The sequence below is a fragment of the Carlito syrichta genome, unplaced genomic scaffold (genome assembly GCF_000164805.1).
Source record: "Carlito syrichta isolate Samal-C Ts95f unplaced genomic scaffold, Tarsius_syrichta-2.0.1 Scaffold305696, whole genome shotgun sequence".
Lineage (NCBI taxonomy): Eukaryota > Metazoa > Chordata > Mammalia > Primates > Tarsiidae > Carlito > Carlito syrichta.
In genome coordinates this window covers 122,181-229,652 of record NW_007249792.1, presented here as the reverse complement: position 1 = coordinate 229,652, position 107,472 = coordinate 122,181, and the positions used below count along the sequence as shown (strand labels likewise).

General features: G+C 35.9%; 1 protein-coding gene and 1 long non-coding RNA gene across 4 annotated transcripts in view; both read right to left on the bottom strand.

Annotated features, from left to right (window-relative positions):
• Positions 1 to 21,730: 21,730 nt before the first annotated feature.
• CD36 (CD36 molecule) lies at positions 21,731 to 74,709 on the bottom strand. 3 transcript variants are annotated; one of them, XM_008062410.1, is made up of 15 exons: positions 74,605 to 74,709; positions 60,064 to 60,238; positions 50,311 to 50,404; positions 49,609 to 49,821; positions 39,251 to 39,411; positions 34,051 to 34,198; positions 33,430 to 33,609; positions 31,250 to 31,341; positions 29,266 to 29,312; positions 26,466 to 26,535; positions 25,219 to 25,406; positions 24,295 to 24,413; positions 23,247 to 23,320; positions 22,686 to 22,740; positions 21,731 to 21,912 (listed from the first exon to the last, which is right to left on the bottom strand). In XM_008062410.1, the coding sequence occupies exons 4-15, from the start codon at positions 49,726 to 49,728 to the stop codon at positions 21,748 to 21,750; spliced, it is 1,419 nt and encodes a 472-aa protein (XP_008060601.1). In that variant the 5' UTR covers positions 49,729 to 49,821; positions 50,311 to 50,404; positions 60,064 to 60,238; positions 74,605 to 74,709; the 3' UTR covers positions 21,731 to 21,747. The 3 variants fall into 3 exon arrangements, with proteins under 3 accessions (XP_008060601.1, XP_008060600.1, XP_008060602.1); XM_008062409.1 differs by lacking the exons at positions 60,064 to 60,238; positions 74,605 to 74,709 and adding an exon at positions 58,248 to 58,464; XM_008062411.1 differs by lacking the exons at positions 50,311 to 50,404; positions 60,064 to 60,238; positions 74,605 to 74,709 and adding an exon at positions 50,109 to 50,125.
• A 26,439-nt stretch (positions 74,710 to 101,148) lies between these two features.
• Positions 101,149 to 107,472, bottom strand: part of LOC110596004 — a 22,363-nt gene continuing 16,039 nt past the window's right edge. Inside the window, exons 3-4 of the long non-coding RNA XR_002482205.1 lie at positions 101,370 to 101,409; positions 101,149 to 101,281 (exon numbers count right to left, since the gene is read on the bottom strand). This is a non-coding gene — a long non-coding RNA (uncharacterized LOC110596004). The remainder of the gene's footprint in view (positions 101,282 to 101,369; positions 101,410 to 107,472) is intronic.

Here is a 107,472-nt window from a genome sequence, read left to right as displayed (position 1 = left end):
TCTCACTCTGTCGCCCAGACTGGAATGCAGTGGCCACTCCCGGCCACCGCAACCTCAACCTGCTGGGCTCCGGCGATCCATCTACCTCAGTCTTCCAAGTAGCTGGAACTACAGGCGCGTGCTACCACGCCCGGCTATTTTTTTTTTTATTGTAGAGATGAGGTCTCGCCTGCCCAGGCGGGTCTCGAACCCGCGGGCTCAGGCAATCCACTCACCTCAGCCTCCCAAAGGCACGGGATTACAGGCTGAGCCACCGAGCCCGGCTCACTCTGGCTATTTGTACTGCCAGAGTTATTGTGCTGATTCCTTCTCATCAGTGAGAGCTGATGCTTTTTTTTTTTTTAACTATCATTTGAATGAGACTTGTAATTTTTGACATTTTTCCCTTGAGGGTATGATTGTGGTGTGTATTGTGTATGGTCAGTTGGCTTTGCTTCTGGGTGCTTTCAGAAGATTAAAGCTCTATATTGTTCTTTGGTTGCAGATATCTTCCCGTGGCAGCTTTCTTGAATGCTGCTCCTTTTAGAGTTTTTTGTTTGGTGGTGTAATTCAGGCTTCAGCCCGTAGATGGTGCTTAAGAGTCAGAACCAGCAGGTAGGCTTTCGCTTTTTGTGTGTGAGAGCCTGCTGGGGAAGCACAAAAAATGCTCTTTTCCAGCACTTTTGCTTCCAGCCCGGATGGGGCTGCTGGAGAAACATTTAAAAAGTGCTTTATTTCAGCATGTGCTCACTGGGCCCTAGAGGAAAGAACTGCCGCTGTGTCCACAACAATGCACTAGGGAGGGAGGCAAGGTGCAAGATGACACCCTCTCCATGTCCACTCCCTGGTGATGGTGATCCCCTCTTCAGTAGTTGGCACTGTGCCTACATTTACTTTGTCCTAAGGGGGCATTGGTGGACCGCATTCCCCCCTTTCTTGGGGTAGTATGCCAAGGCTTAGATCTCCAAGGATCTATTGGTCCCCCATGCTTGTCAAAGTCAGAATGTGTTGTCGGTATGCCTGTATATACACAACTGGTATGGCGCCTGCCATCTCATTTTGAGTCTGAGGGGTCTGTGGCAAGGCTGGTCTCCCAATTCTTTATTCCTAGGAAGTTCTCTAATCACTACTGGTAGTATAGCTCTGGATTGTGATGGCAGAGGGGATCCGCAACAGTTTAGGTGTCAGTGATTGTCAGGGGGTGAGGGCAGCACTCCCTCCTACCCTTTCCACTGAGCTTTGAGTTCGTTGGGGGTTGATCTCAGCCAGACTTGTGCTGTTTACTTTCTCAATACCCCAGGTTCTTCTCTTGAGTGCTCTGACAAGTTCTGGCTCTCTTCCTAGTTTTCTGTTTAAAACTTGACCACTCACCAGTAATGTTTATCTTTCTCCTGAGGAGAACTGACATGTGATGTTCCTAGTCAGCCATCTTGAAGAAAAAAAGAAACCTTACATTTTTAAAGTACATTTATATGTATATTTTTTCTTATCTCAAAATTAGTAAATGCCATGTCATTCTGAATTTGGGCACAACCAAGTACTTGACTATTAGCATACTATGTGACCTAAGACAATTATCTTTTTTTAAAAAAATTTCCTCTTCCACAAAATGAGGTACAAGTCACTTTCAGCAACAAAATTCTGTAGGAGATTGGGGGAAGATGGTGGCCGAGCCAGTCAGACTATGCAAGTCCGGGTGTGAGTAAGTGAGCATATGCAAAATTTTGTGGACCTGCTGGTGAGTAAGTGGGCATGTGAGTAGCTGACTGCGTAACAGCTAGGGAGCTAGTGGCCAAAGTTCTCCTGGTGCAGTGGCTAGTACCACACCTGCTGGACTTGGATCCTAGTGATTCCTGGGATACAGAAGCTGAGTACCATTTTCTTTTCTTTTCTTTCTTTTTTTTTTAAAACCCTTCCTGGGAAGAAAATGTTTGGAGACACTGTCTAAGTGGGGGCTCAAGAGAAGTTGGTCAGGCTCCTGGTGCAATAGCTGACGCTGTAGCTTTTCTGTTTGGTCCATGGCTCTTCCCAGATCACAGAAGCTGAGCACCACTTTTTTTAAACAGACACAAGTTTTTCTGGGAAAAGCAGTGGGGAGAGACTATCACCCCAGGATCTCCCTCACCATTGGCAGGAGCAACCACAGACTCCAGGCTTTGCCTCACCACTTCAGCACCTGGCAGGTTACTGGCAGCAGGGGCTGCGGAGGGAGTTCGGAGGCAAAGATCAATGGAAGTGTGCAAGAGAAGTACCCACCACCATCTTGAAGGCAGGGCAGGAAAGTGCTCCGACTTGCTCATGATGGAGAAACAGACCCTATCTCAGTGACTGGTGGATCAACTTCTCAGGGATTGATTGTGACTCAGAGGGCATATCCTGAAAGCACAAACCTAATGAGTGCTGAGTTCCAGGCACTCCACCCCCTACCCTGTTCCAGCCATGGGACAAAGCATGTGACCAGAAAAGCATAAGAAAGGACTCCAAAGAGATAAGTGGTGAGTCTGGGGCTTGCCCAAACCCCCTCCTCCCCAGTAATCCTCTGAATGTCAGACCCACAGAGCTGGACCACAACAGAGAGAGACAAACTCTGGTGGAGTCTGGACATCTGCCACAATAGGAGAACATCAATTCCAGGCTAGGCCTGGCTGGGGCACACCCTGTGAGTACATACCTGGGGAAGAGACAACCCTGCACCTCCTCACTGGAGATCTCCCTGACCATACAAGAGTGGGGGGGGGGGGAGGACCGCAGCCCCACCCACCTCCACCGCTTCCACTGCCCCTCCTCCTTCCCTGCTCTGGACACTGGGGAGAGAGTGAAAGAGGCTCTGCTGGAGAGACCTGATTAGAGGAACAATTACAGAACCTGCCACAAGAGGGCAGGTTTTTGTTTTATTTGTTTGCTTGTTTTAATTTGTAAAAATCAGCAGTGCTCCTTGGCTCAGCCTGTAATCCCGCACCTTGGGAGGCTGAGGGGAGTGAATAGCCTGAGCCCACGGGTTTGAGACCTGCCTGGGCAATTTGGCGAGCCCTCATCTCTACAATAAATCAAAAAATTAGCCGGGCATGGTAGCACGCGTCTGTAGTTCCAGCTACTTGGAAGGCTGAGGCCGAAGGATCACCAGAGCCCAGCAGGTCGAGGCTGCGGTGGCTGGGAGTGGCCACTGCACTCTAGTCTGGGCGACAGAGTGAGACTCCAACTAAAAAAAAAAAAAAATCATTTGACCACTTGTTAGTTAATCTATTTTTAAAACATTTTTCCTTTGTGTGTGAATGTATGTGAGGTTTTGATTTGTTTCCCCCCAATTTTTTTTCTTTTTCTGTTTCTCTTTTATTTGCCATTTTCTGTTTATGTGTGTATATGAATGATTGAGATTGAGTGTTTATCTTTCAATTTTGTTGTTGTTGGTGGTTTATTTTTGCTCTTTTGTTCTTCTGGGATTTTTTATTTTCATTTTTTTATAATTTAAGGTGTGTGTCAAAATGTGTATGAGGGTTTGATCTGAATTCCTTTTTTTTCCTGGTTTTTCTGTTTTTCTTCTCTATTCACTTTGTGTTAGCCATGTGTGTGCTTAGTTGTTGTTTGTTTTGTTATACTTTGTTGTTATTCCAGTTTGTTTTGGGATGTGTGTTATGTCTGTGCGTGTGTTCAATTGTTGTTTGCATTGATTTCTGCTTTGCATTGTCATATAAAGTGGTGGTGGGGAGTGGGTCTCAGGGAACACATACCACAAATACTGAACATTGTAATTTGCAAGTAGTTTCTGAATCCTAGTGCCCCATCCCCTACTTTATTTGAATTTCAAAAACTACAAGAGACAGCAAAGCTTCTCATTCACCATCCTATTTTAAAATAGAACAAATCAAGATCCTGGATCAGAGAAGAATAGAAAATCAAAATGAAAAGCATCTCCCACTGACACTGAAAAACAGAATTAAAGAGAAAAGCAAGAGGTATGTCACAAATGAGGAAAAACCAAAGGAAGACCACAGGCAATTTCAAGTGTACCAAAGACAAAACTCCTGAAAAATCAGACTTTGGTGCCCCCACAAAGGAAGTCACTAATGACTGGCCTCAAAATACCACAGGGATTAGGGAATGGATGGAAAAAGTGAATAAGACTCAAGAAAGATGAGATGCAACACTGAAAGAACTTGTAACAGAGATTTTGACAATAAAAAGTTTCATCCAGGAAATGGATGACAAGCATGGAAATCAGAATTAATCTAGTTGAGGAAAGAATCTCAGAACTTGAAGAACAGAATATGGAATTAACCTTATCTGTAAAAAACATAAAAAGAAGACAAAGAAAGAAAGAACAAAGCCTATAAGAGATGTGTGATTATTTCAAGAGGCTGAACCTATACTTGATTAGTATCCCAAAAAAGGAAGATAATTGGAGACCAACTTGGAGCAAGTATCCCAGGAGGTAATCCAAGAAATCTTTCCCCATCTCACAAGAGATATGACCACCCAAGCACAAGAGATACAGACAAGCCACACAAGACATCAAATGAGAAGACCATCCCCTGAATACATAGTAATTTGCCTACACAAAGAAGGCACAAAAGAAGAAATCCTAAAGGTAGCAAGAGAGAAAGGTCAGACTACCTACCAGCGAAAACCAATCAGAATAGCAGCAGATCTATCAGCAGAAACACTACAAGCAAGAAGAGACTAGAGACCTATATACAAAGTCCTCAAAGATAAACAATTTCAACCAACAATTTCTTATCCAGCCAAGCTCAGCTTCACCAGTGATGGAGAATTAAAATCCTTCCCAGACATCCAATCCCTAAGAGATTATGCAGTATCCAGACCAGCTCTACAGGGACAATTAAAAAGGTATTAAGCACAGAAGAAAGAAAAAAAAGAATGACCACACTCGTTCCAAGAGAACAGCAGGGCACAGAATCAACAGAGAACACAGTACCACAAGAAACTTGAAAACACACACATACATCAACCCCAAAGCCAAAAGAAAACAAGCAAAAAAAACAAAAAAACTTTATAAGAACCTCATGACAGGGATAAACAATCACATTTCAATAATCAGCCTGAATATGAATGGATTAAATGCACCACTGAAAAGACACAGAATGGCAAACTGGGTAAGAAATCATGATCCATAATTTGGTGCATCCAGGAGACTAATCTCATTATTCGGGATGCACACAGGCTCAGAGTTAAAGGATGGAAAATGAGTCTCCAGGCAAATGGATCACAAAAGAAGGCAGGAGTTGTGATATTAACCAGACAAAGCAACCTTTAAGCTATCAAAAATTTTAAAAGATACAAAAGGACACTACATAATGATAAAAGTTTCAATCTGTAAATAAGAAATATCCATCCTAAACATATATGCTCCCAACACAGGAGCACGAGCATTTATAAAGCAACTACTAAGTAAACTACAAAAATATATTGATTCTAACACTATTATAGCAGGGGACTTGAATACCCCGCTAACAGCCCTAGATAGATCAACAAGGCAAAAAATCAACAACGAGATTCAGCACCTAAACTTGACACTTGATCAAAAAGACTTCACAGATACCTACATTATTCCACCCAACAACCACAGAATATATATTCTACTCATCATCACATGGAACATACTCCAAGATTGATCACATCCTTGGCTATAAATCAAGCATAACCAAATTCCATGAGGTTGAAATCTTATCATGCACATTTTCAGACTACAGTGGAATAAAAATAAATATCAATACCAACAAAATTTCCCCAAAACAAACAGAGACATGGAGACTAAACAGCATGATACTGAACAACTATTGGGTCAACACTGAAATCGAAGCAGAAATTAAAAGATTCCTGGAAACAAATGAACATGAAGAAACACCTTCTCAAAGCCTCTGGGATGCCAGGAAATCAGTTCTAGGAGGGAAATTTATATCTCTACAAGCACACAACAAGAAAACAGAAAGATTAGAAGTTGAGAGCCTAACACATCACCTAAGGGAGCTGGAAAGAGAAGACCATCAAAATCCAAACATTAGCAGAAGAATACAAATCACAACAATAAGAGCCCAAGTATGGGACATAGAATACAAATATATCATAGAAAATATCAACAAAACAAAAAGCTGGTTCGTTGAAAGAATTAACAAGATTGATGAACCCCTAGCCAGAATGACTAAGAAAAAGAGAGAAAAAGCCCAAATAAACACAATCAGAAATACAACAGATAAAAATCACAACTGACCCCACAGAAATATAAAGATTATCAGAGATTGCTATGTACACCTAGATGGAAACAAACTTGATAACCTAAATGAAACGAAGGACTTTTTGACATCACAGTCTCCCCAGGTTGAAATAAGAAGACATTGAGACACTAACTAGACCAATAACAACCTAGGAAATTGATTCTGTCATACAAAAACTACCTACAAAAAGAATAATAAATTAAATAAATTTAAAAAAAAATTTAAAAAGCTCTGGACCAGATGTCTTTCCAGCAGAATTCTACAAAACTTACAAGGAGGTGGATACTAATCCTATTGAAAGTATCCCAGGCAATTGAGAAAGAAAGAATTCTCCCCAAATCATTTACAAAGCTAACATCACACTGATACCCCAAACAGGTAAAGATACAACAAAAAAAGAGAACTATAGGCCAATATCCCTTATGAACATAGAGGCAAAAATCCTCACAGTCTCCCCAGGTTGAAATAACACATCGGATCCAAAAACACATCTCAAAAGTCATCCACCATGACCAAATAGGCTTCATCACCAGGATGCAGTGCTGGTTCTACATTCGCAAGACCATAAATGTCATTAAATACATCAACAGATGTAAAAACAAGAACCACATGATTATATCATTAGATGCAGAAAAAACTTTTGATAAAATCCAGCATCCATTCTTGATAAAAACCCTCAAGCACCTAGGTATAGAAGGAACATACCTCAAAATAGTAAGTGCCATCTATGACAAGCCCACAGCTAACGTATTGCTAAATGGACAGAAACTAGATCATTTCCCCTGAAAACTGGAAGAAGACAAGACTGCCCACTCTCACGTCTCTTGTTCAACATTGTGTTGGAAGTCCTAGCTAGAGTAATCAGACAAGAGAAGGAAATCAGGGGTATCCAAATAGGAAAAGAGAAAGTCAAGTTAGTCCTCTTTGCTGATGATATGATCCTATACCTTGAAAATCCAAGAGAATCTGTCAGAAACCTGGTTGCACTGATAAAGGACTTTGACAAAGTCTCAGGGTACAAAATACATGTGCAAAAGACAGCTGCATTCCCAACACCTACAACAAACAGGCATAGATCCAAATTAAAAGCATAATCCCATTTACAACAGCCACCAAAAAAATGAAATACCTTGGCATCTTCTTAACCAGAGAAGTGAAAGACCTTTACAATGAGAACTACAAAACACTGCTCAAAGAAATCCAAGAAGACACAAACAAATAGAAAAATATTCCATGCTCATGGATAGGAAGATCAATATTATTAAGATGTTCATTCTACCAAAGGAAATCTACAGATTCAATGCAATACCCATTAAGTTACCAATATCTTTCTTCTCAGACCTGGAAATGACAATACAGAAATCCATATGGAAACATAAATGACCACGAATAGACAAAACAATCCTTAGCAAAAGAAACAAAGCAGGAGCTATCCTATTTCCAGACTTCAAACTTTGCTATAAAGCTACAGTAATCAAAACAGCCTTGTATCAGTACAAAAACAGGTATATAGACCAATGGAACAGGATACAGATTCCGGAAGCACAGTCTCAATTTCTCAACCAACTCATCTTTGACAAAGCCTCCAACAACAACCACTAGAGAGAGGAGAACCTATTCAGTAAATGATGCTGGGAAAACCGGCTGACTACATGCAGAAGATTGAAACGGGACCTCTACCTATCACCATACACAAAAATTAACTCTAAATGGATCAAAGACCTAAACGTAAAACTCCAACTAAAAGAATCTTTGAAAACACAGGAGATACCTTATGGAAATTGGTACTGGCAACCGATTGCTATTCAGAATCCTAAATGCCCACACCATAAGAAATAAGATAGACAAGTGGGACCTCATCAAACTAATGAGCTTCTGCAAAGCAAAAGTAATCACGAAGAGAGTAGGGAGATAGCATACAGATTGGGAAAAAATATTTGCCAACTGTATATCTGACAAAGGCCTAACATCTAGGTTCTACAAGAAACTCAAACGCACTGACAGGAACAAAACATACAGCTTCATTAAAAAGTGAGCCAAAGACATGAATAGACACTTCTCAAAAGAAGGTTTATGGGTAGCCAACAGACACATGAAAAGTTGCTTAGGTTCACTCATCAGAGAAGGCCAATCAAAACCACATTGAGAGATACCACCTAACCCCAGTAAGAATGGCCATCATTAATAAAACAAACAACAACAGATGCTGGTGAGAGTGGAGAAAAAGGAATACTTCTACACTGCTAGTGGGAATGCAAACTAGTACAACTTCTTTGGAAGACAGTGTGGCGATTTCTCAAAGAACTAGAAATTGACCTTCCATATGACCCAGCAATTCCCCTACTGGGAATATATCCGAAGGAACTCAAATCATTCAACAAGAAAGAAACCTGCACACGTATGTTTGTTGCAGCTCTGTTCACAATAGCAAAAACATGGAACCAACCATGTTGCCTATTGTTGCTCGACTGGATAAAATAATATGGTACATATACACAATGGATTATTATGCAGCCATAAAGAAGGACAAACATATGGACTTTGCAGCAACTTGGATGGATTTAGAGTTGATCATACTCAGTGAACTATCAGAGAAACAAAGAACAGAGTTCTATATGTTTTCACTCTTAAGCGGATCTTGCACAATTATTATAATACTATAAGAAAGGGATTGGCAGTAGTGGGAAACTGTCAGTGGGGGTGGGATTGGCAATTGAGGGAAACTGCTAGGGGAGGGAGGGGCATACCTCATCAACAAGGGTACCTACATAATCAACATTTGTATACCTAACCCTGATTTGTACCCCACATCTTTATAAAAAAAGTTTTTGTGTCTGTATTGCACTTTTATTTATTAACAATAAAAAAAATCTGATTTTTAAAAATAGATATTCTGCCTAGTTTTTCAACTTATGGGAACTTAAGTCATTTTTGTCTTTTATCTTTTATACTAGAAATATGTACAATTTATATACCACCCTCAAATATTGGAATATTCTAGATTTGATTATGTTTTCATTTACTTCTACCAATATATATTCAATAATTTCTCCTTTATTTCTGAAAGGTAACTTTGGGGGTATAGTATTCTTGGCTCAAAGATTTTTTTTTCTTTCAGCACTTTGAAAATATCATCCCTTTTTCTCCTGTTTTGCAAGGTTTCTGTTAAATTTACTGATAATCTAATGAGATTCCCTTATGTATTTCTTTAGCTGCTTTTAGAATTCACTCTCTGCAATTCTCTTTTAGAAGTTTGATTATGATGTGCCTCAGAGAGAACTTCTTTGAGTTTAATCTAGTGGGCACCTTTGAACTTCAATAACTTCTATTATTTTTTTAAAACTTGGGACACCTTCAGAAATTACTTAATTAAATAAGCTTTCTGATCCTCTAACTCTTCTCCTCCTTGAATTCCCATGAGGCAAATGTTTGTTTGCTTAATGGTGTTTCATAGGTCATATAGGTTATCTTTACTGTTTTTTTTTTCCTACTGAGTCACTCCAAAAGACCTATCTTCAGGTTCACATATTATGTTTTTAGTTTGATGTAATCCATCATCTAAATCTTCAACTGTCTTTTTTCCATTTATTAAACTCTTCAACTGTAATATTTCTCTTTGGTTCTTTTCAAAAATAATATCTATAACTTTGTTGAATATCTCATTCAAATCATGAACTGCTTTTCTGATTCTCTTGAACTGCTAAGTATTCTCTTATATCTCACTGAGTTTCCTTAAGATCATTGTTTTGAATTTCTTCCTAGCAAATCATAAATTTTCTTTTGTAGGAAGTCATTTACTGAAGAATTATTGTGTTCTTTTAGTGAGATAATGTTTTCTTGCTTTTTCATGTTTTTGTGTCTTTGCATGTAGATCTGTACATCTTGGTGGTACAATCCAAACTTTACAGAACGGCTTTGTAAGGAAATACTTTCATCTACATATGTACTAGCATGTATATATGTGTGTGTACATATGTAAACATATGTATATATGTGTATATTTATGATGTATTCTACATTTTACTTTTTCCGCTTCAAAATTTTATATGCAATAGGAAATTTTTGCTATGCCTCAGAATTTAAGGTTCAGATGTATCATCCTTAAATTCCTTACATAGTACTCATTTTTTCCCCTTGAACGCTTGAGTGATATGGAATATTCATAATTCTTCTACCATATAGCAGACCTATTGATGGGAAGTATTAAACCTTTCTCTGTGTTGGCCTTTTCCAAATTCTGTAAGTCATTACTCCAAATATCTAATGGGAAAAAAATGTGTTCCATGCTTAAATTGAGAAACATTGGATTAAAAGAGTAATGGTGTCTTGGAATATTTATCACAATCATATATTAGTGATTTACCAGGAGTGCTATTAATTTGCAATATTTTTCCCATATTTCACCAGATAACAATTTCCTCCCATAAAGTATCTCTCATCCTATCCCAAAATTAGTGTTCTGAGGGAAACCACTTAGTAAACATTGCTACAGGATATTTTAATTCTCAAATATCAGAATCCACAAGGTTTTAAAACGTATTAACATTAATTTTACATAAGCAGTTGATGGCTCCAAAGGCAACTTGAAAACCTTTCAGTTTTTTGGGGGGGTCTTATAAAAATATGGCAAAATGAATACACTTTTTACCATAGTGTAAGTTAACATTATCTCCATGATATAATGTTTCTTTCTCATATCACATACCTCAAATTTGCGAGGTGAGTGTGTACTCTACACAGTCACTCAGGAAGCCAATGTCAGCCCACCATCTGTTTGGTATTGCCAGTTATAGCAACATTTGGCAAAAATGTGAAAGCTCTTCAATGTGTCTGAGGCACATCTCCCGACACTTGAATCCACAGACAATTGGCCAGAATTTATTCCATTATTCCTTCTAATTCTAGAGCTATGAAAGATTTGGGGAGGGCAGATGAAATGTTTAGGGGCCATCACTATCTCTGCCACAGCTAGCAATGCTCCTTAATTTCTTTTTATAAACAAAGTTTCTATGGCATTAACAGATTGATGACTCCTATAAGTAGTGACAGATTGACACAAATATTATGAGATGGTAAACAAAGATTGCCAGAATGAACTATTGAATATAAAGGAAGGTTAAATAATTAGTAAGCTATCTAACATTTAAGAGTGAGAGACGAATTTTAGAATGTTAGCAGACAGTTAGAGGAATGTTTGACATTCTGCTTACAAATGGTAGCTATGGAGTTCAGAAACATATCATGTGGTACACCAAGTTAAAACAATGCAGTTACAACTATGGTCAGATGATTAAGATAAACACATCAGTGAAAGCCACAGATTAGGGAACAAAACCACCAGACATGGAGTACTTTATATGTACCCTTTTCTGTCCTACATACTTTATAATCATGCATAGGATAACTATATGACTAGCTTACAGTGATTAAAAAGGAAAGTCAGAAAATAAATTATAAGAAGCAAGCAAAATAGCAACAACCAGAATTGTTTTCTTTAAAAAAAAATGTACTCTGCATTCCTAAGTAATTATTCTTAAGTAAAAAGGAATATATGATCACAAAACTTTAATAAACACTGAACACTAATTGAGACTTAAAGCAAATTAAAGGCTCTGAAAAGTCTTCTATGAAGAAATCAGTTTAATATTGTTTACCGAATTTACCAAACTTTTATCATAGAGCTAGAAAGGAAAAAAAAAAGGACAAAGAAAAGAAAACGAAAGATTATCCAGCCTGGAGTATTACTGGAAGAGACAGTTATCCCTGGGCTTCTGGTTTTTCTATGTCTTGGTGGGTGTGCCAAGAAAGAAAGACCCTAACTACTCCTTACCTGAATCTTTTCGTAGGTGTATGTCCGTAGTGGTCAATGGGGAGGGATGAAGCAATGTCTCACATCTGCCCTCAAACAAAAAGAGAATTTAGCCAGGCTCGGTGGCTCAGCCTGTAATCCCGTGCCTTTGGGAGGCTAAGGGGAGTGGATTGCCTGAGCCCGCGGGTTCGAGACCCGCCTGGGCAGCGAGACCTCATCTCTACAATAAATCAAAAAATCAGCCGGGCGTGGTAGCGCGTGTCTGTGATTCCAGCTACTCGGAAGGCTGAGGCGGAAGGATCGCCGGAGTCCAGCAGGTCGAGGCTGCGGTGGCCGGGAGCGGCCACTGCACTCCATTCTGGGCAACAGAATGAGACTCCGACTCAAAAAAAAAAAAAAAAAGAGAATTTCCTTACTGCTTTTTCTGAAAGTCTTGGATTTTTGAAATTCACTGTTCCCCAGCTGTGCTACAAATTCACAATGTGTAGAGTATCCATCCACCTGGGCCATATGGCATGGCTCCTGTGAGACTTGGGGTCAAGTGGAACTGATGAAAAATACGCTGATGCTCATGCTTTTTGCTGTGCTATAGGTAACAAAGTCTTTTGTTTCTGTCCCAGGAATATCCATGACAGTACAGGCTAACTTATTACTTTATAAGTTAGAGTAAATTCAAAACCAAGACACGACAGTACAACATGGTAATAATTCAGCTTTTAAAATTTTCTGAAGGTTGATTACTTCAAGGAATTTTTCCTGGGCTACTGATTTTATTTGACAGAGGATATACATGAGCTATTGAACTGTTAGTTCACAGTTGCTAGTACCTACTAAGTTAAACGCTCTTAACATTTGAGCGCTTACTCTATTGCATTCACCGTTAAAACACTTTAAATTTATTAACTACTCTAATCCTCAAAGCCACTCCATGATGAAGGTATTCATGTCTTCATCTCACAGATTAGAAAAATAAGGCACAGGGGTTTAATTGATTTTCCCAAAATTACTTAGTGAGTGGTGGACCTGGAATTCAAACCCAGGAATAAGAACCAAATTGCTATCACACAAAGAGAAAAATCTAGGAATTTCAAATTTAGTCACAGTAGAAATCAGAACAATTGTAACAAAGGTAGTAATAAAAGACCTAACTGAAGAAATATTTTTGAAATATAAAAACATTTTGAGCTTGCAAATGTCTTCCTGTAAATTTTTTTCTAAATAGAAATTTTAATGTCTGACAATTATAAAGAATATTTGAGGAGAAAGCAAAATCATTTTGAACTAGGTGGGAGGGTGCCACCTATTCAGGATTTCAGTAGTTCTTAATCATTAAGATAATACAAAGCAGCTCATTCAGATGGTAACCTGGGTCTCTAACTCCAAAAATGAAGAATTCCAATTTTTGTTGTGGCAAAGAAACTCAATCAACTAAAGAATGCCTATTCTTTGTTGCCCCAATTCTGAATTACATATACTTTGGATATCTATGATAGGCTAGTAAAATCTTAATGTTATATAAAACTTTCAGATTAACCAAGTCATTAAAACAGTATCCATCATATCATGATCTACAAAGCTTAAGCACTTTCTGATCTAGGGATCAACAAACTGTGGCCTATGATCCAAATCCAGTTTATTTTGTATTTTTCTAAATAAAGTTTTATTGGGACACAGCCATTTGTTGTGTATTGTCTATGACTGCTTTTGTGCCATAATGACAGGGCTGAGTATTTGCCACAGAGCATTTGTGGCCTATAAAGTCTGAAATAATTTCTTTCTGGTCCTTTACATAAAAAGTGTACCGATACCTGTTTTAGTAACTTAATCACATTTTCATCGATAGTAAGTATCTTATTTAGCATGTAAATGAAACTCAATGAAATGTAGTTTTAATATTTAGATGTGAACTCTGCTGTTAACATACACTGAGAGTTCTTGTTTGTAAATATTTCTACAATGTGGTGATTAATTAGAGTGTATTCCATTTAATGCTTGATTAAATCCACACATCAGTTTGCCCATTTCATAGACGTTCCCTTCCCCTAAGAACTCCAGGATTTTCTCTCTTACATTTTCCATGATAGACCCTGCTAATGCTTTATGATCTTTTTACCCATATAGATATTAGACCCTTCTATATATCTTTTTAAGCCAATTCAAATCATTATTAACTAAATGATTTTAGGCAACTATTATAAAATAATTGCTAAAATAAACACTTGGGCCTTATACTGCATATACTTATGATTTGTTATTTATTTAGCAAACCTGTTTAATTTTTTAATATTTTGTTTATTAAATTATTCTAAATGAACAAACTTGTTTTTAAGCCCAATATAAAAACCATAGTGTTGTGTAGGAAATTACCTTGCTGAAATGATATATTTCTACTACTAGTAGGGCCTCCTACTACTAGGACCTATCCTAGAGTTCTTAAAACAGAAAATCTCAGAAAACAACAAAAGATGATCAAATAGCTTAACTTATCAATCAACTTCAAAAAGACAAGAGAGGCTAGGGCAAAGAGAAGGAGTAGGTTTACAAACTTAGGACAGGGTACAAAGCAGGATGAAAGTCCCACTATATCTGACTACTGAGTACATCATATTCACATGGCCTCTCTCTCTCTCTCTCTCTCTCTCTTGCATCAGCCTTCCTTTAAATGGTGAGGGTATTAAAACCAGATTTGGGGTATGTGCAAGGGAGTCCAAAATACAAAAGATGCCTACTATCAGAACTCACCCTTGTTATATTGGAGAGATATGGGGGCAAGAATACCTGGTCATAGCTGTAGAGAATAAGTGACCTGCTGAATAGCCATGCTTGTTTGTTTTCTGCATGTTGTCAGCAAGATAACAGTGGAATACCTCTATAACCAATATAAATGTAATGTGTTGTGTACATTTAGTGACTCGTGTATTTTCGGGAATCCCAACTCTTCCTATTTCCAACAAATGCTCTACTTGATCTCTAACATATTACACTACTTCCATAAACTTTGTTCATGTATCCTTGATTTTTTCCTTTGTTAGCAGAGCTGAATACTCTAAAATAATACAGGAAACATAAGTAACACAGAAAAACAAAACATTCCAGCAAGTGGTTATCTACACGAGAGATATCTGAAGCCAAGTGACCATATGTTCATTTAGCTGGTTACATGATTGATGCTCCTGTGATTGACTAATTCCTCTACTAAAAGGCTGTGCATATACTGGTGGAGGACTAAGATGAAAAGGCAATTATAGATAAAGGAAAATTCTTAGTAGCCAGCACAGATATAGTTTCACAAGCTCGTAGAACCATTATTTCTAAATTATTATTTAGATGTCTGAGAAAATATGCAGGATGAACATACATTGATATTTCAAACAGATTTCACAAAAGAGTTTTCAAAGTCCTGCTCCCCAGTTTATATCAAAAGATGAAGGTATTTAAATTTTTCTCATAATTTGTATTTCCATTCTCAAATGATTTCATGGAAGTCTCTAATATCTACATTCTCTTAACTCTTAGGAGGTGGAGTATATAAAATTTCCCAGCAATCACTTCAGGCCCTTCTCTGTTATGTAGACTCATCTTTCCAAAAATGTCATCCTCCTCAATTGAAGACAGGATTAGGGCAGAGCAACAGCTGTCAACTCTGTACTTTGAGCCTAAATAGTTCCAAGTTCAGCTCTCTCTTCTACATTGGCCTTGTTCACTCTTATGTAATTGTGTAGACTTTCTCCATCATAAACAAATACTTTTTTCTTTTCTTTATCTCCTCCCTTGGCTCTGCTCCCTACTCCACTGCAGACATGAAGCAAGAAAGAAGCAGTCTAACCCAGTTTTTTTGCCCATAGTAAAATTCTGTAGCTATTATTATATTCATAATAGTTTACATAATATATAAAATGACTGGACTCAGAAGACTTTGTTTTTTAGGTGGATAAATTCTAGGAAATATCTTCAATTTTTTATTTCTTACTTGTCCCTAACCTAGACCCTACTTTACATGTTGTAAATATGAATGTGTCATGAATATTGTCAAGTACATCAAATAAAACATTCCAGCAAATGCAGGTAGTGTAAAGTTAATAGCATTTCACTGTCTCCCCTGACATATATATTAGCTTTATTACTTTGAAAATATCATTTACCAGTTCAACAGGGCAAATGACAAAACTTAGTAGAATAATCATAGCAACAGTTTAAAAGTCTGATGAATTTCCTGTCATCTCAATACGCTTATATAGTTTTGCACTCTTATGTCCTTCTGTTAGTAAATCAAAGTAATACCAGCAACAGGTCAACTAAAACTCTTATAGCCAGTCAAACTTCAATATTATGTAAATCAGGAGTGTCTATGAATCAAAGATTCAGTTAAACTGTGGATTCTAATTCAGTAGGTCTGAGGTAGGACCTAAGATTCTGTATTTTCTTTTTTTTGTACAAATTTAGGGGGTACAAGTGCGGTTTTGTTACATGCATAAATTGCATAGTGGTGAAATCTGGGCTTCACCCAAATAATAATCACCTGAATAATGTACATAGTACCCATCATATAATTTCCCATGTCTCACTCCCCACTCATCTTCCTCCTCTTCCATGTTTCCACTGTCTATTATCCCATCTCTGTGTCCATGCATACACATTGGTTAACACCCAGTTATAAGCAGGAACAAGCAGTATTTGACTTTCCTTCAGAGTTAGTTCATTTAAGATAATGTAAACTTATACCCATGTAGTTTTCAGGTGGTATTGAGGCTGTTGGCCCAGGTTTCACATAATTAAATCACAATTTTGAGACATTTATATTGTCCTAGCTATGTTATACAGTCCCCATCATAAAGTACATAGAATGGAGCATTTGTGAAAAGTGTAAACATAAGCTTAGTAACACCTGAGAATAGCTGGAAGAAGAAAAAAGAAGTAATATGTAAATAACTCATGAATAGATAACAAGTAATTTGACATTATAGTAGCAATACCCAAGCACGGAGATCAAATACATTCAAAAATGAAAAATAAGAAGCAAAAACATTTTTTTCTGATAACAAAATATTTATTTTCACAAATATTGAAAAACACAAACTTTGAACCACACAAAAGAAAAAAGTAGAGTGTCCCTATATATATTTGATACAAATATAAAACATAACACACTTTTAGATTATCAGCACAGCTCAGTGAAAATACCTCAGGAAAAACCAGTCATAGGCAATGCTGTTGATACATGCAGAAAACCATAGAACACACAGTATTATTTGAGTTCAAAATCCATTCAGAATGGTAGATAGGCCAAAAGAAGCAGGGGAGGAGAGCAGCCACAGTGTCACTAATACATTGAACTTCAAACAGGAAAAGTGAACTGTCAGCTGGAACACACCTAAAATAAACTCTATCTAGAAAGATAATGTTTTGTCAGAATTGATAATGGGTTAAAAGATTTACATATTAAGGCACATGTATGAATCTTAATACAAATATTCAGCATTTTCAGAGTGAATGATTAGAGATAACCAATATGTAAATAACTACATTTTTTTTTTTTTGCTGAAATCATAGCCTTTTTATCCCCCTTTGTCAGAGCTGAAAGCTACATAACTTATTCCATTTCTTCATATACTTGTAAGGAGTAATATTCATTAACCTATTTTCAGATGCTGTTGATTCTCTAACATGTTAACACACTTGTAGATGCTATAGCTTTTTAAGCTTAAGTCATGATTAGCAGGTATAGTTTCTGTGGCTAATGAACACAATTTGGAATGGAAATATGCCTTTCTACCAAATGCCTTTCTACCAATTTTTGTATGACTAAAGCATAAAAGTTCATCCATGAACAATCAGAAGCGTGCTAACATCCTCTGCACATTGTGCACTTTCACCAGGGCAAAACATAAAGGCACACATTTAATATGTTGCCCAAATAGCCCCACTTTCTACCAGGGTGCATAGATTCATGTGCACACTTAAATCCAAACCCCAGTTTTCCATATCAAAAAATATATTTCTCATTCTTTAAAGATTTACTTTTCCTACTTGATATTTTAAATGTAATATACTTGGCTTCGTGTATGAATTGTTCTTCCTCTTATATTCTGAGGAAATTCTGAGGCATGATAAAAATTACAATATGCATGTATTTCATTAAACAATACTAATGGAATATGTAGGTAAGGATCTTTTGTGGTATCTATAATGCCATGAGATCATTCTTGAATAAAGTTAAGTTCTGAGTCATGATTACAATAAGGACATAGAGGAAGTCAATATGCATTTTCATATAGTTCTTTTGAACAGTTTCTACTTTATGTAACGCAGTCCTACATATTTCAAGAATTAAACAACTTTTTATATGAGTATGTCTATAAATAATCTAATATAAAGAAAATGAAGTTTTAATTATCTGAGCGTGAATAAAATCTTATCTATACATTAATATCTCAGAGGAATAAATTTTTCCCCTCACAGTTAAAAGGAAAGGCATTAATCAGCATGCTTTAGGTGTCTTCAGCAATTCAAAAGACTCCTCCAAAGAGGGGTTATATTGGTGTGTGGTATTCAGTAAGAATTATCAGCATTTACCCTTGCTGCTAGCATGATGATGTGGTCAAGTTATTTTAAATTTGAATTAATAGGTCAATTACTGCTCCTTTGTCCTATATCCCTCTACGTGTAAAACACAAAACAGAATTTGATTTGCCTTCCCTTTTTATATTGGAGTTTTATAGGAAAACTAGTGCTCTCTGCAAGAAGTAAAAAGTGAAGTCTTGCTAAAGAAGGCAAGATTACCTATTAATGTCTCCTCAAACAACAAGAAATCCTATACACTCCTGAACTCAAGTCTTGCTGCTGTGAAGGATGAAACCAAAAGTCGCTTTGTTTTTCCTTTAAAAATTAGCCCAGAACAAAGTGGTCACAATTAAATTTAGAAAAATGTTTCAGAAAGAACTATGGGTTTATAAAGAAATACGGCTTCAGATAAAATACTTCAGACAGAAAGTTAGGATAAATAGTTTGTGACACCACAGGAACTGGACAAAACACAGGAATTTTTTAAAGAAAGACATTTTTTAATGTTTGAAACAAGTCTTTCTGAAGTGACTATGAAAGCAAGAAATATTACAAACATTTATTAATGCATATTCTACTCTTTGTAATATTTCATACCATAATTCCTTTATTATCATTTACATTTCTTAATGCTAGAACAGCATTCTGAGGTTGTCAAGCTCAAGTTGCAGCTGAGTAAAAAGACCAAAATTTCATATTTTCAAGAGTTGCAGAATGTAGAAAATGACAAAGTCCATAAAATAAAGAGGGCTAAAATGTGCTACAGATGATGTTCAATTTGCATTATCTGTGACAAAAATATAAGCCTATATTTGAAAAAAGATAATGGTTATGATTTCTGCTATGGCTGTACAAAGGATTCCATCGAGAAATAAAATTAAGTAGTATATAATAGATGGTTCATAAGCCAATCATTTATTTTTCACTATTAATGTCTTTCAAAATATTGAGTGCTCATGAATTGCAATATGCCAACAGTCCTGGAAACTGCCTGTTGTAACTGAATAGAGATGCTACTAGAGTGACGATGCTTTCCCCTTGAGGAAGACCAGAGTGCAGGGCCTAGGATTTGTTTAGAACATCCACTCCTCTGCTGAATTTCCTACCAGGGATCCAATTAGTGAATTGGAACCAAAAAAGACACACACAAAAAAAATCATGCTTGAACCAGGTCTGTAGAAACTGAAATCAATTCAAGTATGGAAATACATTTTTCAAGGTTCTCTTTTTGTTGTTGTTCAAAGTATGGATTTTAATGATATTTTCATAATCCTTTTGAAATGTACTGCTGCTTAATGCAAAAACATAGTGCCACCATTTCTTCAACTGAAAGATAAAAGTGGGTTTTGTAAAACTAAAGCTTATTAAATCTTCATTTTGCAGATCGATATTACCAAAGGTCCTGATGTAGCTGGTGCATCAATATAGAGATTCCTTTGCTACCTGCATAGTAGAAGAAATGTTATTGTTTTTCAGAAGTCTTATCAAAATAATATAATAGATGATCATTAAATTCTATATATCTAAGATATCATACATTGTATTATCCATTCCAATTTCTCAAGTTACAGAGAGCTCTCCAGTGAACCTCACATAAGGCAATGCATAATCCCATTCTAGGAAGGCTGCTGTCCAACTCTCCAGAGTGGCACATATCAGACAAAAAAGGGTAGCTAATTAAATCAGTTCTGAACCAACATTTTCACACCCTTCAGACCATCTTCCATTTAACGGTATATATACCACCTTCCAAAGGACCATGGACATATTACCATGTGATCCACTGAGTAAAACCACACATTAGCTCTGCTACCTCATAGCCACCTTATACTTTGTTCCCTCTTGTACACCTCTGTGTTTCAATTGTCCACAAATATGCCCAAAGATATAATTTTTAAGATATTATAAATGGATGCTTAAGATAAATCAACATCTTCTGTGATTCTTCTAAATACTAGCAAATCAAGTAGTCAACAAAGAAAAATTGTCTTCTCTACTTGTAAAAAATTACAGTAATTTTTCCTTATAAAAGTAAAATGTTAATTAAAACTGGTATTTGTTGATCAAGAAAGCTTTGAATTCTTCATAATAATTTAGCTATACATGGACCTAAGGAATTTGACATCCTGGGTTCACTAGCAGTGATAAAATTTATCACACAATTTAAATGCAAAATATTGACAAAAAATTTATAACTTTTATATTTCTTATTATAAAGCATGCTTTTCTATTAGAACAATTTTTTGTTATTTTGTTATTTTGTTCTACTTCCAAGGTGAATAATCTTGTCTATTTATTATAGAAATGGTCATATGAGGGTCTTTGTTTAATTATAACTTGTTTGTAAGTGGGCTAATGACAAGTATTGAAGGTAATGAAATATTTCCTTTATTTATTATAATGTGAATATGTGAGATTAGCATTTTGAAAAAAATTATGTCCATGAATAAATGGGCAGAAATGATAAGAACAAAAAATTGGGTTGCTTCCCCAGACACAGATCTCAATTTCACAGAGAAAGATTTGAATAAGTCAAAATTTTGGACAAAAGCTATATTTGTGTTAACATTGCAATTGTCAAATTACATCTTTTATCTCATTCCTCTTAGAATGAAAGATGTAATTTTAATCTGCTTGATAGTCATAGGTCCTACTTACTCATTCAGTCTTCATTTGTACTTTTTTTTTTCCTGAGTCAGGGTGTTTCTTTGTCTCCTAGACTTATGCACAGTAGCACAATAAAGGCTTACCACAGCCTCCAACTCCTGGGCTCAGACAATCCTTCTGCTGGGACTCTAGGCATGTGTGACCACACCAGTAGCTGGGACTCTAGGCATGTGTGACCATACTAGCTAATTAAAAAAATTTTTTTTTGTGGAGATAGGGTCTCACTATTTTGCCTAGGCTAGTCTCAAACTCCTGGGCTCAAGCAATTCTCCCACCTCAGTCTTCCAAAGTGCTGGGATTATAGGCACGAGCTACTGCACCTAGCACATTTGTGTCTCAATTGACATTAAGTATCCCAAAAGTGTAGGATGTATTATAAAACTATCACTGGCTAGATATGTCTAGAGGTATTTACAGCTAATGCATAACCCCTCTTGATAAAATGAAAACAACATATACACCAATGTTACTTAAGCAATATATGTTTTTGTATATACTTACTTATTTTACTCTTTTTGATCTGCATGCACAATATGAAATCATAAAAGCAACAAACATCACCACACCAACACTGAGTAAGATCATTTCTACCATTCCAAGGAGTTTTATTTTTCCAGTCACTTGATTTCTGAACATTTTTGCCTTTTCATCACCAATGGTCCCAGTCTGTAATCAAGTTTATAGTTAGCATTATTTGAGCAGACTAGGAAAGCAAAATGTTCACTCTCCAATTATGTGTTACCGTTTTCTTTAACCCCTGTATAGATGTGTTAGTCAACTGTATCGACAAAAAAGCAGTAAGTGCCACATAAAGTATTTACAGAGTAAAATATAGATTTCTTCCATTTAAACATGTTTTATTAACATTCTTCAGTGTACTAGAACTCAATTGATCCCAGAACTGTCTCTGAACCATTTCACAACTTTCCAAAGACTGCTTCTCAGTGACACAGGGATATAGTTTCAGTAGTTTCACTGTCTCTGAAGGCTTATTCAATGCATTGCCTATATTTGTGGCTTATCAATGCAATGATTTACATTAAAAAAAATCTTGTCAGGCAATAGGATAGACTGGCTACACCTACTTTAACTTGGCATTTATATTTATGGTTTGCTTTTTTAACCCTATAATATACATTGAGTCTTGATTTACTGGCAGCTGCACACGTGCCTCTTCTCTAAGACAAGGGTTGCAAGAACAAGTGTTTAATAGATACATTTTGAAGATAATCTTACATAATAGGAGATGCTTTTAAAATGAAAACTAACACAAGTTTGCTATCTCTGTGCAACCAGGTTCTCTCAAATAGGTATGGTCAATAATAAGTAAACTCGTCCACATAGGTAATGGAAATACTACTTCAAATACTATACATTCTTTTAAAACATCAAAAACTCTTTTATATACAAAGTTTATTGTCTTAATGACTAATACTAACCTCATTAAGCCAAAGAATAGGCACAAGATAGTTCCTCTTCAGATTCTTTAATGCTCTGAAATATATATATAAAATAATTATACCAATACAATGAATATAGATATATATCACTTTAATAATTACTAGTTTAAGCAAATATTCAGAAATTAGTTGTTCTTGCAAGTTAATTAGGTTCCTTGATTTTGTTCCCTGTAATGAGTCATTTAAATGTTAATATAGCTGTTTTTCAGACTTCTCAACAAATCTACCTAGAAGAGTAAAATAGGAATTCTAAAAATTGTTATAGAAATATTTAGGGAGCTATGAGAGATGCCACCAAATGCTCAAATACAAACCATTCCAATATATATGCAAATGCCATTTCAATAAACATTAGATATAATTCTAAGTTACAGATGAAAGGTATCAGAAGCATTTAATAAAGATTACTTAATGAAAATAAGCTAAAAAGAAGTTGATTTTTGACTATTCCCACTTACTTGTATAGATTTACTCACATTCTTACAAAAAACAAAAACAAACTGTAAGTCATATCAAGATAATCTGGTCCAAAAAACTCACTCTATTTTTTTTGCTGGTTTGACCAATATGTTGATCTGAAGCCTTTTTGCAAATTGTAAAGTAAATCCAGTTATCTAAAAGAGAATAAATAATTACCAACTTCTTTTTAAAATGTTTTTTATAATATCTGAAACTTTTTAATTGTTATAACAGAAAAGAAAGAGAATATAGAACTTAAGGTGAAACAAGACTTCTTATAACTTGTAAAAGTTATTAGATAATTGAACCTATTAAATATATTACATATATAACTCTACACAATTACAGTATATGCATATATGTGTTATGTATACACAAACCTATGTAGGTATATACTTGCAGTACATCAGGATAACAGAATATCACGCATAGTTTCTTTTCCCAAGCTAATGTGAAGACTTTAGTTAGATTTATGATTTACTAAAATGGTTTTTAAGAAAACCAACACAACAGCAATAACAAAATATAAGAGCTTAGATAATTTAATTGCTGAACTATACATGGTCAAATATATATTCAGTCAGAATCCATGTACAATTCATTATAATACCACTTCAAGTTATCATTATTTAAACTGAAATATGACTACTAAATATGTGAAATTTTATCTTCTAGAAAGGAAATTAAAATAATTTAAAAATTAAAATTATGCTATAACAATCTTTATAGATTCTTATTGACAATAAGTATAATAGACTTTGTCCCACATTCACGTATACTCATAAAACCAATACTTACAACGAAGTGTAATGTAAGCATAAGGTAGTAATTTACAAAAAATTATTTTAAGCCAATTAGAATCATTTCTATCATGTCTATAACTGACCTGTAAAACATTAAAAGGCTTATAGAATTCCATGTGCTAAAACTAAAATTAATATTTTTTACAATTCTATAAGCAATAACCAGAAGAAACCAATGTAATTTTTGCTGACATAAATTTTCAGTAACTTATTAAGAACGTGAAACAATAAATATGATACGTATGACTGACAAGATTACTTTTTTCTTTCACTTTCATTTTTACAAACAACGTAAACTAAATCCAATCAATAATATATTTGCTTACAGGTTCAACATCCAAGTATGTCCTATGTTCTTCTTCATTTGGATTTAAGCCTTCAATAGGTTCTGAAACATCAGGACTTGCATGTAGAAAATGAGGAAGTGAAATATACACAGGTTTTCCTGAAGACAAGTTTTAAGAGTCAACATTTCATATACCACTTAGAATATATTTCTTTGAAAATAAAGCTTTTCAAATTAAGAAAATATACAATAAGATTTGAACAGTGATTGGAGGATAAGGGGAAGGGGAACTTTAACATCAGGATACTATTGTACAAAAATAAAATATGAAATTTTGTATTATCTTACTAACCAGTCAGTTGTTGTTATCTGTTGTATATTTCCTAGGTGTTTATTTTCAATATGTAAAATATATCTGCTGCCCACAAAATTTCAACTATATGTGTTCATATTTTAGGCAATAATATGTCTATGGACTAAGAATTTTTTTCATTTCTTTCTTTATAACACTCACTTCAGTGTGACAATATGAGCAAGATAAGACAGATGCTAAGTTTTGTTTTGAAGTCAATTCTTGTTTAAGAGACATACTGAAAATATAACTACTTTTTTATTTTTTTACCATTTTCTAGCAGAAAAGTTAGAACAATGGCAGATGGATAATTCTGGATGTTCAAAGTGTTCTAGGAATTATTTTCATTTCACTCTAATTCTAAAAGCAGCACAGGGAAATACTGGTGTGGTTTTACCTAATGATAAGTAAAACCTACAATATTGAAAAACAACTAGAACCTCAAAAACAATAAAAATCAACACTAAAATTTTCTGCCACCACCCTTTCTGCCCTTATTGTTTTCTTATTTTAATTTTAAATTGTGAGTGGAACAAGATTCTGGGTCCAGGATGCATTTTAAAGAATGCTGCAAATTAAATTGTGAACCATCTACTGAGAATATTTACTCACCTTCTTTGCATTTGCTGATGTCCAGCACACCATATAATGTACAGTTTTGTGAGATAACTTTCTCTGTACAGAAACAATGATTGTCTGGGTTTTGAAGTGGAGATGCAAAGGCCTTGGGTGGAAGTACAAATCTATATACAGGGATTCCTTTCAGATTAATGTCGGATTCAAATATAGCATAGATGGACCTAAACACAGATTTAAAAAAAAAAAAAAGAAGCTGCATTTCAACAACCTGAATTACATTCTGTAGATTCGTTTTGTTAATTTGTTTGTTTCTGATTTTTAGTTTATATTCTCCTTTAACTTAGAAAAACTGGATTCTCTTGTTAGAATTTTAAGTACTTGGTTATTTTGTAGGGAAAAAGATCCTGGGAAATTTTAAGAAACAACAGAATTTGATACTCGGGTATGAAGTATTCTTACCTTTGCTCCCAAAAGCTTCTACGTTTATGATATATTTTTGTTTGTCAACTACCATGCAATAGTTATATCAAAGGCACTTCTCATAGTTAATTTCCCCTATATATTAAATATTTATATGACTCTTCAGAATCGTTCAAAGGAAATAGTTCCTGCCTTAACCCTGGAGAGAAAAGGCCACTCAGTTGCTGATAGGTATGTGTGCTTGGCATATATACCTCAGACATCTCCATGATTTACCAAGTGTCCACCATGACCTAAGCCATGTGCTGTGATTCTATACACATTCTTTCTAATACTCCAATAACCCTGTATGAAGAAACACCATTCTTTTCCTATGTGACAGATACAGAAAAAAACTGAGATGTTAACTGCTTGGCCACCACCACAGTCTTTAGGAAGAGGGCAGGGACTCAAGGGTAGTGGTGAAGGTTCCAGTGCTTATGTGGTATCTAACAGAACCCACCAGTTTCAGAGGAGCACATTAATTAGCACAGTTCTGTGACAGTTGCATCATCTTCTCTGGACATTTTTTAAAAGACTGAGTATGCCCTTCTAGACCTGATTATCAATAAATAGACTACTAAAAGAAAGATAAAATAGTTCAAACTTAGAAATGACAAAGAAAACAATTTGTATTATAAAAAAATGAATGCTGAAAAAGAGTTAATAAAAATTATGAATTCCATATCTTTATATTTATTCTTACGAAATCAAGAAATTTCCCTGAGTATGAGTATTAAGTATGAATTTCCTTGGTCTGCATTTTGTCACTTAGGGGGAAAGGTCTGATTCGGAGACATACATCGCTGTCTTTCTCTTACCTGCAAATATCAGAAGAAAAGAATTGTAATACCCGGGTCTTCTCAACAAAAGGTGGGAATGAGGCTGCATCTGTTTAAAAATCAAACCATTGGCAAGTAATTAGAAACAGTGCATTGCAGAAAAATCTAGAAATCTCTCCTCCATAGAAGTCAATAGAAATATAATGTACACCACATATGTAATTTAAAAATTATCTAGCAGCCACATTTTTTAAAAAGTAAAAAGAGCCGGGCTCGGTGGCTCATCCTGTAATCCCGCGCTTTGGGAGGCTGAGGTGAGTGGATTGCCTAAGCCTGCGGGTTCGAGACCTGCCTGGGCAACTTGGCAAGACCTCATCTCTACAGTAAATAAAAAATTAGCCGGGTGTGGTACTGCGCGCCTGTAGTTCCAGTGACTTGGAAGGCTGAGGCAGAAGGATCGTTGGAGCCCAGCAGGTCGAGGCTGCAGTGGCCAGGAGTGGACACTGCACTCCAGTCTGGGTGACAGAGTGAGACTCCAACTCAAAAAAAAAAAAAAAAAAAAGTAAAAAGAAACAGCTATATTTTTAAACCTAATTTATCTAAAATACTATCATTTCAACATATAATCAATTAAAAATTGATGTTATTTTACATTTCAATTTCAAACTCCAATGTATACTTTATACTTACAACACATTTCAGTTCATACTAGCCACATTATGAGTGTTTGATGACTACATGTGGCTAGCAGTTACTACACTGAACAATAAATGTGTATATTATACAAATTTATTAGTATAAATAAACTTTAAGAAATGATAAAATCAGAAGCTGTTAAAACTAATTGTGTTTGTTCCCCTCATCAGTAGAATGGTACTTTTCTTACCATGATGTTCATTTACAACTCCTGCTATATCTACCTTTTTTTGTTTTTAATAACACTTCATTTATCTGTCCTAATGGCTAACTTTTAAAAACCACTTACTGAAGTTCTGTCACTAAACAGAGTGTTTTGAAAACATATCTATCAAATGTAAAAAGTCACATATTAAATTTACGGAATTTCTGCTATAGTTATGATCCATGGCATATGTTAGATATATACAGAAATAATTAGTTAACTCCTCTATTTGCTCCTCAAATGAATGTCATTAAAATGAGCAATGACTGAATGCGTTTGCTTAAGATGGTAAGCCACATCTATCAGTTATGCAAACCAGGTTCTTTTTCTGGCAAGTGTTTCAACTTTGTGACTTTGTTATCTTTCATTTACACTCTTGTGATAAGTGAAATATAACCACAAGATCATATTGATCTTGTGGTTATATTGATCTTGTGATCACTGCTTGACCCTGCTATTGAGAGAATTGGATGTTAAAGTCTAAATTTCCCACATAGGTCCTTGTATAGGTGTTGCCTACAATTGACTTCCCAGGACCTTAACAAGTTTTTACTTGTTGAAGATACACTGAAAAACTTTAGAAAATCATTATCTAAAAACACTGAAGATTATGTTTTAATTATACCCCCAAATTACCATGGGCTATGACCTCAAGATAGCTAGCATTAGAAGGGCTTTGTTTCCCCTCCCAAGCAAACATACTAAATATATACCAATATTTCCTTTTATGTCTTTTAAAACTTATTGAAGAAGGTACAGGATGCACTCCTAAATCATGATGAAAACACATTGGAACCTTTCTGTTTCTTACTTTATTTTCCTTAGTGCCATAACCAAAAATATCACACAGATATCATCCCCTGCTTGGTCCACCCTCCCTCTGTTCTTGCTTTATTTTATTTCTATCTCCCCCTCAAGATACTTTTAACTTCGTACCTGATGCCCATACATTTATATTATTGTCATTAATGAATCTTCTTGTTAAATCTATCTACTTAGTTTTAGACAGAATTATTTAATGATTTTCTCCCCTTAAGCCTATAATGAATCCTTTACTATTTAGAACAGTCTTTGTATCTAAAGACTAAGTATTAAGCTATGCAACTACTAGTTTTAGTATTATTGAGGATTTATTTGCAGAAATGCTTTCCTCAGAAATGAATTTTTTTCATCTATTCCCATGGATCAAAATCTCACAAAGCAAACCCAGCATTGTTTTTGCTGTTTTCTTTCTACAAGACAGTGACAGAATTAAGCATGTAAAATTTAAGCATCCTTTGGAAAAGTAAACATTCTTGGGGATTATTTTTTATTTAACTTTCTCTATCTTTATTACATAATTTTCCTGTGGGGTAGTCCCTTACCTACTGTTTCTTAGTAGTTGAAAGCTCATTTCTCAATTTAATTAGTCAATAGTATTTAAATGTTATTGCTTGTTTGTTTTTTCTTCTCTCTCATTCTGACCATCTTATTCAAAATAGACGGTATTGTCTTGCAACTTCACTAATTCTACTTTGGCTTTAAACCTTACATACCTCTTTGTAATTATCTTTTTTTATCCTTTCAGTTATAATTTGTTTTGTTTTCTGTATAACAATACAAAAGATCTATATAGTAACTACTTCAGGTTTCTTTCTTTTTTAATCGTTTACTTCTGTTGCTAGGATGGCAGCTTAAGTAAAGTTTCTACAAGGTCAACCTTTTCTTAGTAATGAAGTCAGGCAAATTCTTAATAGTTAATCTTCAGAAATCCTATCATATTAAACAGACATTTACTAAGTCTGTATAAAAATAGGGACTCTGAATTGTGTTGTGGGGATATAAAGACAGGTAAACACATGTTCTCAACTATCACAACACTGGCATTATGATGGTAGATTTGTGGGAGAAGGTGAGGTGAGTTCATTGTGATTATTATCACAAAACTAATGTCCTTACCTGTGCCATTGACCATGTCACAATAACTTTCCCAATAGGAGAGGTTCCTTAGAAATAAAAAGGAAGAAATTTAACACATTTCGAGAGTACCTTTCTCACATTACCTTTTCTATTATGATGAAAAACTTCTGCTTAAATAATGAAGATTAGATGTGGAAAGTGCTATGTTTGAGAAATGTTTGAGGCATTTGGTTCATGTTGTATTTGAACATTTTATCTTATTGCAGTAAGTTAAATGCCTCATCCTAGGCACACAAAGTAGCTAGATCATAACGCAAAAACTCTCAAGTGCTAATTTAGGAACAACTTAGAATAAGAAAATTTAAAAATGTTGATAACAAATTTAGATTTCTACTTAGGAAAAAATTTTTTTCCAGCGGGAGAAATGAACTATTAGTGTAAGTGTTCAGACTAAATAGAAGGAAAGCATTAAATGGGTAACTGAGGTAAGAAAGAAAGAAGCAGATCTTTGAATTAATAAAAATTCAGAGCATGTAGTTAATCAGTTTATACTTTCCACCCCCTTAATTCTCGCATGGACTGTCATTAAAGTAGGACAGAGTTTACTAACTTATACTTTAGTGTCTAAATAAGCTATATATCTGGAAGTGAAATAAACAATTGTGATAGTTTGCCTACATCCTCAGCTGCTTTTTGAAGATGGAAAAAACAGTTTATTTCCACTTCTAACATTATGCAGTGAGATGGCGATGCAAGCTGTTGCTTATTTTTTAAACAGCATAAGCTGTTAACCATGTCTGATCTTACTATAATGAGTTAAATCAACCTTATCATAATCTTAACATGATGTGAAATTCTTTAATTTGGAATGTTTAAAAATTCCTCTCAATTCTCTATTTTTATAACACTGAAATGGAGTGAAATGCTCATTGTTCCTCAATATAAAAAAATGATGTGATTTCTTTTGAAATGAACCCTTGGAAGTGTTTGTTTTCTTCCACTTGGCTTTTTTAGAAGAATATGTAACTATGGAACAATGGACTCCTTAGAAGGAAAGGTACTCCACTAGTAAATATTTAACTGTTAAATGCAATAATAGATAAGAATTCTGTTTGAGGCAGTGGTTATTTATATTAATAAAACATTTGATCTCTTTCTGTTTTGATTACTTTATTCTTTTTTAGTAAATAACTGGTATTAATCACAAGTGTTAACTTTAAGGAGAAGAAAATAAGGTTTTCTCCCCTGATATTTATAACAGTTCTTCCTATTTTATATATGAGATCAATTATAAATCCTTCAGATGAACAGGCAGAGCTAGGAAAGAAATAAATAATTTCATGAAGCTATCTTACTCTTTTACCACTTCAAGGAGGGCATAGTCTTTCACATTTACTATTTAAATTTTAGAACTATACTTGAAATAGTAATTTCATTTTTGCATTGATAAAGGTAAGAAAAGCTGAGTTATCAATATAGAAAGTTATTTTAAGACCATTTTCAAGGGAAAAAGCATGAAAGTGTTCGCATGGATTTATTAAGCTTTTATCTCTGCAGACACCTTTAGGTAATGTCACTGGAATACACAATTTTATTGTATATGTTCAATTTAAAAAGTTAAAAAAGACAATACAATGTATGTTTCTATATACTATATTATTCAGTTAATGTACTGATATTCTTCCTCTTCATGTGTAATTATCTAATTGTATAAGTGTACTTCAATGCTGGATATGCATCAGAGATTTTTAAAAAAATAATCACTTTGGATTTCTTTATGTAAGAGAACCTGTGTAGAAAGATAGACCAAACCCTAGAGTGGAGTTGATATTCAGCAGCTACGCAATAGTGTGAGCATGCTGGTTGCAACAACTAAAGGGTTAATGTCTGAGATACTTGTTTAGACAGGTCTGTTCCATAGATTGGTGAGTGTCTTACCAGTTGTTAAACAAATACCACTCCTGCCTTAAAATACCCTAGTAACACACAGTATACAAACACAAACGCTTTACCCAATGCTTACCTTTTACCTTTATAAGTGTCAATTATGGCAACTTTGCTTATATTATCTTTTCCATTGAAAACCTTATAAACTCCATCAACAGTATTGTTGTACTGAAAAGATATGAACAATAAAAAATTTCTTCTAGAACAAGTCAAATTTTCAAGTTATAAAACATGTAATTAACTCATGTTTACTTTCTCAGGCACAGGTTATTCATAATTATTTTGTATGACTTGAAATATATATGCAATAAAGTTTTTAAATTATTGACCTTTAAAATTATTTAAACAATAAAATGTAAATGGTGCCCAAAAATGAGTTCTAGATGCTGAGACAAAGCAAAAAATATATATCAGAAGTTAACATGATCCAAATTCTAGCACTTTTGTCATAATTAAGCCAATTGGGCCTGTTGTTTTTTTTTTTGAGTTGGTGTCTTACTCTGTCACTCAGACTGGAGTGCAGTGGCTGCTCCCGGCCACCGCACCCTCGACCTGCTGGGCTCCGGGGATCCTTCCGCCTCAGCCTTCCGAGGAGGTGGAACTACAGGCATGCGCTACCACGCCCGGCTAATTTTTTGATTTATTGTAGAGATGAGGTCTCTCCAAGTTGCCCAGGCGGGTCTTGAACCCACGCGCTCAGGCAATCCACTCACCTCAGCCTTCCAAAGGCGCGGGATTACAGTCTGAGCCACCGAGCCCGTCTAATTGGGTCATTTTGTTCACTATTCCTATTATTTTGAGGTGAGGGGACATTGACAAATTTACAAGAATAATAATTTCTAGAGTATTCTAAATGTTATCTTTAACAGGGGGTTATTAAAATGATAAAAATTAGGTATACACATTGAAAAGAATTAGCCAGAGAAAGAGTTATGAGAATTGAGTTAAAATACTAATGGAATCTCTGATTGTATGTGGCTTTCTACATTCACATTTCATGGTTATATAACTTTGCAATCCTGGACACTACCTAAAAATAAAACAACAATGAACTGGATAATATCATTAATATTCACATATAGTACTAAATGAAATCATAATAAAAATTTTATTTTTGTTTTTTTTTGAGTTGGAGTCTCACTCCGTCGCCCAGACTGGAGTGCAGTGGCCGCTCCCGGCCACCGCAGTCTCGACCCGCTGGGCTCTGGCGATCCTTCCGCCTCAGCCTTCCAAGTAGCCGGAATTACAGGCATGCGCTACCACACCCGGCTGATTTTTTGATTTATTGTAGAGCTGAGGTCTTGCTGTCCAGGCGGGTCTTGGACCCGTGGGCTCAGGCAATCCACTCACTGCAGCCTCCCAAAGGTGCGGGATCACAGGCTGAGCCACTGAGCCCGGCTTATAATAAAAATTCTAATTCAATAATCCTCTTGTCCTATTTGTAATTCAAGACATTAAGCTGTAACTAAGTGCACCATCATGTCCATATTTTTCTTAATCTTCAAATTGCCCTTTCATGACATTGTGGACTACTAGGACTTCTCATTTAATAGTTCCATTAAAATAAGGCCCATTGACTTATAAATCTCATTAAGATATGCAATGTATGCTAACTTTCTAATTTTTTTTTTTTTTTTTTGAGTTGGAGTCTCACTCTGTTGCCCAGACTGGAGTGCAGTGGCCGCTCCCGGTCACCTCAGCCTCGATCTGCTGGGCACCTGCCATCCTTCCGCCTCAGTCTTCGGAGTAGCCAGAATTACAGGCATGCGCTACCACACCTGGCTGATTTTTTAAAAATTTATTGTAGAGATGAGGTCTCGCTGCCCAGGTGGGTCTCGAACCTGAGGGTTCAGGCAATTCACTCACCTCAGCCTCCCAAAGGTGTAGGATTACAGGCTGAGCCACGGAGCCCGGCTAACTTTCTGATTTAAATGAAAATAAATTTATAAGGGGTCTAGAGAAGAAGAACTGATAGGTTGAATACATTGAACACAAATGAAATACGATATTGAACTTGACTATGTGAGAAGGGAAGTCAAAACCAGTTTTTAAATTTTAAATTTAATTGTTAAATTCAGATGAGTTTCCCAACTAGGAAAGCTGAAGCAGTATGAGATGGGAAAACTTTTCTTAGGATTTATATCTCCAGACCAGCCACAGGGCTAATACACTAAATTATAAAATTATGTCTTGCCAATGCCATAGTATTTATTTAATTAAAATATAATAATATTGCCATTCATATTTGGTACTTACAGGATAAAACACACCAACTGTGGTAGAAATAGGGTATGGAACCAGACTCAAGAATGGATCCGTATAGCCCCATAATAATTCTTTCACAGTTCTGTTTTGGAACATAGAAGATTTTGACTTCTTGATAAGTGAATTGAGTACAACTTGAACAAATGCATTTTGATAGATATGGGGTGCAGCCTACAAAACAAAAAAACACTTTTTAAAACACCAAAATAATATCAAATTTTAACATATATATAGACTACATACTGAAATTAAGCTTAATAAAACTTTTTGAAACTATATCTTTAAAATCACTCCAAGAGCCCCCCAAAACTAAAACTCTAATTCATCTAATCCATGGATGTTACACTTCTTTGCCTCAATACCAGCCACAAGAAGACATTCCAAGTTAAGCTATATTTTTTTAATGAAACACTTAAAAAGATACTCTAATTCGACTGGTTACTATAATTGTTTTCAAGTTTCCAAATGACTGTAACTCTATTAAAAATAGTGACATAGGAACACATTTTTGTAAAGACTGCAGAATAAATAAAACAGAATTCTAATAAGAGGTTAATTATACTGAATCTTAGAATATTTTTAAAGCAATAACTTTGTTGTTTGTCTACTCACTGCTACAGCCAGATTGAGAATGGTGAAAGTATCATTCTCTGTTCCAACTGATAGTGAAGGTTCAAAGATAGCACCATTAGGCTGCAAGAAAGAAACTGTGTGGTTCTCAGGGTCCTGGGTTACATTTTCCTTGGCTAGATAACGAACTCTTAAAAAAATAAAAAAAAGAAGAAGTAAGCAAAATTCAAAAAATGTGTCTTATCAGATCTCAAATGTCATTCATTCAACAAGTAATTTCTGAACACTTGGAACATGCGAGAAATTATCCTAAACAATTAGGTTATAATGAAATTTCAGCCAGCGTTGGGTCTCTAGCAAACTAATCAGCAAGGGTTTTAAACTTGCAAACAGGAAATCAAAATAGCAGGGAAAAGAAATATGTGTTATAATGGAAGTTTACAGAGTCCATGGGGGCATGGGGGAACAAACAACAGAAAAGATACAAACCCAGATTTGGGGTGAATAGGGTTGGGGTGAGGGTCAAGACATATTTTGGTAGCAATTCCCCATAAGTGGACTAAATAACAAATAGAAGGTTAGTTAAGTAAAGCAGGGTGGACAGTGGCATATATAAGATAAGAAAGAACATAAGATATTTTGGGAAATGTAGATGTTTGAGTGTGATTGAATCATAGAGTGAGAGGCAAGGAGAGTGGTGGCAAGTACAGTCAGTGAAATAAGAAGATCTCAAACATAAAGGGTTGCATCCCATACTGAGATGACAAACTTGATCCTGGGGAAAAAAGAAGGCAGTACAGAAGCTTAAACAGAGAAAGACTAAGGGGACAATTTCTCATATTAGAAGGAAGTTTTAAAGTACTTAGCCCATCCAACACTGGTCTTTTCATCTTATTCAGAACTTTAATGAGATTTAGAGAAAACTAGTAAGTATAATTCCATTTTTAAGGACTACAGATCTCCCCCACCCACCACATACTTACTAGTTCTAAGCACCTGGCTCTGACATCTGTAGGCTGCAAAGTACCAACCACATTTTAGGAAAGGAGTGAAGGGTGATTATTATGGGAAACATATTTTGGAAGTACAAGATATTCACCAAGAAGAAATAAGGAATACGATATACATCAGCACTGCACTATCATATATTTGATCATGCAAGGTGAATAGATTACTAAGATAAAGAACTTTAAAAACTGGACCAAAATTTAACGAAAAACACATTTCATTCAACGATCCCATTAAAATGTAAATCCCTACATGGTAGGGGTTATAAGTGCTTTTTTTCTACGTACATAGTGCCTACTGCAAAGTGAGTTCTTACTAAATATTTTATCAAAAAAGTAATAGCTAATATTCTTTAAAAAGATAATTCAAAATTAGCTCTATCTATCTATCTATATCTATATCTATATTTTAAGTCGGGATCTCTGTCCCAGGCTGGAGTGCAGTGGCATGACCTTGGCTCACTGCAGCTTTGACCTCCTGGGGTCAGGTGACCCTTTCACCTTAGCCTCCCAAGTAACTGGGACTACAGGTGCATGCCACCATGCCCAGCTTAATGTTTTCAGTTTTTGGTCTCACTATATTGCCCGGGCTGGCCTCGAACTCCTGGAGTCAAGCGACTCTTCCACCTGGCCTCCCAAAGTGCTGGGATTATAGGCATGAGACACCACTCCTAACCGATTTTTAATATAATTTCACCAAAAGTTTATTATTTTTTTCCTTAGAGTACTGTAGACCAGCAGAGTGTATAAAAATCCGAAACAGCACTCATGGCATTCATTACCAGCAATGTATTCTCTCTCAAACACTGTATTTTAAAATTGGAGTGACTATTACTAACATTTTTAGTTGAAGTTTAATTTTTAGAAATATTTATATTAATGGCAAAATAATTGTGACGTCTAGATTACTTAAGTTGTACTAACAACATTACACCAGTAGATGGCACCCACTAAGAAAAAATCCTTGTACTTGTAAAAAGCGAAAATAATAACTCAATTTTTTGGTTTGAAAATTAGATTGTATACAAGTTTTGGAAAGTGTTGATGTATAATGTCAAGGGAAGAAATTTGCTTTTGATTTTTGCCCAAGATGACTTTCTTTGTATTCCTGCCAAAGCAAAATAACTTACAAAACTGAATTATGGTCTGAGAATATTCTGAAGGAATTAGTGTCTTTATAGAGATCGTGCAGGTAGGAATATACATAAGACCTCAATCCAAACAATTTCATGTTTTGACTCACGTCATGGCTTGCCAATCAAAGTCTTATGAAACTTCAGCAGCCATTGGCTACATAAAGCCTGTTGTTCTGGTTGAGGAGAAACCTCCTGCTACACTTGCAATGTCAACTGGATTTAGGGTTCAACTAATCATGGGGAAGAATGCTTAGGTCTACATATCAAGAACTCTCAAAATATTAACATTTTCACAAAAAGTAACTAGTTACTTTCTCAACATTTAAAGCATCAGAGAAGCAAAAAAACGACCACCAACTGACACGAATATGTATATTAGCTGTCACTATCAGAGAACTACATTCGACAATATTATGGTAGATTTGTTAAAAGAGAAAACACTGTAAAGAGCACCAACAAGTAGTATAGCAGCGTGAGTATCTACCACCGGTAAAAAAAACTGCCTGAGATTTTTCCCAGAGAAGTGTGACCCTGTCTTTGGATGGGGTGAGTTTTCTGGTTCCCATCATGCACTTGGATTCCTGCCATGCAAATGAGTCAGTTCTGATTGGTTGATGCTTGACCTTGATTGTAAGCCACTCCTGGACCTGCCGGAGGTTTGTCATCATTACATTTCAAGATTGCCTTACTCAGTATAGTTTACCCAATTTATATCCTCTCAGCCAAGCTCGCCACAGAACTCAAACATATTTCTGACTCTTTAGAAGTCCTCCAAACTCAGGTCGCTCTCCCTAACAGCAGTTGCTCTCCAAAACTGGCATGGCCTAAACCTGCTCAAGAAGGCGTTTGCTTTAGAAGAATGTTGCATTTATTTTATTGCTTCTTCTTTTCAGCCCTTGCATATTTAATTTACTTGTCAAATTCATCTCCTCTAGAATTCAACAATTTCACAGTCAACTGACACTGTGAACAAAGATGTCAGCCTCTCCCCAGTGATGCCTATTCCTTACAAATCTCCCATGGATTCAGCTGGAAACCAGGGTTGCCTTAACAGTCTTCTTTCTGATGAGTCTTTTTTCCATATCCTAAATTCCACAATTCAAAACAATAACTCACAGGGTCCCTGGAAAGACCAACAATCCTAGATAGGGCCAGCACCATGCCGGTGTTCAGCATGAATCAGTTTACAGATGATGAGGCCTTCGCCCCTATGCCAAAGATTTGGCATTATTGCCCTGTAGGGGGAAATGTGGAGTAATATAGTGCCCAATATTATATTTATACCACTCATAACACGAATAATACCTTTAAAAGTGAAAAACATAACCTCCCCAAACAAGTAAAAAACAAAACATTAAACATAGCAAGTTCTCAAATTCTAATTGTTATTTTTTCCTCTCACTTATTCAGTTTGTTCATGATGTACTTTTAAAACAGTTATGTTTAGACTCTCATTAGGTCACATGTGGATTCCAGATTTTCATAGGTACCTAACAGGTATATATAGGTACATAACTGTGTACCATTCCTTTGAAACAAGATATTTGTATAGGTTTTTGCTAATAGCCTGAGAACTGGAAGGCCATGAAAATATTTTCCAAGGTAAGATTTTTCTTATAACAATTAGAAACAAGTCTTTATTGATAAAGTTGTAAGTAGTCACACACATGTGCATAGAGACAGGAGACGGGGAAAATTGCTAAGACCGGATAGGAACCAAGACCCTCTGCATCTTATATGTCATGTGCTATGGTAGCAGGCACCACCTTCGCCATGACTACTGTTATTTCATTATATTCTGGGTATGAATTTATCAATCTAGAAATTAGAGAGGAAGGAAAATTATACAATCATAGAATATCCCAAAGAGATAAGATACTAGAAATATGAGTTATAACAAATCATTACAAATATAAATTTTTGGAGTAAGAATTAATCATGGTTTATAACTGGGTACAATTATCTGTGAGAGAAAATTTGTATAAAAAATGGTATAAGTAGGAGTTAACTGTGTTCCCATTTGGACATCATAAATATATCTCTAATCCTTGGTTAAGGTTGTGCTTTTAGTACCCCACTCTCCTTCTTATGCCCTTTTTTTTAGTGGAAAAGACACGTAGTCTATAATTTAGATAGGCCAAAAAATATGTACAAAAATCTAGGAGTTACCAATTCCTACATCTGTGTGAACATGGACAAGTAACCTAGCATCCACTAGTGTCAAGTGTCAGAATTTTTCTTCTTTTTTAATGTACAAAATGAGAAATTCTGGCTAATCATTTCTTTTAGTTCTAAGAGCCTAAGATTCTATTCAAAAGTGTGTTAAACTCTTAGGGAATATAGGCTAAGGGCAATGAATACTTAGTCTCAGAACTAGAGAAAATATAAGAACAAAACTATCAGATAATTGTAAACATCTATGTGATGTGAAAGTTATTCTGAATATAAAACTTTAGGTGCTGTAGTTATGTGGATATAAATTTTGTGCCATGGAGTTCTCAAAACTGAATGTGTGTCAGAATCACCCAAAGGGTTTATGAAACTCACTAGTGGGGCCTAGGTGGAGTCTCCAACTAATTTGGCCTGGGATGAGGTCTGAGAATTTGCATGTCTACCAAGTTCCCTGGTGACACTGATGCTGCTGGTTTAGGAACCACACTTTAAGGACCACTGATATAATGTATACATTTAATCTGAAGATGCTAAAGACGGATAATTTTTTTCCTGCTCAGCATGCATATGTTGGTGTTGTCAAAAGTATATTCCACAAGTACAAAACATGTGTAACTTGTTAAACCTAGGGAAGTTATTTAATGATAATAAATTTATAACCAAATCTGTATTTCTTCTCTGTACACTGTCTGATAAACACTGGAGTAGTTTATATATCTTTACATCTTATTCAAAACAAACATCTTATAATCATTATATCCTTAGATTAGGATTCTATACAGGGAGGAAAAATATTTCAAGGTACGATGTCATTGGTAAGAAAAGAATAAGTACATTTCAATACAGTGGCCCTTGTCAAGCACAAGTCTTCCCGGAAACACATATGTTCCAGATAAGAGTGCCACTTACTTTTGAGGACTCACTCACCTGTATGTGTAAGGACCTCTTTGCTTGACTTTAATGTTGCTACTGTTCACTATCACTTCCTGTGGATTTTGCACATCAAAGATCCAAAACTGTCTGTAGACTTCTGTGCCTGTTTTAACCCAATTTTGAAAAGCAATTGTACCTTCTTCAAGGACAACTTCCTATAAAAAAAAGAGTTATATTTATTTATAGTAAATACAGAAACTTCTGGGAAACTTTTTATAACGTTTAGTCAGACAGAATAGAAAGACCAAGCTTAAAATATCTCATTCATGAGAAACGTTACAACCTTGAGAAATGTTTTCTATAAATTATTATAGCAATACTTTTTAGTTAACTTTTTACAAAGAGAATCAGTGTGTAATACTGAAGACATGACTGTTGATTTTTAAGGCAAACCATTGGCAAGCTTTAGAGTGGCCCTTTGGCAATATTGCAACAGTCAGTAACCCAAGTTATGAAGCAAATTTTATTAAAGTTGTTCCAAAAAGTTCATATCAGCTCAAACACTAACCTATCTTCTGTCCCAAGTGGGTTGGGTTGATGAGACAAAACAGAAAAACTGAGTGAAAATCTAGTTGTATTGGAAGATTTTTCCCTTTTGTGTGTGTATCCAACACTTTAGGGCACAATGACAACATTTATTACTTTAAGAAAATAAATGCTTCTGGATGAAAATGCAAATTTGACTTTTCCTCCTCAAAATCCTGCTCAATATGGCTTCCCTAATTTTCAGTATATTTGCAAGAACCCATTAGTATGTCTTCCAAAATTATGACAGCCTAATTCATCATTATTGGGTTACTGCTTTTTGAAGGAAAAAAACAAGATAAGGAAGCTGTCGTATTATTCCATTGTGAATTTATTAAAAATCACTCATTCCTCTTGTACTGAAAACAGACAACAGGAAAATAAACCAATGACAGAATTAAAAACCCTATAAGTGAAATCTGATTCCTTACTTTAAGAGCTTTGGAACCAAATGGAAAGTCAACAAACCCTTTGGGGTCAATTTCACTATCTGTAAAATCAGGAGTTACCACAGATGCTCTCCCAGCTTTCAACCACTGCTTTCATACTCTGAGCTGGAATTCTATGTAGTAACTAGGGCACACAAAGGTGATTTTGTAGCAGGTAATTTTTCCAGTTAAGTACATTGGGAAGAATGCCCAGGTTAAAGAGCTCCAACTTAACCTTAGTATGCTAGAGGAAGAGGAAGAAAACTATTTCACAGAAAATGAGCCTAAAGAGACCCATGACTACAGGAACAAGCTGACCTATTTACTCCGTTCACCTGGAAGCCTCACGTCACAGAACGATGGATCAAGAAAGGACAATGAGCATCTTCACATTTTCTAGGAGAGCACACTGAGACTGAGAAACCAGCTGGCTGGTCAAAGGGTAGTTGAGGCAAAGAGTAGGGACACCATGATGAAACCCTTCACCTCTGACCTTAGACTAATCCTCTTTTACACCATGTTATTACTGTCTTTTTTTTCTGTCACCCTTTGCACTTAGTTGGTAGAAGTCAAATTTATTTAATATCTTCAGGGTATTTTATGTATTGCTTAATGCAGACAATAAGAAACTTCGTTAGAGAAAAACGGGGCACCAAGTTAAAATGGAATTACAAAATCCTGTGTTGTTGCAATTCATTTACACTTGTACACACTGGACGTACTAGAGTGATGTTGAAATCTCTATGACATTTTACAACAAATTATTCTTGAAAAACCTTTTATTTGCTCCCCCAAAGGCTTATTTCCACAGTAACAAGTTCAATATTAAGACAAAATTGCTTAAAGTATTATGGGTATTCTCCTAAATGTAAAGAATTTGGTGAGGATGTTAAAGCTGAAAGCTGTATAGAAACTGAAAACTATTATTGTACCCATTTCAAGAGACTTTATGAAAGGAAAACACACAAACACATACACGCATACATTATATTATTCTCACACTATTAGAACTTTAAAGTCCAACGAAATATCTGTGATTTATCAAGTGCCTCACAAGATACATACTTTATTTTAGTTCTTAATGAAAGGAACTCAATATGTTTTTATATAATTGAAAAGAGTTTGAGACAGAATGTGTTTTTAAGACAATGTCTAGGTCTAATGCATGTGTCTAAATACAAAAGTACATGGTAAGTGTATTATGCCTTTTTTAAATCCCATAACTCACTTTCTATTAAAAAAGCTAGCAACAAATAAGTCAAAGGTGAAAAACAAAAAATTGAAAGGAATCCATTGAATTATCAAGTGCTAGGGTGAGGACCATCTAACCCCACATTTTTTCAGAGGTAGAAAATGAGTTCTAGAAAAAAAGAGATGTCTGCTTCAATATTACAAGACAAGTCTAGCAGCAAATAATATAGAAATCAGGTTTTTTCACTTAAATTTTGTATACTTTCCATAACGCCATTTGTTCAGAAACAAAGAGAAAACTATTGAAGTAATCAAAATAGGAATGCCATTCTTCTGATGCTAAAACAACAATATGTATTAGAAAAGTTTATAGCTACTCCTCCTGTGTACCTAGATTAAATATGCCACAAGTTCTTCTAATTTTTAAAGAACTAAAGGAGTTTATGTCTTTTGTGAATTTAGAATGACTTGATTTTAAAATGGATTTGAACTATCTAGCCCATTTTGCAAATATTTCACTAATTTTGAAATACTAAGTTGATAATTACATGCACAGAAAAAGTAATCCAATGTAAAATCCTCTCACTTGGCTAATGTGTAGGTCAGTATTTGTCCCTGAACTTAAGTATACAGGCTAACAGCCCTAATAACATCTGGATTTCTCATTTCTCTCAATCTCTCAATCTCTCAATCTCTCTCTCTCTCTCTCTCTCACACACACACACACACACGCGCACACACACACACACACACACACACACACACACACACACACACACACACACTCCTCTCTGCCCTTCCCCCTTCCCTCTTCCCTTCCTCCCTCCCTCCCCCCTTCTCTTCCTCCCTCCCCTCCCCCTCTTCCCTTCCTTCCTATCTAGATTTCAACCTAGTAACTCTCAGCATAATCTACAGTGGAGTTGAAAGGTATTGACCTAAAAACTTCTATTCTGCTCTGTTAATTTGAAAACAGATGCTTATGATAGTAATGACTTCCATATAATCATATACTCACTTTATTGCTGTTGCATGAAACCAGTACTCATCGATGTGACTGGAAAATTTAGTGCAGTAATGAAAATGTCATTGATATCTTCCTGTGCATGGAGTAGGTAGAGTACAAATGTAGAAAATATATTGCCTTGTTTTTCGATAACTTTATCAAGTATTACTAAGAGACAGAATCATGGATAGCAGATTTTAATCTGTGAATTAGATTATTTTCCCCTATCTCCACCCTGACAAAGTGTAGTGGCTTCCTTTCTAAAGCATAGGCTGCATACAGTGAAGCAGTGTCAATGAGAGATGCTAAGAGTTTGATCATCAGTTTGGTAATTTAATAATCATTCAAGTTTGAGCAGATTATTTAATTTCTTTTTACCTGAGTTTCCTTATCTGTGAAATGATGATAATAATAGTAATAGTAGGTTAAGCCATATCAACTTAGTATTTTTGAAAGTCAAAAAAGTTGTATTTTGACATTTTCCTATGGTTTAAATATGTATTCTCATGCTTATGAGGATTAATAATGAGCATTTAGAACAGTGTTAGCACACAGCAGGCATTCAGTAAATGCCAGCTATTCATATTTTGCAAGTCCTAACTACCCTTCAGAGGAAGAACTCTTGTGTCATTTCTTCTTACACTGCTTTGACTGTTTGGTTCATAGCACTTATTGTATAAGACAGTCATGTGCAAATAACTTATGTAATATCCTGTGATACTTCTTTTTTTGGCTATTTAATCATTTTTATATTTATTATCTCTCCAGTAAAATAAAAACTTTCTTAAAAAGCAGAAGAATACCAAAAATAGCCTCCATTCTTTCCACCCACTACTACAATTTGCTTGTAACTGGTCCTAAAGAAAGCAATTTCCCCATGTTAAAACAAAAATTGTCATAAGTTTTTGCATTATGCATGTATGTGTATGTAGAGAAAAGGAGAATAAATTGGAATATTAGTGACAGTTGTGCTGAGAATAAGAAAATAGCTTTAGTCTCAGATCACCATAACTAAAACACAGAATATAATTTGGTAAAATGTATCAGAGAAGCAGGATTTAAAATGTTTCTGAAGTCCAGAAATTACTCTCCGATAATTTATGTTAAAAACCTAAAATGGGGCTGGGCTCAGTGGCTCAGCCTATAATCCCAACACTTTGGGAGACTGAGGTGAGTGGATTGCCTGAGCCCATGGGCAACTTGGTCTCCACAGTAAATCAAAAAATTAGCCGGGCGTGGTAGCACACACCTGTAGTTCCATCTTCTTAGAAGGTTGAGGCGGAAGGATTGCCTGAACCCATCAGGTCGACACTGGAGTGCCACTGCACTCCAGCCTGGGTGATGGAGTGAGACTCCAATTCAAAAAAACAAAAACAAAAACACAACAAAATGAAAAAACTAAAATGGCTAAAATGGGAGATTTTGAATTTAGCATGAAAAATAAGCTATGTTGATATCAAACTGGGTGAAGGAAGAAAATTATATATGCTTACCTGCTATTTATTGAAACATTGTTTTTAGGTGACATTTGTTATTACAGTTATATGCAAATATATACGCTGTTAAATTTATTTTGGGGTATTGATACTCTAATTTTAAAAATTTGGGGATTGTTTCTTAGTCTTACATCATTAAACATAAAACAAATATTACAACTAATACTTCAGGCATTTCTTTTTGAAATTTTTAGATTCTATGAAAATGTACAAATTATTTTCTCATATCTGGAAATATAATAAATATGTATTATAAACTTAACATAAACATAAATTAACTTATATTATTAAAATATTAATGAATGATTCAAAAGTAAAATTATTTTAATTTGAAAACCTATTTTATTTTGTCTGAAAGCATTTATTAAAGATACTAAAAATCTTTTGTTGCAAGAATGGGGTAAGGAATTAATGGTATAATTAAATGATGATAAAGTTGAATATTGGTCTTTTAACAAGAATAAAATAAATCTTTATTCCTTTGGGGAGTTTATTTAAAATTACCTACATTATATGGTATTCACTAAACATTTTTTCAAGTGATATTAACAATGTCGAGTGATAAATTTTCATTTGTAAATAGTGGTAAAACTTTGACCTTTTTTCAAAGTGCTTTGGTAGTTTCTATACTCATGGAAGCTCTTACTGTTGATTTTTAGTCTGTCTAGAAAGATTGCATAAGCTTGCTGGCCACACATAAATCTATTAAGAGTTACAGTAACTAATTCTGGTAAGAAAGATTGTAGCTATAATCCATAAAAAGCAAGAAGATACCAGAAAACATCTCTTGGAAATAAAAACCAAAGATAAAATGTAGGTAAGATTTCTGAGTCATTTTAAACTATTTCAAATGATAGTGTCAGAGTGTCATCTTTTGAACTGGAAGGTATCGTAGTGCTCCAATACTATATTTTATAAATGAGAAAATAATATGATTTTCTGATCTTTTTGAAGTAAACATTTATATTCTTTTTTTAAAAAATAGTACTTCTATACAAGTAATAGCTTTCTCAGTTTACTGTAAGTCAATTAAATACAGTAATGTCAGTGGGTTTCAATGGTAAAGCAATTGGATTTCACCAGTTCCAAAACTTAAATATGTTTGTAAAATAACAGCCTTATCCCAATAGTTTCTGAGGCAGTGGTAAGACATTTGGCTCTTGAGTTTTACATGTAATTCAGAGATTTGACTCCTCATACAGGCCAAAGATAGACATATGCTAATATAATTTTTAAAATAGTTCTGTGAATTAAAGAAAAAGCAGTCTTATGCAAATAAATAAAAAATTCCAGTTTCCTTTATGACTAAAATTGACATGGTCAACATGATTATATCAAGCTTAGTCTTATATGTACCATAGATATTGACCACTGTAGATATACTGATGATGTGTCTTAGTCTATGGATGTGCAGTTGGTATACAACGTAAACTGTCATTTAACATTTTACAAACTTCAGTTTTGTACCTTCTCCTTCTTGAGTTTGAATCCAGACTTCTCCCTTTTGTCTTTTAAAAGATTGCACAAATAACTCTTATTTCAAAAACAAAGAAGAAAGCATTTTTTCTTATTTCATCACTCCTCCTTTATTACTCGACCCTACTTAAATTAAATTTTCACAATCAACAGTGGCCAAGTTCAAACCACCATTTTCTTAATTTTCAACTGCCTGAGAACATTTTCTTTTCTTTCCTTTGCGTTCTGGCCTCCTATGAGCTTCCAAGAAAACATTCTTTCTGTTTCTTCTTCTAAGATCATTATTTTCCTTTTCTACTTTTATTTTTCTGCCTCTGCCTTTTTAATGTACAAATCCTACAACAATCTTTCTGCCTTTTTCTCTCTACATTCAAACCCTCTAAAAGCAAATCAACTGTTTAGTTTTCATTTGTAATCTCTATAGCGATAATCAAATCTCTTTGAACTCTGACTGATATTTATATCAAACCACTTATAAAAATTCTCTGCCTTTTTCTTCCTAAGATATACATTTCTATCAGTAACTCAGCAGGACTCCTCTCTCTCCTAATTTCATACCTCTAAATTTCCATTGCATCCCATTATCTATCAGTTTTTTTCTATGTACTCTACCAAACTAGACCAGAGTACCTTTTGATATAATAATGTGCAGATTATGCAAAGATCTTTCTAAAAGAGAATCAAATTGTCCTTGAAAGTGATCATGTACAACATAATTACATTTTGATTTACTATCTTTGGTCTCCTCATTTTCCAACACTGTCAATTGTAGAAGCATAGTGTACAAGACTACATATCATCTAGGCACTCCCTTCAGATTACCTATGTTTGGAAACTGGAACTGATTCATTTTCCTACAAAATAGATGAGTTGCTAAGTTGATTTATGAACTTGTGCCTTGTGTGTAAAGTGGGTAAAATAATAGTTCTTTTGCATAGATATTTTTGAAGATTATGTGAACTAGTATATTGGAAGCTCTTAGTGAGCACTAAATAAATGTTAGCTATGTAATCCTAAATGCAGCTTTTATTATATCTTATGCTCATTGAAAAACATACTACTATTGTATGCCAGTCATCAATGAAGTATTCTTCTGTCTGATACTCTAAGTTGCCTAAATCAACTTCATTGTTGCCCTCTAAGAATTTATTTTGTTAATCCAGTGTTGTTGGCACAATCTCTACCTTCTTCCTTCTTTCTTCACTACCTTTAGTTTCTATAATAGAGAAAACCATATTACGTAAGTATTTTTCTTTATCCCCCTTTAAAAAAGCTATCTACTGGTTAAGCCATGTGCCTTGACCAGTTTCATTTCTACAACTTTTTTTCATAATTAGCAATCAGTCCCTTGACACTGTTACTGCAGTTCTTTTGGAACTTTCAAAATTCTATACCTCTTTAAAATCCAACTCAAGCCCTTTCTTTTTCCTGAGGTATCTTGAATACTTCAAGATATTTCTCTTTCTAAATAATATCTAATTTTTTTCAATTCAATTATAGGACTTCATAGGTCTTTATATTTTTTTGACAATATATTTTCCCCTGGTTATATCTTATACTTATTGAGATTATTTATTTTATTCTTTCTTAGTCATTATATATACATTTTGGTGTCACAAAATTCTTTTTCATGACTATTATGGGCATAAAGATAAATATTAATGAATTAAAATAGGTGCTAGCACCTCACATGCCATCCAAGTGAATCTACATATACTAATTTTGTTGCGTAACAAAGATTAGATGACCAACATTCAGCTATTGATTATTAATTATGTATCAGAAAAAGTCTCAGTCTAAATTGCTTTGCGTTGGGACATTATTAAGGTTTTTGTTGTTGCTGTTTGTTTTTTGAGTTGGAGTCTCACTCTATCACCCAGGCTGGATGCAGTGGCATGCTCACAGTTGCTGCAGCCTCTACCTGCTGTGCTCTGGTGATCCTTCCACCTCAACCTTCCAAGTAGCGGAACTACAGGCATATGCCACCTCGCCTGGCTAATTTTTTTGATTTATTATAGAGATGAGGTCTCACCAAGCTGCCCAGGCTTGTCTCATACTACTGGGCTCAGGCAATCCTATGGCCTCTGTCTCCCAATGTCCTGGAATTACAGGTATGAGCCACCATGCTCGGCCTATGACTTTTTTTTTTTTTTTTTTTTATTGTGAAGTTGTGGGGTACAGTTAGGGGTTAGGTATACAATTGCGTTTCATTCAGGCACCCTGTTGATATGGGGTGTTTCCCCGTTCCCAGACAGATATTTGCTACTGTTAATCCCATCTCCCTCCCCCACCATAGTTTCCCAGTACGGTCAGTCATTTTCGTATAGTATTGCATTGGATGTTTAAGGTCCATTATATGAGTGAGAACATGTGATACTCGGATCTTTGTTTCTGTGAGAGGTCACTCAGTATTATAGACTCTAGTTCCATTCAGGTTGCTGCGAAATTCATGATTTTGTTCTTTTTTATGGCTGCGTAGTATTCCATCGTGTATATGTACCACATTTTTTTAATCCAGTCCTCTTTTGACAGGCAGCATGGCTGTTTCCAGGTTCTTGCTATTGTGAACAATGCTGCGATAAACATGCATGTGCAGGTATCTTTTTTATAGAGTGATTTGTGTTCTTCAGGATATATTCCAGGAATATGGGAGGTTGGTATTTAGAGCTTTTAAGAATCGCCACACTGCTTTCCACAGAGGTTGCACTAGTTTACACTCCCACCAACAGGCCTATGACTTTTTAACTTAGAAAACTTTTCCAAGAGATAAGTTATAGTCTTACTAATCTTGTCCTTTCTCTGAAACAGATTCAGGTGGAAAGCACAGTTTATAGAGCAGGAAGGATATTGCAGTAATGGCAATTCCATCTCACTAATAGACAAGCCCCGCCTTTCTACTCCTTGTCTGTCTCCACTAGCCTGTACTAAAAATTCTATCAAGAAACTGGGAATTACAAGGCCAGGGATACCATTCAATTTATATACATTTTCAGATAAATGCATGAGGCTGAAGATCTGCAGGCGTAAAAGAGATAGGCCTATACAGTCAGCCCTCTGTATCTGTGGATTCCACATCTGCTGACTCAAGTCACTGAATCAAAATAATTCAAAAAATAAAAATGACATCACAACAATAAAATGTTTAATAAAATTGAGCTTCTGCTGTTCTCTAGTGTGCACCATATTTACTAACCCTTTGTTTAGGTATTGCCATCCTAACCAGGCAGAAAGGTGAAAGCAGTACTCAGATATGTTTTATTTGGCCAACATTATGTTTAAAAAGCGAACATTCATGCTCAGGCAGGAAACACACTCTCAAGTTCACAGTCATTCCTGTTCTTCATTTCATCTTGTTCTTGGCACCTTAAATTTTAACTCCTGTCTCCAAACTCCTAAAACCATTTGAATTTGCCATTCCTGACTTGGGACCTCAGCAGATCTATTTCCCCTTATACACGTCTCTCCTCCAACAACAAAAATTTCTGATGAGTGTGTAGCTAATTAGAATGAACTAGAATTGAAGATGAATCTTAGATTGGTGTGCAAAGCCTATTTATTCAATCATTCTATTTCTTCACATCACAGTCAATTTGTTCCATACTGAGTTATATCTTATGTATTTCTAAAAGTATTCTCTAAGAGTCACATATAAAGCTTTGCAAATAGGACTGATTTAGGACTTAATCAGATTCTCACACATATTATAAAAAGCAGTGGATCACCAAACCAAAAAGAACTTTACTTGTTTACAATATATCTCCGCTTCAATATTAAACACATTACACACACACACACACACACACACACACACACACACACACACACACACGATTTGACTTTTCTCAGTATTAACTAAAATGCTACTACTCCTATAAATATCATTTTACAAAATACACTCACTAATTTCTGATTCAAAGGCATGCCAAAATACTCTTTGCACATAATTTAAAACAATCATTTATACTAACCTGCATACCTGTAAGCAGCTTTTTATCAGAATTCAGATATTTATATTTAAGATAGCAATGTATTCTGTTAAATATACATTAAACTTGTAACATTTCACACATGATCACATCTCTGTGAAGTAGAGTTGCAGTGATTCATAATTACCTTTGTGTCAAAGTCACAAAATCATCAATTACTACAAAATATGAAGCAGGCAAATACAAAGCAAAAAAAGGAACATAGAATGAATCAGAATGACAAGTAGTATCTTTAGATTATGTGTACCTTTTTAATTGTCTTCTCAATCAGCATGTCTCCAACTGGCATGAGAATGCCTCCAAACACAGCCAGGACAGCACCAATGACAGCCCCAGCAATGAGCCCACAGTTTCGATCACAACCCATTTTTCTTGTGCAGGAGACGAATTAAGGTTAAGCACCTCTTTCTTTCAAACTCCTATATATGAGTGCTTATGGTGCTTTCTGTGAGATCTGGTTCTATCATTAGAAAGAGATCATAAAACAGAAGCTTAAATATCAGTACAAAAAGATCAAAGTACAAAGAAAACACGCAACTGAACAGATCACTTTGCCAGTTATAAATAAACAAATTCTTTTCGTTTTACCAAACTGACCTCCTAGGTCCATATCCCCTTTCTTGCTTCGAACTACATAGCAGCAGTAGAAATAATAATGTCACAGTTGAATTTCTTCAAAATTCTCTTTTTAATTTTCTTTCTATGGATGATTAACAAACTGAAATCTAATCTAAGGAGAACTCTCACCCTCATCTCTCTTTCCTCAGCCTGGACAACTTAGATACATCCTTACCCTGGGCAACTTAGATACATCCTTATCTGGATTCTCCACCCAAATACAACTATCCACACCCTGCCTGAAGTTCTCCTGTAAACTGACTGTGTGGACTGTTGTCTTCTCCATTTAAATGCTAAGCAAGTATGGTATCAGATGTTTTCTTTACTATACCTTATTCACGCATAGACAGCAAGACCTATATTTTACAGGGAATGAACTGATAAGTCTCAGAAAGAATCAATTCTTCTAATCATTTGAAAGCTATCTGTTAAAACAAATAAGCATGGGTAAATAAAAAATTGTCAAAAAATTGATACCAGGATACTTTGTGATATCACCATAATTATAATAACCGCTAAGAGAAAGTCTAATTTTCAGGAATACTGAGTTTATGAAGGATTGTTTGTCCTATAACCTGTTTAGAACATTGAATTATGTTAAAGTATATGCCATTTTTAGTTTTATTGTTAATGACCTTTTGATAGACTATAGGTGAAAATAACTTGAAAAAATATATAATATAGAGGATGTCTTATTTCAGTTATAGGCATCACTTTCTTACTAATCTCATTTTTTTTACATATTCCACACTATTGTTTATTTTCTCATGTGCAGTTGATCATGCCAATTTTGTTAATCAACTAGTTTGTGCTAGTATGCATTTCAGTCCATTTTATTTTTAGTGTCTTCTTATAGTATGTAGTGATTATAAAATATTGGAAGAATGCAACTTATGAAATGAGTGAATCCTATTGTAATGAAATGAATAAGAATTTATTTCTGCTGACTAATATTTTAAAACATATTCATTTGATCTGTTTTTGCTTATAATACCATTTTTTCAATAAGAGGTTGACCTGTCCTTGATACACAGAATGTGCTTTGTAGCTTAAAAACAAATATCCTGTACTTCAAAATCCTAAGGAAATCATACATGCAAACAGAATGAAGACTATAGACAAAAAAGAGGTACATGCATAATATTTTTATTAACATTGTTAGTATAATGGTAATAATTACGGTGTGTTATGTTTTCTGGTTTTCCCTCCACAGTTCTGTTGCAACAGAGATACCACTCTTATGATTTTACTAGTATGTATTTCCACTTGAGGAACCATTTAAATTTTTTAAATAATAGTATGAACATAGCTAAGAGAATAATGGTAAGAAAATAAGACTGTTTACCTAAAATGAAGACAGATAAATGTAACAAAGCGTTTTCCTGGCAATTGCAATTATTTATTAGTTACTTCTTCTTATCATTTGGGATTTCTCTTTACCTACAGCCTTATTATGCCTAGGTTACTTTCACTATGAACTATAGGATACAAAAAAATCATTCACATCAAGGTCTTGATGACTAAGAAGCCTGAAAAGTTAGCAGTATGATGATTTCTTCCAATGTAAAAGGAAAACACATAGGTCTAAACAAGTAATTTATTTTTCCTGTGGAATTTTATATCTCACTGGGCAAGTGGAGCTGGCTTTTTATTAATTGTTTGGGAATGGAGTGGGAAAAATAACTTTACCTATCCTCCCAAATCATGTGATATGCTGCCTCCAATGGCTTTGGCCACAGTTGTCATTATGCAATGGAACAAGTTATTTAAGGCTGACAATAAGGGCTGTATATTATCAAATAGAATTTCCTTCACAAAGTATAATTGTAAAGCACTTTAAGCTTTTCTTGAATTGTAATCTTTTAAGTAACCATATTTATTGCTATATAGAGCATACATTCTGGTATTCTATATCACGTGAGCCAACAATCACATAAATGTTAGCTAATCAAGTATATATTTCATCGGATGCCCATTTCATAGACCACCCCTCAACTCTTCTCTGCAGATTATACTTAAGGAAACAGCAACAACCTCTGTGGACAACATTTTGGCAATTTCTGTAAGATCTAGAAATTGACCTTTCATGTGACTCAGCAACTCCTCTTCTGGGAATATACCCAGAGGAACTCAAATCATTCTACAAAACAGTACCTGCACATGAATGGTTATTGCAGCACTATTTACAATAGCAAAAACATGGAACTGACCATGCTGCCCATTTAAGTGACTAGATTTTTTAAATGTGGTACATATGTGGTAGAATATTATACAGTCACAAAGAAGGACAAGATTATGAACTTCACAGCAACTTGGATGGATTTAGAGTCTATCATACTCAGTGATCTACCACAGAAACAAAGAACTGAATACCACATGTTCTCACTCATAAGTGGGCCCTGGGCATTTATCATAATACTATAAGAGTGGGGGGTTGGCAGTAGCAGGACACTGCCAGAGATGGGGTTGCACATAACATCAGTAAGGGTACCTGATCCTAAAGCAGGTACAGTGAGGACCAATGGGAGGCCCAAAGTTACACTGTACATAAACCACTAATGAACTAATCCTGACTTGTACTCTCCATCTTAAATAAAATAAAATTTTTTAAAATGGCTGTCGATGATTTTTAAAAAAAGAAACAATCAAAATGCAGGGATGCAAACAGCTGCAATTGTTATTAGGAAACTAGAGATTAAGCCAAAAGATTGATTTGCCGCTCTCTTCTAGGTGACAATGGAAAAGCCACTTAATCTCTCTATACTTCAATTTCCTTATGTGTAAAATGAGATACTAAAATGAAATCAGAAGTTTTTAATATAAGCAGCCGAACTGGTTCTTCATGTCAGTGCTCACATGGAAGACCATTAGACAAAATGAGTATTACACAGCAGTGGATGGAACCCAAAGACTCTCAGTCTTAACTTTCTCCCCATCCTGCCTGATCCACTTTTTCCCCTCAATTTTAGGATGCTCTAGGAGAACCACTGTAGAAACCTATGACTTTGTAAGCCCATTCAAAAAAATGCAGCAGAAAATCCCCTGTGTCAAATCCCAGTTTTGTTCATATAGTATGAGTCTATTAAAAATGTAAAATGCAAAGATTGTCTGTTTTGGTAAGTTATTTTATGCCCTGTAGAAACTACACCAAAAATTATTCCATATTAATGTCATTTGCAAATATGACAGATGAAATACAAAATAACTTAAAAATTATAAATCTATTGCTGTTAGAATACATATATGTGCATACATTTGCCCTTTTGCAGAGTCTATGCCCCGACATGCTTGTCTTTTTAAAAAATCAGTCTACTTTATTCAAGTAGCTCCATGCGACATGGGAGAGTTTCTACAAGGTGCAGAGTTTCAATAGTGCCCACTGGACAACCCAGGGAATAACGAATTCTCTCTAATGCCTCTCTCACTAGATTTAAAACTGTTTTTTATTACTTCTATGAACTCTGATCCCAGATATATTGAGCAATGGACAGGCTTAGGTACTGCCTAGCTCTGTGTGCTTTGAATTTAAAACTGAAGTGAGATAATGTACACATCCCACAGCTACTGAGTCTAGTTCATTAGAAAACATAAGTATCCAGTAATTCATTCTGTTGAATCATGTGGTTAGACAGTTATTAGTCTAACATTGGTCTTGATGACATATAGGCAGATACAAGAATTAATCTAACATTCCATTTCTGTTCTGATAGGGGAGAAGGGGAGGGAAAGGGGTACGGGGATGGGGAGGGAAAGAAAGATCAAGCACCAGCACTTGTTTACTTGTTTAAATTTTCAACTAGCTGGCACGGTGGCTCAAGCCTGTAATCCCAGTACTTTGGGAGGCTGAGGTAAGAGGATTGCCTGAGCCCTGGGATTCGAGACCAGCCCGAGCAATTTGGCGAGACCTTGTCTCTACAATAAATAAATTAGCCGGGCGTGGTAGTGCGCACCTGTAGTTCCAGTTACTTGGAGGGCTGAGGCGGAGAGATTGCCTGAGCCCAGCAAGTCGAGACTGCGGTGGCCGTGAGAGTGCCACTGCACTCTAGCCTGGGTGACACAGTGAGACTCCAACTCAAAAAAAAAAAAGAAAAAATCAACAGATTGAATTTTATTACCTTGAGGTAAGTTTCCACTTTTTCTAAGAATAGGAAAGACACTTGAAATTACTTGGGTTCATTTATTATCACTCAGTACCTTGACTCCATGAGTAAGGAAGTATTGTTATTACAATTGTACTTTCTCCTTGTGCTGCATACTACAAAATTATTATTGGTTTTAATTGCCTGAAACAAAGGAGGGCCAAACATATTATGTGAGACATGCACTGAATATATAAAAGTTCAGTTTATACAGCATACTCTATTCAGCAGCTTTTCCACCCTTATCTATCCTCGGAGAAAAAGTGTAGTTTGTCTCCATACTTCTATCAAATTTAGCTATTTATTGCATGCAAAATGTGGGACTTGAACATTCATTTTTTTAAAATAACACAACCCCATGTATATTAAAATAAGTGATTAATTTCATTTGCTAATTTTGGATTAAATGTTAGTCTTTATTGTTACATTCCTTTATAAGAAACAGACAAGACATCAATTGCAGTAATTTACTTCTTGCTTAAAGTACTTAAGTTTAGAAAGCCAAGAATAATCACAGATGCAGAAAAAACTAATTATTGAGACTTGTATAAAGACAAGAGGGAAAATTGAAAAGTATGTTTTAAGATGCTATTAGTTACATCACTTATTTTTATTCCATAGGTAAATCAACAGTCTCTTATCCAATTTATAGATTATAAATCCTATTTCTTTTATAGAATTCACAAATGGAGCCCATTCCTTTGGGTTGTCTTTGAAAGAAGGAATAAAATATAACTTTTTAATCTTATTTTTAAATTTTTGACTGTCAAATCAATGGAGTGTTTCTATAATGAACTTTTAAGTAAAGTACCCTTCCACTAAATTGAGGACCTGGTAGAAACAGACATGGAGTTTTTTGCAAAGCCTACAGTAGGCTGAGCTTGTCCAGTAAATAGACTAGAACATTAAAGAAAGTCCCCAGAGAATCTGTAATTATTTCTATGTGTGGAAAGCTGTTTTCCCTGGGAAACTCCACCTAAAAAAGGCAAGGCATAGAGGGAACATTTGCTGGGATGTGAACTGTGAAGTTGGCAAAAGTTTTAGATATCTAGGATATTTGTACCATAAATGAATGTCAGACCTGAATGATATTATCTTACTAAGCAGTAGATTATCTAAAATTTCCTATTCTTCTAAAAACTTTCCTTACACTTTTTCTTACAATAGAAAACCAGACCACACACCTCACCTGCATTTTCCATTCTTGGGATATATAGTTTTCCTCACCTAAAAAAATACAGCAACTGCCCATAAAACCCAGTTTTTGGAGTTGTGAGGGTGATTAATGCAATGATATTTTGAATCTCAGTATAGAGGTTAGCTTTAAAAATTAATTAGTTTTTTTTATTCTTACATACACCATTACTATGTGTGCTTACAAAGTGTTGGTTCCCTAGACATGAGTAAGATGTATATTCAAATCCAAGCTAGTAGAAATTGGTATAAATCAATCATCTAAATATGAATATGTTTCATTATGTGGAAATGGGGCATTAGGTCAGATTTATAAACTTCTTTTAGAGATAGAATTATCCTTTCAAGTCAAATTTCATACACAATCATAATATATAAAAACAGTTCAAAGAAGAGCTTTTTGGTAAGAGAAAGAGATCAGGAACTGTGCTTTTTCCCTTTCCCAATCACACCTCACTTGGGCTCTGAGTCATCTCCAAAGAACCCAACAGCTCTGCAGATAATTTTTAAATAACTGGATTAGATCTCCAACATTTTATCTTAATGAAGTTATCAAATGACCGTTCCCATTGGATCAGAATATGTGAAGGTAAAAATATACAATAGAAAAAATTGTGACATATGTTCTTCACTAAATTATACATATCAAATATTGTAATTTAAAACTTGTTTTAATGTTAGCCTTAGAAATTAATGCAATAAATACATTGGACTTTATATAATATACTCAAGACCCTTTTAGAAACAAGCCTGTCTTGCAGAGACTTATGAACCAGGGATTACTACAGATTTGAAATAATTATCTTGGAATCATGTAGAGTCAAAGAGGATTATAAAAGACCATTCTTAAACTTTGAACCTTAGACAGAAATGCTAGTATCTTTTCCTTCTACCCTAAATTATACTATAAACAAAAAGATACTATAAGGTTATAGGGGCTAAGCTTCTGGGCTTTGAAGTCAGGAAAGGTAGATTCAGTTCTGGGTTTTAGTTTGTCTTTGACTCAATTTTCTCCAAAATGAGTTTATCATATATCAAATAAGGTTCCAAATATTAAATAAAATTAAATAAGATATAAACATTTCTATCATAGAAAATGTGTTATTTTGAAATGTTATTGTAAACAACCATATCATAATACTAAAATGTTACTTCATATTGGCCAAGTATTTTAAAAATCGAATAAATGCACATATTTAAACAAATAGAAATATTATTTGAAAGACATTTACATTATAATAAAATCTGATTGCATATATGTGAAATTAAAATACCATGCAAATGGAAAGGCAGCTACTAGTTTAGAACAATGCTACTTGAAAGTTTTAGCCACATTTTGGGTCAGTGAACTAAACCAACTTCTGATTAAATCAGAAAATAGTTATCAAATTAATTCCTTCAAGAAACACAGACACACATATACACACATGATTCAAATCTTATGCTGGAGTGAATGTGGCCAAAATAATTTCATAAAAAACAAGGGAGGCTACTATAACTTCCAAGAGAAATTCCAAAATTTTCAGTACACTCTGTGCAAGCACCTCCGATTATATAATTTTAATGTTCTTCCCAGGCTAACCTGTTATCTGATGGTTCTCTATTTGGCTTATTGTTCTGACTCAGTAATGATTCTGGTAAATTAAAACATTTGTACTTTATTTGTCTTCTAATAAACTCCAAAGGACCATTGGATTCTTCACGTAACAATTTTTAAAAAAATATTTCATATTGGTTACCTTGTGAATCAATATTTAAAGCAACGTTTTCTTAGCTTCAAAAGACATTATTAACTTAAAACCACATAGGAAAGGACTGAACAGTACATGCATATCTTTACAAAACATCTCTCAATATGCTACTTGATGATTCCAGAAACTGTGATTTATTCTAGATAATCTATGCCATTTACAGTATTTATACATTTACATAATATAATTAAATTGATACTTTTAGTTAATCTCTCCAGAAGATTGATCCTTTACTTAAACTTGGTATCATCAATTAAGAAAATAGTTGGCAGTAGTGGGAAATTGTCAGGGAGGGTGGTGGGTTTGGCAGTTGAGGGAAACTGCTAGGGGAGGAAGGGGCATACCTCATCAACAAGGGTACCTGCATAATCAATGTTTGTATACCCAACCCTGAATTGTACTGCACATCTTTATAATAAAAAAGAAAAAAATTAAGTAATATTCATAATAAGCTTCCTGACTTTCAAAAAACAATAATTTTTATTTATTTTTATTCTTTCAACTTAGACTAATTACATTTCAGATTATTTAAAAGTAATATAATTTACCATTCCCAGTTGCAATTAGAACGTCTTTATATATTTTTAAAATGTTCATAAGTACATATGCAAATACACATTGCATTCAACCATGTTAACAAAGTCATTTGCACCAAAAATTGTGCAATTCAGATAGAAAACTAAATAAGCTAATGAATAAAGTAATAAGTAGTTAGCAATTGTATACTAAAGAGCATATTGACATAAGAGTGGAAAGTCATTTATAACAACTAATCTCATTATTTGACCATCTTTTATAATGACTACAATCTTAATTTAAATTAAACATCATGCATAAAAAGCCTCAGTATAAAATTAAAATCTATAATAATCTATATCAGATTGTGAATCATTTTAATATGAACAAAATAAATGTTTATAGGTAAGTATAAGACATTAAACATAAAGGGAAAAGTCAATGGTTACTGGACATGGTTTTACTACTTTTTAAACATAAAATATAGGAAGATTGATAACTCAGAAAACAATACAAACCTGACTTTTAAATAAAGAAAACAGTTAGTACTTTTTGTTGTCCTTATGATATATCTTCTTAGGAGTATTTATAAAGTAGTGTCATCCCTCATCATCTGGGAGATAGAAAATCCCTTAATCTCTTTTACTGAAAAAAAAAATATGACTTACCTTTAAAAAGGCTAGGAAGGATTTTTCAATCAAATGATCCAACATTTGAACAGACAAATCTTAATATAACTAAATGGTATTCTGCAGAAAAGTCCAACACTGAAATCCTCATTACATAAGTGTGTGAGAGTTTAAATATGCTTTAAAAAAAAACCAACACTAAGGAACCCTACAACGTCAGAACCCAATGTGTGGTTTGTTGCCAGAGGAATTGAAAAAAAAAAAAGAGAGAGAGAGAGAGAGCGAGAGAGAAGAAACCCATACACAGCACTATTAGTATGGTTCATAAGAGTCTATATCCATATTCTGGCGAAGATCCATTACCTATATCTGAGATACTCAGCAGTGCTTTTTTTTTTTTTTTTGGCCATTTTCCCATCCAAGTAATTCAGAGGTCAGAGAAACAAAAGGAACTGACTTGCTGAACTTCCCCTAATGTACTCTGTATAACACAATCATTATTCAAGATACTAAACTGAGACCCGGGGGTGGAAGGAGTTAATTTGGGGAGAGCAGTCATATTATCACTTCCCTATCATGACCGAGCTTGCAAAACTTATTTCATTAAGTTTAAATAAAATGTATTTTTTATATAACACAAATCTGAAATACTTTGAGACCAATAATTTTGAAAACAATTGGAGACTGTCAATCAGCAAGGATGACAAACAACCTTAGAAAAAGGAAATAACCCATTGTTCTAGCTGGAATTTCTTAAATGTTTATCATTTTCTGTTTTACAAAAGTTTTATGAGCACAGCACAGTCCTCCTACATAAAATAAATCTCTTAAAATTTCTTCAGCCAAAATACATGTATTAAATACCATTTAAATAAAATTGCTATTGAGGATGATCTTTTAATGTAAAAAAAAGCATATACTTAAGCCACTTTCAAAAAAAGGCATTATTTTTCTATTGAATCAAAATAGAAATCCTTGTACTTTGAGGAAAGAAGGACTGTCAATATTAGGATCCCATTGTTACAAAGACATTATCAGAATCATAGAGGAAAATTCCTCAGAAGATTGAACTGGCATATATCCGACAGGATAGTTGGATAAATGCCTTCAATCAACCTTGAAATAAAGTGGCCTAAGAATAACAGGCAGAAATATATTTAGTTCATTAGATCATATTGAAACCAGTTCTTATCATTAGATTGCTTGTGCTTTTTCTGGGTATATGAGGCACATATAAATCCTTTCATTTGCAAGCATTACAACTGAAAAAGAACCCAAAACATTCTCTTCTCCTCAAGCATTGCTTTCTTTCTCTAGGGTATTTTACTGACACATTTATTTAAAAAGTAATAAGAAGTCATAAAAATACTTTAAGTATATTAAATTTTTTTCCAAGTTTCAGATCCCTTAATTAGGATAATGTAGAAATGGCCTTGTGAGATTTCATTATGATTTATACTTTTCATTATAAAAGAAAAACACAGATTTTGGGAAACTTAGGTAATTCTTTTAAATAACTGTGAACTTTATTTTGGTTGTATGATATAGAATTATAATATAAACATTAATGCATATTTGATTAAGAATATATATCTTGTAGATATTTATTTTGTATTTAAGCTATTTTGATGTAAACATTTTTTCTCAGCCTTAATTCTCACACTACACACACCAATATGACAATTCAGAAATAGCTTTCCAACACAAGAGTTCAGATAAGGTCTACTTTAAAGAGCATATTTTAACCACATTGAAAAAATAGTAAATTATAATGAAAATATGAACACTATTAGAGAAAGATATTTCAGGAAAAAAATACATGCAAAATAGAAACCTAAATTGACACTGAACTTACATGGATCATTATTTAATCAGTAGCCTAATGCCATCCAAATCTTCTGACTGTCACTGGAGAGGAAAATGTCACACAGTCCCATGAGCAGTCCAAAGAATCAAATTTACATTCCCAGAGGCAGCTGTTTAGTGTTCAATCGCATAGACAACAGCTCCTGAGCAGCTCAGACACAAGACTCAGAAAGCGCACAGCTGACTCAAATCTGCAACCATGACTTTTGAGGAAAATATATACCTTGAACAACAAGGCAGCAAAATGCTGTACCCATTTTAGAGTAAAGAATGCTGAGATTTTCTTTGTTATATGAAGCATGCACCCACAATATTTTCAAGGAATGTGCTATATATGAAGGTACAGATTGCCTTATGTAAATCTACTATAGAAGTAGATAAATTATTAGAATGACAGGATAAAAATTTTCAATATACTTAGCCAGCTTACACACAATTCTCTGGAAACTCTTTTGTGAGAAAGCATATAGGGTTAGACATCAGACAGACATAAATATAAATTCTGATGCTACCAGGCACCAGTTATTGAAGAATAAATAGACATTTAAAAATTCAAGGTGTATGTGACATTTTGATATGCATAAACATTGCAAAATGATTGCCACAATCAAGCTAATTAGCATATCCATCGCTTTTATATTCTTAATCAAAAAATGGAGACAACTAAGCAAAAGTGTGATAAGAACTAAAAGTGGAGTAGTACACAACACTTGACCTGACAACTACTAGGCACATAAACAATGCGCCTCTTCCCTTGGCCCCTATTCATGTAAGTCTCCTTTCCCTTCTCTGCTTTGTTTTTTTCTGGATCATTTATCACCATTGGACCACCTCCACAACTGACTTTCGTTTTTGTCCTGTCTTTGCGCCTGCTAAAACTTTGGGTCCATGAGGATGGGGACACTTGCCTGTTTAGTTCACCGCTGAACCCCCACAGCACAAAACAGGCGAACAATTGGCAATCTGTTGAGTAAATGGACACACACAGCGACTATTATAACCATAATAATAGTTTTAAAGTGGTGAGAAGGAATGGAAATGAGAGGCTATTATGCTCCTTGTTCACACCATGGAAAAGCAATGGTTTGGTTGGGTTACGAACATCTGCTAAGAGTGAACTGACCTGAGTATGAATTTGGAATTCATCATTTCCTAAGTATATAACTTGTTGCTAACCTAACCTCTCACTTAGCCACAGTGGAAATATCTCCCTAACAAAATTGTTGTAATGATTAAGTGTGATAATATGAAGAACTTAGCACAGAGCCTGACACAGAGTTTTTGTTTAACAATTACTATGGTTATCACTGGATATTAGACAAAATTTTATTTTAGAGGATTTATTAAATATAAGTGAGTAAGAAATATTGAATATTATACAAAGCCAGGCTCAGTGGCTCAGCCTGTAATCCCGCGCCTTTGGGAGGCTGAGGTTAATGGATTGCCTGAGCCCGCGGGTTCAAGACCCGCCTGGGCAGCGGGACCTTATCTCTACAATAAATCAAAAAATCAGCCGGGTGTGGTAGCGCATGCCTGTAATTCCGGCTACTTGGAAGGGTGAGGCGGAAGGATCGCCGGAGCCCAGCAGGTCGAGGCTGCGGTGGCCGGGAGCGGCCACTGCACTCCAGTCTGGGCGACAGAGTGAGACTCCAACTCAAAAAAAAAAAAAGAAAAGAAAATTATACAAAGATATAAAATGTGAAGTTTCTCTCAACCCCCAATTCTATTTCTCAGAAACAACCAATGTTAGATGTATATGTGTTAATATTCCCCCAGTAACCTTATGTTTTTAAATTTATATGCCTATGTATATGGCATAATACCTATAATGAGTCATATTTTGTGAACGTTGCCTTTCCATATAGTATGTGCCTTGGAGATATTCCCATATCATGAATATGGTAAATACTTTATTATTGCAAAATATTCCATAGTGAATAATGTAATATTTTTTAAATGGCCAGTCTTCTTTAAATAGGCATTATTATTATTGTTTCTGGTGCTTTTCTTCTACAAAAACAATGCAAAAAATTCTTGTTCATACTGCTATATTTACCTGTTCTACTATACGAATAAAAATGAGAAGTAAAATTTCTGAGACAAAACTGTGTACTGTTGGTAGGGAGAATTTTGTAAATTTCTGTTCATACATGCACACAAAAATATGTGAGAATACCTATCTTCATACATCACCTACACTGGTTTATGCTGAACTTTAACTTTTTAGCAAGTATGTTGGGGTTGTTTTGTAAATATTTAATTGAACGAAGTTAAACCAATTTTCTAAAGTACATTAGTCATTTTTATTTTAAGACATTTGAACAATATTCTTATCCATCTTTTTTCCCTTGGGTTGGTTTGTCCTTTCCTTACTAATAAGTAAGAAAATAGTTTTTTTTTTAACCTCTGACTTATTTTAAGGTAGCAAGTTTTAATTTTTGCTGTATGTTAAAATTAAAGAATATTTAAAATTTTTAGTCCATGAACTTTTAGTCGTTTCCTTTTAAGGACTGTATCATGCTTCAAAAGGTTTGATCCACTTTGAGAATATGAATAAATACTAAATTTCCTTAGAGCATTTTTGTGGTTTTAAAAATCCTCTGTAACAGTATTTCAGACAAGCTGATTCATGGAATTTAACACGTGAAGTAAAAGAGGAAGAGTACATTAAGTTGAGTAATACAAATATTGCAACAGATATGAGAAACAAATGACAGATGCATTATGAGAGTTCTAAAGAGGAATCACATGGCCCAGTTCTAAACACAGCTTTATTAGTAATAATACTTGTGATGTAGACGAGACACAGTCATTGTCTTGCTGATTCCATTCTAATCAAAGAAAATAACCATAAAGTCTACCTCCACCTTCAAGCTGAAGATCGAATCAAATGGTAGATTTAAGCTTTAAAATGTAAACTTATATGCAGATAGGTACTGGTAGGTTACAATAGCAGATGATTTTTTAATTTGTAATATTTTTTTCAGTTCACAAAATAAGAATTTCAGCATAATTTGTGTTGTAATTCTAGAATGTATGGGTAAGCAAAGACTCATAAATTATGAATATGATGATGATACAATAAGAGTTAACACATACTAAGAGCTTAACTATCTACCAGGTGTTGAGCTAAGTAATTCACATGTGTTAACTTGTTGACAAATCATACTATCTTACTAGGCTCTTTAAAAAACTGACGTCACACAGCTAGTACTTGCCAGAACAAGAGTAAAAACCCAAGCAGACTGACTGAAGAGCCTTACTCTTTCTGAAACAAAAATGATAAATATGTTCTTGATCAATATCTAACTTTATACATTCTTTCCAAAATGTTTATACAAATTGAATAACAACTTTAAATAACCTGATATTACATACAGAGAAAATGATATCTAGATACAACAAACAAGCAATGAACAGTAAACTTATCCCATAGATGGCAATTAACATTATTTTAGATTAAATAAAACAAAATTTCATTTTAATGATCTATAAACTGTCTCATAAGATTAGTTACAAACGTAAAACTAAGGCAACATTTGTCTATTCCTTCGGGAATTCTGATAATGAAGAGTCATATATAATCATATATATGCTTATATAAGCATATAATCATATATATGCTTATATAATCATATATATGCTTACATTCATATGTGTGAATATATATCTACACAAATATATATGCTGTACGCAGACATCTATATTTTTCAGGTGCTAGCTTGTTCATTCACAGAAGTATTAAACCAATAGCATGTTCTACCTGCTTTATATAATGAGGAAGGAGTTCACATGCAGAAATAAAAATTAAAATATACTTACATAATTTAAAATATATTATTAAATTGTAAAAGAGAAAAGTATGATGTAATGTCAGTGAAGTGTTAAGAGACTAAAATGAACATTTCTGATATCACCTTTAAAATAAAATTTCAAAAATATTAAAGATAAAATGCAGAATGTTAGGATAATGTCAGTTTAAACTGAAATCCCGCAACCTGATGAATAAAAAGACAAGGTAAAAGCAAACATATGCCTTAAAGGTAATCTTACCTATATGCTTAATGAAAGTCATGGTAGGAGCTGTGCTTAAAAGAGAGATTAAAGACAGAGAACCTTTGTATATGTAGATAGTGCTCATGTGGACATGACCAGATCAATATGTAAATTTCACAGGTCATCTAAAAATGTTGTAGACCTAATTCTCATGTGAACAGTTTGCAGAGATAACTCTCTAAGGAGACAAAAAACCACAGTCAACGTTTAAATGATGCTAAGAAATACAACAGAATGTTATAATCAGCAGAGTTTGTCAAGTAAGTTGTGTTCATATAGTAGATGGGAAATTATTAGGGGCTAAAAAAAAATCAGGTAAAGGAATAACTAAGCCTCAAAGCATGTGATGAAATAGCAGAAAAAAGTCAATAATTGATAGCCAAAACAAGCATTTAGTTGATAAATACCAATTTTTTTTAAAGGTTGAGAAAAAATAGTCATATAAGTAATTTGAAATTTTGCAGAGCAGAAAGATAGAAAATTCATTGTAACTGACAGTACAAATTCTAGTTCTGAGAAATATTATAATGACCCTAGCCTAAAGAGATAGTCCCTAAAGTGAATTCTTAAAAATAAAGTTTACGGGGCAACTTGGCGAGACCTCATCTCTACAATAAATCAAAAAAACAAAAAATTAGCCGGACGTGGTAACGCGCCTGTAGTTCCACTACCTGGAAGGCTGAGGCAGAAGGATCGCCGGAGCCCGGCAGGTCTAGGTTGCGGTGGCCGGGAGCGGCCTCTTTACTCCAGCCTGGATGATAGAGTGAGACTCCAACTCAAAAAAATAAAAATAAACTGGGCTCGGTGGCTCAGCCTGTAATCCCGCGCTTTGGGAGGCTGAGGTGAGTGGATTGCCTGAGCCCGCGGGTTTGAGACCCGCCTGGGCAGCGAGACCTCATCTCTACAATAAAAAAACAAAACAAAAAAAATCAGCCGGGCGTGGTAGCGCATGCCTGTAATTCCACTAGCTGGAAGGCTGAGGCGGAAGGATCGATGGAGCCGGCAGGTCGAGGTTGTGTGGCCGGCAGAGGCCTCTGCACTCCAGCCTGGGTGACAGAGTGAGACTCCAACTCAAAAAAATAAAAAATAAAAAAAAGTTAATTAAAAAAAAATATATATTCCAACTCAAAAAGATAAAAAAATAAAAAAATGAATAATATATGTATATATTCCAACTCAAAAAAATAAAAAATAAAGTTAATAAAATGCATATATATAATTTTTTTGAGTTGGAGTCTCACTCTGTCACCCAGACTGGAGTGCAGTGGCCGCTCCCGGCCACCGCAGCCTCGACCTGCTGGGCTCCGGCAATCCTTCCGCCTCAGCCTTCCAAGTAGCTGGAACTACAGGCGCGTGCTACCACGCAGGGCTAATTTTTTTGATTTATTGTAGAGATGAGGTCTCGCCAACTTGCCCAGGCAGGTCTTGAACCCGCGGGCTCAGGCAATTCACTCACCTCGGCCTCCCAAAGTATGGGATTACAGGCTGAGCCCCTGAGCCCGGCTAATAAAATAATTTTAAGACAGGTTAGAGAAATTGGCTCTTGGCTTAGTCAAAATGATGTATTTTAAAATACTAAAATATTAGGTTTTTTAAAATATTTGCTTAAATACGAATAAAGTTGAACAGCATGATGAATGTATTAAAACTGAAAAAATTATATAGAGATGAATGATGAGACAAAGTGATTTTGTTTCATTTAATAAATAAACATGTCAAACACACTGACAAGTCTGTCTTTAAAAAACCTAATTATACTGACATCTGAACCATCTAATCATCTGTTACCTCAAGATTAAAGATATTCAACATTTGGGCATTAGCTTCTTTAAAGACTGTATACACCTGTATGCACACATACACACACACACACAAACACACACACACACATTTTTCGGTGACATGGTAGAATACCAAATTAGATTTCCTTTTAAAGCTAAAGGAAAATGTTTCTAAGAAGCATGTTATATAATGATAATTTATTTTAAAATAACACCACACAGGAAGTAATATGACTTTTTTTTTTTGGAATGGAGAAGTGTGCTCATTCTGCTCTGACATTTCAAAGAATCATTTGGCACAAATGCTGTGGTAGAGTGATACAGAAGCTTCTGCTAGTAGTTTTAAAGGATTATAAAACACTTATCAAACCCTACAGTGAAATCAAAACATCATTTTCCAAGTCGGTTCTCAATGGGCTTACAGTAGGAAGGTTTCTGTCTTCCAAGAGATCAGTGGGTTTCGTTTGGAGTGCTACTTCTCAAATAAACCCCTTGCAGTAACTTGAAACACATTCTTAAGAATGCCAACAATCAAGGATCGTAGGAGCCCAGCAGGTCGAGGCTGTGGCTACTGCACTCCAGTCTGGGCGACTGAGTGAGACTCCAACTCAAAAAAAAAAAAAAAAAAGATTGCCAACAATCTATACATTAAAAGTGGGAACCAGGCTCGGTGGCTCAGCCTGTAATCCCGTGCCTTTGGGAGTCTGAGGTGAGAGGATTGCTTGAGCCCGCGGGTTCGAGACCCGCCTGGGCAGTGACACCTCATCTCTACAATAAATCAAAAAATCACCTGGGCGTGGTAGCACATGCCTGTAATTCCGGCTACTCGGAAGGCTGACGCAGAAGGATCGCCGGAGCCCAGCAGGTCGAGGCTGTAGTGGCCGGGAGCGGCCACTTCACTCCAGTCTGGGCGACAGAGTGAGACTCCAACTCAAAAAAATTAAATAAATAAATAAATAAATAAATAAAAGTGGGTGCAACTTATGCTAAACATATTTTTAAGCTTTAACGAAGCCTCATATAATAACTTGCTAAAAAATATAAATATGTAAATATATGTGGTAAAACTCTCAGAAATAAATGTTTTTCTGGAAATGCTCATATTTCCCTAAGCATATTCTAGAAATCATTAGCATTCATACAGAATAAACATGGTAGACTACCTTTCTATAATACATGAGCCAGATATCTTAGAAATTCAGAATCATTCTAAAACATTGAAATCCTTAACACTCTTGCATATATCTTTGTGATCACTGGTTAACTTCTTGAATGAAAGAAATTACACACTTACCAGGGTAGAGTAAAACTTTCACTTTGGAATTTTGACATTCGAATTTTGAACAACAGAGAAGTTTAACTTACCTATTAGACTTAATTTTATCCCTGACATTTTTAGTAACAGCATTAACGTTTGCTTCACATAAAGACGCAATGACAATGGACTTGATAAAGTATATGCTTCTCTTATGACTGAGTAGAAAGAAATCTTTCATCCTTCTAACTCTACCAGTTTAAAGTTTAGGTATCATGAACCCTGTCTTTATGCAAGTGTCTATCATCCTCATTGTTCAACAAGCAACCGAGGGCTCAAAATATGTTTATTGTAACAATCCCCTACCAGATTCTAAATGTCCCTTTTCTCTTTTGTTCTTGAGGTGTGATTTAAGTAAACAACAGTAGGTATGGAACCTTAATTGCTGTAGAATGTCACCCTCAAATTACTCCACTATTCCTGCTAATGTTGCACTATTTGAATTAATACCCAGATCTTCAGAGTCTTCTAGGACTTAGCTATGTTTGTTTGTTTGTTTTCTGGCTTTTGAGCCCAAGCCCTTTCAGGTGTCACGTTTAGGCAAGCAAAATGTCCTACACCACATTGGCCCCAGTTTATGGGTAAAGATACAAATGTGAATTGAGATGATTATGTTGTCTGAATATGTTTCAGTGTACTCTGCAATAGCCCTTTTGTTAATCACACAGCACTTTCATTTTCTGAGTGAATACTCTAAGACTGTCATTTATTTTCCAAAGCTGCATTTACAAGACCTGGAGTTATATCCTCCATGTATTCCAAGAATTAAAAACATTTTCCGACCATGATCCAAGATCATTTCTAGGACTATTTTTCCTCTCATTTTCAACAATGCCTGAAGGAAAATTGGGTAATCACAATAGATTGGAGGAAAAGAGACTGTAGTGAGCAAAAATTTGAGATGAAACAAGTCCATAAAACATGAGAACCATACCACCTCTGCAACTCTAGATTAAAAACCAGTAAATATGTTCTATGTTATAAAGAAGTATATCTCAAAAGACAGGTTTTATAGTAAGCTATATAAGCTATCAGTATGGATGTCTCATTTAATTTTTCCTTCTTTGGTTATACTATGTTCATCTGTTCTGGTCGATTTTTGGCTATTTTACATCCTATTTTTATTCATTTTTTTTTCAAAATGATTTAGTTATATAAATTGTAATTGCCTCCAAATTAACTTAATGCAATTCCACGAGCAAAAACAGAAATATCCCTAAATTAGAAAAAAAAAACCACATAAGTTTATTTGATCTTCCACTCCTTTTATGGATATGTTCACTGTATCCATTTAATAGATATTTCTGTTTTGATGGGCATACTTCCTGAAATTTCAACATACAATAATGGATCACCAAATATTATCAAAACTGAGCTTTAATCAAAACTGAACCTTATTTTGCCACTTATTCTTTTAGCCCTATATTTACCAACTTATGTACTAGAAAATATTTTAACTCTTCAATTGATCAAAAATGTAAAATTAGAGATTAAATTAAAATGTGTGTCAACTAAGATTTTTAAGATCTTTTCCTGGCTTACTTGCAATGTCATTTAGATTAGGAAAAAAATACTGTGGGGATTTTATTTTTAAGTCTTTTGTTATAAATCAATTTATCAGAAAACCTTTTTTTCCCCATGATACAATGTCTACTACCATTGACTATGTCAGTCTTTCAGACAACCTTCATCCAATCTTAGTTGCATAAAGCTGAAACTTATAGGCAATATTTGTTTTAGAATTCCAATACATGAGTATCAATATGTGTTTTGAATAATTTGCTACAATTTGTATAGATGAAGCACAATGAATAACACTAAACTCAGCCATCTAAATCAACTAAATCATAATTTATAAAGAAATTCAATATGCTTAAGAAATTTTCAAAGGAAAGAAAAGTAGTAATGGACTTAACTTCAGATCCTTATTGTATCTTAAATAGTGAGGAGCACTTTGTAAGCTAGACTGTGCTAGTTTCCAGAGATACCCTTTACCACTGAGTTCATAAGATTAAAAGTTGTCTCCATATTTTAGTATGCAGATAATAACATGGTATTGATTCTAAAAATGCCAATGTTTTATGTCATATTCTCTTTTAATTAAATTGATCATGTTGTAAGAACATACTTTTCCCCCAGGACTCACAAAAAAAATATATATTTTTTTCCCAACATTGGTGAGAATTGAATTTTCTACTATCATCTATTATTTATTCCAGTCCCCATCCCCTGTGTATAAAAATAAGGAAACATGGTGACAGGGTGATATGCTCCTGGGGCCTTCTTCCCACACCAAGAAAGCCGAGCCGGATGAAATTCAACACCCAAATAAAGGAAATAACAGAGAAAGTTAAGAAGAAAGGGTCAGAAGTTTAATCAAACTGCTCCTGAAGAGTGCTAACACTGGAGTTTTCAATTATATGAACCAACAAATCCTCTCATTGATTCAGTCAGGTTAGGTTGAAAGCACCCAAACTAGTACTATGAGATTTTACATAAAACATGGGCTTTAGATCACACATTTTTTTTTTTTAATTTTTAAATTTTTAAATTTTTTTTTGAGTTGGAGTCTTACTCTGTCGCCCAGACTGGAGTGCAGTGGCTGCTCCTGGCCACCACAGCCTCGACCTGCTGGGCTCCAGCGATCCTTCCGCCTCAGCCTTCCAAGTAACTGGAACTACAGGCACGTACTACCATGCCCGGCTAATTTTTTGACTTATTGTAGAGATGAGGTCTCGCCAAGTTGCCCAGGTAGGTCTCGAACCCGCGGGCTCAGGCAATCCACTCACCTCAGCCTCCCAAAGGCGCAGGGATCACACATATTTTTTAAAAATTATTTTAATTTTAGGGCTGTGGGGTGTATGTGAGAATAAGAAAATTGGCTGCAGATGGGGTTTGAGCTTCTGGCAAGTCCCCTCTTCCCAGGTATTGAACACGGTATCAAATAGGTAGTTGTGTTCCCTGTATCCCCCTCCTTCTCTTCCCCTACTAGTAGTGTCCAGCATCAATTGCTCCCAACTTTGTGCTTGCTTGCTCAATGTTTAGGGCCTGCATATGATGAGAACATATAGTTTTAAACAACTAAAACATCTAGTCAAAGATCTAGCTCATTATGTATGGTCAAGGAACATGGCTGAATAAGTAGATCTCTTTAAAAAGGGGAGAAAGAAAAATATTTCTGTAATATGGCTTTCAATACTACAGCAACAAATTTAATATGACACTAAATGCATATAAAATACCATATGACTATAACTTATTTATCTATATATTTCTATCACCCACAGAAATTGTTCCAAAACAACTCAACTCATCACATATTTATTCTTGAGTAGCAAGAGAGTAAGTCACAATGAAACTCCCTATAATGCATTCACTGGGAACTATGTTGATAGTGTTTACTATTACACTCCAGAATTTAAAATAGTACTGTATACATAATGAGTGCTGAAATTTTTGTTTAATGGATGTTGAATAAACTATATTATAAGTATCACACCATAGATTTAAAAAGACATGGATATGTTAAATAATTTGGTATGAAGAGGGGGTGCCTTTAATTATCCAAGTATCTGATGTCAAGTTAAAACGTCCTGGTGATTTTCCAAATGTACATATTATATGTTTAATAGGCATCATTCATGTAATGGAATAAAGACCAGATGAGGTCTGCTCTAAGCAAAAATCTCAATGCATTAAACAGGTAGTTAGTTTGAATATTCCGCACAAAAAAAATATTCTTAGGAGAGGCTCTAATCCTTCCCTTTCACAGATATTTACTGAATAACTGTAATACAAAGATGAGAGACATGTTTCTACACAATAAGATTTTCCCCAAAAATCTTAAATGATCCAATGTACCAATTGTGTTTATCTATCCATTGGTAGGAATAGATATATTGATTAAGATGAAACTTTCTAAAATTTATTAAAATAGTGTAATCACACCAAAGAGCAAGATTAAATATTAAATGTGGAACATTAATAAATAGTTGTATTGTTTTAGTTTATTTTCTATTAAAAATCCTCTCCAAGTCCTCTGAATATTTACACTCTACCATTCAATTTTTAATTTGCCAATCTGCCACTTCCTTATAGACTAACATGTATAATCCCTTGATGAGAGTTTGATTCCTTTGGATTCTTTAGTGTTCTGGACTGCTCATTTATCTTGTTAAAAAACAGTGAGACTTTAGTCTAAAACAATGTACCTTTGTTAATAAGGGAGACAGTATGGCCTACTCATTAAAGCTTTAGACAAGGACCCCTGGGAATTATCATTTTTTTTGTTCCAATGACCATTAATTCCAAGAAAATGGCCTAAATTCTGTGTTTGTATTTGTTTCTTTCTGTGAGATAAAGTATATTATCATCCACAGGGGCACTGTCTAGTTGAACTGATATACTGGAGAATTAAAAAATAAATGTATTCATTTTCACATAATTCTGCAACCTATAAAATATAAGAAAAATTTAGATTATCAACAAGCATAGCATTGTCCTGTGAAAACCTGAGTCAGATTGATTCTTTCACTCTCAAGAGAACGTTTAATATGATGAGCTCTTAAATATCAAAACAAAATGCATAAATGACAAAACCCAGGAGAAAAGGAAGTAAATAGAACTTTCTAGTCTTTTCCCAGGAGAGCCTGCTGACTCTACCACTGCTATTGACTATGACAAACACAAACGTTGGAATCAATAGGGAGATAAGCTAAATACAACACTTACCTATGAAGAGACAGAGAAAACTGCAGTTTATGTGTAGTATAAAACAATAGAAGCTGTTATTAAAATCTAAAAGCATGCCTAAAATTAGTAAGGGAAAAATCTTTGTAAATGTATTGTAGGGAAAAAATACTTAAACTAAGAATGAGAATATGCTCCCTGATGTCTTTCTCATAATTGCAAAAATGTACTTGTCAAGTACATTCATTTTCTAATAATTTGTGCTTCGGATTACATGGAACATTACTTAAGGCACATATTTTTAAAGAGAAAAAGTACGGTAACATCCCTTACACTTATATGATTTATGAATAAGGAATTAGTAATATAAAATGACTATATACTACATATACAGATATATTTATAAATTATTTTATAGAACTATTAATAGAAGTCAAATTTACAGAGACTTTTTATTAGCACATAGATGATATACTAAATTAGTTTTGCTTTCTCATGCTTCTAATTTAGTGCAAATCATAAACTGCATATATAAACTTAGGCAATAACCTAGTAACTGGCAGACATTGTAGATCTGAAATAACTAAAAACCATACAGCATTTAAGCTTAATTTTTATGCAGTTGCAATCTATTATAAATTATAATTTATTCCCAAAATTTGGTAAATTATATTATTTATCTCAATTATATAAATAATAAAAATACGAGTATGCTAGGAGAACTTAACTGAATATTCTTACCAGAAAAATATAAAGATTTGCCACAATGCCAGCTAAGTTAGTTTTGCATTCACTGATAAACCAGGTTGCCATAGCAAGCCCATAGTCACTGAGTTTCTAAGCAACCTGAGACTCCACAGGCTGCAGATACTTAGGAATGCACTGATCTTTCATCACCCTTAAGGAAGAAATATGAAAAGTTGTGGTACCTAACTTGATGGAGGATTCCTTTATTATTGAGTCTAGTAGTGACCTCTATAAAATGCCCCCGTATTAACAGTCATTTAATTTATTAAGTAATAATATGTGTATAGGGTAATTATTGGATTATTCACAGTGCTAAGTGGATGAAATTAGGTGCAGAAAATGGTCAGTACCTGGAATGTATTGTGCTGCCAAATATATGTAGAGTGAATAAAGATGCAATACATAATTTCTAGAGACAAAGTCATTTCCATAAAGTGAGCATTCATAAATTCCTTGCCTTTTAATATAAAATATATGTTTAATAGCATTACTATGTAGTGTGTCACTTCATCTTTTTTGTTTCTAATTATTGCATCATAGGTAACGTAGGTAAATAAATCAGAAACTCCTTGAGATCTTATGTTGAAATATTTAATCGTAGCTTGTCTAGAATATTTTAATAACATATTAGCCACTCAAATGACAAAGATAATTGCATAGACATGCATGCAGTGCAAGCATTTATAATTTTTTGGATGTGCATGTATTAGCATTTTCTGTCCCTGTCTATAAATACCTTCTTCAAGTCCCCTGTCTTCATTCAGTGCCCACTGAGGCAAACCATTGCCTCCTGCATTCTCTTTTAACTCCTTAGACTCTGTTTCCAGCTGTTTTAGATAATTACAATAAATAAAGATAAGGTATACAAATAGTATGTTCCTACAGAACATTGTATCTCAATGCAAATCCAATGAAATGTCATTAATAGAAATAATCATTTATGACCTGTAAAACAATTGTGCCTATAATCTGTAAAATTTTACCTAGTTCCAGTACCTGCTTTTCTATACTTCCCATTATTATTCTATGTAACTAATTTTTACCATGAAAAACATCTTGGGAATAGTTTGCACATTGAAGACTGGCTTTAATGGTTAATTTTTTTTAACAGTACTTTATACATCCTATTAACTATTTCATCAAAGATTTAGTAGCCCAAGTCAATAGACTATAATACAATACAATGACTGAATTCTCTAATCTGAGAGCAAAATAAAGTTGCAAAATCACCTCTCTCCAACAAGTTACAATAGTCACCTATTGACTAGAGCCACACCAGGGTTGCCAGTGGTAGAGACTGCTGTGACCTCTACTTGTTACTGCTGACCAGCAGAGGTAGGGGAGGATAGATTCTTCTTTCTCTAAAGATTGAGAAGACAACTACTCTGTCCTATAATATTAATATAGGAGATTCTACATTTTTCATAATGATATTCATTATAATGCATCTTTGGGTAAAAAGTGACCATCTAGGATTTAATAATCTTCCAGGGAAATATATATTCTTAAGAGTAAAAGATAACTGTACATGAATTTACCCTTATAGAATGTTGCTCTATTAAGATATTCCTCCATCTTTGTATACATATAAAATATGTCTATTGAAGGGTTTTGATAATTTCAAATATGTTTTAATGTCCTCCTATCACCTATTAATGTAATCATTAATTACAATGCATAGAAAAATTACAACACTTGACCCACTCCTTAGATTGTCTTTTAGAAGCAACTTCTTATCTAAAAGTTTGAAACAGTCTGCCTGAATGCCTATGATACCCCATATGTTCTACCTCCTGAGGGGCGAGAAATGCAAGTGTACTTAAACTGGACACGAAAAAAGCAAAATTCAGACCGAAGTAGATTTTAAGTATTGCGAGCACGAGTGTGAAATCATACATCTGTAGGCTAGATAACTTTACAGTGATTACACAGGAGTAATTACCAGTTAGAAGTCCGACGAAAGATTGCGAGGCCACAAATGCTAACTCAATTTCAAAACGCTGGTTGGAAGATCACGGAATTAACACCGATGACTCTGGTTGTGTTTGTCCCAAGTGCTGGGTCAGATCACTGCAGTACATCAATCAGCCCCACCTCCTAGTATCCAAGAATGACTTTGGAATTTTGATTGGCACTCGAGTGAGGCAGGGGGATTTCTAAACCAAAGTAAATCCTGCAGTGAGAGTTTGTTAACCTCTCTTGCTTAAAAATGAGCTGCTCTTCACTCTGGCTCTTTCCTTTTAAAAAAAGAAACAATTACTCTGTGACGTTTAAAAGAACACAGAAGCAGTTCCCTCTCCAGGGATATCCCTACTTACTTTCTCATAGCAATTCCCCTGATGTTCTTCATCCTGTGTCTTTGTTATAGGACTTTACCATCCTCCTAGGAACCACATAACAACATGTACACGGTCTTGGGAAAAGAAACAAAGTACTCATGAATATTCTGGTTTGTGGAAAGCTGGAGATGAGGGCAACACAGTGTAGGGCCCTACAAAACTAATTCAGGCTTATAATAGTTTTCTTTGCAATATGAGAGAACTAAGCAATATTTGGTGTGTATATTATAATATATGCAACACATAACAATCATATAAATTAAAACAAATAAAGACACTGTGAAAAATACGGTCATGACAGTAAATGGGGGGGAACCTCCGCAAAAAAAAATGGAATTATTTTTTGGAGGGCAGGCCTCTTGTAGTACAGGCTTCCCCCACTGAGTGGGTGTTCTGGGAACCCACTGGCATCGGTGATCCAGCTAGAGTTGTTGTGAGAGGTTGCGTTCAGCTTCAGGGTTTATTATTATTATTTTTTTAGATTTTTTCAATGAACTTGCTCATTTCATGATGGGTGATTTACAAACACAACTGCTTATACCTCACTGCGAGTCTAGCAACTTTTGACCAAAAAAGAAATACACCCCGTGCCCAACCCTCCGTTTTCACCCTCTCTTGCCCCAAATGACCTTTTGTGTTTCCCCAGATAAAAAGAAGTCCTCAAAGGGAAACATTTTTCTGATGTGGAAAAGGTGAAACAAAAATGGCAGAAGCACCAAAAGCCATCAAAATTGATGGGTTAAAAAAGTTTTCAGCAGTGGAAAAAGCATTTTGATAGGCATATTGCATCAAATGGAGAGTACTTTGTAGGAGACTGAAGTATAAACATGTAAGAATAAGTTCACACTTTTTCATAAATAAATTCTGTTTTGGGGGGTCCCCATCATATGCTAAATGAGACAAAAATATGACTTTTTCCCAGATCTCTTAAGTTTATAATTCTCTGGGAATTAATGCTGATGACATACATTCTCATATAGTCATATGCTAAATGAATATTTATCATGTGGCCACTATGTGCTCAGAACTCTGCCACAAAGAGGGAGCAAACATCCCTACTGTGAGGTTTGCTATAATATACTTTAAATACTTAGATATAAATTATAGTGTGTATATGAACGTGCGGCACTTTTAATGTTCATAAAGTATGCAGTTACCCTTGTTGAAAACATTCACTCTAGAGCTGGTTACCTAGCATTTAATAGAAGTCCACAACTGAGTTATATTTATCTCCTTAGAATAAGAAGTTGGCATAATATATATTATAAAGGAGATTTTTACTAAAGAAATGAATGAGAACTAAGATTTATGAATTGGCTAGAATTATTACTGGCTAACTCCTTACTCTTACATAACAGAGTTTAAAAAATCTACTAAGGAGAGTTGTCTAAAGCTTAGTTCAGAAATGGCCTGTTTAGCTGTTGATTTTAGAGTAATTTTGATTGCCAATGACTGGATGATTAGCTAAATTCTGAGGTTAGCATATTATGTGTAGCCTCAGAAGAACTATTATTTACTGAAGTTACCAATATTTGCCAAAATGACCTGATAATAGTGACTGTTCCAATTGACCTAGGTCATTTAGCAACACAATTTCAAGCTTACATTCTAGAAATGCAGCTTATGCACAGAAGACAATTCCACATGCAGATCTATGGGTAAAAGATCACAAAGTCTCTTGGATTAAGAGGAAATCCACATTTGCCTAGATATAAATAGCTGTGAGTCATAGTTCAAAGAACTTTCACCTACTTCTATGTATAAAGCATTTTTTCTCTTTGCCTAATGAGCTTCATATTGCAGAAGTTAAGAAAATCTTAGGAATTATTTGTTTGATCATTTAACAGATGAAGATTCAGAGATCCAGGGAGTTAGAAATATTTGTTCTAAATCATCCTAATATTTATCAAGCCCCTACCCACAAAATGACCTTAAAGAGTATATTACTTTTAGTTTCTCAATTTTCTATTTTCTCCACTTGTTACCTTTCACATCTCTTCCCTCAAGTTTTGCCCTAATATTTAATAAAGTATTACTTTAATATTTTTGGATATATCATTATTCTTCTTTGTTCTCCTTCAGCAATGCTAGTCAACTTAATATTAGGCTCCTGGTAACTAGAACAATTTATACCTCTTTTTTCTTAATTTTCATACACTGTTACTCATATAAAACTAATTTTTAAAATCTATTCTGATTGTAGTGTTCTTTGGATTTGTAAAGTATTATTTTAATTAACTTTTAAATCATTTAAATTATTAGATATAATAAATTGTGTCAGGTTTAATTAATATAATCTATTTTTTCCTTCTCATGCAGGACAACTTGAAAAATTCTATCAAAGGATAAAGAAGGGGATAAATATTTGTTCACATATTATTATGGGTCAAGTGTCATGTCAAAGGTTTCCATGTGTTATTATTTGTCTCAAATCCTCCAAATTAAATATTGTTAGCCACATTTTTTAACAGACGAGATAACTAACACAGGAGAAAGTGAAGAAAATTAGATAAATGCAAACATGTCCAGAATTATAGGCATCCTTTGGAAATATTGTGAATTTGGTTCCAGATCACTGTAATAAAGTGAGTATTGCAATAAGGTAAACCATAGGAATTATTTTGTTTCCCAGCAGATATAAAAGTCATGCTTATACTATTCTGTATTCTATTAGGGGTGCAATAACTTTATGTCTAAAAAAGTACATATCTTAATTTTAAAATGCTTTATTGCTCAAATATGTTAATGATCATTTGAGCTTTCAGCAAGTCATAATCATTTTGCTGGTTTCCATCTTGCCTCGATGCTGACGGCTGCTGACTACTCAGGATGGCAGTTGCTGAAGGTCAGGGTGGTTTTAGCAGTTTCTTAAAATGAGACAACAATGAAATTTGCCTTATGACATGACTCTTCCTTTCACAAACAATTTCTCTGTAGCCTGCAATACAGTTTGATAGCATTTTACCCACAGTAGAACTTCTGAAACTGGAGACAATCCTATCAAATACTGCTGTTGCTTTATCAACAAAGTTTATGTAATATTCTAAATCCTTTGTTGTTTGTGTCAACATTGTCCACAGCTTCTTCAGAGAAGTAGATTTCATCTCATGAGCAGTAGAGTTCCTCTAAAAAAAACAAATCACTTTATTTGCATATTCTTAAGAAGTCAGTATTTGCTGCTTCACTTAGAACTTTTATGTTGTGAAGACAGCTTTTTTCCTTCAACCTCATGAATCAACTCTTGTTAGCTTCAGACTTTTCTTCTGCAGCTTCCTTGCCTCTCTCAGCCATCACAGGAATGGAGAGAAGTAGAGCCTTGCTCTGGATTAGGCACTGACCTGTGGAAATATAGTAGCTGGTTTGATCTATATTGTTCACTCAAACTTTCTCCATATCAGCCATAAGGCCATTTAGTGTCTTATCATTTGTGTGTTCACCAGAGAAGCGTTTTTAATTCCCTTCAAGAACATTTTTTTTTCATTCACAATCTGGATAACTGGTACAAGGGGCCTAGCTTTCACCCTTCTTGGCTTTTAACATGCCTTCCAAGTATAATAATAACAATAAAATTTTGAAATACTGTAAAAATTACTAAAATTGTGACACAGAGACATGAAGTTCAACACATACTGTTTAAAAAAATGGTGTCAATAAAATTGATTGAGGCAGGGTTTCCACAGACCTTCAAATCTGTAAAATTAAAAAAAAATACACCATCTACAAAGTGCAATAAAGTTCAGCACAATAAAATGAGGTATTCCTGTACTACAAAGTAAGTGACCTTGAGTTTATGCATCTAGTTGGTCAGTAATAAGAAAGATTAATAGAAAAACATAAGGATATGGCATAGTTTAGATAATTGTCCCCTCCAAAGCTCATCTTGAAATTTGATCTCCTGTGTTGGAGGTGGGGTCTGATGGGAGGTTTTGGGTCATGGGAGTGAATACCTCATAAATGATGTGGTGACGTCCTTACGTAAGAAATGGGTTTTCTGTTAGTTCCCTCTAAGTCTGATTGTTAAAAATAGCCTGGCATCTTCCTCATCAATTTCTCTTCTTATTATATTTCTTCTTATCATGTAATGCCTGCTTCATTTTCCCTTTCTACCGTGAGTGGAGTCTTCCTGAAGCGCTAACCAGAAGCAGTTGTTAGTGCCATACTTCTTATACATTCTGCAGAACTGTGAGCCAAAGAAACTAAAAATTCTGCTTCAGAGCACAAAAATTGTTACTTAATGCTAACAAGAACATACTTGATGCATCTTATAAGCATCTTTGTTATTTGATAACTTTAGAACTAAAGAATGTGGTTGAAGTACAGATGAGAGTTTTGTGTGTTGATTGACTTTTTAAATTATCACATCACTATTTTTATTCCTTGTAATATCACTTTATATTTAATTTAGAAATAATAATATTCTTTTCAGAAGCGCATTCATTGAAAAACTCAAGTTGTATTCTGTCACACTAGTGGCTAATGCTGAGAGTGCTGACTGCAGAGCAGACAGTGCTTACTGCAATCCTAACACTATTCCAAATATGTTTCAGGACCATTTGAATTAATCTTCACAACAACCCACTGGGTTAAGCACTACTATTCCCCCAATATTGCAAGTGGTAAAAGTAATGCTCTGAGAGACTGGAGAATTTGCTCAAGGTCGACCCGTGCTGTACTAGGAATTAAAAACGGGTTCCTAACTTCGGACCCTGCTTTTTCAACCCATTATTATAACATACTTCTATTTCTATCCATATGAAACAAAGCAAAAAACAAAAATCATTTATGAAATTTGAACAATTTTTCTTAATATTATGAGAATAAGTATTATACATGACAGAAAATAGTAATCATATTTACATAAAGACAATAAAATTCTGTCCAAATCTAAGTCATTTTTGCAACTAAGGTAAGACTGACAAGTTTTGGCACTTTGATGACTTATCAGCCTTGTCTCTGTCCAGTGGCACTACCCTAAGAGACAGCAGTACAGATATAATCAGAAAGAATATCTTATTAACATGAGAAAGAAAACTTCATAGTGTCTAATATATACTTGAAAAATAGAACTTTCTCACTACTATTTTACTTTTTAAAAATTATTTCAGTTGGAAGCGGTGACTCACGCCTTATAATCCCAACACTTTGGGAGGCCAAGGTAAGAGAATGGCCCGAGCCTATGGGTTTGAGACCAGACTGGGAAACTTGGCAAGACCTCATCTCTACAATAAGTTTTTTAAAAATGTGCTGGTTGTGGTGGTGCATGCCTATAGTTCCAGCTGCTTGGAAGGCTGAGGCAGAAGGATCACCTGAGCCCAGCAGATCGAGGTTGTGGTGGCCGTGAGTATGCCACTGCACTCCAGCCTGGGCAACAGAGACTCCAACTCAAAAAATAAAATAAATTTTAAAAAGTTATTTTGAGGAAAAAAAAAAAAAATATATATATATATATATTTTTTTTTAAGTTGAGAAAGCAAGATTTATTAAGAGAACAAAAAAACTCCCAGAGTGGAAGGGGAACCTAGGGTGTTGCCCGACAAATATATTTTAATTTTCAAAAACTGAAGTCATTTCAACTGAGATAGGACCTGCTATGACAGAATTCACTGTCATTTTTTCCCATCTCATCTCTTCTAACAAGGCACTGATTTTGCATTATAGATATTTTGTAAGTCCACGAAATTTCAACACTCCTCCCAAGCTACAGAGATTGAATATTGATTAGTCTATGCCACATTTCTCCTGGACAATAAGAGAGCTCTAGCAAGCATATAATAAACTGCTGACATTGAGGCTTAAAGGAATGTCAGCTAGAGAACTGTAGTGACAGTTTTTCTTGGTTTCCAAATACACCTAAGACAGAGATTTGCTTCTCACTTCCTTTAGGCATTGTTAACAAACTTGGAGTCATCATGTCTATTAACTCCTTTTGTTTTTTTGAGTTGGAGTCTCATTCTGTCACCCAGACTGGAGTGCAGTGGCTGCTCCCAGCCACCGCAGCCTCGACCTGCTGGGATCCGGCGATCCTTCAGCCTCAGCCTTCCAAGTAGCTGGAACTACAGGCGCGTGCTACCACGCCCGGCTAATTTTTGATTTATTGTAGAGATGAAGTCTCGCCAAGTTGCCCAGGCAGGTCTCGAACCCGCGGGCTCAGGCAATCCACTCACCTCAGCCTCCCAAAGCGCAGGATTACAGGCTGAGCCACCAAGCCTGGCTGTCTATTAACTCCTTGCATTAAAAAAAGTGTTCCCAGTATTTTGAGCTACTTTTATTGGAGTATTTTGTTACTTGCAGACAAAAGCATTCTGTCTGATACAACCATGGGCCTTAGAAAATATTTGCTAATATTTATTTTCATAGTGCTTATCAGATAAATATTAGGGAATAATTATCATCTTCCAGAAAGATATTGGGCTGTCATACCATCTTGATGACAATTATTTGCTCAAATTGTATTGTGTGCATGTGTGTATACAGATGGTCTCTGACTTATGATGGCTCAACTTCCAATCTTTTTTTTTTTTTTTTTGAGTTGGAGTCTCACTCTGTTGCCCAGACTGGAGTGCAGTGGCCCCTCTCGGCCACTGCAGCCTCCACTCACTGGGCTCCAGCTATCCTTCCGCCTCAGCCTTCCGAGTAGCCAGAATTACAGGCGTGCGCTACCATGCCCAGCTGATTTTTTTATTTATTGTAGAGATGAGGGCTCACCAAGTTGCCCAGGCGGGTCTCAAACCTGTAGGCTCAGGCAATCCACTCACCTCAGACACCCAAAGCGCGGGATTAAAGGCTGAGCCACAGAGACTGGCTAACTTCTAATCTTTCAATCTTACAATGGTGCAAAAACAATACACATTTAGTAGAAACCGACTTCAGTACAAGAATCAATATATTACATAATATATTCAATACTTTGTTATAAGATATGCTTCATATTGGATGATTTTTGCCCAACCGTAGGCTAATAATGTAAGTGTTCTGAGTACATTTAATACAGGCCAAACTAAGCTATGATGTTTGGTAGATTTGGTGTGTTAAATGCACTTTTGACTTATGATATTTTCAACTTAAGATGAGTTTATCAGAATCAGGACATAACCCTATCATAGATCAAGAGATATCTGTACAATCTACTCAAAATAAAAAATAAAGCAATGCCACAAAACTTCCTGTCACCTAAATGGATATATTTCTTTGAAGGGAGACAATGTTACCTATTAAGGTTTCAAAATCAAACCAAAATTCAAAATAAAAATTAAGTCCAGATTTCTATCATTCCAGGAAACAATTGCCTATCCCGACGAAATGTGAACTATAAAACTAATGAACTGAAACTAAGAAAAGTCAGCATGATATCCAGGAAAGGGTCTTCCATTTGTTGTAGCAAGACTATTGGAGAAAACCCAAAGAGTTTTCATGATGCTTTCCCTCTAAGGTCTTTTGGGAGGTATTATGAAGAATAAAGAAAAAATAAAATCCCAAGCTTTAAGTTAAGAGGGAGGAAAGGTGCCACAGAACTAATATATTCATTCAAACGCTTATTGACTGTTAGTTAATTCCAGACTTTCAGCTTGGCACTGGGATACAAAGATGAATAAAATATGGTCTTGAATAGGTTGCAGTTTTGTTGACAGTATATAGATCGTAAAATAATAAAAGAGCTTCAGTGGATGAATAATATCTCACAGAAGATGGAGAAAGGCATAGAAGGAGAAAGAATGGGATGCATAAATTTATAGGCATGGTGTGTTTGGAAAACTTAAAAATTGTTTTCAGAAAAGTGGAAAAAAATGGGCAGAGGACAGACTTTGAAGCCCCCTTGCATGATATTCTAAGGAGCTTGGACTTTATTCTATAAGTAGAATAGAACCATTGAATAATTGTAAGTGGGGTGAGTTACAGGATAAGAGTTTGTACTTTTAAAAGGTCACACAAAAAGCAGTAAAGTAGACTGCGAAGTCCAGCTAGACTACTAATAAACTAATGCTGGAAAGACATAAGGCCCTGAACTAAAACTTGTATTCAGTCTAAAGAAAAGAAGGTGGAGCCATTCGAGACAGTGTTTGGATTAACAGGGAATGTGCTTGCAGTTTATAGAGGCAGCCATGGCAAAGAAGGCTGTAAAATTGAAAAACAAGCCCTAGCAGTCATCATCACCAGCAGGAGAACACTCTTGGTTAAAACTTTTTTGATATCACTCTGGGACATAACAGCAAGGGGAGAAAGAAGAGAAGTAAGGAAAACACAGTTGAAGAACTGAATTGAGTAATAGTCTCAATATGAATTGAAGCAATAATCCCAATAAAAGCAGAGGGGGAAAAAACAAAACAAAACACTACAGGTTGAAAGAACCAAGGGGCTTAGTGCTTGGTTTGGTATAGAGCTAACAAGCAGCAGAGAAGATAACAAGGGTACCTATAGTTTTCAATTGATATTTTAAGAAGTATTTAACCTCCTAATATAAATTTTTCATCACTTCATATTACAGGCTGGTGTCCTGGGGTTGGGGTTTGGTTCCCAGATTTGGTTTCCAAGGGAGTGCTGAATCCGGAGCACTTCAGTGTTATGGAGGTGGGAGGGAATGTGAGGGGAAGATTGAGGAAATAAGAGTGAAGAGTAAAGGTCCAAAGACTAGAGCTCTCTTGTAAAAGACCATAGACCAATAGGCAAGAGACCCTGACAATTTAATTTGCATAGTATAAAGTCAGGAACTAGTCTCAGATAAAGAAGACTCTCATCAGAAAAGAAAACAAATCAATAAATAAAATGATTATATGAACCTGCTATTTGGTGAATTACTTATTTATTTAAGTTTTAAAAGAGAGTTTATTAACAAGAAGAAGAGAAGGAAAAAGGAAGATTCATGGCAAAAAAGGCCTGCCATGGACAAGTTTCTCAAAAAGAAAAACCTCATGGTGAACATATTTTTAGATTATTTTCTTGTGCAGTGGGTATATAAAATGTAAATGCATCATTACAGTTTAAACTTACAAGATAAAGAGAAAAAGAAAGCCTATGCCTAAAACCCAGTGGAAAATGAGGCGGCCCTCTAAGATATAATCTGGGTAGCATTTGCAATTAAAAACTATTTCCATTGTTTGCCTGAAGGCTGATATGCTCTAGAGAAACAAGGATCAGATGCAAGCAAAAAAAGAATGATGTCCAGTTTATTCTGGCATATTCTACACAGCAAGTTTAAGAGTATCTGTGATTTGCTATTTACAGAAACACAAAAGTAAATTACTATTTACTTGAAAACAAGAGAGATGAAATAAAACCCTTCAGTAAGAATGAGCATCTTTTTATGTTTAGATGCTATCTCCAAGTAACTACAGGGAAAACTTTATGAAGTTCAATCAAAATAGCTTATTAGAAAGATAATATGATAGAGCAGATGTAGAAAACATAACACTATCTCTTTTATATTGCCTTTATCATAGTTTAAGACTAACCAGGCTGGGAGCAGTGGCTCATTTTTATAATCCCAGTGCTTTGGGAGGCCAAAGTAGAAGGATTGTCTGAGGCCAGGAGTTCAAAACAAGCCTGGGCACCAAAGCAAAACCCTGTCTCTACAAAAAAAATAAATAAATTAGCCAGGTGTGGGGATGTGCACCTGTAGTCACAGCGACTTGGAAGGCTAAGGAAAGAGGCTCACTTGAGCCCAAGGATTTGAGGCTACTGTGAGCTAAGGCCATGCCACTGTACCCCAGCCTGGGTAACAGAGTGAGCCCCTATCTTAAAAAAAAAAAAAAAAGCAACAACAACAACAAAAAAGGATAGAGAAACTTACATGTAGCATTGGATTTTTTGTGAAGTTCATGTTTAAAAAGCATATAAGTGTAAATTTAAAAAAGTGGTACACTTAACAATTTTCCAAATGTCTTAAATATTGCATTATTGTAACAGTCACCAAAGTAGTGGAAATTGGATTTCAGTCAACACCCCCCCCCACACACACACACCTCAACCAACCAGCCAACGTTCAAATTCTATAATGGGTTTTTTTTCTAACACCTTCTCACTGGGTTACCCTCAGGTATAAGTACTGAAATAATTAAGAACCTTGTCATGAGAAAAAGAAACAACCCAGCATCCAGGATCTGATTGGTTACTATTAGTTAGGTTTTGCTTTTCCTGGACACTGTTCTTGTTGTTCTGTTGAACATAAACAACTCATAGGACTTTAACTTTAGATAAGGTTAATCTGTGATCATGATGAATCAAGGCAAAACAAGACTACTCTATAATCATGTCTGAACATAGACCAATGATGAACATTGCCCACATTCCCTTTCCCACCTAATATAAGTGACTTTGCTTTGTTTTCAATTACAAAAAAATTAGCCTCAGTTTAGTATTCTCTCTTCCAAGATAAAATTAAGACACCCTTCCCGGGCTCGGTGGCTCAGCCTGTAATCCCGCGCCTTTGGGAGGCTGAGGTGAGTGGATTGCCTGAACCCGTGGGTTCGAGACCCGCCTGGGCAGCGAGACTTCATCTCTACCTCAAATCAAAAAAAAAAAAAAAAAAAAATTAGCCATGCATGGTAGCGCACACCCGTAATTCCCGCTACTCGGAAGGCTGAGGTGGAAGGATCACTGGAGCCCAGCAGGCGAGGCTGCGGTGGCCGGGAGCGGCCACTGCACTCCAGTCTGGGCAACCGAGTGAGACTCCAACTCAAAAAAATTAAAAAAAAATTAAGACACCCAGCCATAGTACTATCCTGCCTTCTGACAACATCCAGCTCAGAGAAAATCTCTACTTTCTTCAATGTCTCCTCCCACCCCAATCAACCAACCAATGTCCAAATTCTACAATGGTTTTTTTCTAACACCTCTTACTAGGGTACTCTCAGTTCACTGTGGTACAGTTCTCTCTCTTTGTAATGAATTTGACTTGTTCAACTACAGGTGTGTTCCTGGTGGTCTTTGGTTAAAGAATACTGGCAGTAGTAAGGCCCCTAAGAAGCTCCGCTCCTGATACTAGTGTTTATCAGGAGGCTCTGATATATTTAGTAGCATAATTTCTCAGAATTTTTGAGAAAACTAAATAGAACTTCAAAGAAGGAAAATAAAAAGATGCCATAGTACTGAGGAACAGGAGAGATTATTATGAGTGTGCAAAATGACACAGGGCAAAGATTTTGAGGTTAAGAGTCTCTGTGTCAAATGTGGAAGAATAAAGCAGACCAAGATAAGAAACATAGCCAGGTCACAACAGAAGGGCCATGAAACACGCTAGAGTTTTATTATATTTCTGTTTAAAAAAAAAAAAAAAAAAAAAAAAAAAATAAATATATATATATATATATATATGAGAGTTCTAAGTCTGTATGACTTAAATTTTACTAAAGGGAATAAGTCTCAGTCACTAGCAATGAAGATATACTTTTCTTATATCTACTAACAAGGCCATAAGAATAGCATACTATTATTAGGACACTGGTGACTCTTCCATTAAATGATTCTCAAAGTAATTGTGGGTGAATTTTAAATAACTTCTTAGAAGGGATTAAGACAAACTGTGTCAAGAAGGGCTGAAACCTTAGGCAATCAGTGAGGTGGGAAGTATGGGTTTAGATGTAGATTAGGAAAACAAGAGTAATGACAATGATAATTACAGTAAAAATATGGCAAAAATGAACTTCTTTAAAGTATGCATTGCAAGTTTCAGTTTAAGCATCTTTTATTATTCTCATGCACACCAATTTTTGAGAACTACTGTGCTAAGCCTGGTCTCATTTAATCAGCTGTTAAAACTGAGCCGTGTGCTTTGACATACTTCTCACTCTTCAGTTTCCACATTCACTTGCCAGTCCATGTTTCCCAAGAGAAGGAAGGATTTAAAACTAGATCAGACTGTGAGCTTGACTCTCCCTTCACAGTGCATGCCCTTTCCTAATCTTGTCTTGCCCTCAACCCTTTGCCTACATAGCAAGCAGCTGCTGGGTGACCATGCTGTAACCTGAGCCAAGTTCTAGTCTGGCTCTTTACCAGGGCATTACAATCCAGAAGGTAGGCTAACTCTAGCTCCAGTCTTTTTGCCACTGTTTTTTTTTCTGGTTCCAATGCTGTATTATTTCTCCTGTCAGACTCTTTCTTGTTGCTAATGTGTTCAGTTTAAATTTGAAATTACTTTCCTATCATTGTTTGAATTATTAAATTTATTTATTTATATATGTATGCTTTTACTCCCCAAGTGGCATTGGCAAATGTTTTATTAATCAGTAACCCTTGCACTAGTAAGCTAAAATACATTCCTTAAGCATTATTATTCTGGAGTTCTAATTGAGATAAACTGAGAATCAACAAAACAAAAATATGATACTCTCCTCAAGCAGCACCCAGAATATCTAGGAAGAAAGATTCATAAACAGACAATAACAGATTGTGACACCTGTACTCTCACAGGGAGTGAATAGCCAGAGTTGGAAGGGAAGGATGATGTTAACGGACAGTTCATGGAGGAAATGGTACCTTACACGAAGACTGTAGTATATAAGCCTAGGTAAAGAGCATGGGAGCATGGGAGAAGACGTAGGGGATCAAAGGTATCCCCCCAGATAAGATCCATAAGAAAATGTACAGCATAGTAAACAACTGGGAAAATAGAATTCTTAGTAAGACTTGCGTAAAGCGCATGACCAATTTAGAAGAAAAAGACAAGATACTAGAAAGGTAAGCACAAGCATTCATGAAGCCCTAATAGAACATACAACATAGCAAAGTGAAGAATGTGCCTCGAATACCTAGGAATTCATTCTCTTTGAAACGTATCTTAAAGCAGTATAGGACTACACAAGGATTGCAGGGAAGGAGTGCATGATAGAATTTGGGTTTAGGAGGTGACTGTCATTAGCAAGGAGAGTGGAGAATAGATTGGAAAAAAGGCCAGAGGAAACCTATTGAAATAATCTAAGCAGGAAATTCTAGAGTTTGACTTTAAAAGTGACTATGGGAGCCGGGCTCAGTGGCTCAGCCTGTAATCCCGAGCTTTGGGAGCCCGCGGATTCCAGACCCGCCTGGGCAACTCAGCGAGACCTCATCTCCACAATAAATCAAAAAATTAGCCGGGCAGTGGTAGCACCCGCCTGTAGTTCCAGCTACTTGGAAGGCTGAGGCGGAAGGATCGCCGGAGTCCAGCAGGTCGAGGCTGTGGTGGCCGGGAGTGGCCACTGCACTCCAGTCTGGGTGACAGAGTGAGTCTCCAACTCAATAAATAAATAAATAAATAAATAAATAAATAAATAAACAAACAAATAAATAAATAAATAAATAGACTATGGGAGAGAGAGGTTGGGGAAAATTTCAGAAACATTTAGTGCCCATGGGAAGATATACACAAGGTAGCATGAATAAGCTAATCCTTGATGAGTAATCAGCTAGGTAGAGAAGGAAAAATAAAATCAAGAATGAGTTCTTCCCAAGTTTTAGACTTGAGCCACAGAATAATGTGAAGACCACAAATAGGATCAGCTTTGGGGATGAGGTCAGTCCTATCTGGTTTTAATATTGGTATTTGACTAACTGGCTACAAGATCTCAAGCCAGTTTCTTTCTTTTTTTTTTTTTTGAGTTGGAGTCTCACTCTGTCGCCCAAACTGGAGTGCAGTGGCCACTCCCCGGCCACCACAGCCTCGACCTGCTGGGCTCCGGCGATCCTTCCACCTCAGCCTTCCGAGTAGCCGGAATTACAGGCATGCGCTACCATGCCCAGCTGATTTTTTAATTTATTGTAGCGATGAGGTCTCGCTGCCCAGGCGGGTCTCGAACCCGCGGGCTCAGGCAATCCACTCACCTCAGCCTCCCAAAGGCGCGGGATTACAGACTGAGCCACTGAGCCTGGATTATTATGCTATTTTACCCTTATTTTCCTTTTAGTTTTTGTCTCTTTTTCTCCTAGAATACGCATTTTTGCAACCAGGCGAAATGCAAACAGTAAACACATGTTCTTGGTTTTTTTTTTTTTTTTTAGTAATAAGTTATCATTTAACACTTTGCCTAAGTGGTACTATAGATATGAAAGAAAATATCCTTAATTTTTAAAAGTTGCAAACTTAAATAGAAATGAGAGTAAGATGACACAGGGCTGTGATTTGCTTTAGACTACCTCAAAAGGGATCAATGAAGCACGAATGGAAGTGTTTTGAAAATTGAATCTAGGTAGGGTTCTTTTAGCTGTCCGTTTCTGTGTATGTTTAAACATTGCGATTGGAAAACGTGTGTCATTTGGATCAAATTTCTGACATGGTGGGAAGCCACGTTTCTTGTCAACCTGACAGTTAAGTTGCCATCAGAAAACACTTTGTTGGCCAATTGTTCATATATTCTGAAACTGGTTTGTTGTTTTGTTTTTCTCCCCGTCTGCTCACCTGAAGCTTCAAGTCATAAAATATAAGATAGAACGAAGAAGCAGATCTGAAATTCAAGGCTACATGAGAGTTCCACAATCTACAGGTGGAAACACTCACAGGTTCTGAGAAACACTCTCTGCCCCACAGTTCACTTCTGAGCCTCCATTTCCCCTCTCGACCTAATCCAGACCTTGGAATTTAACATCTAAAGACACACGTAGAACTGATCTACCCTAACCTGCAATATTTGACGCATTTATCACACTACGTGCTCTGTATACCGCTGATGCTGTGGGGGTTGGTTACTTTCTGTCTCTGTGTGGTTCCATCCACAGCTCCTTCACTCCTCCAGAAGACTTAAGATTTGGGATGAGGACTGGAATTCACATGAAAAATCTGTTGTGGAGGCTAGCTGCCTATGAAGAGAAACGATACAAACAGAAATTAATATGGCTTCAGAGAATCTTGTCTGGCAACCAATGTAAACAGGAAGAAGAAAGAACATCTGCTCTCTCTGTCTCACACTGACAAAACAGTTGAATAAACGCACTTTGCTTATGGCCATGAAGACCACAAGAGACTTCATCTCCCCAAGTGTGTTTGTACACGCTTGAGGCTAATTCTTCTGGTCCTGATGTTTTATTTCTTACTGCCTGCTGGATCGAGAAGCACCCACAGGGATCATTTCTCAAAAGTGTCTGAAAGAATTCTGACCATAAACCTTAATCACAAGTCAAACCCTTAGGCGACTGAAAATAAAATGTTCTAATTGTGTTCAGTGTTATCTACTAAACTTTTGCTTTCTATTTCCACCTTCTGCATTATGGGTGCCCCTTTTAGAAAGAGTCTGAAAGTACCATTCTTCTTATAATCACACTGGTGATAGTTCACTTTAAAAAAGTGTCATACCCAGAGGAATTCAAATCATTCTACAAAAAAGGTACCTGCACACGTATGTTCATTGCAGCTCTATACACAATAGCAAAAACATGGAACCAACCGTGTTGCCCATCAAAGCTGAACTGGGTAAAAAAAATGTGATACATATACACAATGGAATATTATGCAGCCATCAAGAAGGACAAATACATGGACTTCGCAGCAACCTGGATGGATTTGGAGTCCATCATTCTCAGTGATTTATCACAAAAACAAAGAATAGAGTTTCATATGTTCTCACTCATAAACGGACCTTGAACAATTATAATGCTATAAGAAAGTGATTGGCAGTAGTGGGAAACTGTCGGGGGTGGGGGTGGGATTGGCAGTTGAGGGAAACTGCCAGGGGAGGGAGGGGCACCCCTCATCAACAAGGGTACCTGCATGATCAATGTTTGTATACCTAACTCTGAAATGTGCCCCACATCTTTATAATAAAAAATTTTTTAAAAATAAAAGAAATTAAAAAAAAAAAACTGTGTCATGCATATTGTCGGTTAATAGTCTTTGGAGAAATATTAGGTTGAACCATAGAAATTGCCAAAAATGGTCAAATATTAGACATTTTATACGCTTCAACTTATAATGATGTCTCTAGTACACACACTAATTATTTTGCTTACTGTTTTATTTTCGTAATTTTATTTCTTAGATGGCCTAGTGGGCACACGCTAATCTCCTGTGTGTCATCAATGCTCCTCAGCTAGGAAGGTGAGATCACATCTGCGGGAGTCAAGTCATGTACTTGGTCACCTGCCAAGTGGAAGGCAATGGGCGGAGTCCCCAACATTCTTCATTACAAATTTTGGGTATCTTCGTTGTCTAACTTTATTCCCTTTCTTTGTGTTTGAGAAATTTCTAATAGCCACACAGCCTCGCAAGGCTATTCAACTCTAAGCAGGTTACCCACCTCAGAGGTGAAGTTCCTGGCATCAGCAGTCATGTTTCTCAGACTTGAGTAAACGTGTGATAGAAAGACAGAAAAACTTGGGACCCTCTTGGGTCCGTGCGACCCAGTGACAAATGATCTCAGTCATCATTTTTTTTGTCCTGAAGAAAGCATAGCTATGAAGTAAAATTCAAACACCCTACAAAGTTTTAGGATGAAAGTCCGACACTTGAAATGCTCTGAATTTAGAGCAATTTCCATCCCCAGAAGCATGGAGTGAGAGTTCACCATTTAGGATGGAGATTCTAAACTGAGAGAGGTTATATAATTTCCTGAGGGTCACAGGACAAGTAAGTGGCAGGTAATTTGAATCCATCAGTGTTGTTCTAGAATCCATACAGCTTAAATAACTCATGACAGAGATCCTTCTAGATAAGAGAAAACACATTCAAACTTGCTTTAAAAAGACAGGCCCCGAACTGCTAGCTATCTCATAGATGATGGTGATATATCCACAACTTTAAAAAGAAGGTGCCAAACCATGGGGACAGTAAACAAGAAACCCAGAACATGGAAGTGACAGCATCTGTCATGGCTCAGACTGCTACAGCAAAGTACCATAGACTGGTGGCTTTAAACAACAGGCATTTGTTTCTCATGTCTGGAAGCGGGAAATCTGAAATCAGGGTGCCGGCATGGTTGGGTTCTGCTGAGGGAGGGCTCCTTTCCAGGGTTGCTGACTTCTTGCTGTATGTTCTCATATCTCACATGGTAAAAAGAGAACCAGAGAGCTAGCTGGTGTATCTTTTACAAGGGCAACAACACCGTGTGGGAGGGCTCCACCCTCCCAATCTTAATCACCTCCCAAAGGCCTCACCTAATGCTGTCACATTTGGGGTTAGGACATGAACATGAGTTTGGGGCAGGAGGGGGAGGGAACACAAATGTTCAGTTCATTGCAGTGTTTCAGAACATCGATGCTGGTCTTTCCTTGTGCCAGTGGGAAGCTCAGAGAGTCCTGACACATCTGAACAGAGCCTGATTAAAGCCATTGCTCTAGCTGTTGGCATCTACAGCCTAATCCTTTAGGGGTCCAGCCCCTTTTGCCAGGTCGTGAGATCTCCTGAAGGAGAGACAGATAGGCGAAAGACGGACACAATATTCCCGGATACCTGCTTCCTGAGCAGATGACCTCCTTTATTAGTTAACAGAAAGCTTTTATAGCATTTGTAAAAGGGGCAAGACAAAGAAAATTCCTTCACGTACATATGTTTTAAAAGTTATCACCATCTAGCGGTCTTTAGAAGAAACGAATAAGCCAAAAACAGTATCTACTTTCAGTTAATGAGTCTTGAGATAAGTGTAAAAGGAGTTTCACTTAAACTAAACATAATGCATACAAGGTTTACTTTGATTTCTGTTCCACATCACTAATCTAATTAAAAAGGCCATAAATTCACTAAAACAAACTATAGACTGTACCTAGTGATAGCAGGAATATGAAGCCCATTCACTTGACCAAACAACAGTGGCTAGCTTTTAAAGAATAGCTATGAAAGTCACTTACTGTGAAAATACATACACTAATCTTTACTTTGGATAAACATATAAAGTGAATGAAACATAATGAAATAAAACGAACACAACTAAAATTATTATGGTTGCATAATTGCCAATGAGCTTTTAAGTTTAGGATAATGGTGATTTGGCTGGTTTTCCTTATGCTTGGCAACCTCCTGGAAAACATCTTTGTCTTAAGATAGGCAGTGGAGCAATTATTATTATCTTTGAGGCACCAGCTTTATCATTGTGTGAACTTAAACTTATGAACTTAAAACCACCTTCAAAGTAGCTATAAAACACTAAACTATAACACGAAGACTAATGAATGACACAAAGTAAAAACCTTGCTAAACATAACCAGAGCCTAATAATTTTTGTCAACCCTCATACATATGTATATTGATTATATAAACTTGTATATTACATTTACCAATTATGATTAATATATGGATAAAATAATTATCATGTCTAGAATAGCACTGTCAGCAACTTTCTTCAAAAGAGTCCCAAATTACAGTCCTTGAAGTGCTTCAAGAAAGTTCCCAGGTGCCCGGTTTTTCATGTAGCAGTTCTTCTCTTTGGGGCTTTTACGACCTTCAAAGCTTTTGTAATCGCCTTTCTTGTCCAGGTGTCTTCATTACTTTTCTCTAATCCTGCAGTGTTTATTTCTAAGGAAAACTCAAAAGAAGCTTTTAATGACATTTCCCAGGCCCCCAAGGTTGCTTTCTGTATTTAGTTAATTATCATAAAAGTATCTAATTAGTATATTATGAATTCAGTGAAAACCCACTCTATAAATGTTTACTTAAAATTTAACTATAGAATTAAGTAAAAACCTTAACGATTAATCTTTATCCTAAGTCTGTGAAGACTGTGTTATAAATCACCTACATAACTCCTAGATAAGTGTTAGAACTTATAATGAGCTCATAATGAACTTACCATAAACTTGTGCTTCTAAAAAACCTTATGTCTGACCACTAAGCTGCATAATTCTAAATCAAATAAGGAGTGAATATACTTATATCATTTTTTACTCAAGCAATATCTAGTAACTTATAACCAAGTGAAAGAAAGCATTTTTGATGTGCTTCAGAGTTTAACCCTTGCATATGTTAGAAAGGGCCAAGCGGCATAGTGGGAAAATGGGAAAATGAACCATGACATTCTCAAGTTAGGTGTGAGTACTTCGCATAAACATGCCATTTTCTTCTTCCACGACTGCACAGAATTTCTTCAGCCATATCAAACAGCAAAGGTGGAAGACAGAAGGGCCTCAGCTTTCCGGGCTCGCCCTGCGGCCCGGGGTCTTCGGCCCACCGGGACCCTGTCAATCATGTGGACCTCCAAGGCTGGCTCCCAACATAATCCCATGTTTGTAAATTCCCTGAGTTGTTGTTTTGTCTTGTTTCTATTCCTTGTCCTCCTGATTCCCACAGTAAAAGAGGCAGGACACTCAGACGTCATCTGGAAAAACGTTAACAATGGCGGGGAGTGTTGGGTTTACACTGGGGTCTTCATGAGAATGGCGTTCGTGTAACCTCATGTTTGAGATTACTAGAATGGGCAGGTGATGACTACTTAGTGAAGTTCTTAAGATCTTGTGGGGTGTGTGTGTAAGTACATAATAAATACAATAAAGGACCGTGTATTCAGGCCTCTGTAAACTGGAATTCCTGTCTAGTTAGTCGGCATACCCTGCTTCTACAAGATGGAATGCAGGAACTGCTGAGGTTCCTTCTAATTGTCCAAAACCTGTGTTTGTCAGTTTCGATATTCAATGTATATACTCCACCTGATTCTTTTAAAATGCATGTATCGTGCTATTCTCTTTTAAGCTGGAAAGAGTTTCCTTAAAAACTTTCTCTTATTATGATAATATCAGCTTACCTGGCTTCCTTTCAGAGGGTGGGGGAAATTCCAAAATAGTCCCTTGTGTGACATAAGTGTAATGGGAATAGCCACCCATGTGGCTTCACAGGGCCTAGCCCAGGGCTCTGCTCTTCAGGTAGCTGAGGTCTCATTGTCCTCCACAAGAGGTGTCTTGCTCAAAGTCTCATCTTCAGGTTCAGAGTTGTCAAAATGGGCTGGTGGGTTTCCAAAGCCCTGGTGGAAGCCGATGACCAGCAAAGGTAATTAAGTCCCAAGATCAAATGTTGCCATAAGGGAAAAGAGGCTGCAGTGCTGCCCTGATTCAGTGCTGGGCCCTTCAGCAGATGAGGGGAGCGCTCATTCTGAACTCTGTGTGGCTGATACCAGAACATCCTTGGACCTGCACCACCAGCACTGTGGTGTGTCCTAGGGACACGACTGAGGGTGTGACTTGATTAGAAACAGCTGATTCCTAAAGGACTGGAAGTCTAGGCCATATCCCTTGGGGAACACCCATGGGCAGAGCCTTTGGAGAAAGAAGTATTCCTCCCTACTCTCCAAGGAGCTCTGCCTATCACAAGCCAATGGCAGTGAAACAGTGGGCTTCCGTGTCCGCACGCTTTTCTGTCAGAGAGGGATGCAGGGAGTGGGAGAGGGCAGTGAAGGGGGTGCAGGATGGGAGGATGAGGGAAGATGGTCACAAGAGTCTCTCTCAGAGATGATCGTAGACCTTGAAAACTTCTGGCTTGGAGTCAGGGGAATGGCCACTCCTAATTCTCTAAAACGGAGGTTCCTGACCCCAAGGACACAAACTCGTAAAAGCCTGTGGCCTGTCAGGAACAGGATTACACAGCAGGAGGGCGGCAGTGGGTAACTGAAGTTTCGTTTGTATTTGCAGCCGCTCCCCACCACTCGCATGACCGCCTGAGCTCTGCCTCCTGTCAGATCCGCCCTAGCATTCGATTCTCATGCGAGCGTGAGGCCTATTGAGAACTGCACAGGCGAGGGGTCTAGGTTGCACACTCCTTATGAGAATCTAATGCCTGATGATCTGGGGTGGAGCGCAGTGGTGATGCTAGCACTGGGGAAGCTGAAAATTACAGATGAACATCAGCAGTGAGGTTTGACTGCAGAGAGACCATCATAAATCAATGTCTTACAGACTCCTATCAAAGCCCTATTGGTGAGTGGCAAGTGAGTTGATGTATTTCAATGGCACAGCTGCATCTGGTGGCAGGCTTTCAGCCAGAATCTGACACTTATTTTAATCCGTGTGTGGCCCACCCCTTATTTTAGTTACCATTTCCATCCACGCCTCTTTTTGTTTTATGGTGAGTTGTGTAATTATTTCGTTAGGTACTATAATGCAATAATAATAGAAATAAAGTACACAATAAACGTTATACACTTGAATCATCCCCAAATCATCCACCCCTGCCCCGCCCCCCTTTCATGGAAAAATTGCCTTCCATGAAATCAGTCTCTGATGCCAGAAAGGTTGAGGACCACTGCTCTAAATGACATCATTTTCTTTCCTCACTATACAATGGATACTTCTGTGTACATGACCCATTGTCCCACAGAGTACTGTTCATTACTGGCCATCTTCACTGCTACCTTTCTTTTAGGAAAAGAATAATCTGTTCTTTTTACAATGCTTATGTCATGGTCCACAGTGGTTTTGAGGAGCTTTAAAAGTTACAATCTTATAAATTATAAAATATATAAATTATAATTTAATCATCTAAAATTTATGTTCAATAGAGTATGAGGGTAACTATTCATTTTCACTGATATGGGGTGCATGTGTGTGTGTGTGTGTGTGTGTGTGTGTGTGTGTGTGTGTATGTTTGACAGACAATGGGATCTTATTGAAATTAAGAGAAATCTTAAGTAGATAAGCCTCTTCATCTGCAAGCCAGTAATATTAAAAATATTTGCCAACTCCCCCCTTCCCAACATTTACTAAATCTATGTTTAGTGGACTGCCTCGCTGGGTAATCTAATTTTTTTTTCCCCCCAATTATTGGCTATCCCATCAGAAGGAACAGGTAACCCAAACTTCATCTGGGTAGTTTGGTTCACAGTGTTGGCCCTAAGTATTGCTTCCTCTTTAAGGGTTGTTGCCCAAGGCTGTCATGTAAATAATAATAGCTTATCTCCTTCACCTCCAAGAATAAAAATGTCTTGCGGTGCTAGCTGTCTGTCTCTGAGTCAAGGAATACATTTACCTTCTAATAGCAATACATAATCAGGATTCTCTTCTCCTATCTTTCCCTTTACCCGCAAAAGTCTTCATAAAAGGGCATCTTGTTAAGGAAAAAACAGATTCCAGGAAGCTTACTGCCACTGGACAGGTGAACCTAAGTACAGGTGTTCGAAGCAGATCCTGTGAGTTCAAGTGTTTGGAGATCGAGAAGCAAGGCCTCGTCTCCTTGATGCCTGCATGACCGCAGGGATCAGCAGGTGCCTGACAATGACCTTGCCTCTGGCAAACTGTCCCATTTGGAACATGATCATAGCTGGATAGGTTTTGTCTTCTAACTCACTCAGGGTGCAAGTGACAGAAAAACCCAACTCATACTAGCTTAAGCAAGGAAGAAATTTTCAGCCCATGTGACTGAATACCCAATACCAGCCCCCCCCACTTTTGCTCTTTTCTTTCTCCCTCTTTCCTTCCCTTCCTCTCTCATCTCCTTCCCCTCCTCCCCCGCCCCATCATCTCTTTCCCTTTCTCTCCCACCTCATACCCTTGCTATATCTATCGCAGCTCTATTTTCCTTTGTGATGTCATCTTATTTGGCCGTTAGTTTTTCATCAAAGTACATCTTCTCTTTTCCCAACAGTTCTATGAAAGTCTTCGGGTTTAGTTTCCTTGGACCAGTTCAAAGCCCATGCCCTCCCTGAACCAATCAAAATGGCAAAGAAATCGGATTATTCTCAGTAGCCAGTCTGGATCATGGGCCAGTGGCAGCTGGCAGTTCCAGGTAGCTAAGAATGGAAAGGGAGCAGTTCCTCTTCCTGGTAAAATATAGGTTATTTTACCAGAAAAAAGGCACATAGTTACAGGCAAACAAAACCCACTGATCCCATCAAGGTCATTATATAAAAAAGACTCCTGCACCCACATGTTTATCACAGCCCAGTTCACAACTGCAAAGATGTGGAATCAACCCAAATGCCCATAACCGATCAGTGGACAATAACAACATGGTATATATACACTATGGAATACTGTTCAGCTAGAACACTTCAGAAAGAACAAAATAATGTCTTTTGCAGCAACTTGGATGGAATTGGAGACCATTATCTTAAATGCACTAACTCAAAAACAGAAAACCAAACGCCATATATTCTGACTTACAACTGGGAGCTAAACTAAGGATATGCAAAGACAAAGAGAACTGCGTAATGGACATTGGAGACTCAGAAGGCAAAGGGACGGAGAGATCAAAAAAACCACCTATTGGGTGCAGTGTGCACAGGAAGGGGGGATGGGTACCCTTAAAGCTCAGACCAAAAACTGTGTGTGTCCCCCAAAGTTACTGGAATGTTAAAAAAGGAAAATAAGGCCAGGCTTAGTGGCTCAGCCCATCATCCCAGCACTTTGGGAGGCTGAGGCGAGTGGATGGTCTGAGTCTGCAGGTTCGAGACCAGCCCAGGCAACTTGGAGAGAACTCGTCTCCACAATAAATCAGAAATTAGCTGGGTGTGGTAGCTACTTGGTTCCAGCTACTTGGAAGGATCACCGGAGCCCAGCAGGTCAATCTGGGGTGGCCATGAACGTGCCATGCCACTCCAGCTTGGGTGACAGAGTGAGACTCCAGCTCAAAAAAAAAAAAACAAAAACAACTCTAAAAACCAACTGATTCCTTAAATATGAAAGACGTCTGCCTCCTCTTTGTAACAGGTGAACAAATGTCCATGTCCTTCACCCTTCTCAAGTTCAAGGATGATTATAATCATGCTTCCATTTCCAAAAGAAGGAAACTGTACGTACGGGGACCGTGTAGGAAATGGAGGTGAGAGCTGTAGCCAGGCTGCCTGCATGTGCATACCCAGCTGTTCTCTTGAAACTGCAAAGCCTCAAGGCTCTGCTGTTTTGGTCCAGATTACACATTTCAACACTTTATTGTTTGTTTTTGATGTCTGGGTTAGTAATATTAATGCAAAAAGGACCATCTGGGAAAAACATTTTTTTTCCTGTCTCATGTGGGTTCTTTATGGACAAGCAAAAATGCTAATTATTTAAGTAAAAATGTTTTTAATATGGAACTGTGATAATGTTTTGAATAAGGAGTTATATGACCATGCTATCTACTTCTATTCCCAGAAAAACAGAAACAGATTGCTTAGTATTCATGAGGAAAGTATGGAGACTATGGCTAGAAATGCATTTTAGAATTTGCCCCAGATATTAATAAAAAATACTATTCTTTGTTATTAAGCTTTGTTATAGCTTAAGAAAAAAAATACTTTGATAAACTTTTTCAAATGATCTTTTATAGGATCACAGAATTTCTTAAAATATTTTTAGACCAAAAAAGCCACATAAATACAATATTAACTGGGAAAGGGAATTTTTGAAAAAACAATTATTGAAAACAAAAGATTGGCATAATCAAATCAGGTGAGTTCCGGTGATTACTGAGAAATAAAACACCTGGCTGGATTCAACAAGTCATTGAGCATTTAAACGCTTAATAGAGCACACAGAGATGGAAGAAAATGTGCAAATTTGAATTCCCATCTAATTTCAAGTCACAAAATTAGAAATCACACAAATCCTCTTGGCTTCCTGGGCAGAAGTGAGTATCTCAACGCCGCAGGCTATGGCAATATAGTGCATAACCCATGATGATGACCGATTCAAGAGCCTGATTACCAAATGAAAGACAACGTGCAGTGGCAATCTCCAACAGGTCTCTGAGTATGTCAGGCTGCGTCTTGGCCTGCCTAAGAGACCTGGGTAGGTGGCTTTAAAGGATCTGGACCCTCACTGTGCCGACGTCCTCTTTGCCGAAACGCACCTGCCTATGGAGGCCCCCGGCAGGTTCTCTTCCTACCTCTCACCACTACACCTTTCTCCCAATGTACCTAAAAGCAAGTCTCTTACCCTTCTTGCATCCAAACATCATGCTTTTTCCCAGGGTGGAAAAACCTCTCATCAAACCAAAGGGAGATTTAAAACAGGAAACACTGGCACGTATGCGGAGAAAGAGGAACGCTTCTACACTGCTGGTGAGAATGCAAACGAGTGCAACCTCTCTGAAAGACAGTGTGGCAATTTCTGAAAGAACTAGAAATTGACCTTCCCTATGACCCAGCAGTCCCCCCGTTGGGAATATACCTGGAGGAACTCAGATCATTCTACAAAAAAGATCTCTGCACACTTTTGTTTGTTGCAACTCTATTCACAATAGCAAAAACATGGGACCAACCATGTTGCCCATCGAAGCTGGACTGGATTTAAAAAATGTGGTACATCTACACAACGGAATCTTATGCAGTCATAAAGAAGTGCAAATAAATGAACTTCGCAGCAACTTGGATGGATTTGGAGTCGATCATACTCAGTGATGCATCACAGAAAGGAAGAACAGAGTTCCATATGTTCTCACTCATAAATGGACCTTGAACAACTTATAATGCTATAAGAAAGCGATTGGCAGTAGTGGAAAACAGTCAGGGGAGGGGGGTGGGATTGGCAGTTGGGGGAAATTGCTAGGAGAGGGAGGGGCACACCTCATCAACAAGGGTGCCTGCATAATCAATGTTTGTATACCTAACCCTGAATTGTATCCCACATCTTTATAATTAAAAAAATAAAAATAAAAAATAAATAAAATAAAATAGGAAACAGCGACAGATAAAAAGAAAAAGATCATCAGTAAGAAATACAGAAGGCCTTATTCCATCCAAGTGACCAACTTATGGAATGATTTTTTTTCATCAGAGGTTGCCATCTACTTACCGTATAATTAGAATGCTTAACTGTGAAAAATATGCTTGGAAGTTGCAGTTGACTAAGAGGTGTGTTCTCTCTGCATGTTTATGATTCTCAGAGTGAGAATGAGCTTGGGGATTTGTATTATTAACCTGTGTCTCAGTTGCACATTTGCATGGTTTCAAGGAAGAAGAGATTAAAAATGCCCATGCATACATGCATCGAGTTTTTTTAAAAGATTATGGTAAAACAGAAATCATCTTAATTTTTTAATATAAACAGGTCACTGTCACTCTTCAGTCATTCTGTTTGTTTACTTATCTATTTAATATTACTGCATTGTACATAATACACTTAATCATTAATTCACTTTTTGTAAACTCCACAATGACTAGGGACTTGAGAGTTTCTATTTTCTTTGCTGTTAATTCCCAAGAGTAAAATGCACTCTTTAAGACAGAAAATCTACTTAGGTTGGGTGTAAGATAAAAATTCTCAAAATGCAATCTAGGACATAAACCCTGAACTTTGGAAAATCATCTTTATTTAATGAGGATTAGCTCTTTCCTCTCAGATGTTGATATTTTAATACTGTCAAATGTGTAATCACAAACTTAATAATTTTCAGCCATGAAATGAAATTACCAGGCAGTCCATATGTAGTAATTCTCAAATGTCTGTCTTCAGAGCCATCTGTCACGCCTTTATAAGGCCCTTCGAGTCAACCTAGAATGTTGAAATTGGCATAAAATAGGTCTTTGTTCATGGATGAAGAAAAATATTATTGAAATTTCCAATTTCATAAGGTTTTTACCAGCTTTTGTCCAAATCCAGCTCCACAAGCAAGAGACTCTCTGTAAGAAAGTATAACAGGTGTAACAAACCATCAGTTGGTAAGTCTTGATATAGCTTTTATGGTATATTTACCAGAAACTCAAAGTATTTTGCCGGGCAAAATACTGGATTATAAGCTCAGTATCTCATCTGGTGTAGCATTTGTATCAGATACTTTCATATTTTAGCCAAATATTTGTATCATTAATTGCATTAGAGTCAGCTAACCTGGGTTTGGTAGACGTCTGCTCATTACTTCTGACTTCTGAGAGGCACATGCAGTGAATAACCACGTAACACGTGGTTAAATCTGAAAGATGGCGGCAATGACTGGTTCTCTCTTTTATTGACCCTTTTCAGACTTGACATACCTACTACTTCCCTGCCAAAGAGAGCACACAGGGTATTTCCTAATAAAACAAAGTGTTCCAGGACACGAGTGGTTTAGGGACAGCTGACTTTTTGTAGTCTCGGGGGATGGTTTGGAGTATTCCATGCTGCTGCTGCCCGCAGCTGATCATTCAATTTTTCCAGAAAGTTGGGCTGTGACCTGAGCCATGGCCTGTAGGATGCGTGAAGTAAGGTTAGCAGCAAACATGGTGTCTTAGCCAGCTTTGGCCACCATGACAAAATACCACAGACTGGGTGGCCGAAATAACAGAAATGGAGTCCTTCCCAGACAAGCAAATGCTAAGGGCATTTGTCACCACTAGACCAGCTCTACAAAAAATATTCAAAAGAGTTCTAAATACTGGGATAGAAGGTCAAAATATACCAGTAGAAAAACACTGAAAATCATAAAATTCACAGGCTTTATGGAACACCAGTACAATAGAGAAAATACATATACAAGTCGACCAGATAACAACCAGCATGATGACCAGAATAGGGTCTTATATGTCTGTTAACTGAACATAAATCGTCTCAATGCCCCACTAAAAATATATAGACTGACAGGATGGCACAACTCAAATATCTGCTTCCCACTTAAGTCATAAAGACTCCTACGGACTCAAGGTAAAGGGGTGGGGGAAAATATTCCATGCAAACAGAAACCAAAACAAGCTGGAGTAGCCATTCTCATATCAAATAAAACAGACTTTAAATTAACGACAGTAAAAAAAGATAAAGATGGCTATTACATAATGATAAAGGGATTGATCCAATGAGAAGACATAACAATGTTAAATATAAATGAGCCTAACACCAGAATCCCCAGCTTTGTAAAACAAATTCTACAGTACCTAAAAAAAAGACATATGCATCAATACAATAATAGTGGGAGACTTCAACTCTCCATTGACAGAAATAGACAGATCATCAAGGTAGAAAGTCAAGAAAGAAACATTGGAGTTAAACTGGACTCTAGAGCTAATGGAACTAACAGACATTTACAGAACTTTTTATCCCCAAACTGTAGAATACACATTTTTCTCATTAGCACATAGAACATTCTCCAAGATAGACCATATGACAGGCCACAAATCCAGTCTCAATAAACTAAAAAAAAACCCAAAATCATATAAAGCACCATATCAGACCACAGTGAAATAAAACTAGAAATTAAATCCAAGAAGAACTTATGAAACCAAACAAAAACACGTAAATTAAACAATCTGCTCCTGAATAATCCTTGGGTCAACAATGAAATCAAAATGAAAATATAAAAATTTCTTGAAATGAATAATAATAATGAAACAAGTTATTGAAACCTCTGGAACACAGCCAAAGTTGTGCTCAGAAGAAAATTTATAGTTCTTAAGGCCTACATTGATAAGACTAAAAGATTACTTATCAATAATTCAACATCACACCTCAAGGAACTAAAAAAAAAGCAAGCAAACCAAAACCAAAAGCTACCAGAAGAAAAGAAATAACAAAGATCAGAGCAGAACTAAATGAAATTAAAATAAAAAAATACAAAAGATCAATGAAACAAAAATTGGTTCTCTGAAAAGATAAACAAAATTGATAGGCACTAGGTAGATTAATTAGGAAATGAAGAGAAAAGAACTCAAATTAACTTAATCAGAAAAGAAAAAGGAGACATTACAACTGCTAACATGGAAATTCAAAAGATCATCCAAGACTATTATGAATACCACTATGCAAACAAATTAGACAATGGATAAATTCTAGAGGAAAAGGATAAATTCTTGGAAACATACAACCCCCAAACTTGAATCAAGAAAAAACAGAAACTCTGAATAGACCTATAATGAGTAGCAAGATTGAAATAGTAATTAGAAGTCTCTCAATAAAAAAAAGTACAAAACCTAATGAACTCACAGCTGAAGTCTAACAGACCTTCAAAGAAGAACTGGTGCCAATTTTACTGAAGCTATTCCACACGATTAAAGAGAAGAGAATCTTCCCTAACTGATTCTACGAGGTCAGTAGCACCCTGATACCTAAGCCAGGAAAAAACACAACAAAAAAGGAAAACTACAGACCAATATCCCTTATGAACATAGACACAAAAATCCTCAACAAAATATTAGCAAACTGACAAAACATAAAATAAATAAATAAATAATACACTGTGACCAAGTGGGTTTTTTCCCAGGGATGCAAGCTTGGTTCAACATATAAACATGAAAAATCAAGTCAAGTCAATAATCATGATCCATTACATAAACAGAATTTATTTATTTATTTATTTATTTATTTATTTATTTATTTATTTATTTTGAGTTGGATTCTCACTCTGTCACCCAGACTGGAGTGCAGTGGCACGCTCCTGGCCACTGCAGCCTTGACCTGCTGGGCTACCGCAATCCTTCCGCCTCAGCCTTCCAAGTAGCTGGAACTATAGGCGCGCGCTACCACGCCCAGCTAATTTTTGATTTATTGTAGAGATATGGTCTCGCCAAGTTGCCCAGGCGGGTCTCGAACCTGCAGGCTCAGGCAATCCACTCACCTCAGCCTCCCAAAGTGCTGGGATGATGGGCTGAGCCACTGAGCCCAGTTCATAAACAGAATTTAAAACAAAAATCACAATAGCCGGGCACGGTAGCGTGCGCCTGTAGTTCCAGCTACTTGGAAGGCTGAGGCGGAAGGATCACTGGAGCCCAGCAGGTTGAGACTGCAGTGGCCAGGAGCGGCCACTGCACTCCAGTCTGGGTGACGGAGTGAGACTCCAACTCAAAAAATAAATAAATAAATAAATAAATAAAACAAAAATCACATGATTATTTCAATTGACATATAAAAAGCATTTTATAAAATACAGCATCCCTTCATGATAAAAACCCTTGGCAAAATAAACATAGAGGGAACTTTCCTCAAAATAATAAAATCCATATTTGACAAACCCACAACCAATTTCATCCTGAATGGAGAAAAGTTACACATGATCCCCCTCAGAACTGGAACAGGGCAAGGATGCCCACTTTTACCGTGTCTATTCAATATCATACTGGAAGTCCTAGCCAGAGCAGTCAGGCAAGAGAAAGAGTACCCAAATGAAAAAAGAAAAAAGAAAACTATCTCTGTATATTGACAATACGATCTTGTACCTAGAGAACCCTAAAGATTCCTCCAAAAGATTCTTGGACTTGATAAATGATTCGGTAAAGTTTCAGGATACAAAATCAACACATATAAATCAGTAGCACCGCTACACACCAATAGCAACCAACCTGAGAATCAAATCAAGAACTCATTTCCATTCACAAGAACAGCCAAAAAGCTAAAATACCAGGAATATATTTAACCAAGGAGGTGAAAGATCTCTACAAGGGAGAAACGCAAAACTCTGATGAAAGAATTTGCAGAGGAAACAAACAAATGGAGAAACACCCCATGCGCATGGATTGGAAGAATCAACATTATTGAAATTATCACATTACATTACCCCCAAAATCCTCAGATTCAATGCAATCCCTATCAAACTACCAACAACATTTTTCACAGAATTAGAAAAAACAATCCTAAAATTCATATGGAACCAAATAAGAGCCAGAAAACCAAGCAATCCTAAGGAAAAAGAAGAAAGCTGGAGGCATCATATTACCCTGACTTTAAATTATACTACAAGGTTGTAGTAACCAAAACAGCATGGTACTGGTACAAGGGCAGACACATGGACCAATGGAACAGAATGGAGAATCCAGAAATAAACCCAAATACCTCCAACCAACTGATCTTTGACAAAGCAGACAAAAACATAAACTGGGGAAAGGATGCCCTATTCAACAAATGGTGCTGGGAAAATTGGATAACTACATGCAGAAAAAATGAAACTTGATTCCTATTTCTCATCAGATACAAAAATTAACTCATGATGAATTATAGACTTAAATGTCAGACCTGAAACCATAAAAACCCCAGAAGAAAATCTAGCAAAAACTCTTCTGGACATTGGCCTAGACACAGAATTTATGGCTAAAACCCCCAAAGCAAATGCAACTAAAACAAAAATAAAGAGTGGGACTTAATTATACTAAAGAGTTTCTACACAGCAAAAGAAATAATCCACAGAGCAAACAGGTAACCTACAGAGTGGGAGAAGATATTCACAGACTATACATTTGACAAAGGACTGATACCCAGAATCGACAAAGAACTCAAACAACTCAGCAAGAAAAGCCAAATAACCCCATTTAAAAGTGGGCAAATGACATGAACAGACATCTCTCAAAAGAAGATACACAAATGGCCAACAAACATATGAAAACGGTTCAACATTACTCATCATCAGGGAAATACAAATTGAAACCACAAGGAGATACCACCTTACACCAGTCAGAATGGCCATTATTTAAAAAAATTTAAAGTAAAAAAAATAGATGCTGGTGTGGATGTGGAGAAAAGGGAAAACTTATACACTGTTGGTGGGAGTGTAAATTAGTACAACCTCTATGGAAAGTGGTATGGAGATTTCTCAAAGAGCTAAAAGTAGGTCTATCATTGGATCTGGCAATCCCACTACTAGGTACCTTACCCTAAGGAAGAGAGGTCATTGTATATGAAAGACACCCGTACTTGCATGTACATCACAGCACAATTCACAATTACAAAGATGTGCAGTCAACCTAAATGCCGATCAACCAATCACTGGATAATGAAAATGTGGTACATATACACCATGGAATACTACACAATCACTTTTTTAAAAAGAATGAAATCATGTCCTTTGCAACAACTTGGAGGCAGCTGGAGATCATCATTCTAAGTGAACCGACTCAGAAATAAAACACCAGTATCTGCATGTTCTCACTCATGGGTGGGAACCAAACAGTCACAAAGATGGAAATAATAGCACTAGGGAAATAAATAAAGAGGGAGGGGAGAAGGGTTAGGGTTCTGAGACCCAATCCCCACCACTATACAATGTGTCCCTGTAAAGAATACACATGTGTATCCCCTGAATCTAAAATCAAAAAATAAATAAGTAATAATAAAATATTTTGCCTCAAAAGAAAATAGTTTTGAATGGAATTATTTTATAGGTCGATAAATATAAGAAAAATAATTTTCACTGTTAAAATAAAACACATTTTTTAAAACTATGAATGTCCCAGTGTAGGTTTTTAATTTCATCGTCACCATACAGGTCATGTGCCAATGCATTGCTTCCTGCAGTGATGGAAATGTCCTATATTGGCCCTGTCTGATGTTGTAGCCACTAGACATATGTAGATATGGAATGCTTGAGAAACTGGTTTATGAGACTGAGGAATTGCATTTTCAATTTTAGTTCATTTACTGATAGACTGAACCTGTCAGGGCAACCACCCATGGCCACATGGCAAGAAACACATAGGTCAAGGAAGGTTTAATAAGTGTACTAATAGCTGGGCTTGGTGGCTCAGCCTGTAATCCCGCGCCTTGGGAGGCTGAGGTAAGTGGATTGCCTGAGCCCGTGGGTTCAAGACCCGCCTGGGCAACTTGGCGAAACCTCATCTCTACAATAAATCAAATATTAGCCGGGTGTGGTAGTGCGCCTGTAGTTCCAGCTACTTGGAAGGCTGAGGCGGAAGGATCGCCGGAGCCCAGCAGGTCGAGGCTGCAGTGGCCGAGAGCGGCCACTGGACTCCAGTCTGGGTGACAGAGTGAGACTCCAACTCAAAAAAAAAAAA

What these genes read in the sequence shown, in the direction of transcription:
- CD36 (XM_008062410.1), bottom strand. Translation starts at nt 49,728, where the DNA reads ATGGGTTGTGATCGAAACTGTGGGCTCATTGCTGGGGCTGTCATTGGT. An exon ending in TTGAGAAGACAATTAAAAAG is followed by an intron (nt 39,412 to 49,608) that starts GTACACATAATC and finishes TTTTTTTTATAG; the next exon opens with GAAGTTGTCCTTGAAGAAGG. An exon ending in CTATTCTTTGGCTTAATGAG is followed by an intron (nt 21,913 to 22,685) that starts GTTAGTATTAGT and finishes ACTTGATTACAG; the next exon opens with ACTGGGACCATTGGTGATGA.